Source organism: Hippocampus bargibanti, linkage group LG06 (assembly GCF_051943395.1).
Source record: "Hippocampus bargibanti isolate YZ-2025 linkage group LG06, ASM5194339v1, whole genome shotgun sequence".
NCBI classification, from domain to species: Eukaryota; Metazoa; Chordata; class Actinopteri; order Syngnathiformes; family Syngnathidae; genus Hippocampus; species Hippocampus bargibanti.
Window position 1 is genome coordinate 3648063 of NC_142739.1, and position 131844 is coordinate 3779906.

General features: G+C 41.7%; 1 protein-coding gene across 2 annotated transcripts; it reads right to left on the bottom strand.

Annotated features, from left to right (window-relative positions):
* Positions 1-73573: 73573 nt before the first annotated feature.
* Positions 73574-121568, bottom strand: emc2 (ER membrane protein complex subunit 2). 2 transcript variants are annotated; one of them, XM_088998188.1, is made up of 11 exons: positions 121495-121568; positions 120821-120934; positions 118455-118519; positions 116732-116817; positions 115373-115430; positions 110450-110535; positions 104686-104745; positions 88292-88373; positions 88005-88115; positions 85897-86001; positions 73574-73801 (listed from the first exon to the last, which is right to left on the bottom strand). In XM_088998188.1, the coding sequence occupies exons 1-11, from the start codon at positions 121532-121534 to the stop codon at positions 73715-73717; spliced, it is 894 nt and encodes a 297-aa protein (XP_088854314.1). In that variant the 5' UTR covers positions 121535-121568; the 3' UTR covers positions 73574-73714. The 2 variants fall into 2 exon arrangements, with proteins under 2 accessions (XP_088854314.1, XP_088854316.1); XM_088998190.1 differs by having other exon boundaries at positions 121490-121516.
* Positions 121569-131844: the final 10276 nt, after the last annotated feature.

Sequence of the window (131844 nt, forward strand, 5' to 3'; positions counted from 1 at the left end):
GGGCTAAAGGGTAGAGTCATGTGTCATGGTAAGCTAGTGTTTTGACACACACACCGGAACAGCGTGTCAATAGTCACGCTAAATTGTCACGTGTGAGTTGACAGGTCGGGCGTGGCTGCCGCTTGCTACACTTCAATTTCATTTCATTTCAACGAGTCACTGTCACCTCACCAGTGACATGATTACGACGAAAGTTCATCGCTATGTCCTGTGCTCCAAAAGTTTGCTTGTGCTCCAAAAGTTTGCTTTGCACGAGGTGATTGTTAGACGCGAGTGTGCCATTTTATTTGCCCCGCCCGCCTTCTTTTGTCGCGTTTTCTTCCGCGTCCGTGGAATCATCGGACTCGCGCCTTTTGTTGTCATAAAATCTCTGCCAGCACCTACGGGACTCGAAGTGAATGCAGATGACATCGAGGAGCTTGTTACTGACCATAATGAGTTCATCAACACAGAGAATTTGATTTGCCTTCAAGAGGACAAGCAGAAGCAGGCCATTCAACAGTTGATGTGCAGGCTTTTATTGAACAGTTCCATTCAGAAAAGGCTATAAGAATCATCAACATGATGAATGATAATGTGATGCCTCAGTTTCATAAGACCTTACAAGTCAGAAAGCAACAGGTGTCAATTAAGAGCCATCAATGACCATCACAAATGTAAATAAAGTGACTTTATTATACAGTGCAGTGTATTTCTTTCATTAAAATACAATAGCACATTTATTATACATAGGATAAGGTAGGTTGTGCGTAGTTTTAAGGCTTATTTAGTTGAAAAGTATATTTTATGGAAACCCGGGAACGGATTATTCCCATTTTAATGGTTTCCTACAGCGATTGGCTGGCAACCAATTCAGGGTGCCCCCCGCCTCGTGCCCGAAGAAAGCTGAGATAGGCTCCAGCAACCCCCGCGACCCTAATGAGGAATAAGCGGTACGGAAAATGAGATGAGATGGTTTCCTATGGGAATTTTTTTTGGGAGATACACACTTTTCACCTTACACACTCTGTCTGGGAACCAATTAAGTTCGTAAGTTGAGGTCTCACTGTACTTGAAATAACTGTCATGAGAGGAACCACATGGAAAGATCCAAGACCCAGGAGTCAAGACTTGTTTTTGAAAAGGGCACTGGTATTTCCAAAACCACAGTTGTAGTGCAACACATAATATCTTTTCAGCAATTAAATTTGAAGGTGGGGTGCATTTTAGCAATATTTCATTCATCTTTCCCTTTTTGCCCTCAGTTGATCTCAATTCAAGTAATGTATGTCTTTCGTGAGTGTTTGTGTCGATGAAATATGAGACAATGAAGTCAGAAATGATTTACATGTCTGAAGAGTCCAACCTTTCAAGACAACAAACATGCATTTGGAATGAACTATAGCTCAATTCATCAACAGATGGCACAGCCAAAAAAAGCTTCCACTGTAATTGATTCCTTTGAGTGGGAGGACTGAAGCCAAACTCGTCTGAGACATGACTTCATTCTTTGGTTGCTCCGTCCACTGCCTTATCCAAACAGGATATGTTTAGTACCGGAGCATCCTCCAATGTTGGAAAACTTACTGTATTGCAAATCTCATTGGCCACAATGTTTTGTGTTGTGTGTCATTTAGCCTAGAAGGAAATATTATTTTTACATCAGTCACATCCATGCTCCTATTCATACATTTCCTTTACAATGAGACCTTGGCTTACGAACTTAATTGGTTCCCAGACAGAGTGTGTAAGCCGAAAAGTGTGTCTCCCAAAAAATATTTTCCCATAGGAAACCATTAAAATGAGAATAATCTGTTCCCAGGTTTCCATAAAATATAATTTTAACTACACACAACATACTTTATTCTATGTATAATAAATGTGCTATTGTATTGTATTGTAATGTATGTATTGTACAATAAAGTCACTTTATTTACATTTGTGATGGTTATTGATGGCTTGATGGAATGGCGTTGGAGGTCGGAGGTCAGCGGGAATTGCTGTTTGGAAAGAGAGTCACATTACATAAGGACTGTAATTAAAGAAATAAACTGTACGGTAAAATAAAGTCGTTTTATTTACCTTTGTGATCGTCATTGATGGTTTGATGGAATGGCGTTGGAGGTCAGAGGTCAGAGGGAATTGCTGTTAGGAAGGAGAGGCACATGAGGACTGTAATTAAATAAATAAACTGTTCCGTAAAATAAAGTTTTATTTACCTTTTTGATTGTCGTTGATGGTTTATGGAAGGAGAGTCACCTTCCATGAGGACTGTTGGTAACTCAACCTCTGGTGTGGCTTCTCCTCTTTGCTTCTCCTCATCATTTTTGCTGATTAAAAACCTCTTACTTGACACCTGTTGCTTTCTGACTTGTAAGGTCTTACGAAGCTGAGACATCACATTATCGTTCATCATGTTGATGACTCTCATAGCCACAGTCTTTTCTTGATGGAACCTTTCAATAAAAGCCTGCAATTCATTCCACTTTGCCAACATTTCCTTGATGCGCTCACTAGATGCTGCAGCAATCTCCTACCCCTCAGATGACAACTCCTGGATGGCTTGTTGCTGCTTGTCCTCATGAAGGGTAATCAAATCCTCCGTGTTGAGGACCTCATTATGGTCAGCAACAAGCTCCTCGATATCATCTGCAACGACTTCAAGTCCCATGTTCTGTCCAATGGAAACAATTTCGTCCAAAACAACAGCGTCATGAGGATCAAATCATTCAAAATCCCTCTCAAGGATTCATGTGTGCCACAAATTCTTCCAAGCTGCAATGATCGGAGGGTAACACCATGCCAAGCCTTTTGTACCAGCTGAACACAATGAAACACGTTGAAATGGTCTTTCCAATAATCCCTCAGGGATAGTTCGATGTCATTTGTCACTTGAAAGAATTTGGTAAATAAAGCCTTTGTGTAAAGCTTCTTAAAGCTTGCAATCACCTGCTGGTCCATGAGCTGCAGGAGAGGGTTTATGATGGGAGGGAGGAATTTTACCTGAAATAAATTAAGAGCACCCTGAAGTTCCTCCTCCAAATTTGGTGGATGCACTGGGGCATTGTCAAGGAGAAGAAGACATTTGACAGGGAGTCCTTTCTCCTCGAGATATTTCCCCACTGAAGAAGCGAAAACATCATGCATCCAGTCCATAAACAGGAGACGAGTAACCCAAGCTTTGGTGTTGGACTTCCACATTACAGGAAGCTTGGATTTAACCACCTGGTTTCTTTTGAAGGCCCTTGTGGTTTCTGAATGATAAACCAACATTGGTTTTATCTTACAGTCACCACTGGCATTAGCACAAAACAGGAGGGTGAGCCTATCTTTCATTGGTTTATGCCCAGGTACAGACGTCTCTTCCTGTGTTATGAAAGTCCGGTTAGGCATCTTTTTCCAGAAAAGTCCGGTCTCATCCGCATTAAATACCTGCTGAGGAACGTAGCCTTCTTCATTCACCAGTTCGAGGAATGACACCTTGTAGGCTTCAGCAGCTTTATGGTCAGAACTGGATGCTTCACCATGACGAGTGAGGCAGTGAATCCCACTGGCTTTAAAATCCTCAATAAGTGCCGAACTTCCAGGTTGCTGCATGGCGATATCGCAAAAAAATTGCTTTACTCACGCTGTCGCCGGATAGCTGCTTTTCGTTAATCCAAATTAAGAGAATTTTTTCAATTTATTCGATTGCCCTACCGTTGTTTTGACAGCATGGAAACACCTTTTGCAACAGACGCACCTTGATGGCTTCTCTGTTGCGGAGAATGGCAATGGTTGACTTAGCATAATCGTACTGGGCCACAAAATCACACAAACGCACACCTCGTTCGTGTTTTTCAATTATCTCGTACTTCTCCTCGACAGTGATTTTGTTTTGTGTCTTCTTCCGATGAACACAAGCCTGTGGTGCGGTCTTTTTCAGTCCCATAATAGCAACATTATCTGCAAATAGCTCCTCGTAGACGATCGACGTGTGAATTCAGAGAGAGGGGTTGTGGAAAGGTGCGCCGGCTGGAGTGCTGTTCGGTCGTGTGCTTCCGCCGAATATCTGAAGATCACTCGGCCAGATCAGAAGATCACTCCCCCAGCCATGGTGGGTGTGTATCGCGAAAAGTAGTGCGTATTCCAAGGTTTAATTTTCATAAATTTGACGTTCGTAGACCGAAAGGTTCGTAAGGTAAGGTGTTCGTAAGCCGAGGTCTCACTGTATTTGTATCACACTAGACCTCATGTAATGTGTGCTACCAATTTGATTAGCCAGGTTACAATAATCATACTACTACTACTACTACTACTACTACTACTACTATTACTGGGACTATTACTACAGTACTACTATTATTATTATTATTATTATTATTATTATTATTATTATTATTATTATTATTATTATTATTATTATTAGTAGTAGTAGTAGTAGTAGTAGTAGTAGTAGTAGTAGTAGTAGAAGTAGTAATGTAGCCACAAGGGGGCTCAAGCCAGTGTCTTATTGTGCCGGTCCCAAGCCCGGATAAATACAGAGGGTTGTGTCAGGAAGGGCATCCGACGTAATTTTTTTGCCCAAACAAATCAAACCGAATCAAACCTCTGAATCCCATACTGGATCGGTCGAGGCCCGGGTTAACAACGGCCGCCATTGGTACTGTTGACCTTCAGGGTGCCGTGGAAAATTGAGTACTGTTGGTCGAAGAAGGAGAGGTGGGAGGTGTGCCCGGAGGAAAAGAGAGAAATGGAACGCCAAGAGTATAGAACTAACAGTAGGAACTTTGAATGTAGGAACAATGCCAGGTAAAGGTGGAGAGCTGGTTGACATGATGCAGAGAAGGAAGTTAGACCTACTGTGTGTCCAGGAGAACAGGTGGAAAGGGAGCAAGGCTAGAAGCGTAGGGTCAGGGTTTAAGTTGTTCTATCATGGTGAAGACAGAAAGAGAAATGAAGTTGGGGTTATCTTAAAAGATGAGTTTGTTAGGAATGTCTTAGAAGTAAGGAGTATCAGAAGAATGATGAGTATGAAGGTAGAAATTGAAGGTGTGATGTTCAATGTTGTTTGTGGGTATCCCCCTTCAAGTAGGATGTGAGCTTGCAGAGAAGGAGAAATTTTGGTTGGACTTTGATGAAGTCATACAGAACATCCCGAGAAGTGAGAGTGTTGTAATTGGTGGAGACTTCAATGGACATGTTGGCACAGGAAACAAAGTGTGATGAGGAGGTGATGGGCAGGTTTGGACTCCAGATGAGAACGCTGAAGGACAGGTGGTGGTTGACTTTGCTAAGAGAATGGAAATGACTATTGTGAATACTTTCTTTCAGAAGAGACAGGAACATAGGGTGATCTATAAGAGTGGAGGCAGAAGTACACAAGTAGACTACATTTTGTGTCAGCGGCGCCATCTAAAGGAAATCAGTGACTGCAAAGTAGTGGTTGGTGAGAGTGTAGCCAGACAGCGTAGGTTGGTGGTGTGTAGGATGACATTGGCAGTGAGGAAGATGAAGAAACCAAAGGCTGAAGTGAGGACAAAATGGTGGAAGTTGAAAAAGGAAGAGTGTTGCATGACATTTAGGAAGGAGGTAAGACAAGCACTGGGTGGGCAAGAGGTCCTTCCAGATGACTGACAAACTGCAGCAAACATAATCAGAGACACAGGTCGGACACTACTTGGTGTATCGAGTGGGAGAAAGGTAGATAAGGAGATTTGGTGGTGGAATGGGGAGGTGCAGGAGTGTATACAGAGAAAGAGGTTACCAAAGTAGAAGTGGGACACTGAGAGGACGGACGAGAGTAGACAGCAGTACAAGGAGATGCAGCGCACGGTTACAAGGTGGCAAATGCCAAACAAGACGCCTATGATGACTTGTCTGCTTGGCTGGACAGCAAGGAAGGTAAGACTGATCTTTACAGGCTAGCGAGACAGAGAGACAAAGATAGTAAGGACCTGCAGGTTCGGGTGATTAAGGATAGAGATGACAATGTATTAACAGGTGCCAGTAGTGTGATGGCAAGATGGAAAGAGTACTTTGAAGAATTGGTGAATGAGGAAAATGAGAAGGAACAAAGAGTAGAAGACGTGACTGTTGTGGACCAAGACATAGCAAAAATTAGCAAGGATGAAGTGAGGAGGGCGCTGAAGAGGATGACGGGGGGAAAGGCACTCGGGCCTGATGATTTACCATTCGAGGTATGGAAGTGTCTTGGAGAGGTGGCGGTAGTGTTCCTGACTGGGTTATTCAACAAGATCTTAGATGGTGAACAGATGCCTGAAGAATTGAGACGAAGTGTACCCGTGCCCATTTTTAAGAACAAGGGAGATGTGCAGAGTTGTAATAACTACAGAGGAATAAAGTTGATGAGCCATACAATGAAACTCTGGGAAAGAGTAATTGAAGCTAGACTAAGACTGGCAGTGAACATTTGTGAGCAGCAGTATGGCTTCATGCCAAAAAATAGTACGACAGATGCAGTGTTTGCTTTAAGAATGCTGATAGAGAAGTACAGAGAAGGTCAGGAGGAATTGCATTGTGTCTTTGTAGATCTGGAGAAAGCGTATGCCAGGGTGCCCAGAGCAGAGCTGTGGCATTGCATGAGGAAGTCTGGAGTGACAGAAAAGTCTGTCAGAGTGGTGCAAGACACGTATCATGACTGTAAGACAGTTGTGAGGTGTGCTGTCGGTGTGACTGAGGAATTCAAGGTGGAGGTGGGACTCCACCAGGGGTCAGCTCTGAGCCCCTTATTGTTTGCTATGGTGATGGACAGGCTGACAGACGATGTTAGACAAGAATCTCCTTGGACCATGATGTTTGCAGATGACATTGTGATCTGTAGCGAGAACGGGGAACAGGTGGCGGAGAAACTAGAGATGTGAAGATATGCCCTGGAAATGAGAGGAATGAAGATCAGTGGCAGCAAGACGAATACATGTGTGTGAATGAGAGGGATCCAAGTGCAAGAGTGATGCTACAGGGAGAAGAGCTAAAGAAGGTGGAGGATTTTAAGTAGTTGGGGTCAACTGTCCAGAGCAATGGAGAGTGTGGAAAAGAGGTGAAGAAGCCTGTCCAGGCAGGCTGGAGCGGCTGGAGAAAAATGTCAGGTGTGACGTGTGATAGAAGGGTTTCAGCTCGGATGAAAGGAAAAGTGTATAAAACAGTGGTGAGACCAGCCATGATGTTTGGACTGGAGACAGTGCCACTGAAAAAAAGACCGGAATCAGAGCTGGAGGTAGCATAGCTGAATATGTTTTCTTTGGGAGTGACCAGGTTGGATAGGATCAGGAATGAGTCCATTAGAGGGACAACTCGTATTAGAGGCTTTGGAGACAAAGTCAGAGAGGCCAGACTGAGATGGTTTGGACATGTCCAGAGGAGAGAGAGCGACTATATCAGGAGAAGGATGCTGAGTCTTGAACTGCCAGGCAGGAGACCGAGAGGAAGACCGAAGAGGAGGTTTATGGATGTGGTCAAAGAGGACATGAAGGTAGCTGGTGTGAGAGAAGAGGATGCACAAAACCGGGATAGATGGAGGACATTGATTCGCTGTGGCGACCCCTGAGCGGAAAAGCCGAAAGGAAAAGAAGAAGAATGTAAATGTCCTCTCTTCGCTCTAGTCTGGATCTACTGTATAATAAAAAGTAGTTTTAAATGGAAAAAAAAGCAAATTGCATGCACTGACCTCTGAATCTTGTGAGGTAAGCTGACGGCTTGCATGATGTCATCCTTGACAGCAGCCCAACGTCTGAGGTTATGTGCAACTTGACTTTTTCCATATTGTACTTGCCATTTGCACCCCATCAAGATATTCCTTTTCGCTACACCATTCCACAGCATGCAGAGACAGCTTGGCATCACCAGACCAAAAAAACAATGTCTGCTGATCTTTTTCCTGTGTTGTACTTGGCCTTTACATTGCTTTCTCAGACAGACTCAGTGTTTTGGCAGCAATGGAAGATGAAAAAGGAAATGAGGTGATCGGTTAGATCAATCTTACAGCAAAACCACTCACCCATTGCAGGGAAGCCATGCAGATTACATCTCTCACAGCCTTTCTGATCCTCCACACACAAAGGATGTTTAATGGACTGGTTGTGATGGCTGGGGCTGTGGTCTTGGACGAGCCGCGCTAACGCAGAGGAACATCATTAGCATCATCTTTTCGATTAGGTGAACGGCCCTTTCACTTAATTGAGATATATAAACAAATGACGTGATCACTTCACCTCTTCATCACCTCACTGCTGAATTGATATAGGGATCCTTTGATTTAATTTGGATCGAACTGCTAATGCAGTTATTCATCATCCATGGCCTTGCTTGCTTGCTTGTCCCTCCCCCCCATTATAGTGATGCTTTCCCTTCTAATTATGATGAATAATGATTGTCTGCTTGTTTGTTGCTATAGACAAGTTTGATATTAAGTACCTATCCACGATTCATCAATGTTCTTGATCCTTAACATAATGAAGAATAACACAATCAAAACTATGAAAAAAAATAAAATCTGGAATAAATGGCCTGAGTTGGTGTTCTGTGATAGAAATGAATCAAAATCGGTGTCGAAAAGCTAACAAATTTTAATTATTATAATTTTAATTTTCATCAAACCGGCAGGACTCCAAATCCATACATCAGCAAATTTCATGGAAATACTGTAGCTGCAAAAGTTCACATATTCCTTTTGCCAACAAATATGAATGCATCCGAAAATGTGTACAACTCTTTCCAGCCACAGATTACAGTATGTTGCCAATTTCCATGCTAACATTTGCAGTCATTAATGTCATGATCACAAAGAAATGTTATATGACATGGTCATGATCAGCGCTATCTAAAAAAATCTTCAAAAAAAACAGATTTGCAAATCAAACATTTACTCTATTGTACATACAAAACGGATGAGAGCTGCTATGACATGCATGGTTCCCACACAATACAAAATGTTTTCCTTTTGCTGTTGAAATGAAATGAAATGGAATGGAAGGATTAGGCTACTCACGATGATAATCGATTTGGAAGGGTTTCAATTCTGTAAAATGTGTTTCGTTTTAGCATGGCGATGTAAGTGCAAAAATTCTTTAAAACTTTAAAACCACCAAAAGACGTACAAGTCACTCTCACACTCACACCTAGGGACAATTTGGAGGGGTCAATCTGCCTGCCATGCATGTTTTTGGAGTGTGGGAGGACCCGGAGAAAACCCACGTGGGTCCGGGGCGAACATGCAAACTCCACACAGGGAGGCCGGACCGGGACGCGAACCGGCAACCTCTGTACTGTGAAGCCAGTGTGCTAACCACTTGACTACCAGGCCGCCTATTTATATATATATTGTGATGTCACGAGAGGCTGTGTCCTGGAGGGCAAATACATCCCCCTAAGATGGTGCCACCCAGAGAGTCTTGGCCCCACCTGGTCGAAGGCAGCAATTAAACCCACACACCTGCGGCTGATCAGGACTTGATTGGAAAGCAGGGCTCTTAAGGCAGAGAACCTCTGAGTGTGGAGCTTGGGGAAAGACAAGCTCGATTGCTGTGCTCTGTGGAGAAGTTGATTGCTGCGTGGAACTCATTGCCAGTTGGGACCACATGACTGGACACTGGATTTGAACCTAGCTAAGGTGGCTAGGCTACATGACGAGGACGTCAAGAAGGGTGAGGCCTAGAGACTCTTGTAAAGAACTCCGTCTTCAGTTTTACCTCAGAAGAGACTTTATTTGGATTTAAGTAGCAGAAGAGACTTTATTTTGACAAGTATTGGAAGAGGCACTATTCGAACCTTTGTTGCTTGTGAATTCCCCCTGGAACCCTTGATTAAAACCTTTTGTTTGTATCCAAACCTGTCGTCCATTGCACTTCTTGTCCCGTCCCGCTGAGAGCTAGCCTAGCCTCTCATAATATATATATATATAACAGATATCACGTAATATATAGACAGTGCCACTATATATAAGGTTAGCATATATATATATATATATATATATTTGTGATCACCAGATGTCAGGTATGTTGGTCACAAGCCCGCGGCCTTCCTGCTATGCAAAGCAAGGTATCCCAAACACTCCCTACTGAGTTGGAGTGGCCAGGGACAGGGACTGGGGGTCATGATGGTGGAGAAAGTGAAAAAGCCATTTCAGACTGATATACCAATAAGGGTAAACTTAAAACCGTTTTTCATAAAATGCTGTGAATGAAAGTGGGGTGGTCTGAGCCATCAAACGGCAGGGCTGGCTGAAAGTGAGTCCCTGCTTTGAACCCTGCCATCTCTCAAAGAATATTGCAAATATGAGTCAAGCAGATGATAGCATAACATATGAACACAGTTTCCATCTATTTTCCCGACTGTCTCGAGTCTTCCTGTGAAATTAGCTTGAATGTTTTTTTGTATAAAATAAATTAATTAATTAAAAACTGATGATACTACAGTGAACCAAGGCAAACCCACACAAACACAGGCAGAGCATGCAAACTGCACACCTCAAGAACCAGGAAGACATTAACACCCAGAACTGTGATGTACACAATGCTGACACCATGTACCTCAGTTTTTTTTCCATTGTGTTTGCCATCTTAAATCAACTTCCTACGGAAGATGATTAGGGCCACTGAAGAAAAAAAAAATATGGTTGGCAAAATTCTGACTTTAATCTCAGAATTCTGACTTTAAAGTCAGAATTCTGACTTTATTCTCAGAATTCTGACTTTAAAGTCAGAATTATTTTCGGTGCGACTTTAAAGTCAGAATTCTGACTTTATTCTCAGAATTCTGACTTTATTCTCGGAATTCTGACTTTAAAGTCAGAATTTACGTACAGTACGTTAAGTGTGGCTCGGAAGACAGGACATATAGTAATGTCATCACCTATCGACTTTTTGCGTGGCCGAGGAGTGTCGGAAGACATCCTTTCTTTTTTGGAGGAGCAGAGGGTACACTTCCACATGAATCAAATGTAAAGTAAAAACCACCTGAAGATGGCAGCATTACACAATATACTGGTTTCAGACCAACATAAAATTTCATGTTCTGTCAGCATGACTGTCTAGGCCAAAAGGCTGCAATTACATGCTTACTGATGACTTGTATTCCTAAATATAGTTTGGAAAAAAAAGGAAAAAGTCAATGGAGGTCACTCAATCGGGCCTCATCAATTGTGTGGCTCATTGAAATTGATCGTTTGTCCTAAAATTTACATGCCAAGCATGCACACTTTCTTCCGAATGACCCCTTTCACCAGTTTGTATTGTGCAACATCTGTCCCCTGCTGTGTATTGATCTTGGCTGAGCTCAGAAGAGGGAGTTTGTGGAGGGGGCTGTGTTTTGCTTAAGTGCACATCTTTTTTCAGCACCTCCCATTTGTCCCAGTGAGCTTTTACCATCAAGTGGTGCTCTATGGCACAAGAAGAGTGAATATCCCATCGGGGATCATCCAGTCAGGAACTGAATAATTCATTCAGTGTTTGCTGTCTGAGAACTCCAGGAGTCTTCGATGTTGAGGGTTTTCAAAGCATGAGTGGACCTCAGAAGGTCTTCATTTTAAATCTATATTCCTTCTTCCCATCTTTATTTGATTATATTTGTGTCTAAGTGGTTTCTTCCAATTGTTACAACAATTGGCATTGACACACCAATCACATCACGGATTTTATTTCTCAACACAGTAATTTCTGCTCACCTCTTTTCCCCAGCCTCCCTCGATGCTCTGCCAGAAACAGGGCTCTTTGCGGGAAATACTAGCATGCAGTTCTATCTGTTCTCATCTCATGTTTCACAGCGGTGTCATATAGCGAAGGAAGGTAGTACGTTCGGATCACTTTAACCTTCAGATATGCTTTCTTTTCCTTCACCGTCGCATGATGGCCTCTGTTTCTGGAATTTGTAGTTCGATTATCCTCATGTTTCCTCTTAACAATATTCCGCTTGTGTTCCACCTTGAAGGGGTGTTGAGGGAAAATTAGATTGGAACTCTGACAAGGATGAAACTCCAATCATGCCAGGAAAAATACGGACAGTAGTTGAGCTAAAAATATCCATGCACCCAATAAATTTTTCAAACAAGGTGAGAACTACAAAATCCCTGAGGATGGATCATTTGGATGGTTTGTTAAAGCTTTTGAATTTTAGATAATAGGTAATAAATCACCATCATGTCACCTATAATACAATTAAAAAAATGCTTCATCAGACGGTCAGGGTCCTTGGAAGGTGGAGACCAACATAGCTGACATCTGGTGAAAAAGTCACCCTGTACTGATTGCCAGCCAGTCACTGGACAAGATCAGAATCAGAATCAGAATCAGAATCATCTTTATTGCCAAGTATGTAGAACACACAAGGAATTTGTTTCCGGTAGAACACGCTGCACTAGTATCGTAAAAAAAAAACTGCTAAGTGGCACTATACAGTTCCATTTTGGCTACTGTTGAAAGAGTTCAAAGAGTTAATGGCTTGGGGGAAGAAGCTGTTTAAATGTCTGCTGGATTTGGTGCGCATGGATCGGTAGCGCCTGCCTGAGGGGAGTAGCTGGAAAAGGTGGTGGGCAGGGTGCGGAGGGTCCAGTAGGATTTTCCGCGCCCTAGTTTGGATTCTTGCAGTATGCAAGTCCTCGAGAGTGATATCAAATAATAATAATAATAATGCTGTTTGTATACAGTAAATCCAATTTATACAGAGCATCACAATAGGTGAAAATTCCATAATACTATTTGCAGCATAAATCATCACCATTTTAAATTTTTAAATTTAATTTTTAATTTTTTAATTTTTAGCTACCGTATTTCTTTTCAATTTGTCGTCTCGACTTCACATTTCTTCCGGTCAAGATTGTGTTGTCATTCTCATGTATGCTAACTGCTAGTACTACCAATAATTATCGGCTTTGAATGTAAGAATCATATGAATTTAGCCCGACTACACTAATGCAAGCTATTTCAATGTGGTCTGTGCGACCAAGTGGCAAACATAAAGTTAAACTCCTTCCCATTTACTTTATCATTTGTGTTTGCATTCCCACTTTCATCTTCATCTAATCACAAACAGGTGTCTGTTTTCGTCATATCAGGACTAGAAAGGCAATACATTCTTTCTTGTTGAAGAATCACGGGAAATATAGCCCTACTTGGCTCATGCCGCAGTCGTCATGGCTCCAACATAACCTGAGATTTTCTGGCACCATATTTAGTGTTACAATGTGGGACCAGAGTTGGACAAATATAAATGACACAACCATCTTCCGACAGCTGCGAATCAGCAAATAGGGTTGTACCATGGTGAGTGCATTGACATGAACTGTCAACCAAGATAGCATTTAGCATTAGCAAAAGCAGTAACATGACCACCAGTCACCAGAGTGATTTGCCATTTTTTTCTTTTCATCTGCCGGAGCATCCCATCCTCTTGAGCCCTCAAAACACCCTCTGTGGGGGGAAAAAAATCAAACGCACAACCTGATGTTTTTGACCCATTTGAAACCTTGCATATGAGTTTTAATTATGTGCGTCAGTGGTCGAGAGGTCGTCTCCCGACCAGCGATTAGGGGTTCATGCGTGGCCATTGTGACCTTATCAAAGTGTCCGAATAAGAAACCGAACTCCTAGTTGCTCTTGATGCTGTGTCATCAGTTAGTAAACTCTGGTGAGTGAGATGGATTGGGGTTTCAAATAAATCTTGCTATTCAATGTTAATATGTTTTCATGATGTTGATATGTGCTGTAACATTACAGAGATATTGACATAATTGCTAATCCTCCCCCTCTAATTCCTTGTGGTGAGACTTCAAAATAGACTTCAACACATTTTAAAATGTTCAAAAACAAGATAACAAACATGGAATGATTGCATTTCCCTACTTTCTGTCTAATGAAAAAAACATTGCTTAGAGACAGCATACTAATGACTTCATTCACTAATTGATCACTGATTAAAAATCCAGGCCAACATCAAATTCAGCATACATATCCTTCTGCCTTTTTCTCTTTGCAATATGTTTTATCAAGACAGTCTACAACGCACTTGGCCATTGTGCTTTAAATACTGCTTGATAGATTACATCATCCCTTGTGCGACCTATTTACATATCAGACGGCATACGTAACTGAAGCATTCATGACGGGATGTCATCTAAATAAAGGACTTACACTCAGAAGTTGTTTAGTTGCGCCCATACACATCTTGGCAGATCAACTCTTTCATTCTAACTAATAAATTCTGGCAAGCGGAAAATATATTGGGCCTAAATTTCGGAGAGTGGCAGGTATTTGATAATGTCTACAAGAGGGGCTCGCATACACGAACCGTACTGTGCTCTGAGCCTCCGTGACACATCCACAGTCTAAAATATAGAGGATGAGATGTGGACAAGGTATGAGTCAGCTTAAGCAGACATGGACATAGTCGACTACCTTGGAGCCATTTGTTCAACAGGTGAATGACCTATCAGACACATTCAAAATGAGTCCACTCTAGTTATGCCAATGGTCTCTCTGTCACTCTTTTTTCATCCCCCGTGCCTCATTCCCTGTTGTACTGTCCAAGATTAGTGAGGGGATTCAGAAAATAAACAGACGGGGGATCTAAACAAGTGCCTATCCTGCCAAGATGTTCGAGGGCCAAGGTTTGTCTAGGGCAGGATGAGATAGAGAGGCGGAGCTCAAAGGTGGGGAGGTTTGTGTACTGAGTTGTAGGTAGTAGCTGAGGGTGGCGGGCGATGGGAAATGACATGATTGCCTTCATCCCAGCCAATAAAACAGAGTGGCCGGTGAGATCCAAATCCGTACGCGCTGTCAGATTCAATAAGGTACGGCTTTAATGTTTTCCTTTAATCAACCAAATTGCATTGTACATGCCCTACTCTGCAAAGCAACCATACTACAGTGTAGGGCAGGGGTGGCCAACCAGTCAGAGACTAAGAGCCACATTTTTTACTATGTTACTGCAAAGAGCCACATCATAAACATGGGCACACATGAACACCCCATCGCCCCATCCCTCACACACGCAGACCTCTGCTCAGCCAGATTTATTATAAATATCAAATTTTAAATACAAATTATATATCCGAAATGGACTCATAGAGTACTAAAACCTCAGGAACATTTCCAACAAAGAACACTGTCTTTACACACACAAACTCAGTTCAACCAAGTCCACAAACAAAAATATAATAGTTTACAATAGCGTGCATGTTGCTTAGTGGACTTCTGGCATTCCTTGTCTTGAACCATCCTCATTAAATCTGGCTTGCATTCTGTTGTTGCCACTCGAAGCAATTATTTTACATGAGTGTCAGTCAGAACGGATCGATGCTTTGATTTCACATGTTTCAGGGTAGAAAACACAGACTCGCAGACATATGTTGACCCAAACATTGACAGTATTTTAAGCGCAGCCGGTTTGACATCGGGTATTTTTCCATTGGCACGCGTTTCCAGAACCCAATTGTCCCTTCCCTTACAGCAGGTTCCAGTTGGTCTTCCTCACAAAGATCGACCATCTCCAACTCAGCTTCCTCTGTGAAGCCATCATTGTTTCTTTCAAATCTATGCCATGGGTGGTCTTTTAATGGCACAATAGCAAGGAGTTCTTCTTTGATCACACAATCCTTTTTCACCGTGCAAATATTGCCAACTGATGCTTGTCTTGTATGTCACAACTTTCATCCAATGCGACACTAAAATACTCACACGCTTGAAATTCTGAGTGCAGCTGTGATTCAATAGCCGTGCTAATGTCTGATATTCAGCGTTCAACAGTATGGCGGGACAGTTAGACATCTGCAACCATTCGTTTTAGTTTGTCGTTTTCAGGAGACAAGATTTCAACAGCGTCACTGAGGCATTTCTTAATAAACTCCCCTTCGTTGTATGACTTGTGCTTGCCAAGTTCAGTCCCTTTGGGAAATTCCTGGTCGATGTTTGCGTGGAGTGAGTTGATGTGGCGCTGAAGATTTGACGCTTTGAAATGCGTTAATGACAGATAAGGCAGAATGGCTTGCCTTTACGCTCAACAAAAAAATATAAAGTCTCCCACTCTGTTAAACACGTCCTGTGTTCGTCTTCATATTTTCGTTTAGCTCTGCATTTTTTCCCTGCCATTTTGAGGGCGAACGTGACACAAATTGTTTACGTCGTAAATAATTTGTGTCAAGTCTGACTGGTTGGCCACCCCTGGTTTACGACATAAATAATTGCTTTTCATCCCACATTCATGCGTGTTGACGTCACATGGTCAGCTTGATACCGTATTTTCACAACTATAAGGTGCACTTAAAAGTCTTCACGACTATCAGGTGCACTTAAAAGTCGTACATTTTCTCCAAAATGCGCAGCGCGCGCAATGGTCGTGATATTACGGTAAATAGGGGATGAATGGCAGTGCCAGCGCCAAACATTTTTTATGCTTGTCATGTTTCATGCAGCTTAAGAGCCGCATGATATCAGCCAAAGAGCCGCGGGCGGCTTGGGAGCCGCGGGTTGGCACGGCCTGGTGTAGGGCGAAGTGACAGAGTGACAGCAGCACCGTTGTGGGGTACTCCCAATATCAGGAGTAAATTCGGAAAGAACAGTTACGTGTTTGTTGGAGGATACTCATTGATTTCACATTGAACAAGTGTGATTTCTGGTTCGGACCAGGGATGAACAAGGTGTACAGACAAACTACATCACCATGCTAATGAATGCTTAGACAGCATTGTCTGCGATAGGCACTCACAATTTCCATTCCTTCCTCCGTCCCTCTAGCGACTTCCGCATCGTCACTCCATTCTCCTTACCCTCTGAGCACACTCCTGCCCACTCCTCCTCTGATGCCCGATATGACTCACAGTTTCATGAAAGGTGCATCATGGATCCTCTTCTTAACCCCGGATCATCAAATTGTATTTTTTCCTCCAAGGTTTGATGAAAAGCAGCACAACACCCAGTCTAATGCGATAGGGATTGAGAGCACCCTCATGTACTATCACAATCGTCATCATCACGATAAGCAGTTTGCTCGCCCTTTGCAGTCCAGTTTTGATTGGGGTTTTACTGTTGGATGTTTCATTCCACCTTGAACGAGTGTTGTGGCCCAAAGGATTCTAGCCTGCTGTTGCTGCCGCCCGTTCATCTGTAGACAAATGAAACTTCACAGAGAACTGTAATCCACCGAAGAAGGGTGGCTTTGCTGCCCAGCTGCCTCGGCCCCAACTTTAAGCCAGCTGACATTCAACATAATGATCAGTCAGAGTGGCCGAGTGTTTACACACAGGAAAGTTTTGTCAGACACAATTAGACCGCACTCCTTCCACGGACTAAAAAGAAATCACAATACACAATGGCATTGTGACGTTTCTATTCATTTCATGGTAAACCGAGATGAGTGACTGGAATAAAAGCCTCAGTCCCAGCTGTGATATCATGGAGGTTTATCCGCAAGGCTTGAAAAGATGACCACAGTTCGTCAAGTATACCGGCAGCATTTTGGTTTTAGGTATCCATCCCAGGATGACTCATTTGCGGTACGCTCTTAGGTTATGCAGGTTTTCCACTGCCCAAAGAGCACTGCACTGATAGGAGCATCATTTTGTTGCGAACGCATCAGTGTTGACCCAATCTATTTTTTAATGGGATACGTTGAAGCCCTGTTCACCTGATCCTCATCCTCATAAAATGCACATAACACTTGCAATTTTAATGAAATCCTGTGAGTCATTGGCCATGGTTTTCGTCCATTCTAGTCCAATGAGAGAGCGCTGACCGAGACTGGCATGAGTTGGTTATATGTTTGCACAGTGACTCACGAGATGTTAAAAAGCTGTGATCCGGAAAGATTGATGGAGCTCGTCACATTACATTTGGATGGCAGCAATACATCTGTGTAAGCTCTCAGTCGTACAGGAGTGGTCCATCGACGAGAAGGTTTCTTCAGCCGTCATCTGTACTTTTTGAATCAAAAAGTACAGATGACGGCTGAAGAAACCTCATCAATTACATTTGGATTTCAGTCACTTCGACTTCGGCTGACATGACAAATGTGTGTAATTTGCGTTGTCACACAGTCTCGCTTCCACGCTCGCTATTAGATTCTTTCAATGCTGTAATTACAAGATGAATGATATATGAGAAGCTCAAATAGGACTGGAAGATTAAAGTTTATCTCGTAATTCTGGATCAACTTTGTAACATTTTTTACCCTGCACATTATCGGGAAGTAATACATTTGGCTGCCAACACGTCTTAACAGCATTGCCTCTGCCGTACAATGACTTTGACCGTGCCCGCATGCGATGCTGGATTACCCTGACGAAAGAAGCATTCAAACAAAATCTAAAACAACAAGTTGCGTGATTTGTTTTGAAATCGCCCCTGAGGTCCCTGATGGGCGAATGACTTCATCCACAAGGTCACTTTGACTCAGTGAATCAGGAATTAGGTAACGGGATCGGGCTTCATTAGGTGACTTCAGCCGAGCTGGCAGGCGGCCAGGTGAGCTGGATGCAGAAATGGACATTGATTTTTCAATAAGGACCGCGAAGCTGTCAGCCAACAGGCTATTGTGATACCTTTTCTCATCAGGAAGGCCTTCGCTCCAATGATGAGCTGACTGGCACCCAACCGCAGGCCACCAATCTGGCCTTCATTTCAGAATAAGAAAAGCACATTGTGCCCTGCATAGTTCTCCCTAACTGGTGATTGCGAGTAATACTGGAGTTCAGTCACAGCATATTAATGGAAAAAAAAGTTCTTACTGGAGACATACCTCGACATTGTCTTGTCCTTTGATAGAGTTTATAACATGACCCAAGGCCTCAGGTCTGGTTACTCAGTTTGTATTCATGCTCGCTTCTCTTGTATTTTCTAGTAAATTTCGCGGATGTCCATCTTTGACTGAGACCCATAAGGGTCTGACATCCATAATAGTTTCCATCCATCACACCTCCCTCTGGCCTGCCGTATCAGTATTTCTAAGACGACCGCCATCATTGGTTACCCTCCTGCTAACCCCCCAAAACAGCAGGGTATCCTGCAGTGAAAGTAGTTGAACATGAATCCAGACTTGACCCTCTAAAGAGCAAATCAAAAGCAAATCGGGCCAGGAAACCTTGATGATAGCAAAAATTAAACTGAGAAGGACACAAGGCCCCATGTCAATAAAAACCAAAAACTTTTATGTATGTATGTATGTATGTATGTATGTATGTATGTATGTATGTATGTATGTATTTATTCATTTATTTATTTATTTATTTATTTATTTATTTATTTATTGACTATGACACTGACAAAACTCTGCTTGGACAAAGCTGCCTCAAAAGTCAAAGGGTCAAAAAAACAAACAGTATTGTCAGACGATCAGGTCTGTGTTTTTGTTGATAGTGAGGATGGTTTGGATTTTAAAAAGAAATACAATATAGTAATAGTTTGCCCTTTGGTACCTATTCTGCGAATAGGACACTGAGGATATTGGGAAAAAAATCTGTATTTGCTTAATTAAACATGATTTTTCTACCTTTAAGAATTCAACGTGTCTTTCCATTATCTGCCCATTCAAACAATGGATGAATTATAAAGTTATATTGTCACACGGAATCATGCCCTCTTTGTGGCAAAATAGTTTTTGGCCTCAATGAAAAGAAGTTTTGCTTTCAAAGAAGGCTGCTTGAGGAAACTGACACAAATTCACATGCACAGAATGGACAAATGCAGTGGTATAAAAACGGGTTTGACCCTTTCTTGATTTTGAAATACATAGATATATATTTTCAGTCACAGTCAAAATATTTGCTCTCATCAAACACATTTATTAGTTAGGACAACATAAATAAATACAAATGTCAAATTGTCATTTTTTTTGCGACAATTACTTTTGTTTTGGAAACACAAGGTATTGATGCAGCTGGTGAGCCTAAAAAGTCTAAATAGCGAATAGATGGTATTGACCACATGATCCATATGATAGACAGATGATGTGTAGGTAGGGAGGTCGGCCATCTGACACCAAGTCGTTTTTGTTGTTTATTTTATGGTTTTTGCAGACAGACTGACAGACATACATATTCATATGTATGTCAGTGGAAATTACTTGCACTCTTTTTAATTTTAGTTGAAAAATGCCATTCAGAACCACTCCAGTGAAATGGCTTTTATGATTTTCGAAATACAGCCCGGATTTGAAACAATTAAAAAAACAAATTCATTCATAATTCTTCGATGATGCATCGAACTTAATTATACGTATTGGTAGTTATTATTCAGTAGTCATTATTACAAAATAATAACACAAAAATTGACAACTGAGTTGTTTGCTCAAGGACACTGAAGGATGAAAAGAAGCTGGGAATCAACCGACCCCCTTTGGTTTGAGTGACGAACATGGAGTGATAGAGGGACAATTTACCCACAAGTGTCATGATCTGGTTGGCGACCAACGGGTGGCGCTGTCGGCCCCGCCGGCACCTGCACAGGTGCTGGTCGTCCCGATCAGTGGCGGGCTGCCACGTTCGGATTGGCGACCAACGGGTAGCGACGTCCTGCAGCCTCGCAGGTCCTGGTCGTTTTAATCAGTGACACTTAAAAGGACTCACAGCACGACCATCCGGTGTCGGTTGCATGCTTTGTCTGCAATTGCATGCATTGTATGCTGTGCATGTGTTTGTTTAACATTGGGGTCTTTTACACTTGGTTTTCTTTTGATACTTTGTATTTTTTTCTGTTCAGTTTATTTTGATGTTTTACATTTTGTTCCTGCTGACTTTATTTTAATACAATTTGTCAAACAACCTCCTGCTCCCTCCTGCCTGCTTTTTGGGATCCGCACCCGCCATCACCACCACGCAAAACGTGACAACAAGTTAACAACTTCCCATTGACCATGACCATCAAGTAAAATGAATTAGACGACGCTGTTAAAAGAGGAGGTGGATATTATCCAGCATAAATGTAAATGCGAAACAAGAGAGTTTTCCGCAGTAGTACTTGAGAAATGTTGGCGTCTACATCAATAATTGTCCTTGAATGAAACAGTTTGAATTGGATATCAGTGCTACAAAAGGAATCACCTGCAGGCTTTTGGAACCACTCATCAATCAAATCACTCATATTAATGCTCACACTGGCCGGATTCAAATATCTCTGAGCTCTATTGGAAATTTATTTGGTAAATCAAAGCTGAAGCCATTAATCTTGCTCTCCTCGCCTGTCCATTCCAATAAATGTATTCAACTAAATTGTACCGCTTTTGCTTTGTAGAAGTATAGATGTGTGTAGGCATGTGCTTTAAATATTTTCAATCAAAATGGAAATGTAAATCTAACTGCTGCCAGCAGTTGAAATGCGGACAAAACCCGCAGCTGTAATCCCTTTTACAGCTTTCAGTGGTAGCCTCGAGCTGTGTTCCTTTGACAATTGGTAGAAATTACTATACCATTTGAATAAATCAGCTCACTAATAGAGCCGACATTTTTCCCTTAAAAGATTATTAAGGCCACACTCAGTATATATATATATATATATATATATATATATATATATATATATATATATATATATATATATATATATATATATATATATATATATAAAATAAAAATCCTCGTCTCACCCACCATGGGTGGTGTCTGTCCCCCATCTTATTTATCTGCGGCCTTTGACACCATTTCTCACCCCATCCTGCTCAACTGACTCTCCACTCTAGGCGTGACACACACCCCACTCAGTTGGTTTCACTACTACCTCACTGGCCGCTCACAGTTTATCCAAATTACCTCATTCACTTCACGGTCCTCCCCTGTGTCTTCTGGTGTGCCCCAAGGTTCTGTCCTGGGGCCCCTTCTCTTTATTATATACCTTCTTCCCCTTGGTGATATCTTCCGCAAATTTGGAATTCATTTTCACTGCTCCGCGGATGACACCCAGCTCTACCTCTCCAGTAAACCCGACGCCTCTCTTCCACCTGCATCCCTTACACTTTGCCTCTCAGAAATCAAATCCTGGTTTTCTCATAACTTTCTCAAACTAAACAGCGAAAAAACTGAACTTCTCCTTGTCGGTACAAAATCCACCCTTCACAAAGCAAACAGTTTCTCTCTCACCATTGACAATTCTACCGTGTCCCCCACCCTTCAGGTTAAGAGCCTGGGTGTCATCCTTGATAGCACACTATCTTTTCACTCCCACATAAATAACATAACCCGGTCTGCATATTTTCACCTCCGCAATATCAATCGTCTCCGTCCCTCTCTCACCCCTCACACCACTGCTATCCTCGTCCACAGTCTCGTCACCTCCCGTATCGATTATTGTAATTCACTTCTTTTCGGGGTCAATCAAAAATGTCTCCATAAACTCCAACTACTCTAAAATTCCTCAGCCCGGATCATCACAAAAAAACCCTCATTTCACCACATCACTCCTGTCCTCCAACAGCTCCACTGGCTCCCTGTTAAACTCCGTATTGAATTCAAGATACTTCTGTTTACATTTAAAGCCATCCATAACCTTGCCCCCCCCCTATCTGTCTGACCTAATTCAAATCTCCGTTCCTACTCGGGCCCTCAGATCCTCTTCCTCCCTCCACCTCTACACGCCCTCTGCCCGTCTCACAACGATGGGGTGTAGAGCTTTCAGCCGCTCCGCTCCTAAACTCTGGAACTCACTTCCACCCAACATCCGCAACATTGACTCCCTTCCTACTTTCAAATCTCACCTGAAAACCCACCTCTTTAAACTTGCTTACATGGTCTAATTTATTATGCTGTTTTATTATTTATTGCTTTATGCATGATTTTACTGTTTTGTGTGTTGTCTTTGTTGTAAAGTGTCCTTGAGTGTTCAGAAAGGCGCTTGTAAATTAAATGTATTATTATTATTATTAGCTCGGGTCCTCTACCAGAGGCCAGGAAGCTTGAGGGTTCTGCGCAGTATCCGTGCTGTTCCCAGCACTGCGCTTTTCTGGACCGAGATACCCGATGTTGTTCCCGGGATCTGTTGCAACCACTCGTCGAGTTTGGAGGTCACTGCCCCGAGTGCTCCAACGACCACAGGCACGACTGTCACCTTTACCTTCCAGGCTCTCTCCAGCTCGTCTCTGAGCCCTTGGTATTTCTCCATTTTCTCATGTTCCTTCTTTCTGATGTTTCCATCACTCGGGACCGCTACATCCACGACAACGGCTTTCCTTTCCCTTTTATCTATGACCAAGATATCTGGTTGGTTGGCCATTACCATCTTGTCAGTCTGTATCTGTCCCACAGGATCTTTGCTCGGTCATTCTCTACTACCTTGGGAGGTGTTACCCATTTTGACATTGGGGTTTTCAGTCCATACTCCGCACAGATGTTTCGGTAGACTATGCCAGCCACCTGGTTATGGCGCTCCATGTAGGCTTTCCCTGCCAGCATCTTACACCCTGCAGTTATGTGTTGGATTGTCTCAGGTGCCTCTTTGCACAACCTACACCTTGGGTCTTGTCTGGTGTGGTATATCCCTGCCTCTATGGCTCTGGTGTTCAGGGCCTGCTCTTGGGCAGCCAGGATGAGTGCCTCTGTGCTGTCCTTTAGGCCAGACCTCTCTAGCCACTGATAGGACTTCTTGAGATCAGCCACTTCTGCTATGGTTCGGTGGTACATCCCGTGTAGGGGCTTTTCCTCTCATAATTGTCCCTCTTCCAGCACCTCATCCTCTGCTCCCCATTGTCTGAGACATTCACTGAGTACATCATCCGTTGGAGCCTTCTCTTTGATGTATTCATGGAGCTTGGATGTTTCATCCTGTACAGTGGCTCTCACACTCACTAGTCCCCGGCCGCCTTCCTTACGGCTTGTGTACAGTCTCAGGGTGCTGGACTTGGGATGGAACCCTTCCTGCATGGTGAAAGATTGATGATATATATATATATATATATATATATATATATATATATATATATATATATATATATATATATATATATATATATATATATATATATATATATATATATATATATAGTGTTTTATGCACATTCGTAAACATGTTATTTCATTTTTAGATTAGTACATATTATGTTATTGCATGTTTAATTTAGACTACATGGATTTATGAAGCTTATTAGTTGAATATTTGCGAAAGCAGAATGTAACAAGCACCAACTCTCAGTCTAATGTTCTTTCAAATATTTGTCCGTAGCTGATTGGACAATAGATCGCTGCTGTGTGACTGTACGAACACGGCGGGTCTCCATAAGGTCGGGCCCAAAGCACATATACGGACTTTGCGCGCAACTATTCGATGCCAATATAGATCGAGATATGTCTGGTTTTCCGCGCCGCCGGCGGAAGTAGAGTAAGACCGGTAGAATTCTAATAATATTCACCAGAGGTGGACTCCTGGAATTCACTGAGCGTGAGGGCTGGAGAAGAAATTGGGAAATTGAAAGATTTTTTAATTTCGATCCAGACGTTATCGATGAGAAGGTTTCTTCAGCCGTCATCTGTACAAAAGTGAAGGTTTCGGACGTTTCGGACGTTTCGGATGTTTCACTTTTGTACAGATGACGGCTGAAGAAACCTTCTCATCGATGGACCACTCCTGTACGTCTGAGAGCTTACACAGACGTATTCATTGCGTTTGTATGTGAGTCCGCCTCGCGGTTGGAGACTAACACAACGGGTGTCTTTGTTCTTTGTGTTTGAATTAACACTGGGTGTTTGCCTTTCTGGGAGAGAGTTAACAGGAAGGATTTCTTAAGTGTTCTCTGGTGAATTGAAAAATGTGTGCAATTTTTTTTAAGAAAAGCTCCAATTCACCGGGGTATGACATTCAATATATAAAAAAGTGGGGTAGATGTGGAAACATATTGAGAGGACGATTTTGATATGTTTTCAGACACCTCATTACCAAACGTATTTAATGCAAGCAGCAGAAATTGTTGCATTGACTGAAGCGTGTAAATGGGCAGAAGGAAAGACTGTTGACCATGCAGATTTATTGAGAGGCTTGTCGAAAGCTATCCTCCTTCCAAAAAGTGTGGGTGTATGCAAATGTACAGCACACACAAGGGCTAACGACAGGATTAGCTCAGGTAATGGTAGAGCAGATGCAGCCGCCAAAAAGGCTGCTCAGACTGTTTTCAATCTAGTAAATCAAAAGACACGCGAATTAGTGCCCACACAAGTTTTGAAGGATATGCAAGCGTTAACTACAAAATTCGAAAAAGATCGGTGGCTGGCTGATGGGCTGTATAAAATAGACAATAAACCATGTTTACCGAAAAACATGTTTCCTATGGTGGCTTGGTTGATCCATTGTAGGTCACATGTATCAACAGGAGGGATGGTGTTTATAGCAGGAAAAGTATTCCATTTAAGCAGAGGTTTCAACACATTTTCAAAAAGCTTTGTCGGAGTTGTTTGAGATGCTGTGCACATAATCCACAGGGTAATATGCGACCAAAAAGAGGAAAATTTCCACCGGGGTCACACCCCTTTGAAGTGGTCGACATGGATTTCATTGAACTAAGCACAAGTGGTTCTTATAAATACTGTTTGGTGCTGTTTGGTACTGTTTGATTCATTCACAATATGGGTGGAAATTGTGCCTTCAAAGAAATCTGACGCATTATCCGTTGCTAAAAGCATTATGCAAACATATTATTACAGAACATGGCATACCAAGAATAATTTGGAGTGATAATGGGCCACATTTAGGTATTATATTAAAGAACCACAGTGCGTACCATCCACAGAGTGCAGGATTAGTTGAAAGAACGAATGGTACGATAAAAAATCGACTCAGAAAAACGATGAAGACAACAGGCAAACCATGGCCTGAATGTCTGTTTTTGGTTAAATTATATATGAAAATAATGCCCACTAATAATGGCTTAACGCCTTTTGAGATTTTGCATGGCAGACCTTTCATCCTCCCATTATGGGAAGGTGTGCCTTGGCAAAAGAATGAATGAGATCCAAGCGCTTTGTTGGAAAAATCGTTGTGTGAAATGTTTACAACAAAAAGAGGTCCACAGCATGTGTACTGCAGCAGTCCTCTTTTTGTTCCCTCCACAGGAACCGAGGCTGCTGCGCCCCGGAGATGAGGTGCTGATCAAGGCAATCAGGAGGAACACCTGGTCTGCAACAAAGTGGGAGGGGCCATTCACCGTGCTGATCACAACGCCAACTGCCATCAAGATCGCCAAAAGACCCACCTGGGTGCATCAAAGCCATTGCAAGATCGTTCAGCAACCAGATCCTGAGCAGGTGGAAGAGCCAAACTACTCAATAGCTATGGGTTTGGTCCACATCTTTTGATTCTGAAGTCAGATTTCATACAGCCTGGCAACACAAACTAGCTGAATTCTGATTGGATTAAAAACTCTGACCTAAAACTATAACACTGAAAGGAGAATAACCAAATGAATATAATATAACATCAAGAAAACAGTATGTAGAATCATTATATATATATTTAGAAAAAATACTTTTTTAATGAAATTGACTTTTATTATAATTATGATAATGATGTCTGATTATGTTAGTCCAGCAGAGAAGGCCTTGCTGGCCCTGACGGCCCACCACTGACGGGTAGTAAGGTAATGTTTGCTCTTTTTCCACAAATTGGAGTGGCTAAAAACATGCTACGAATTGAAACAATTGATCACAGATTTCAAGTGTTTGTAAATGCCAGCTTGGAAGTGGATGAAATGCAAAACACCGAAATTGCAGCAATTAGTCACTTGTTGTACGTACATACCCGAAGAAGCGAATTCCATGAACATGACTAATGCTTTGTCTGTTATCAGGGATCTCAGAGATGCTATGGCCAAAGATCGACGGATTGATCACCCGTGGAGCTTTGACATGCTCTTCGGGGGCCCGTGGTATACGACTTTGCTTAGACTGTTTGTGCCTGTCGCGATTGTGATTGTACTTATATTCTTAGTCATTGGTTGTATTATTCCATGCTTAAGAGCAATGCTAATGAATATGATAACTAATTCTCAGGTGAACTACGCAAAGGTTTTGTATCAACAAATGCGTGAAGGGGACCCTGTGTTGTAGCTTGGAATTGTAAACCATGGCCAGAGTGTGGTTTCTCCAACCAAAAAACGAAGAGCCGAGAAGGAATTTTCCTCGTCAATATTTAGATTAAATTGAATTTACCTTTAAGACTCTCACAAATGGAGAGGTTGCATATCACAGCAGTGAAGTTATGACAGAGGTTTTTCGCCTTCTCCATGGTAAAGTAAAGTAAAATAAAATAAATGGTTCCCCGTGCAGTTAGTTATGACGTGCATGCATGAAAACCGTTTTGGAAATGTATGTACTAATGTTTAAATGTGCAACAGGAGGGAATGATAGAGTGTTTTTATGCACATTCGTAAACATTATGTTATTTCATGTTTAGCTTAGTACATTTTATGTTATTTCATGTTTATATCAGTACATATTATGTTATTGCATGTTTAATTCAGACTACATGGATTTATGAAGCTTATTAGTTGAATAGTTGCGAAAGCGGAATGTAACAAGCACCAACTCTCAGTCTAATGTTCTTTCAAATACTTGTCCGTAGCTGATTGGACAACAGATCGCTGCTGTTTGACTTCTAATACTTGTCCGTAGCTGATTGGACAACAGATCGCTGCTGTGTACTTTTAAACTAGTTGAGGAGGCGGGCTTCGTTCTTCTTGGCTTTCCGCTTCAGACGAGAGATATTCTCATTTTGTTTTACGAGAATAAAGTAGTTTTTTCCGTTCACCATCTATTGTCCCCGCTGGTATTTCATCACAAAACTTCGTTGAACTCCGAACCAGATGAGAAACAGGTATAAGAACCGAAAATATATATATACTGAACATATATACTGAGCATATATATATATATATATATATATATATATATATATATATATATATATATATATATATATATATATATGCCACACACATGGATCACTGAATGCTTGGAGTTGTATAAGGTCAACAGGACCCTGAGAGCCTTCGTTGCAAACTCGATGAGGATGTGGAAAACCACACTTGAAGCCAATGGCAAGCCACTAACGCAACTGTCCATCAAATGTGGCACATACCAAGGTGATGCACTTTCCCCACTGCTGTTCTGCATAGGACTGAACCCCCTCAGCCAGATAATCGCCAAGACAGGCTATGGATACCGCCTCAGAAATGGAGCTACGATCAGTCACCTCCTCTACATGGATGACATAAAGCTGTATGCTAAGAGCGAAAGGGACATAGACTCCCTGATCCACACAACTAGGATCTAAAGCAGTGATATCAGGATGTCATTCGGGCTGGAAAAATGAAGTCGGATGGTGACTAAGAGGGGCAAGGTAGTCCACACAGAAGGGGTCTCACTACCTGAAGGAACAATAGCAGACATTGAAAACAGCTACAAGTACCTCGGTATACCATAGGCCAACGGCAACCTCGAACTAGCAACAAGGAAAGCGGCTACGACCAAATACCTCCAGCGGGTGAGGCAAGTCCTCAGAAGCCAGCTCAATCGCAAGAACAAGACCCGGGCAATAAACAGCTATGCCCTGCCAGTGACCAGATACCCTGCAGGAATAATAAGGTGGCCAAAGTAAGAGATTCAGACCACGGATGTTAAGACCCGAAAACTCCTCACCATGCATGGATGGTTCCATCCCAAGTCCAGCACCCTGAGACTGTACACAAGCCGTAAGGAAGGAGGCCGGGGACTAGTGAGTGTGAGAGCCACTGTCCAGGATGAAACATCCAAGCTCCATGAATACATCAAAGAGAAGGCTCCAACAGATGATGTACTCAGAGAATGTCTCAGACAACGGGGAACAGAGGATGGGGTGCTGGAAGAGGGACAATCATGGGAGGAAAAGCCCTTACATGGGATCTACCACCGAACCATAACAGGAGTGACAGAAGAAGTCCTATCAGTGGCTAGAGAGGGCTGGCCTAAAGGACAGCACAGAGGCACTCATCCTGGCTGCTCAAGAGCAGGCCCTGAACACCAAAGCCATAGAGTCACGGATATACCACACCAGGCAAGACCCAGTGTGTAGGTTGTGCAAAGAGGCACCTGAGACAATCCAACACATAACTGCAGGGTGTAAGATGCTGGCAGGGAAAGCCTACATGGAGCGCCATAACCAAGTGGCTGGCATAGTCTACCGAAACATCTGTGCGGAGTATGGACTGAAAACCCCAAGGTCAAAATGGGTAACACCTCCCAAGGTAGTAGAGAATGACCGAGCAAAGATCCTGTGGGACAGATACAGACTGACAAGATGGTAATGGCCAACAAACCAGACATCGTGGTCATAAATAAGGGGCAAAGGAAAGCCGTTGTCGTGGATGTAGCGGTCCCGAGTGATGGAAACATCAGAAAGAAGGAACATGAGGGAATCGAGAAATGCCAAGGGCTCAGAGAGGAGCTGGAGAGAGCCTGGAAGGTAAAGGTGACAGTCGTGCCTGTGGTGGTCGGAGCACTTGGGGCAGTGACCCCCAAACTCGACGAGTGGTTGCAACAGATCCCGGGAACAACATCGGATATCTCGGTCCAGAAAAGCGCAGTGCTGGGAACAGCACGGATACTGCGCAGAACCCTCAAGCTTCCTGGCCTCTGGTAGAGGACCCGAGCTGAAATGGGGACAGACACCACCCATGGTGGGTGAGACGAGGATTTTTTTTATTTTTATATATATATATATATATATATATATATATATATATATATATATATATATATATATATATATATATATATATATATATATATATATATATATATGTGTTTTTCTTTGTGTGCCCTGCGATTGGCTGGCAACCGATTCAGCAGCTCAGTGTGTCCACCAGATATCAGAAGTGGATGAGCAACTAATGATAGCCTGCTCAATCAATACCTGCATTTTGTATTGAAGAATTATTTCTGATTATATTTTGTTTAGTAAAGCCTCTGTCATAGTATTTTGCTTTCCTCAATATGTCATGATAATAATGTCATGATGTGCGTCTCGCGCCATATTTACTCTAGCCTGTGTAACCTTCTGACACTCAAAGTGAACTAAGTTAATTCTTGGAGCCATCTGTTAACCTTGATACACTGCTTTCTGGAGACTTTCTGGAGACAGACTGATAAAAGCTAAGAATTGTATTGGAAGAATGCTGCCTTGATGTCGCGCCATAGTTTTTAATACGGCATTGTGATTAAATAAATAAATTGTATGTCCATGGTGTGGACACACTCGTGATAAAGCAGCCATTATCTGTAAATCATGTGTGTCCGGAAGATTCTGCAAATAAACTCTTCGAAGATACTGTTCATCGACTGCAGCCTGTATTTGGATAACTGAAATCCTCATCATCCGATATTAACGAACACACGGAAGAAAGAAAGCCTCTCACCTCCAACAAATGGTGACCCCCGACGTAATATTGGTCAACAGACAGAACATCGGGCGCCCAACAGATTTGTCAAGGTAAGAGGACAATTATCCTCCAAAGTGATCTTCTGTCTGTTGGCTGAAATCAAGGTAAGACATCTTGAATTGATACATTGTGGCTGGATGAGCAGTGGAATGCGCAATTGTTTGTTTGTTTTATTTCTGTTTTTTTTTAGAAAGGTTGTTTTGTTCTGTCAAAGAATTCTAGAAACTGTCATTTCTAACGAAGAGTAAAAAGGATTAGGTGTTTTTGCAATAAGAATCAAACACCTTTGAAGTAAAGATTCGAGTACACTGGTCTACGATCAAAACCACGTAATTTTGTGAGGAGGATCGAGTGCTTTTGCTGAATTAAGGATCAAGTACTTTAGGATTTTTTTTGAGTACTTTTGAAAGAGAATTGATGTTTTGAGCACTTTTGTGAGATAGAGGTTCAAGTACTTTTGCTGAAATTATTGCAAGTACTTTTGAAGGAATTGAGCACGTCTGATAAATTAAGGATCAGCGCTTTTGATTGGATTGTATCTAGTACTTGGAAGACTGACAAACTATTTGAAAACCTAAATGTGATATTGAGGGAAACTTCAATCGAGAATCGATGAGAAGGTTTCTTCAGCCGTCATCTGTACTTTTTGAAGGTGCCTTTGTAATTTGTAATCAATCGGCAGTACATTTGCACCTAAAGGCTAGCAAGCACTCATTTTACGACAATGAGGTTAAAATCTTAGCAAAAGAACATAGATGGTTTGAAAGGAGGGTAAAAGAAGCGATTCTCATAAAACAACTAAATCCTTCATTAAACCGGTCTGGTGGGGTGAGGTTCAATTTGGATCGTTCATACAATAGCCTGCTTAAGCAAAACAGGTTAGGCAATATTCGTAATGCTGATGCGATGATACCGGTGGGAGTGGGGCAAATAGGCCAGTCGTTAGTCAGGAATGTAGGAACAATCAGTGGGGCCACAGGGAGTGGTCCTCTGCTCCCCCCAACCTGAGAGTAGGGACCTATCATAGCTGTGTCCGCCATGTCTGGACATTAGGGATATATAAATAGGGCCGATACGACCAGTCAGACTTTAGTTCGCTGACGAAGCCTTTTGGATAGGAGGCGAAACGTCCAACACCTTCAAAAAGTACAGATGACGGCTGAAGAAACCTTCTCATCGATGGACCACTCCTGTACGACTGAGAGCTTACACAGACGTTCAATCGGGAATGTGAATGGTTCAATCTGCGGCAAATTTCTGACCTAACCGTTCTGAATGAGTGTTGCTGTGCCGCGTGAAAAAGTGTGGAATGCGTGTGATGTGTGTGGGGTGATTAAGAGAGAGGTAATGAGAGACTGAGAGAGAACGGTGAAAAGAAAAATGCTAACTGTGTGAATGGAGGCTCGCTACGACATAGAAACAAAGAATTTATTGTTGAAAAATGACAATGCTAATCAGTAAAAATGTTGAACCACGGATGAAATGATCCGAGGGTCTTCATAAGAAATAGTTTTTAAAAATGTTTGTAAATAGCTTTAAACATAAGTAATCGAATGGTTTAGATATCGTAATATAATTTTGCTGACCAGCTGAAAAACACATAAGTGCAGCAGCAAGATTACATAGGAACTGCATAAAATTCTGCTGAATTGTCAGTATATTGGGTATTTTATTGTTGGCTTCCTGTTGGGCAGAAGTCTATTTTTGAAGGAATGCAGAAATAGATAGCGGCTTTGTCGACAGTAGGTTGATGGTGTGCGTGTGCGTGTGCGTGCGAGCGTGCATGCGTGTATATATATCTTATTTGTGTTTAGAGTTATTCCCTGCATCTGATTATGTGAATTTGATTGTGCATTCTGGACATTGGGAGCCTGTGTCAACTGAACTGCATGGGTGCTCAAAATGTGTCCTGTGTTTGTGTGTGTCCTGCCTGTGTGTGCGCGCGAGAGAGAGATGAGGCAGTCTCAAAATATGTCCTGTGTGTATGTGTGTGAGAGGAGTACAACACTGTTTTTACTATAGTTTGGGCAAGTTCGGCGGGCCGGATCAAAAAGCCTAACGGGCCGTATGTGGCCCGCGGGCCGTAGTTTGCCCATGTCTGCTCTAGCCTGTGTAACCTTCTGACACTCAAAGTGAACTAAGTTCATTCTTGGAGCCATCTGTTAACCTTGATACACTGCCTTCTGGAGACTTTCTGGAGACAGACTGATAAAAGCTAAGAATTGTATTGGAAGAATGCTGCCTTGATGTCGCGCCATAGTTTTTAATACGGCATTGTGATTAAATAAATAAATTGTATGTCCATGGTGTAGACACACTCGTGCAGCCATTATCTGTAAATCATGTGTGTCCGGAAGATTCTGCAAATAAACTCTTCGAAGATACTGTTCATCGACTGCAGCCTGTATTTGGATAACTGAAATCCTCATCATCCGATATTAACGAACACACGGAAGAAAGAAAGCCTCTCACCTCCAACAAATGGTGACCCCCGACGTAATATTGGTCAACAGACAGAACATCGGGCGCCCAACAGATTTGTCAAGGTAAGAGGACAATTATCCTCCAAAGTGATCTTCTGTCTGTTGGCTGAAATCAAGGTAAGACATCTTGAATTGATACATTGTGGCTGGATGAGCAGTGGAATGCGCAATTGTTTGTTTGTTTTATTTCAGTTTTTTTTTTAGAAAGGTTGTTTTGTTCTGTCAAAGAATTCTAGAAACTGTCATTTCTAACGAAGAGTAAAAAGGATTAGGTGTTTTTGCAATAAGAATCAAACACCTTTGAAGTAAAGATTCGAGTACACTGGTCTACGATCAAAACCAGGTAATTTTGTGAGGAGGATCGAGTGCTTTTGCTAAATTAAGGATCAAGTACTTTAGGATTTTTTTGAGTACTTTTGAAAGAGAATTGATGTTTTGAGCACTTTTGTGAGATAGAGGTTCGAGTACTTTTGCTGAAATTATTGCAAGTACTTTTGAAGGAATTGAGCGCGTCTGATAAATTAAGGATCAGCGCTTTTGATTGGATTGTATCTAGTACTTGGAAGACTGACAAATTATTTGAAAACCTAAATGTGATATTGAGGGAAACTTCAATCGGGAATCGATGAGAAGGTTTCTTCAGCCGTCATCTGTACTTTTTGAAGGTGCCTTTGTAATTTGTAATCAATCGGCAGTACATTTGCACCTAAAGGCTAGCAAGCACTCATTTGACGACAATGAGGTTAAAATCTTAGCAAAAGAACATAGATGGTTTGAAAGGAGGGTAAAAGAAGCGATTCTCATAAAACAACTAAATCCTTCATTAAACCGGTCTGGTGGGGTGAGGTTCAATTTGGATCGTTCATACAATAGCCTGCTTAAGCAAAACAGGTTAGGCAATATTCGTAATGCTGATGAGATGATACCGGTGGGAGTGGGGCAAATAGGCCAGTCGTTAGTCAGGAATGTAGGAACAATCAGTGGGGCCACAGGGAGTGGTCCTCTGCTCCCCCCAACCTGAGAGTAGGGACCTATCATAGCTGTGTCCGCCATGTCTGGACATTAGGGATATATAAATAGGGCCGATACGACCAGTCAGACTTTAGTTCGCTGACGAAGCCTTTTGGATAGGAGGCGAAACGTCCAATACCTTCAAAAAGTACAGATGACGGCTGAAGAAACCTTCTCATCGATGGACCACTCCTGTACGACTGAGAGCTTACACAGACGTTCAATCGGGAATGTGAATGGTTCAATCTGCGGCAAATTTCTGACCTAACCGTTCTGAATGAGTGTTGCTGTGCCGCGTGAAAAAGTGTGGAATGCGTGTGATGTGTGTGGGGTGATTAAGAGAGAGGTAATGAGAGACTGAGAGAGAACGGTGAAAAGAAAAATGCTAACTGTGTGAATGGAGGCTCGCTACGACATAGAAACAAAGAATTTATTGTTGAAAAATGACAATGCTAATCAGTAAAAATGTTGAACCACGGATGAAATGATCCGAGGGTCTTCATAAGAAATAGTTTTTAAAAATGTTTGTAAATAGCTTTAAACATAAGTAATCGAATGGTTTAGATATCGTAATATAATTTTGCTGACCAGCTGAAAAACACATAAGTGCAGCAGCAAGATTACATAGGAACTGCATAAAATTCTGCTGAATTGTCAGTATATTGGGTATTTTATTGTTGGCTTCCTGTTGGGCAGAAGTCTATTTTTGAAGGAATGCAGAAATAGATAGCGGCTTTGTCGACAGTAGGTTGATGGTGTGCGTGTGCGTGTGCGTGCGAGCGTGCATGCGTGTATATATATCTTATTTGTGTTTAGAGTTATTCCCTGCATCTGATTATGTGAATTTGATTGTGCATTCTGGACATTGGGAGCCTGTGTCAACTGAACTGCATGGGTGCTCAAAATGTGTCCTGTGTTTGTGTGTGTCCTGCCTGTGTGTGCGCGCGAGAGAGAGATGAGGCAGTCTCAAAATATGTCCTGTGTGTATGTGTGTGAGAGGAGTACATAGAGAGTTTGAGAATGAAAGGGCAGAGGTGTTATTGTTGACAAGAAGTCGACATTTGTTTTAATATGTTGGCCTGAACACCCCTAATGTGCCAGTGTGTGGGTGCATTGTTGGATGAGGTCAAGTGGTTTTGAAGATGACTAGATAAAAACTTTGGAACTATTTTGTTTGGTTGAAAGTGATAGAAATAATATTTTATTAGTACTGTTGTGTTGTCATATTATTTATTTAGTTTTTTTTTTTTGTTCTTTTGACTTCAAGACGGTGCCGCGCAAGTGGCTGCCTTTCCAGCAGCCCATGTATTTTGTTTTTCAGTGGTGGTCTTCTCATTCCGAAAATTAAAAAGCCACCCTGTTCTAGTAAAAGTCTCATAAAAGAAACATGTACAAGCTGTTCTTTAAAGTAAGCAAACAAAGAAATACATAAATACATACCGAAATAAATAAATAAATAAATAAATAAATAAATAAAGCACAAGTGTGTCCTAAAGCTTGATGACATATTATACTTGAAATGTAACCTTGTCCAGGGTTAAAGAGTGGTGTGACAGGGATGAGTGCTCCAACATATGCTGCTTGCAGTTTTGGTGTGAAAAAGTACATCATTTTGAATTTTGCTGGACAATTGAACTTGAAACTGAAAAGAATGTTGGCAGCTTCTATTTCAGTTACACATCAATGTACAAATGTAAACTTGATTTTCAAACAGTCATGAATTCAATTGAAATTTAAGGAGCTCAATGACTATGTTGGCTTAGTCTACAATTATAATGATGCGACCAAATTCACAGAGTGCCACATAACACAAAGAACTTGAATAAACAACTGGTTAGCCTGACTCCAAAAGCATAAATTTATTATCAGGATGAATTTGCGCTTTGAAGCTGGGGAGCCATAGTGCGAATCCAGTTGTGGAGTCATGAATACCCGCTCCCTGTTCAGTGTCAAAGTGCAAGGCAGTTTTAAAGAGTTTCTTGTGCTCTTCAATCACTCCTACGCTAATTGTCAAACCCCAAAGAATGAATGGCATAAGACAATTGTGTTTAGGTGTAGGGGGTTAGAAACGACCTCTGTTATTGTATGTTAGTCGATTAGACTACCAAGTCAGGAGAGGGCGCCTGTGAATGGAACAGAGGAAGGCGATGTAGGCTCAGCTCACGCATGCGCAGTTGTCATAAATGCCGTTGTGTGAAGCTGATTAACACGGTTGTCTCGTGTCGTCTTTCCTCGTCGTTCACAGGTATTCAAAATAAAAAGTGTTAGACATTCTCAAGATGTTAAAGTAATTGGGGACTTATTGGGCGATGCTATATATGAAACCTTGTTTTGTGGCTTTGATGAATATTTTGTGGCTTTGATGAATTTGGATTTTTGGATGTCAATTGTAGTTCCCAGTACAACACACACGAGCGGGCAGACGTGCATAAGCATGTGCGAAAGTGGAGGATATATACAATGTATAGATGTTGAATGTATAGATCTACACATGAATGTATTCTGATATTGAAATTGCTGAATTGATGTTTTGATGAGTAAATGGTCATAAATGCCGTTGTGTGAAGCTGATTAACACGGTTGTCTCGGTTCGTCTTTCCTCGTCGTTCACAGTGCTACCTGCCTGTGACGCCTTTGGACCGACTCAGGTATCCCCTAGGCCTGAGGCCGGTTACATAGGAAAGGTTTACTCAACAGTATGGACATTAGGGATATATAAATAGGGCCGATACGACCAGTTAGACTTTAGTTCGCTGACAAAGCCTTTTGGATAGGAGGCGAAACGTCCGACACCTTCAAAAAGTACAGATGACGGCTGAAGAAACCTTCTCATCGACACCCATACATACATACACGTATGTATGTTTGTCCGTATGTCCGTCTGTACGTATGTTTGTATGTATGTATGTACAGTGGGACCTTGGCTTACAAACTTAATTGTTTCCCAGACAGTGTGTAAGGCAAAAAGTGTGTATCCCAAAAATTAATTTCCCATAAGAAACCATTAAAATGCGAATAATTTGTTCCCAGGTCCCCATAAAACATAATTTTCTTCTTAAAACTACACAAAATATACCTTATTTTATGTATAATAAATGTGCTATAGTATTATGATTAGAGAAATAAACTGTACTATACAATAAAGTCATTTTAATTTCCTTTGTGATGGTCGTTAATGGCTTGATGGAATGGAGTGTCCGGTTTCCTCAGCATTAAACACTTGATGAGGAACATAGACTTCTTTCACCATCTTGAGGAATGATCCCTTGTAGGTGCTTTCTCTGTGATAATTGTATCTAGTTCTTCATCAATTGTGATCTGTTTAGCTGGGTTGATAGCTTTTTGCATCACGTGTACAGATAACTTGTGCGGGTTATTTGTGGAGCCTGATTGATGGGATATTTTAACCTTCCAGTCTACACTCTGCTTTTGAATTATCAAAGTTTAAAGAAGTCTAAATTTCACTGTTTTCTATCCATTTTCTTACCTTTTTTTGTTTTTTTTTTCTCTTATTTTTCACTTTTGTTATTTGGTTTAAAACCGTCATCTCCCTTTTGTGTGTGTGTGTGTTTTCTCTCACTCTCTGTTTGCCTGCCTGTCTCTTTAATGTTTAACCCCCCCCCACTGTTGGGTTCTTGACCAATCACATGACTTTAACCGAAGACGCCATTTTGCTTTTTGGAGAACGGCCTCACTCTCTTTCTGTCTGTAACCCGATCCCCCACTGCTGCGTTCTTGACCAATCACGTGGCTTTAACCGAAGACTGGGGGTGGGGAATAGAGGACAAAACATTGGCCACCATTTTCTTGTTAGGAGAACAGGCTCGTTCGTAAACGACACATCACTCATTGTGGCAGCTCTGTGTGTATCCCGAAAAAATAGTTTGTATGCCAAGGTAAAATTTTCATAAATGTAACGTTCGTAAACCGAAAAGTTCGTAAGGCAAGGGGTTCGTAAGACAAGCCACTGTATTTATTTATTTATTTATTTATTTATTTTTAATATTAGTTGTTGACCTGATGTCTGAAGTTTGTGATTTTTACCATGGCATCTCCCCATTGCCCATAAATCATTTCATGACATGCCTGTCACGTTCTTGGTTGGCGACCAACGGGTGGCGCTGTCGGCGCCGCCTGCACCTGCACAGGTGTTGGTCGTTCCAATCAGTGGCAGACTCTCACGTTCTGGTTGAAGACCCACTGGTGGCGCTGTCGGCCGCACTCTCAGCTGCACAGGTGTTGGTCGTTCCAATCAGTGGCAGTTAAAAGGACCACCGGCATGACCATTCATTGTCGGATCATTGTATGTTTGCTTCACCCTGTCAGGCTTATTTCATCTTGACTTTGATGTTTTAGATTTTGTTCCTGCGGACTTTATTTTAATACAATTTGTCAAATACTGCTGCCTCCTGCCTACTTTTTTTGGTATCCACCACCATCACCACCTGGCAAACCGTGACAATGCCTGTCTTGAGTATTTTCAAGTTACGACAATTCTTCCAACCAGACATTTGCCACACAGAAGATTGTGGTCTAGATGACATTTAATAGGAAAGCCCACATCTCAGTGTTACTCTAACCAAAGAACGTACATTTCATGAAGACATGTGACTGACACAGGAAAGTGAGTGAGGATCAATGTAGGCAAAAAAGTACACAACTGCAAGACATGATTTATTGTAAATTTATTGTCATAAAATTATGCTTACTCTTTTTTCTTTCCTTTTTTGAAACGTGCATGTGGGTGAACTTATTCAGCAGTACATTTAGAGAATGCAGTGTTACTGTCTGGAAACACACCATTTTATTATTGAAATCAGGGGAGGGTACGCGAGACAAAGGCAGTCAACCGTGGACTCTTATAATCATTGATGGTGCATCACTTTTGTCATTAGATGTGACATAGAGTCATGTGTTTGTGTGTAAGCGGGTGTTTAATGAGAAAAAAAAGAGAGACAGCAAGCTCATTTCTTTAACAGATCGGATTCTGGCAAATCGGCCCACCTCGGTTGCATTTTTTTTAACACAATCTGTTGGTCATTTATTTGTTGCTTAAAACCACTTTCCCAGCAATAGCAAGTTTCAACGCATTGTTAACGCCACACATCTTGTTTCAGAAAGCTTCACAACAAATTTTCAGAATGTACTAAATCGTCCCAGCTGTCAGTGTTTCCAAAACTAGTGCTCCTGGGATATGTATCGCTCTTTTGCTTTCCCTAGCCTGAGCCTCATAAGTAAATTTATGTTACGATGGTGTTGAAGTCTCCTTTTAATACACCTTCAGAGGATATTGAAAGCCACTAATTTTATCCATTGAAGGGCAAAGGGATGGATGATGACTCCCCTGGCAGTTTCGCCCTTGAGTCATGTGAAATGATGCTGAAGCGCAAATAGTGAGTAATTTGGGACAGATGAAATTGAGTTCCTTAAACCTCGCAGTGTGTTGCATTAATGCAGCGGAGCAGTCATCAACTTCACACCCAAAAACTGGTATAAAAACCATCTGTTTAAACATTTTTCACTTCTCATTGTGATGTTCTTGGGTGGACTCTGGCATTGTGACCTTGACGGTGTTTGTTCTTGACACCGCTTCATTCCGTGATAAGGCATGTTGCTTCTGGGGGCAGTTCATGTCTGAAGGTTTGCTGTTGTTCCACAGAGACTGTTGATACTTTTTCTCTTGACTATCCATAGTTTTATACGAAACAAGAATCTGGTACTGTATATCTTGGTGTGAGCTTTCTTTTTCTTGTTTCTGTTGCCATATGAACAGAATGTGTTTGTATTTCTTCTTCTCTCAACACCCTTCCTTAACACCTTTTTTGGCATGTGTTGTACAATAGCCGTGATATATCATAACTCAAAAATAATCAAAGCTTGTATTTCATAGTGAGGAATTAACAAAGATGGAAGTCTTGCTGTCAAAAGGCCGCAATCCGATTTTTTTGAAGAAACTGTCTCACAGTCTGTCTCCTTACCCCCGCTGCTTTAAGGGAAGACAACAAACCGGCCAATAGGAAGACATTATAAAATTCCACGAATATGAGAGAAACCACAGCTACAATCATCAGTGCCGAACATGAAATAAATGGAAGAGAAAAGAAGACTGAACATGTGTGTTTATGTGGTCAAGTTGGGGTGCTAATGCTAATGTTCACTGTGTAAAGTACTGTATCAGAGTTGTATTGAAAAGAAGGTGAGGTAAATTGAGTTCCTCCCTGACATAATTTATCACTTTCTCGTTGTTTTTATGTGTGTTAATAATTTGATAGTCTCACATTCTCTGGAGGCTAGACCATTACACTAAAAAGGGGTGGCAAAGACACCAAAATATTATTTGATAGCATTCATAGTTGAGGCTACAAAATGAATTGTCTTACAGTAGGCCACACACAGAGGTGTGGTCTCTTGAACATTAAATCCCACCCCCTGTCTGGATGGCTGCACAATGTATTGAACAGAGTATCACAAGAGTCCAGTGACGTTACCTGAACGAAAAGAAACCAAAACAAAGGTGTGGCAAAATTAATATGTGTTACAGCCTGTTACATCCACAGTTAATTCTGTTATTTCAATTTTATAATCAATACATTTATAAATTTACAAATTTATAAATTTGCAATTTACTTGTCACAAAGGGCCATGAGAGTTCCCATGCATACTTGCAGTTAGTGTGCGACATCGTTTTAGAGTTGTGGTTCTGAGCCTCTGTCTGTCTGTCTGTCTGTCTGTCTGTCTGTGTCTACTTACCTGCCTGCATGTCCGTCCATCCATGTTCAATTAGCCTGCCTTGCTTGTTTTGGTAATATTTGAGGAAACCAGAGGACCCAGAAAAAAAGACTCATGCAGTCGTGGGGAGAACAGTTAGTGTAAACACCAAACAGGGAGCCCTAATCAAACCTTGCAAATCTGCAATGTGGGGCCAAGTCGACACCGGGTCTCTCCACTCCCTTTTCAGTGTTTAAATGGCACAGGTTCCAGGGATAGTTAGTATGGTCATCGAGATGTGTGTTCACTTGATTTTGGACAAACAGAAGAGCAAAGACCACACAGATTGCCAAAAACAACCTGACCTCAGTTCATTTATGGTTAAAACGTGAGATGCTGTGTTCAAGGCAAGAGTTCAAACGGCCCAAAACAATAAAAGACAATGGGCCATATCCATATTTGCTCGATAGTTGAGGAATAAAAAGTACTTGGCAGAGGTTCCGCTCCCATAGGAGCAAAGGTTTGTGTTGGAGGCTTGTCTTCCAAGTTTTGTCTGGAAGCCATGGGAGCAGGCCACAGCAGAGAGACAGGTCAATACTGAATGTTACTGCCACAACTGGGGGCCTTGTGGTTTGACCATTTGGAAGACTGAACAGAATAACATTTTGCTGGGGTTCATAAACCTCTCATGGATGTTCAAATGGCTCTTCCATAAATTTGAAAGTGTTGAAAGCAGGATATTAAAGTCAAAGCTACAGGAATAACAAAATATAACTGAGCTTTAGATGGGTCTCCAGGCACTCCAGCACATGGTGGGGAATTAAACTACGTCATATATTTGGGATTTTAAAGACAATAGTACAAGGCAGTTATAATGGCTGGGTACTCAATGACGAGGCACAGTTTGCCCATGAAGCATGGGCAGTGGTGGAACAATTGTTTCCCAGACCAGTTATTATTCATCCATGCATCAATCATTTTCGGATCTGCTTACCCACACAAAGGTCACGGGGTGTGGTGGAACCTATCTCAGCTGTCTTCAGGCTGTCGACGTGAGATACTTTAGAGTAGTTGACTACCAATTGCAGACGACTTATTTGAGTACATTGTAATTGTTTTTAAAAGCCAAGAGCAGATGAAAGAGATTGCCTCAACAATTACCTTACAGTACAGCAGTACCTTACATTGCAGGAGTTTCTGAAAAAAGAATCCTTTGGCAACACAAAATTCCTACTTATTTCAAACCAATAAACATTTTAAGGCAAACATTAGTGCATCCAAAAGATAGGCTGCCAAATGAAAAACAAATTAATGTAATTTATTCAGTACATTGTAAGAATGAAAATTGTAAAGAGCTGTACATTGGGGAAACTAAACACATTCTCAAAAAAAGACTTTATCAACTTCGCAGGGATAATACTAGTGGGCTTCAATCAGCAGTACATATGCACCTAAAAGCAAGCAACCACTCATTTGACGACAATGAGGTTAAAATTTTAGCGAAAGAACATAGATGGTTTGAAAGGGGAGTAAAAGAAGTGATTTTCGGTCGAAGTGGGGCAATCAGGCCAGTCGTTAGTCAGAACAATAGGAACAATCAGTGGAGTTGCAGGGAGTAGTCCTCTGCTCCCCCCAACCTGAGAGCAAGGACCTATCATAGCAGAGTCCGGCACCGCCATATCTGGACAGTAGGGATATATATATCGGGCCTAAACTACCAGTAAGACTTTAGTTTGCTGACGAAGTTTCTTGGATAAGAAGCAAAACGTCTGACACCTTCAAAGAAATACAGATGACGGCTGAAGAAACCTTTTCATCAACAGTGCAACACAGTCCAACTTAGACAAAAAATTAATTGTGATCACTGGGGTTGAATAGAACTCCCTCGCAAAGTGTAGTCCCCCGGCAAACACTGCACATGTGACTGAGAAATATAAGTAGATGCTTTATAAGGCGAATGAGTCATATACCACAAAAGCAACCCTTGCAAACCATATACCACAAAAGCAAAACTCAACCCTTGCTGTTTTTTTAACAAAAACTATTATGAAAAAGAATAAATGTACAGTGAGACCTTGGCTTACGAACTTAATTGGTTCCCAGACAGAGGGTGTAAGGCGAAAAGTGTGTTTCCCCAAAAAATTCCCATAGGAAACCATTAAATTGAGAATAATCCGTTCCCAGGTTTCCATAAAATATAATTTTCAACTAAATAAGCCTTAAAACTACACACAATTTACCTTATTATATGTATAATAAATGTGCTATTGTATTGTAATGAAAGAAATACACTGCACTGTATGATAGTCACTTTATTTACATTTGTGGTGGTCATTGATGGCTTGATGGAATGGCGTTGGAGGTCAGAGGGAATTGCTGTTTGGAAACAGAGGCACATTACATGAGGACTGTCATTAAAAAAATAAACTGTACTGTAAAATAAAGTTGTATTTGCCTTTGTGATGGTCGTGGATGGCTTATGGAAGGAGAGTCACCTTCCACATGGACTGTTGGTAAGTCAACCTCTGGTGTGGCTTCTCTTCTTTGCTTCTTTGGGGACTACTCATCATTTTTGCCGATTTAAAACCTCTTCATTGACAACTGTTGCTTTCTGACTTGTAAGGTCTTACGAAGCTGAGGCATCATATTATCGTTCATCATGTGGTGGGGTTTTTTTGGTCCCATAAGAGTAAAATTATCTGGAAAGCTCCGGCGCTGGAGCACTGTTCGGTCGTGTGCTTCCGCCGAAGATCCGAAGATCAATCAGCCAGATCCGAAGATCTCTCCGCCAGCTGTGGTGTGTGTATTGCGAAAAGTAGGGCGTATTTCAAGGTTTAATTTTCATAAATTTGATGTTCGTAAACTGAAAATTTCGTCAGGCAAGGTGTTCGTAAAACGAGGTCTCACTGTATGGGGAAAAAAAATCTTAAAGGACAACCGACGTCACTTGTTGTTGTTTTTTTAACTGACACCAGAAACGTTTTATAGCATCTAAAATACCCAAAACATGCAGTATATTTTTAGTCAAATGCTAACACCAATAAAAATGACTTAAAGTGTCCAAAATCTGCAAAAAATAGAGCTGCGAATTGGGCATTTTCAGAAAGTCCCGCCCCCAGTTCGTGACGGCACGCCAAGACGTCTTGCATTGCTAGTGAATCAAAACAATGGCTTCAGATTCGGAGAATATGCTTTCTTGTTACACATCCAGTTATGAATATGATTCAAATAGTCCTGAAGAGGAAAGCATACATGTTTGCAATCGATTAAATAATTTATTTTATTTTTATTTTTGAGGCAACATTGGAGGGAGATCTCTCACACAACAAAAAGAGGCACAAAATGGCGATCTCCTGTGGCCACCTCCGTTTGTTTGTCTGTGCTGGCTTGCTCTGCAGTGAGACTGCATTGCTGTCCCTCTGCATATTGCTCGTAAAGTGTTCAAACACTTTTAGTATATTAACTACATTTATACGGTTTAGCTGGTGTATATAATGTACAGTCACTGTACATTATAAACACTGTACTACAGTGTTAATTTTATGTCATTTCTATCAAAACTGTGTGAATTGAAACTATTCCTGAGGCGACAAAGTTGCTCCAGCTCGTGCTCACAGTTCCAGCGACTAGAGCATCAGTGGAGCGGTCATTTTCAGCACTGAAAAGACTGAAAACATACAGTCGGAACAGGACTGATCAAGGATGACTTTCTTCACTGGCTGACTGAAGAAAGATAAGGAAGGCGTCTACAAAGAAGCTATTGATGCCTTTCTTCAGAAGGAGCGGCACATGGACTCCATTTATAAGTAAAGGTAACACGCTAACATTTTTTAATTCAGCTTTTCTATGCTACATATATAAAGAAATGTATATATAAAGAATGCTGACATGACATTTTAAACAAAACACGTTAACTGTTGCCTATCAAATGGTGAATAAGCTACTCTGTAGAGTTCATATGTTTGTAAACTGACTCACCAGCCATGAACCTCACCGCACGTCACTGGTGTGCAGGTCGACCAAATTCCGTGGGTCCTGGGTTACGTTCGGCCTCAAAAGAAGACCTTAACGCCGCTACGGCAGAGTTAGTGCTCGGTCAGCCACTCCGCGTTCCTGGTGAATTTCTGACTGAAGCTTCGGGTGGACCTTCTTTCCCCTTTTTGCCAGGAGAGCCCCTGACTTCAGAGTTCGTGCTCGATCAGCCACTCCGCGTTCCTGGTGAATTTCTGCCTCAAGCTTCAGGTGCACCTTCTTTCCCCTTTTTGCCAGGAGATCCCAAACTTCAGCACCATTCCACCATTGTGTCCCCAAAGTATTTGTTCCATCTGCTCTTAGGTCAGCCCGGTTTGTCTTCGTGCGCCACGATGCCCACCGCTCAGCCCTTCAGACACCGTACAATGGCCCGTTTAGAGTGCTCGAACACGGTGAAAAACGTTTTGTGCTCGATATGGGTGGGCGAAGGGAGGGCATCTCATTAGACAGACTCAAACTGGCTCATTTAGTTGCGGCCGAGGACATTTTGCCAGCCCAGGTTCAACGTCGCGGACGCCCTCCGAAACCTCAAGCCTCACTGCAGCATGCAAGGGTTTAGTGTCCTTCCCCCACTCAGGTCTCACACGGGTTGCCTGCCAGAATAACTTCACCTGCACCACCGAATGAAGGACAGTGTAGTCGTTGTGGCAGGCTGGTCAAGCCCCCAGCAAAGTTTTCACCTTTACTTTCCTTTTGGGTGTTCTGGGGGGCTGTGTGCACTAGGACCAGGCATGTGCGCAGGAGGGTGTGTGTTTATGTTCAGGATATTTCACTGCATTTTCTATGTGAGATCAGATCCACTTGTTAGCCGTTGGAATAAATATGTGTCTATGTTCAGTCGTGTGAGCTCCTTCCTCAACAGCTACAATGCCAAGTTTACATGCAGCAGCTCCGTTTGCTTCTTTATCGGAAAGCTCGAATGCTTTTAGTTTGAAAGCTGCGTCATATGCTTTTCTTTTTGTATTTTCCATGATGAGGGTATGTTCATGCTAGTTTAATTTATTCACAAGACGAGAAGTTGCAGTCTTCGTCGACACAGATAACGTGAGACCTCAGCTTACGAACTTAATTGGTTCCCAGACAGAGTGTGTAAGCCAAAAAGTGTGTATCAAAAAAAATAATTGCCCATAGGAAACCATTAGAATGGGAATAATCCGTTCCCGGGTTTCCATAAAATATACTTTTCAAGTAAATAAGCCTTAAAACTATCCACAACATACCTTATTCTATGTATAATAAATGTGTTATTGTATTGTAATGAAAGAAATACATTGCACTGTATAATAAAGTCACTTTATTTACATTTGTGATGGTCATTGATGGCTTGATGGAATGGTGTTGGAGGTCCGAGGTGAAAGGGAATTGCTGTTTGGAAAGAGAGTCACATTCCACAAGGACTGTAATTAAAGAAATAAACTGTGCGATAAAATAAAGTCGTTTTATTTACATTTATGATGGACATTGATGGCTTGATGGAATGGTGTTGGAGGTGGAAGGTCAGAGGGGATTGCTGTTTGGAAAGAGAGGCACATTACATGAGGACTGTAATTAAAGAAATAAACTGTGCTGTAAAATAAAGTTTTATTTACCTTTTTGATGGTTGTTGATGGCGTATGGAAGGAGAGTCACCTTCCATAAGGACTGTTGGTAACTTAACCTCTGGTGTGGCCTCTCTTCTTTGCTTCTTTGGAGACTCCTCATCATTTTTCCTGATTTTAACCTCTTAATTGACACCTGTTGCTTTCTGACTTGTAAGGTCTTACGAAGCTGAGGCTAAAACATTATCGTTCATCATGTTGATGATTGTCATAACCACAGTCTTTTCTGGATGGAACTGTTTGGTAAAAGCCTGCACATCATTACACTTTGGCAACATTGCCTTGATGAGCTCACTTGATGCTGCAGCCATCTCCTCCTCCTCGCCCTCAGATGTTCTCGAACCATCCATTGCTGGCTTTAAAATCCTCAATAAGCGCCGAACTTCCAGATTGGCGCATGGCGATATCGGCATAAATTAGCCGTGCTTTCTCGCTTTACTCACGCTGTCGCCGGATAGCTGTTTTTCGTCAATCCAAATTAACAGTTTTTCAACTTATTCGATTGCCCGAGACCGTCGCTTTGAGAGCACGGAAAAACCTTCTGCAACAGACGCACCTTTGATGGCTTCTGTGTTCCGGAGAATGGTAGCAATGGTTGACTTAGCATAGCCATGCTCGGCCACTAAATCACACAAACGCACACCTCGTTCGTGTTTTTCAATTATCTCCTTCATCTTAGCAACAGTGATTTTATTTTATGTCTTCTTGGGCTGAACAGGAGCCTGTGGTGGTTTTTTTTCGGTCCATAATCGTAAAATTATCAGCAAAAGGGAGGCGATCGACGTGAGAATTCAATGAGAGGGGTTGTGGAAAGTTGGCCCGGCTGGAGCGCTGTTCGGTCGTGTGCTTCCGCCGAAGATCACTCCGCCAGATCCGAAGGTCGTGTGCTTTGGTGCTCTTTTCATAAATTTGACGTTCGTAAGACGAAATGTTCATAAGCTGAGGTCTCACTGTATTCCACTGGTCTTAATCTTACCTTATCGACTCGAGCGCCACTGGCGGCTGTTAGAAAAATTACATAAATTGGCAGCATCACTGAAATAGGCGCAGGGTTGAAATTTTGGGGAAAAAGTAGTGGCGTATAGTCCGGAATTTACGGTAGTTACCGGTGCGTGTTTTGGTCAGTTGTGGAGATGCGGTGGCCAGTAAGAGAAAGAGATGGAGGTAAGTAGGAGTTGTAAAATTTAAAATAGTCAAGACAATACAACAGTCAGGAGTTGGCTCAGGATTGAATAATTCCAAATAGCACACATTTATAGGTCATCTGATAGTCGTTGGAGAATGGAATTGTCGTCTTGAAGCTATAAAGAATATTTTTTCTGCCAATATCCACCAGCTCAAGCCTGCATATCCTTCCAACGTTTTTCCATTTATTTTGCCCTGGGCCTAATCAGAAATCAGTCTCCTGGAGTGCAGGAATGCCATCATCGTTTTGGGGAATTGGCTTCACCTCCTGCTTTCAAAACTACACAAACAAACATGCACATGTTTAATTGAGTCTCATGGCTGTTGGAAAGATGATCCTTAGCAATTGTGACTCGCTACACAATGAAAGCGCTACTGTCACCAATAACCCAGAATCATCTGCCAAGAGCCGGTCGATATTATGAGCCTCTGCATTGTACTTTATAGGTCCATGAGTTGGACCCCAGCAAGTCCTCATTTGAGAAAGCCCCACATTCATTCCTAAATCGGTTCTCATCTGATGTTCATTTCCCATTCGGGCAGTAAGTGTGATGAGCAAGAGTGGAGCCCTTAAAAGAAACACAATTACAGTATATTTTACAAAATATTCCATACAGGGAGATTGTGAAGGCATTAAAATAATAATCTGTACCCTTCCATGCACCCTGTAGCCTGATAATATGATAAGCTGTCCAGTCTCGTAACAGCTGTCCCTGAAAAGGTTAACCCATTAGAAAACACTTGAAGTGTAAGCTGTGTTGAGGACAAAAAGTATAGTCAAACCTTGGACTCAGACATCACATAACTAAGGAAAATGATTTTTTAACGTAAAGTTCCCAGAGCGCAATTAGGACCCATATATAAATTAGGATTTGCAATGTAGCCACAACGGGGCACAAGCCAGTGTCTTATTGTGCCGGTCCCAAGCCCGGATAAATACAGACGGTTGTGTCAGGAAGGGCATCAGACATAAATTTGTTTGCCAAAACAAATATGCGAATCAAACCTATGAATCCCATACCGGATCGGTCGAGGCCCGGGTTAACAACGGCCTCCATTGGTACTGTTGACCTTCAGGGTGCCAGTGGAAAACGGACTACTGTTGGTCGAAGAAGGAGAGGAGGGAGGTGTGCTCAGAGGAAAAGAGAGAAATGGAACGCCAAGAGTATAGAACTAAGAGTAGGAACTCTGAATTTAGGAACAATGACAGGTAAAGGTAGAGAGCTGGTTGACATGATGCAGAGAAGGAAGGTGGACATACTGTGTGTCCAAGAGACCAGGTGGAAAGGGAGCAAGGCTAGAAGCTTAGGGTCAGGGTTTAAGTTGTTCTATCATGGTGAAGACAGAAAGAGAAATGGAGTTGGGGTTATCTTAAAAGATGAGTTTGTTAGGAATGTCTCAGAAGTAAAAAGAGTATCAGATGTTGATGTTCAATGTTGTTTGTGGGTATCCCCCACAAGTAGGATGTGAGCGGGCGGAGAAGGAGAAATTTTGGTTGCACTTTGATGAAGTCATACAGAACATTCAGAGAAGTGAAAGGGTTGTAATTGGTGTAGACTTCAATGGGCATGTTGGCGCAGGAAACAAAGATGATGAGGAGGTGATGGGCAGGTTTGGACTCCAGGTGAGGAACGCTGAAGGACAGATGGTGGTTGACTTTGCTAAGAGAATGGAAATGGCTATTGTGAATACTTTCTTTCAGAAGAGACAGGAACATAGCGTGACCTATAAGAGTGGAGGCAGAAGTACACAGGTAGACTACATTTTGTGTCAACGGCGCCATCTAAAGGAAATCAGTGACTGCAAAGTAGTGGTTGGTGAGAGTGTAGCCAGACAGCATAGGTTGGTGGTGTGTAGGATGACGCTGGCAGTGAGGAAGATGAAGAAACCAAAGGCTGAAGTGAGGACAAAATGGTGGAAGTTGAAAAAGGAGACTGGCAAACTACAGCGAACATAATCAGAGACACAGGTCGAAAAGTACTTGGTGTATCGAGTGGAAGAAAGGTAGATAAGGTGCAGGAGTGTATACAGAGAAAGAGGTTAGCAAAGAAGAAGTGGGACATTGAGAGGACGGACGAGAGTAGACAGCAGTACAAGGAGATGCAGCGCACGGTTAAAGTAAAGGTGGCGAAGGCCAAACAAGAGACCTATGGTGACTTGTATGCTCGGCTGGACAGCAAGGAAGGTGAGACTGATCTTTACAGGCTGGCGAGACAGAGAGACAAAGATGGTAAGGACCTGCAGCAGGTTCGGGTAATTAAGGATAGAGATGGCAATATATTAACAGGTGCCAGTAGTGTGAGGCAAGATGGAAAGAGTACTTTGAAGAATTGATGAATGAGGAAAATGAGAAGGAACAAAGAGTAGAAGACGTGACTGTTGTGGACCAAGACGTTGCAAGCATTAGCAAGGATGAAGTGAGGAGGGTGCTGATGAGGATGAAGGGGGGAAAGGCACTTGGGCCTGATGATTTACCAATCGAGGTATGGAAGTGTCTTGGAGAGTTGGCGGTGGTGTTCCTGACAGGGTTATTCAACAAGATCTAAGATGGTGAACAGATGCCTGAACGATGGAGACGAAGTGTACTCGTGCTCATTTTTAAGAACAAAGGAGATGTGCAGAGTTGTACTAATTACAGAGGAATACAGTTGATGAGCCATACAATGAAACTCTAGGAAAGAGTAGTTGAAGCTAGACTAAGAGCAGAAGTGAACATTTGTGAGCAGCAGTATGGCTTCATGCCAAAAAAGAGTACGACAGATGCAGTGTTTGCTTTAAGAATGCAGATAGAGAAGTACAGAGAAGGTCAGAAGGAATTGCATTGTGACTTTGTAGATCTAGAGAAAGCGTATGACAGGGTGCCCAGAGAAGAGCTGTGGCATTGCATGAGGAAGTCTGGAGTGATGGAAAAGTATGTCAGAGCGGTGCAAGACATGTATCATGACTGTAAGACAGTTGTGAGGTGTGCTGTCGGTATGACTGAGGAATTCAAGGAGAAGGTGGGACTCCACCAGGGGGCAGCTCTGAGCCCCTTCTTGTCTGCTATGGTGATGGACAGGCTGACAGACGATGTTAGACAAGAATCTCCTTGGACCATGATGTTTGCAGATGACATTGTGATCTGTAGCGAGAACAGGGAACAGGTGGCGGAGAAACTAGAGATGTGGAGATATGCCCTGGAAGGAGAGGAATCAAGATCAGTCGCAGCAAGACGGAATATATGTGTGTGAATGAGACGGATCCAAGTGCAAGAGTGATGCTAAAGGTAGAAGAGATAAAGAAGGTGGGGGATTTGAAGTACTTGGGGTCAACTGTCCAGAGCAATGGAGAGTGTGGAAAAGAGGTGAAGAAGCGTGTCCAGGCAGGCTGGAGCGGCTGGAGAAAAATATCAAGTGTGATGTGTGATAGATGGGTTTCAGCTAGGATGAAAGGAAAAGTGTATAAAACAGTGGTGAGACCAGCCATGATGTTTGGACTGGAGACAGTGCCACTGAAGAAAAGACAGGAAGCAGAGCTGGAGGTAGCAGAACTGAAAATGTTACGGTTTTCTTTGGGAGTGACCAGGTTGGATAGGATCAGGAATGAGTACATTAGAGGGACAACTCATGTTAGAGGCTTTTCAGAGAAAGTCAGATAGGCCAGACTGAGATGGTTTGGACATATCCAGAGGAGAGAGAGTGACTATACAGGGAGAAGGATGCTGAGCCTTGAACTGCCAGGCAGGAGACCAAGAGTAAGACCGAAGAGGAGGTTTATGGATGTGGTCAAAGAGGACATGAAAGTAGCTGGTGTGAGAGAAGAGGATGCACAAAACCTGGATAGATTTAGGACATTGATTCGCTGTGGCGACCCCTGAGGGGAAAAGCGAAAGGAAAAGAAGAAGATATGAATTAGGATTTGCACATAAACATATACAGAAAATGAACACACACACACACACATGTGCACGGAAATATAGGAATGACATTTCATTTGGGTTTATGATAATCTGGATTTTTTTTACATTTTAAACAAATTGTAGATGATTGACATGAAATGCAAATGATGGTACTCTGTCATTTAACGTTTGTTTTTTTTAAAGCTCTTAAGTCAATGTCATTTCGGGAGAGTGAAATTGAAACAGGAAATATAGGACATGAGGAAGTAAGCCAATAATAAATAATAAAATAAGCCAGAATTTTGGAACCCAAATGTTTGTACTTGACAACCTAATGTTAAATGTTTATTTTTTGTTACTTGTTCATTGTCCTTTTCCTTATGCATCATACCATTATTTAGTTTCAGGTCCATTAAAAATAAAAACACTGCAACATAATATTTTGAACAATGTAAAGAATAGTTTAGATCAAATCAGCAATGACTATTATTAAGCACAAGTCATTTTTCTTGAATGCCAGTAACATTTATGAACATAATTTAATCATTGTAGGAAGGACTCAAAACAACAAAGGGCCAGCTTTGTGTTGCATCTATTTGATGCTTATCACGTTACAGACCAGTGGAAGATAACGTTACCACAGCGGTTGGAGAATCGGTTTGCTGAATCTAGACAAATGAAATCAGCATGATTAGTCAGCAAATTTTGTGCACACCAAAGGACCTCAGACCCAAACTCAACATAAAGCGAAACAATCTCACCGGCTTTCTATTAAACTGCTTAATCTGCCAGAAATGGCAGTTGCCAATAGACCTCTGTGCTGCAGTACTTTTTAAAATATCTCAGACCATTTATCTGGAGTTTATATCTATCCAGCGATCTTGATAAAAAGTTTTTAAATTTGTTTTCAGTGTAAGAAAGAGTTTAAATTTCCACCTCTCACTGAACCTCGCTCACATTGCTGGGCGATGCTGGGTCAAACTATTTCATTCTTTCGATGAGAAGGTTTCTTCAGCCGTCATCTGTACTTTTTTGAAGGTGTCGGACGTTTTGCCTCCTATCCAAGAGGCTTCGTCAGCGAACTAAAGTCTTGCTGGTCGTATCGGCCCTATTTATATATCCCTAATGTCCAGACATGGCGGCGCCGGACACAGCTATGATAGGTCCCTACTCTCAGGTTGGGGGGAGCAGAGGAGCACTCCCTGTGGCCCCTCTGATTGTTCCTACATTCTTGACTAACGACTGGCTTGTTTGCCCCACTCCCTCCGGTATCAACTCATCAGCATTACGAATGTTGTCTAACCTGTTTTGCCTAAGCAGGCTATTGTATGAAGGATCCAAATTGAACCTCACCCCACCAGACCGGTTTAATGAAGGATTTTGTTGTTTTATAAGAATCGCTTCTTTTAAACCCCTTTCAAACCATCTATGTTCTTTCGCTAAGATTTTAACCTCATTGTCGTCAAATGAGTGGTTGCTAGCTTTTAGGTGCAAATGTACTGCCGTTTGAGGCCCACTTGTATTATCCCTGCGATGTTGATAAAGTCTTTTTTTTTTTAGAATTTGTTGAGTCTCTCCAATGTACTGCTCTTTACAATTTTCATTCTTACAATGATATTGAATAAACTACATTACTTAGCCTATCTTTTGGATGCACTAATTTTTGCCTTAACGTGTTTATCGGTTTGAAATAATTGCCAGAGTCCTTTGGCAACACAAAATTCCTACTTATTTCGGCTGATGACGGCTGTGTTGCCAATGGACTCTTGAGTCATGAGTTGTTGATTATGAGGCTCAAGGCAGTGGACAGCCTGGTTATCGGGCAATTGCAGGCCAGACATAGAGAAGAATCATGAAACACTGGACGTGATGTTATTCTGTCCATTTGTGCCAATGGATGGTCCTCACATGAGATTAGCCTTGATGTTGAAAGTGGTGTGGGAGCTGTGCCTCAGGGATGGGAGGTTGTGAATTTGGGACATCGTAGATGACACACATCGTCTGTAGTGTGCCATCGTCAGTAGTGAGAGAGCTATAGAGAGAGATGTAAAGATAGATAGAGAGAGAAAGGCAGATAGAGAGAGAGATAGAGAGAGAGATCTAGAGATAGAGATCTAGGGATAGAGATCTAGAGATAGAGAGGTAGAGGTAGAGATAGAGAGAGGTAGAGAGAGAGGGTAGAGGTAGAAATAGAGGTAGAGAGATAGAGAGATCGAGAGGTAGGTAGAGAGGTAGGTAGAGATAGAGACAGAGATAGAGATAGAGAGAGAGAGAGAGAGAGAGAGAGAGAGAGATAGATAGAAATAGAGATATAGATAAATAGAGATAGATAGAGATTTAGAGGTAGAGGTAGAGGTAGAGATAGAGAGAGGTAGAGAGATAGAGAGGGTAGAGGTCGAGGTAGAAATAGAGATAGACAGAGATAGGGAGATAGATTTAGAGATAGAAAAAGAAAGAGATAGAGAAAGAGAGAGATAGAGAGAGAGATAGAGATAAAGAGAGAGAGATAAAGAGAGAGAGATAGAGATAGAGAGAGAGAGATAGAAATAGAGATAGAGATAAATAGAGATAGAGAGTGAGATAGAGAGATAGAGAGATAGAGATTTAGAGGTAGAGAGATAGAGAGGGTAGAGGTAGAGATAGAGAGAGGTAGAGAGATTGAGAGGGAAGAGGTAGAGATAGAGAGATAGATTTAGAGATAGAGAAAGAGAGAGATAGAGAGAGATAGAGAGAGATAGAGATAAAGAGAGATAGAGAGAGAGAGAGATAGAGTCAGACAGATAGACTAGATAGACAGATAGAAAGTTAGATAGACAGATAGACATAGATAGACAGATAGATAGATAGATAGATAGATAGATAGATAGATAGATAGATAGATAGATAGATAGATAGATAGATAGATAGATAGAGATATAGAGAGAGATAGAGAGAGAGATAGAGAGATAGAGAAATAGATAGAGATAGAGAAATAGAGAGCGAGATAGAGAGATAGAGATAGAGAGAGGGATAGATAGAGAGAGAGGTAGAGAAAGAGAGAGAGAGAGCTAGAGAGATAGATATATATATATAGAGAGAGATAGAGAGAGAGATAGAGATATAGAGAGATAGAGATAGAGAGATAGGGGGGGAGAGAGAGAGAGAGAGAGAGAGAGAGAGAGAGAGAGAGAGAGAGAGAGAGAGAGAGAGAGAGAGAGAGAGAGAGAGAGAGATAGATAGATAGATAGATAGATAGATAGATAGATAGATAGATAGATAGATAGATAGATAGATAGATAGATAGATAGATAGATAGATAGATAGATAGATAGATAGATAGATAGATAGATAGATAGATAGATAGATAGAGAGAGAAAGAGTAACACACATTCACACTCACAGTTTTACTTCTACCTTTGTTTTGGTCAGCACCGATAACTAGGTCACAAACTCATAATTTTTTAACTTATCATTAATTGTTTGCTTTCTCGCAATGTGTTATTTTTCCTGAACTCCTTGCTTCAATTAGAATGAGATAATGTATTGATATTGTGACAAGCCCACAGCATTTAAACATCATCCATGAATAACACATTCTTATTCATTTAAATGATCAAAATATAAAATGTGACCTTGCCACTGTTTGAAAAAAAAAACACTTGGATAATCATGATTGGAGACGGCTTGAATCTGAACCTTAAAATCATAATACATTTTAACTTCATTTCGACATCAACTCTGTTTAGCTGTTCAGCCAAGATCAATGGTCATAAGTGCACACAACTGTGACACAACAATGACAAAATGTTATTTTACTCCTGTTCAATAGCAGCACATTAATTTTTAGGAGAGTAAAAATGGACATAAACCTGATCGTGAATGAATCACCATAGCCCTCACTGTTTTCACTATCAAGCAATTAGTAAGTCAACCCAACATTTTAGTGGCATACACTATATGAGCTGTGTACAGATACAATCAACCACATTAACCAGAACCCGTGGAGAGAAAAAAAGCCTGTTTCAGTTTTACAACAACTGCATGTGAAACTAAAGATGTAATGCTTGTTAAATGTGAGATTGGAGTTGAAAGATAGTGTGGTTTACTATTACAGGGGTTTTGAATGTCACAAAGTTGTATATACACTTTCGATTGCCTACTTCATTTTAACCAACACTCCAAGCATCTCAAGCCCTCTGCCTGCCCACTGTCGACGGCAACATCCTAACAAAGGACCACCACCATTTAGGCGGCCCCCTCAGACCAGACCACTTCAGCACAGCTCTGTTCCATTTAGTGTGTCCAAATGAGCAGGCATGAAAAAAGGTTAAATATCTTTTCGTGACCACGTTTTATTCACCAAGTATGTGAGGTCATGATTGAGTCCTTTTCAAATTCAATGTGTGCTACAATTCTAGTTATAAATTCTGCACAGCTTGGAAGTACTGTGGTGTGTCAGCAAAGGTGTCTTTTAAATGTTAACATGTCAGCTGGAAGCAAGACAAGAAGGACCGTAAAAGGGTTTTTGCTAATCAAATGGTGTGTTCAGTGTTAACACTGTCTGTCCATCCATCATCAGCCATCCATTTTGTATATTGTTTGTCCTCCGCGTCCCGGGTGAGCCGGGCTATATCCCGCTGACTTTGAACGTCAGACAGGGAACACCCTTGATGAATGGCAAGCCAATCATAGGGCACCCCTAAACAAACAGCCAATAGACTTCACAGTCAGACTTGGGAACTTTTACAAATCTTTGATAAATAGCACATACATGAGCACTCAAATATATATCAGCGGTCACAGAAGGGCCAACTCATAGTCCTCACAAAAAGCCCCTACATACTGGGTGAGATTCCTGTCAAATCAATGCGAATTGTATGATGACATCACACCAGATGATGTTTACGGTTTCAAGACGTCAAAGTAGCAGAGTAATTGATTGAATTTGTGTTGGACTGCAGTTACACGTAGATTTAAGGTTATGTCCGCTGAGCCCACCACAACAGCAACATGTCTCCTCATTCAATTTGAGTCTTCAAACATGATTGGTGAAATAACAATCTGTTCATAGCTGCGGCATGATCACAGTGTTGTAAACATTTGCAATTTGACTGTCAAGCCTCAGTGTTGAAAGAAATTCCAGTCAAGGGCATTTGAGGTTAGCAGTGGACTTTTGGTTTTGTCAGTCAATGAAGGTCACACTCGCCTCACATTTGGAACCCGTGACTCGGTACATTAAATATCAAATTCCATTTGGAGAAAGTAACAGCACAGTCTGTTTGGCCCAAGGGAGGCTTGGTGTTGTGGATGTAATCAAACCAGCAGTTAACATTTCCTGTCTTGAGCCATAAGTTTTCAAAAGGAAAAGAGCAGCTCGTCAAATACAAATTTTGTTGGAACCAGTTTACTCTATCACAATTTGCAGAAAACAAGTTGCAATGAATCCCAATTTCCTAAGGTTTGCTCTCCTTACAAACAAGATGGATTCAGTTTGCCTTTACTTTTCCCACACAATAAGAAACATGGAATTAATTAGAAAGATAAAAACTTGAGATGACATCATTCATTTGCCTCGGTCCAGTTTACACCTGAGAAATGTTTGATTTCAGTGAAATGCTCTTTTGTTGTTATAATGATAAGGATATTGAATACACATACCCACCGATGTAAATCATTGCTGTGAACAGTTTCTCAAAAGTACGAAAGTATTTTTTCTGCTTGATAGCATGGAATCTCAAGATTACACCCTGAACTTGATGTCTGTCATATGGCAATGCAAAAAAAAATCCATAAATCCATTTTCTGATTCACTTTAACCGCGCACAGTTCACAAGGGAGCGGCCCGGTAGTCGAGTGGTTAGCACGCCTGCATCGCAGAGGTCGCCGGTTCGCGTCCCACTCCGGCCTTCCTGTGTGGAATTTGCATGTTCTCCCCGTGCCCACGTGGGTTTTCTCCGGGTCCTCCGGTTTCCTCCTACATTCCAAAAACATGCAGATTTAACACTACAAATTGTCACTAGGTTTGCGTGTGAGAGTGACTGTTGTTCTTCTTTGTGTGCCCTGTGATTGGCTGGCAACCAATTTAGGTGCCAGAATACGGCTGGGCTAGGCCCCAGCACCCCTCACGGCCCTATTGAGGAATAAGCGGGTCACCCTGAACTGATTGCTCGCCAATTGCAGAGTGCACAGAAATGAACAACCTTCCACGCTCACACTCACACCTTGAGACAATTTAGAGTAACCTGCCAATCCAGACCGTTATGTGGAAAACATGCCCGACACAGGAAGTCGGGGGCTGCAACCAAACTCTGCACCGCTGCACTGTGCGGCTGATGCGTTAAGCACTCGATAACCTAGCTTTGTAATCAATAACAATCTCTGGACCTCACTTTTTGGTCATTGAGCATGCTACAAAATGGAGTGAAGTAATGTCTCAGAGTGTTCAGAAGATCCTTTCCTACAGTGATGTCAGCAAAGTGTAATACAAAGTAAAAACATCAAGAGATTGAGTGTGTTTGCAAGGGCTGTTATTTATCTGAACGACACAAACGTAAAGTGACATTGATAGATCTGACACTTAGAAGGATGGTGGTGTCTGTGGGAGTGTGTCTGCTGGACGGAGTTGGGCTCATTAATCTCATGTCACTCATGAGAGAAAAAAAAGGCAAAAAAATAGTCATCTAATTTGACTCTGTACCAGTCAGTCCATCCCACTCACTGTTTTTTCTCACTCAAGTGTTATGGAAATGAAATCTGTTCAACTCAGCTGATTTAATGTCTGTTGGTCAAAGTCAATTTAAGAGAAATGTTTGACCCGATGGCACTGTTTTTTCTTTCTTTAAATTGTGGTTTTCATATAGTATTTATCACAGAGTAGCAAATATGTAGATCACGTGCTTACATTCATTTGTTTGGTAAAAGCCAATAATAATCTGTGAAGTGGTGTGAGCAATGGAATCCTTTACAAAATATGTCTGTCTGACTTTGTTTCTGTCAGCGCTCTGTCCGGGTGCAAGACAGCATGCAAGAAAGTCGCGCCAACTACTGTGATGCATCATCATTGATGGAAGTCGTTGAATATGGACACAGTGACTCAATATGGCTATTAACTTTGCATCAGGTGCGATTACATTAATAAGTGGGTGAAAATTGAAACAATTAAAATGTGTCTTGATGTTCAAAGCTTGGTGAAAGCCACAGTGACTGTTTTTTGAAAGATAATCTTGCCATGTCTAGAAACAATGCAAGTAATCACATAATTTGACTTTATCTGCATCATACAGTATATCAGAACAACTTCTATATTAACAAGAGTTTGTGGTATTCCTTCCTCCATGGATAAGTTATTGCCCAAAAAGTAGCATTAAACAAATATTACACACAATACAATAACAATAAATTGAATTCGTCAAAGCCTGTAGGAATGTTGGACAGTGGAAACATGACAAAAGATGGATTTTCCTGATGAATCATTTATTGAACTGTATCCCAAACATCACAAATACAGCAGAAGACCTGATGGAACCTGCACGTACCCAAGAATCACAAAGGAAACGATCAAATTTGGTGGTTGAAAATCATGGCTTGGGCTTACTTCCAGTTTTGGGTAAACGAGACATCTGCATGCAGAGTTGGTGGCACCATCAACAACCTCAAGTAGGAAGAAAGTCTTTTTTTCTGATCATGACGTTCCAAACCACATGAGAGGGCACATTCTTCAACAAGATGGTGTTCCTTGTCGTCCAACAGACTCCCCATCAGAATTCCTTAAAGCCATGAAGGTCACGGTGCTCTAGAATTGGCCATCACTCGACATGAACATGATTAAGCATGTCTGGGGTAAGATGAAGTAGGAGGCTTGGAAGATGAGACCATAGAATCTGGAATAACTTTTAGGGTCCCGCAAGCCTACTTTGTTTTTTTTTTCCATTTCAAAAATGTCTACCAATAATTTATATGATGTGATTGATATGCCATATACTTTGCTTGAAATAAAGAACAATAATTTGTTTTTAGGAAATGTTAATTTATATCATATTTCCGCCATGAGCCGTGATGGAGGGGGTTGCGTGTCCCAATGATCCTCGGGCTAAGTCGTTTCGATCTCTGTCTCTGTCAAGGTCACTTATAGCAAACAGGTCCTTGTAGAGTGACCAGACAAAGCATGGCTCAAAGACCCTTTATGATGAATAAAATAAACAGAACAGAGTTTCGCTTGCCCAGACGCGGGTCACAAGGGCCCCCCATCTGAAGCCTGGCCTGGAGGTGGGGCTCATTGGCGAGCAGATGACCAGATGACCGGGCCTGCACCAATGGGGCCCAGCTGGACTCAGCCCGAAGAGGCAACACGGGTCCCCCTTCTTATGGGCTCACCACCCACGGGAGGGTCCAAAGGGGGTCCGTGCCGTGTGGGGCTGGAACGGGCCCAGAGTCGAGGCACTTCTCCTCCACACCGAGAGGAGCCAGATGAGATGTCTCGGATATCTGATTAGGAATCTTCCCTGGTGAATGTGTTTCGGGCATGTCCCACTTGTAGGAGCTCGAAAAAGTGCCTGGTTACAGTGAATTCTCTTGTTCCCGACTCAAGCTTCTGCTCCCGTGACCTGAAGTGGCGGAAAATGGATGGATGGATGGTCAATACTACTACTACCACTACTCATCATCATCATCATCATCATCATAATTGCATTGATTGGGTTGTTTGTGTAAATTGTGTAAATTCTTTCGTCCACCCTGTAAACTGATGACATGGTAAAATGTACATTGGAGTAAGTTTTAAACCACTGGATGATCTGATTGGAATTAAAAATTCAACAGTACAGTATATCATATATCGTACATATTATTCCTTACACAGTTTTTTTGCTGATCTGTGTTGAGTGTCATACAATACTCTGTATGTTGGAATGACACCGGCATGGGCAGCAACAATTGAGAATATTGAGTTTAAACCACAAGAACCTAAACAGCGAGGGTAAATTTGACTGCATTTGGCAGATTACAATCCATCTATGATAACAAATATCCTGTTTTGCTTGTCCTGGTGTTGTCGACTCCTCAGAGATCTTCCAATACATCCAAACTAATTAAAAGACCGGTGTCACATGTAACATATTCCACCTGAATATTTTTTGATCATATAACCACAATAAATGTGGTTTAATCTGAATAGCTGTCGCAGGATATGCAATAATGAAGAAGTCAAGAATAATGACTGTTATTGTGGTTTACATCCAAAAATGTAATTTTTTTGGTTATGATTTTAGCAATTATCGTGGAATTTCACAAGTTTGATTTGCTTTCGCGGGCCCCAAAAAAATTATGTGGCGGGCCGGATTTGGCCCCTTGACTTTGACATCAGTGCTGTAAACTGATTGGGCTGGTAGAGAGAATGAGAGAGAATGAGAGTGAGTGAGTGAGTGAGTGAGTGAGTGAGTGAGTGAGTGAGTGAGTGAGTGAGTGAGTGAGTGAGTGAGTGAGTGAGTGAGTGAGTGAGTGAGTGAGTGAGTGAGTGAGTGAGAGAGTGAGACTGAAACAATGACAACCCGGTTTTGAAAAAATAGGGTGATGGACACTGAATGACTAAGTTGCAAATTTTGATTTGGGGGGTTCAGATCAGAGTTACCATCGTCAATACTTTAATTCAGGACTGTCAAACTCAAATTCACAGAGGGCCAAAATTAAACAAAAGAACATTGTCAAGGGCCAGACCATTTTTTAATTTATTTATCTGTTTATGTTTTTATTATCTTAAAGATACAGTAAACTACTGTTTTTACCACCCTAATATATTATAATTGATGTTTTGCTTAAATACCGAAACCAGAACAGGTTTAAGAAAATGATGAAAACAAAAACTGAAAAAAAATCAGGCTCACATATCCATCCATTTTCCATACCGCTTATTCCTCATTAGGGTCGCGGGGGGTGCTGCAGTCTATCCCAGCTGTCTTCGAGCACGAGGCGGGGGAGACCCTGAATTTGTTGCCAGCCAATAACAGGGCACACAAAGACATACGACAGTAACTCTCGCACTCGCACTTAGGGACAATTTGGAGTGTTCAATCTGCCTGCCATGCATGTTTTTGGAATGTGGGAAGAAACCGGTGGACCCGGAGAAAAGCCACGCCGGCCCGGGGTGAACATGCGTTTGCATGTTCTCCCCTGCTCCAGCAACCTCCGCGATCTAATGAGGAATAAGGGGTACAGAAAATGGATGGATGGATGAACTTTGAACAGACCATGCCATCAGTAAAGAAAATAATATTTCTCCATTTTAGTTTGTTGCACTGTTCATTCACTCCGATGATTCACATGGGTCCAAGCCAGATACTTGGCATCGCTTTTTACATGCAAGTGCATCAATTTCTGGAATTTGGCTCTGCGCATAGGAAATATCCAGGACTGAATGGTGTTCATCTGTGAGACGACTCCTATATGGTGTTTTGTTCATCTTCATGAACGAAAACAGTTGCTCGCACAGATATTTGCTCCTAAACATAGAGGGCGTTCGCGCAGCTTAGGTACGGCGTTTGGGCAGCGTGTCAGGGAGGTAAGGTAGAAATTGCGCAGCACCAAAAGTGATATTTTGACTGGAGCGTGTCATGACAGTGCAGCTCAATAAGCTCCATTTGGAGATTGTTTGGTGCATTATTCACATCAAACGTAAAGGGGTAGCTAAATACTTCAAATCTACATTTTTGGGCTTCAAAGTCTGCAAATCGTCAAGCAAAAATGAGCTCTGAAATGAAACTTTGAGCCCTGAGTAACGCCAATGCCGCGGCATTTTCAGTAATCAAAACATACAGTTCCACCACTCGTAGAAAAATGCTGCCGCAATTGCGGGACGATCGCCACGCATGGAGGCTTCCACACATCAAGCCTGCTCCATTTCCCTTCCGTTCGTGTTTTTAAGACATGAACCAAAAGTGTTGCGGACGGCAGTGCCCCTTCTATCGCTTAGCAGCAGCTAAGCTAAGCTTCTTGCTCCACATCGAGAACTCCTGCCCCCAGGAACGGCTGCTCTCCTATTGGCCGCGTGTAGAGTCGTCACAGCGTTTTGACGCTTGTATTAGAAATGTTTTAAATGGGGCGTTAAGGCATCAAACACCATCTGTGCCTCAACGCGGACTCCGTCGCACATACACAATGAACGGTTGCACTGACGCCACCCAGCGCTTACGCGTTTAAAGTGTAGGCACCTTTAGTGGTACATGCGCTGTATCACGGGCCGGCGGGCAAGATGTAATACATATTTGGCCAAATGCAATTGTAGTGGGGGCCAAAATTAGCCCGCGGGCCTCAGTTTGACATGTCTGCTTTAATTGAAGGTTCTGCTTGGTTTGCAAAAATGAATTCATGAGTTACATATGAAATGTGAACTAACAGAACGACTTTTCTGATGTTGTCATAGTGGCCACAGTCCAATGATCACTGAGGAGTGGAATCCACCTGTTTCTCCCCAAGAGACAGCGGCAGCATGCTCATGATGAACCTGGTGTCCATGGCTATCCGTATACACTCAAATCGTGCAGCGGGGGCAGCTGTGATGCTGAGCTTTTCCCAATTTAACAGCACCAATATATGATTTATTGTAGTTTTCATGACCGATTCATTCTTTCAAATCAACCATTTCAGGGACAGCGGCCACTATGGTGGACAGCTTCCATTTTATCAGGTTACAGTGGAAACGAAAAGGTTCAGTGAAAACTTACTAGAACAAACAATGACATATTGAAAGTTATCCGTTGTCATTGACAACATGACTGTTGTAGCCAGTGGCATTCAATCTGAAAGGCAATAGTTTTTACACATGGCGTGCCAGACTTATGAGCGGAGGCCACTAAAGTGGTGTTTCAGTCTCACTGCTACAAGTGAGACCGGATCGTTTTGGGATTGACAACGATGGTCGGAGTCCCGAAACAGGTCTAATTGGGGAAGGCGGTTCTTTGAGACACCTTAGTTATACGTGCAACATGGTCGCTGGTGAGAAGAATAATAGGAAACAAAGGTGTTGCACAGTTGTCACGGATAAGCATGTGGCAAAAATAACATAGCCAAGGAGAAGTAATTGTTGTTTCCATAGACTAGACTGTGCAACAATGAACTGAGGAGCACTTCAAATAGCACTTAAACCGTACTTGAATCAACGGTCTTGGCTGGACTCCACATCTGTTGGCGTGGTATGTGGCTAATCAAAATCCTGGGTAGGAAGTGTTCACACACCAGTGAATATGCAATGTAAAAAAAAATCACATTGCATTGTTTCCAGCTGCAATGAGGATGATTGCATGGATGTATAAAGGCGTAAATATATCAGCATATGACATGTCGCCAAGACAACCCCAAACCTTACTCTATGTCCTCATTGTCCCATCGTTAGGCGAATCCTTCTCAGGGTATAAAATATCCCTTTGTGGTTGCCATTAACATTCAACCAGGAAGCTCAATCAGTCGCCAATTCTGCTCCCCTCCCCTTTTTTCTTTTATAATTGGGCTCCAGGCAGTGTGTAATAAGGCCGAACATTTTGGCTGAGAAGACCCTCGGAGATGGGAGTTTGTGGTTTGGAAAGTCATAGCTGGAAGGAAGATCAGTATTTTGGAGCCAGCAACTTGCCTTTCTCAGATGTGGATCATGTCCTACACAATGACAAAGTTCGCAGACAAAATGAGAACGCAGAGGCGATTACAAAGATGTGATTTGCCAAGGATTCCGTTGGCTGGCTCCTTGAAAATTCACCCACACTGAACTTAAGCTGACACAAAGGCATGTCTGCATTCTACCTTGTGAAAATCAAATGTTAAGAACCACACCATGTGGGCTTTGGCTGAAGTAAAAAAATGTCTTCCAAAGGCTTTGTATTCATGTTGATTTAAGTACAGGCAAAGCTCCACGAATGAGGGAATTTCAAAAAAACAATAAAAAGGAATATTTGGGAATGGGACTATAAATGCTTGCTTGTCTATCTTTGTGTAGATGTAGTCAAAAGAATGTGTGGAAATATGTTGGCGTGTGGGATATTATTGGGATTGTGAATTTGAACAAAAGTGGGAATGAGGCATGTGCAAGCAAAAGTGTATGCACAAAGTTTATCTGAACAAATAACTAAACAAACAAATACAGTAAAATAAAGAAATAAATAAACACACGAATACATCTTCTTCTTTTCCTTTCTGCTTTTCCCTTTAAGGGGTCGCCACAGCGAATCAGTGTTCTCCATCTTCCGAGGTTTGATTCGCATGTTTGTTTTGGCCAAGCTTTTACATCAGATGCCCTTCTTGACAAAAAGCTCTGTATTTATCCGGGCTTGGGACCGGAACAAGAAGACACTGGCTTATGTCCCCTTGTGGCTACAGAACAAGCAACTCAATGAACTTAATAAATGGTCATCGGCACAGCAGCATTCAGCAAAGCAAAACCATACTAACCATTTGATGACAATGCTTTGATCCCACCGCGAAATGGGCATCTCTTTCCCCACATTACCTCACAAACAGAACTTTAAAGTCCTTTAAGATGCTTTATCTTCCGGGTCACAGTACTGGAGTGACTAATGCTCAAATTGAAAAAAAAAAAGGCTTTGGGATTAAAGAGTAATTGGGATAAATTGGGAGCATTAACTAATTACATTTGCACACAAATAAACAATTCTCATATTTATTCAGGAATTGAAAAACATAATGTGGAGAGCTATTCCCAAATTTGTTTGGGTATGTTTTTTGCATGTATGTTGGTTGCAGAGAAAGCACTGGTCAGACCTCTCGCAATGTTTTTCCCTCCCATGACATTTTAAGACCAGATAACTCCAGACCCATATAACCTAGGAATTAACGATTTTTGTTGATGAAAGAAGAGAGTCTAAGGTTTCTTATGCTTCAATGAAAGTGTATGATGTCGTCAAACTCAATATTCTGTGGGTCCTACAATTTGAGTGAAAATGACACAATCTGCAGCACTTGGGTGGACACATTTTTGCCCAGGCAGAATGAGTTAAAAAGTTATATTGTGACATTTTTCATTTCATATAACTATGACTCCTCTCAGAACGTTGCAGGTGCTGAACATTAAAATTAATGCCAGGGTCATATCTCCCCTCGTTAAGCTGCCTGGCATCAGACAGTCAATTCACATGATTTCTTGCAATGCCAGGTTTGTGACGCTTAATCCTTCAATTTGTCAACTTGGAATGAAAGTATGTTCGACTTCTCTATTCAGCTGATCTGCAAGGAACCGCAGATACTTTACCAAACTACTTTGTGTGCACTTGTCGACTATTTTGTGAACATGATGTAGGAGTCGACGTTCTCAATCATTGATTAATGTGGATCATGATGATAAAATCAATATCCCAAAAATAATAATAATCAGTCAGTGGTGACATTTCGATGTGGGCATGGCAATTTCATATTTTCTTTGTGATTTACCTGAGGGGCTGTTGTCCCTGCGTTGAGGGCTGATCTCTTAGGGCAAAAACAGGAGAAAATGTAGCTAAAAATCAATTTATTGCACTGCATAGGGACCTTGTGTAATTTATATCAACTTCTTCCACTCAAGACGCAAATGTGATTCTCACCCAAATATAGAAAATATGAATACAGTACTATGCCTCATAGTTAGCACAATAAACACGGTAAGAGGGTGAGGGCGGTGAACATTTGCAAAGTACTTCAAATGTAAGCATGGCTTACGTTCATTTGGTCATACAAAACCAAAACACTTTACGGAGCCGAAGATTTGAAAATGTTGCTGTAATGAATTAATTATGGCACTAGATGAAACCAAGAACCGCTTAAGCTTTCACAGGCTATCCTTACAGCATGATGAATGAGAGTATCAAAATCCCAAGTAAAATTATCCAGTAGTTGCTGCTGTGTTTTAAAACATAATATTGCTTTTGTGGACACCGCTACCAGGCAGCAAGCCAGTGAGAGGAATCTTCTGGAAATATAAATTTTTATACCACCATGTTTTAAATTTCACGTTTACATCAGAAAATTCCACATTTTTAAGATGTTAAACCACATGTCAAAATCTGTTTAGAAAAGTAAAGGCACAAAGTGAAATCTATTTCACACATACAGTGAAGAAAACACGCTGCTATTTTGCGATTTCTTCCACTTAGAAATCATGGAGGGGTCTGGAATTTCCACTGTGAGAGAGATGAACTAAAAAGAAAAATCGCAATGCATGATTTTTTTAACAATTTATTTGTGTGATATAGCTCCAAATAAGTATTTGAGTTTGAGCTCCCTCCAAAGGTTTTCGATTGGGTTCAGGTCTGGAGACTGGCTGGACCATGATATGCTTCTTACAGAGCCACTCCTTGGTTTTCCTGGCTGTGTGCTTCGGGTCTGTCATGATCCTAATGAGACGAAGAGAGTATTGTCTCGTTTGGAGCGAAATAATTAGCTGGATCCCGAAAATAGCAGACAGAGACAGGCGTACCGTACAAATGATTTAATGTGGTAACATAAACACACCGAACAAAATACAAAACTAAAGGTGCTGGTCAAATACGGACCAGGCGAATATGAATGAGCAAGAACGACAACGAGAGTAAGAAGGCAAAGGGGGGAACAAACCCCCGCAACTACAAACGAGTAAAGTTACACTGAGTCTACCGAGAAATAGTCTTACAAGAGATAAAATCCGCGGAGGGGCCTCGGACCGGGACACATGAATAAACGCTCAGAAGAAATAATCAAACCTGGGTAATGCCAGTGGCGAGGCAATGATAATTCACCGGCGATCCCATGACCGAATGACACCCCTTAAGTACCCGGTGACATAAGGAGGTGACTGGCAGCAGGTGTGTACAAGCAGGTAGGCGCAAACCCGCCACCTGCTCCCGAATCCGAATATGACAGGGTTGTTGTTGTGTTGGAAAACCCAGCCACGACCCATCTTCAATGCTCTGACTGAGGGAAGGAGTTTCTTCCCAAAATCTCACAATAAACAACCTCAGTAATCCTCTCTTTAATGCAGTGCACTCGCCCTGTCCCATGAGAAGAAAAAAAACCCAAAGCATGATGCTACTTTACAGTTGGTATGGTGTTCTTCAAATTGTACTCTTCATTCTTCTTCCTACTCCAAACACACTTTGTGGAATTATGACAAAAAAAATTATTTTGGTCTCATCTAATCACAAAACTTTGTCCCATGACTCCTCTGTATCATCCAAATGGTCATATGCAAACACAAGACAGGCATGTGCTGGTTTCAGCAGGGGAACCTTTTGTGCCATGCATGATTTCAAATCATGACGTCTTTGTGTATTACCTACAGTAATCTTGGAAGGGGAGGTCCCAGCTCTTTTCAGGTCATTGACCAACTCATGTCGTGTAGTTCCGAGCTGATTCCTAACCTTTCTTAGAATCATTGAGACCCCACGAGGAGATATCTTGCATGGGGCTCGATTGAGATTGACCGTCATGTTTAGCTTCTTCCATTTTCTAATGATTGCTCCAACAGTGGACCTTTTTTCACCAAGCTACTTGGCAATCACTCTGTAGCCCTTTCCAGCCATGTGGAGGTGTATCATTTTGTCTCTGGTGACTTTGGACAGCTCTTTGGTCTGCGCCATGTTACTGGCCAAGTTAATTACCAAGTTAATGTCTTACTGATTGTATGGGGTGGACAGGTGTCTATATGAAGCTAACGACCTCAAACAGGTGCATCTGATTCAGGATGATAAATGGAATGCGGGTGGACGAACAGGTCTATCAGGATTAGAATTTGAGGTGTTCAAATACTTGTTTGCAGCTGTATTACATCAATAAATTGCTAACAAAAATCATGCATTGTGATTTCTGGATTTTTTTTAGTTCATCAGAATCAGAATCATCTTTATAACATATAACATAAGTATGTAAATCACACAAGGAATTTGTCTCCAGTAGAACACGCTGCACTAGTATCATCACAACAAAAATGGAGTCACTATACAGGTCTATTTGGGTTAGTCAGGGAGCAGTCCTCTGCTCTCCCCAACCTGAGAGCAGGGACCTATCATAGAAGAGTCCGGCACCGCCATGTCTGGACAGTAGGGATATATATATATATAGGGCCTAAACCAGTAAGACTTTAGTTTGCTGACAAAGTTTCTTGGATAGCGAAACGTCCGACACCTTCAAAGAAGTACAGATGACGGCTGAAGAAATCTTTTCATCGAGGAAGTCCAAACAAAAACAAACTATGCAAAAAAGATGTTTAAAGATGTTTGTATAGCGAATTACCCCAACAGTTGTTTAGAGAGTTAATGGCTTCGAGGAAGAAGCTGTTCAAATGTCTGCTGAATTTGGTGCGCATGGATCGGTAGCGCCTGCCTGAGGGGAGTAGCTGGAAAAGGTGGTGGTCAGGGTGTGGACGGTCCAGTAGGATTTTTCGCACCCTTGTTTGGATTCTTGCAGTGTGCAAGTCCTCGAGAGTGGTTAGGGCACTCTCTCTCACAGTGGACATGCACCTACAATGAACATTTCAGACCCCTCCATGATTTCTAAATGGGTGGAATAGCAAAATAGCAGGGTCTTCAAATACTTATTTTTTTCACTGTATTAAATTATCCATTGATGTATTAGTCCATAAACAGGCAAAAGGAATGTTGGCCTGGGGATTATTGACAAAAGATGTGCATCCCATTATTTTTGTTAACGGAATCAGAAGTGGCGGCCTGGTAGTCGAGTGGTCACAGTGCAGAAGTCGTGAGTTCAAGACCTGGTCTGGCTCCCCAGGGTTGGAGTTTGCATGTTCACGGGCCCGCGTGGGTTTTCTCCAGGTCCTGCGGTTTCCTGCCACATTCCAAAAACATGCATGGCAGGCTTATTGAATACTCTAAATTGTCACTACAGTGTGAGTGTGACTGGTTGTTTGGCTTGGTGTGCCCTGTAATTGGCTGGCAACCAATTCAAGGTGTCCCCCGCCTCATGCCCAAAGACGGCTGGGATAGGCTCCGGGCACCCCCCGTCAGCCTAATGAGGATAAAGCGGTCTGGAAAATGAACGGATGGATGGATGAATCAGAAATGAAGACAAGTCAAATGTAAGAATTTGCAAATCACTCTTTTTTCTCCAATCAGACAACGGGTAGCACAATTTGGTCGGTAGGTTTATTGTGGTAGCTCATGACCAAGTTTTCATGAAAAGCTGCATAGCAAAACATGAACATGAAGCAGTATGTCGACATTTTTTTGTGAAATACATAGTGCTCGAACTGTCCCCCTGACTAAACGGTTTAGTAGATTTTGAGCCACTGTATTTTAATAATAAGAGAATAGGATTGTTGCCTTTCACTCTGATGCAACTGTCTTCGCCACTTAGCAGTATGCAAGCGACACCACTCGGAATCTGATTTTAAATAGTATTAATGATAGAAGCCTTCATGAAGAGAAACGAAAAAAAAAATGTTTTTTTTTATGTGCTCAACCAAATGTCTATGTAACATTCAGTCAATGGCATAAAACAATTATTATTGGTCATCAAATCAATCCAATCCACCCTGATAGATCTTACAACCATTGAAATGACATCTTCTTTTGCATAACATGAACAATAGCTTATTGGCTTCATATTAGCTTGTGGGAAAAGCACAGTGTGGATGATTTGTGATAGCACAAAATATACTGTATAATGGCCAGAGGGCTGGAGGCTCTCCATCACGTTGCCAACAAGCAAGATAAAGTGAGGCTTGAAACAGTTTTGCCAACCAAATCTGTTTTGTATCTGTTCAGGCATCATGTCTTGCTGTACAAAGCAAAGTTCATAGCTTACATAGCTCCTTGGCAGTCAAGTGCATTGGCACAGTGCAACACAAGTGCTGGTGGAGCTCCTTTGATGACATTTATCATTACCACGATTTTAAAGTTGAAGACCTGACATATTAGCGCACCTGGACAAGATGCCAGCAAAGTAAAGGAGATGGAATATTCCCCTCTTTGAGTTCACTTCACTTGTGTGTAGCTAATTCCAGGCTTGTCTACAAGAGGGAATGAGTAGTAGTGACACAGGAAGTAATGTCACTGAAACGTTTCCTCCTGGCTGTTAACCACAGTTTGAATCAAGTCAACAAAACACTATCCAGAGGTTGGCTGACCATCATTGAGCTCTCCACCGCGACAGAGTAAAGGCCAAAAACCCCAAACCACAAGCAGATGTGCACTACGACAATGTGGGACACTGGCCTCTTCACTCTGATACAACCTCTGTCCAAGGGGAGTGTCAAGGTACAGATGTCAAAAACGCGGTGTTTTCCTGTGTTAGAGCTCAAATCAGGAACGGTTTGTGGCAAATGACCGAAAGAAAGCAAAATCTGTCTCAAGCTCAAAAAAGCATTCGGGCTGTTGCAGAATCGCATGGGTGAGGGATGTTGGGGCGGAATGTTTGGGGGAAAAAATGTTTTGCCCTTTTGCACCATCCTCAGAGTTCTTTTTCAAAAGTGACATGGAAACCAGCAAAACTACTGTAGTTCAGTCAGTTCACCAGAAATATGGATCTCGAACCACCCAATTGTTAAGCTATGATACAGAAGAAATTTTAAAATTTCCTTGTTATTCTTTATGATTGCTCCATTTATATCTTTTAGTTTTTGGATGGAACAATCTGTTTTGCATGGCAGCATTCAATTACAGGTGTACTGAATGTGAGATTGTTGTGTTATTTCACTTTAATACAGAATTGGTAAGGATGGAGACATTTACAACCGCATTATTTTGGTGTTTGACAAATGAATATTTTCATTTGTTGGAATGTAAGTGCTCAATGTTTGGCCCACCAAAATAATGCCTGACATTTTTTGTGGTAATTAGCTTTTTAAATTGGCATACTATGCGCTAATTGTATTCGTATGAAATTTACTATCACCATGATACATCTTGACTACTTTTAGTTTAAAATGCCTATTGAAAAAAAAAGATCAGGGTTGCTACTCACCAAAAGTGACAATTTGTTTTTTTGTGTTTTCTGTTTGTTCTTTCCTGGAAGGGGAATGATGCGCGAATGATTGGCACACCTGACTCCAGTACTAAGGTTTTGGGTTTGAATTGGCATGTGACATTTGGTAGCCTATCTTTTGGATGCACTAATTTTGCGAGTCAAAACATATCAGGAGAGCACTCACTAACTGTGGGTACCCTCAGTGGTCTTTCAACAAATGTCAGAAAGAAAGAATAGGGAATGAAATAAAAAAATTCTCGAGATACAAAAAGGAGAGGAGTAGCAGTACCTTACATTGCAGGAGTTTCTGAAAAAGAGTCCTTTGGCAACACAAAATTCCTACTTATTTCAAACCGATAAACACATTAAGGCAAAAAAAATTTCCTCAATGATTTTTTTAATTATGTTGACAGGGTGTTTTGAGTCATTATTCTGCTTTGTCCGCATAGTGTGTGGGCACTTGCTGTCTTGCTCCACTTTTGCTTGCAATGTTTGGGCTGACCAGTCCCAATTTTCTTTTTCTGCTGGTCTGCCCTGGCTCGATAAATATATATCTGTCAGGGTGCTATTTGTTAATTGCCATTATTTGACACCATCTAAAAGCAGTTGGGGCTGAGGTAATTAGAAAACATTATACTGTATAGATGGATAGGATTTACCTCTATTAGTCTTACAATCGATACATTTACATTTCACAGCAGGAAAGTTATGAAAGGAAGATGAAAGAAAAAAAAAGTACAAAAACAAAATACAGGAGCTACTGGAAAGGCAGCCACTCTCGCGGCACCATGTTGAAGTCATAAGAACAAAAAATCATTTCCAAATATTTTCCTTTTGGCTTTTCCCTTCAGGGGTCACCACAGCGAATCAATGTCCTCCATCTAACCCGGTTTTGTGCATCCTCTTCTCTCACACCAGCTGCCTTCATGTCCTCTTTGACAACATCCATAAACCTCCCCTTCGGCCTTCCTCTCGGTCTCCTGCCTGGCAGTTCAAGGCTCAGCATCCTTCTCCCGATATAGTCACTCTCTCTCCTCTGGACATGTCCAAACCATCTCAGTCTGACCTCTCTGACTTCATCCCAAGGTTTTGGGTTTGAATTGGGGTTTGGCCTTCTAATAAGGACTCATGTCCTTTTGTTGTTTCTGCGTAATTTTTCTTAGGGTACACATATTCGAAAATCATGCACTTAAGGTCAACTGAAGAATTTAAATTGTCCTTTGTTGTGAGTGTGAGTGGGTGTTTGTACATGTCCTGCGATTAGCTTGTGACCAGTCCAAGTTGCACCCCGAGGACATATTGGATAGGTTCCAAATTAGCTGCAACATGATAAGCAGTCAATGGTAGACAGAAAGCATGTAACGGTATCTAAATGTCAAGATCCGATTATCACAAGATACAAATCTCACGGGGTCATCATGATGATATTGAGTGGATGTTGGTGACATTAAAAAATCCACAAAACTCACAATGTTGCAAATCAAATAAATAAATAAATAAATAAATAAATGGGCTGGCGGGTGGTAATTTAGAACTCCAGAGAGCCCAGTTCACCAAACTGTTGCATTCTTAATTTCAATGCTTTTCCAGACCTTTGTTGCAGTTCATTTCTTATTTCAGGTGGTTTATGGTCGACTGGGTTAAGGTCCGATGACTGATGGCCTACTATCGAAATTACTATGTTGGTGACAAATATACAATAAGCCTTCACAGTTAATTTTAAGACTCCGCAGTTCATCCTGGACTGCAGGAGGGCCCAACCTTTATTGGTAGATCTACTTTTCGATCAACCAAACCTGCTGCAATGGACCGAGTCTTGCAGACATGTAATATTTCTGTAATGTAGTATTTATTTGGTACATTTTTACAGCATTGAAAAACGTTAAGAATATGACTGTCGTGTTTGTCATCCTTTCAAAACCATATCAAAACAAAAATATATTTCCCTACCCCATCCTTTTCCATTTCCAAAGAGCCAACAAGGCACCACAAAAGAGCCTCATGTGTTATTCAGTTTACAACAAAAACAAAGGAAGTGACTTTGTCGTTCCAATACTTTTGGAGGACCTGCACTATTAAAGCCTTGGATTCATGTTGTACGGCTGAGTGACAATTTCAGGCTTAGATCATTTTGTTCAATATCAAAAGGCGGATTCTCAAAACATCGAATGGTTTCGTGCTGCTGTCCAATTCAAAGCAGTCATTTCCCTGCAGTATTCCAACTAAAATGACAGAGACGTTGTACAGTGTGCTCAAGTTGATCCAGCTGCTTCCTCCGATAAATGAAAGGAATAATTTCGGAATTGTCGATTCACACAATGTTCCCTATCCTGCTCCAGGATAGCAAGATATTTTAAATGTGAAAAACATTAGAATTGATGTGAATGTAGAAAATATATTTAAAAAAAAAACACACAATGAACATGTAATTAGTTCCAACTTTTATTTAGACATTTCACACGATTCTACTGAAAGTCAAACGTTGGATTAAGTTTCACTGACAACTCATTGGTCTATTTGAACTGCCAAGTGCTTCCAAGAGGAAGAAGGAAGGCCAACTTGAAGGACACCTAGGACATGGTTATCTGCATGGATTCCAGCATCTCCTCCACTGCTTTCACAGAGCACTTGTTCTCCTTTGACCCACGGCCAGCCAGCTGCCAAATATCAGAAGAAGGTGCAAAAGAAACACAATCGTAAGAAAAAGAAGGGGAAGAGGATACTTCAATTCTCTTTCCCTATAAAGAAGAGCTTGACTAAAGCCCACCCCTAAATGTGTGATTAGAATGTTAGCATAAGCGGACATGCAGACAGCAGAAATATACTTGTTTTACTTGAACTGCACAATAAATGGTCAAATGAATTATATCAGACATACTTTTGCCTTTTTGCCTCTTTGTGTGGCTTCCAGTTGGTAGTATTTTGATTCACCGATTTATTTAATATAATTGATTTTTTTGGGGGTTCCCAATTTTAGCATGGCTTTGCTGCCATGTAAATATTTTGCCCAACGCCTTCAGAATCTTGTCCCACCAACTTCAGAATCTTCTGCTGCCATTTACCCCAACTCCACATCGACAAACACACACCCGCACTAACACACACACACAGCTGAAATCGCTATCTTGAAACAATCCGATTTATTCCATTCTCTAATTAGTTGGGTTATGTTTAGCCTCTGATTGACGTCAAGATGCATCAGTGATTGATTCATGGTGCAGGACGATGTCGGACATTATTAAAAAACCAATTTTAAGGGGTACCTTAAGAAAAACATGGATTGCTTATAAGTCAACCAACACAGTTAACCGTGTGTCTTGTTTGAACCAGGAAATACGACATTTTATGCAATTTCATTGTACGATGGCATGATCAGAACAGTACATTTTTTCATTTCAAGCAATAGTAGCATTCATTCATCTTCGGTTGAGGAGAAAAGTCAACCAATTCCATCTAAAAAATGAACAAAGCACTTTTTTTCCCCACTCATTAGCATTGGCGGGCACCATTGGACACCATCCACACTAACATTCACAGGCAATATAAATCCTCTGTGTGCTATCGAAACTATCTGCGACTTTTTTTTTTATTTGTGGAAAGTTGACACAATAGTCTGAGATTTTCCATGGTTGAAGGCGTGTTTCATCAGGTGTCGCCATAGTAATTATATTGGGCATAGTTTTGACACCCGATTCTCTTTCTGATGCTCCCCACTTATTTTAACACAGGCATATGCATGAAATGAAGGTCTGACATACCCATGAGGACGTTAGCACCGTGACTAGGATTTGAACTGTGGTTACTGCAAAACTGTGTGAACTGTAGCAATGCTACGCACAGCATTTTTTACAGCTTCCATCAATATTTAGAACAAGTAATCGAGGGAATAATCGACCCTACATTTTATCATCAACCGTGTAAAATGTCTGTCTCTTTGTTAAAACCACATCTCCTGTAGCTATTCAGCATTTTGGGGAGGATTATTTAGTGGCATGATGGAGCTGTTAGAAGGTGGATTCAGTCACTTAAATAAATACCCAGTGAAAGCCCAATTCCAAAATCAACTTCCCACCGCTATATAAAATACAGTAAAGTCTCGTTATATCGATATCGGATATATCGATAGTCCCGGTTATATCGATACTATTTCTATGCACACACGGAGAAAATTACATGCAAACAGGGTCGGATATATCGATAGTCAAGGTTATATCGATATTTTTTCGGACTCCCTTGAATATCGATATAACAAGACTTTACTGTACTACAAATACTCTGAATGAAACTGTTGCATAAACATAATTTTCTTTATTTGCGTGTCAGCTTCTAGGCAAGATTAGTCATCTCCAGAGGCCTCGGGTGTAAGCACAGAAAACATACTTTTGCACTGTACTGAAGGGTCTTCACAGGAAGTGCACCAGATTATAATCCAAAATGCATACATAATCACTCATCCATAGACACACTTTACATGAGCACAGCCCAATTAAACGTGCCCTGTTGTCTGGGGCATGTCCTCAAATAGCAAAAGATCCAACCAACAGCCCTAACCCCAGGCTACCATAAACTCAGGGAAACAACAAAAGGGTAAGGCCAATTAAATAAAATTCACACACTATTCAAATTCTGCAATGTGACAAATGCTCCATCTGATGTGTTTGATTTGCTCATTGTTTATGTTTTGTTACCCACAAAAACAATTAATCATCCTGTGGGCCCGTGGGCCAAATCCGGCCCGCCACATCATTTTTTTCGGTCCGCGAGAGCAAATCAAACGTTAAATTCCATGATGATTGCTAAAATCTGAGCCAAAATTTAATATTTTTGGATGTCAACCACAATAAAAGTAATTATTCTTCACTTCAGATGTGAAAACGAGTTATTAATTAATTTGCTGTGTGTTCTATATGTAATATTTGAAGGGATTTAAACATTCTAATGGGTTCCCCAAATTCACGGCCCTCGAGAGGAAACCATAACTACAACGTGGCCCATGGCAAAAAATGACTTTGACACCCCTGCTATTTGTAACTTACAAAATGGTGCTTTGCCAATTGTTTTCCAACCACAGGTTTACATATACTGTACTGATCTATTTGTGGTGTTTTATGAGGAAGAAACAATATCCAGTTATTCCCATTTCTCACAGTTTTTGCTTATTGGTCTTGTAGAAGAATGGAAATCACTTCAAGTAGACTTTTCACAATTTGAAGAGTCATCCGAAGTGTGACACACCTCTCTGTACAAATTTGAAGGTTTTCGCCTCCTATCCAAGAGGCTTCGTCAGCGAACTAAAGTCTGACTGGTCGTATCGGCCCTATTTATATATCCCTAATGTCCAGACATGGCGGACACAGCTATGATAGGTCCCTCCTCTCAGGTTGGGGGGAGCAGAGGACCACTCCCTGTGGCTCCACTGATTGTTCCTACATTCCTGACTAACGACTGGCCTATTTGCCGCACTCCCACCGGTATCACCTCATCAGCATTACGAATGTTGCCTAACCTGTTTTGCCTAAGCAGGCTATTGTATGAACGATCCAAATTGAACCGCACCCCACCAGACCGGTTTAATGAAGGATTTTGTTGTTTTATAAGAATTGCTTCTTTTACCCCCCTTTCAAACGATCTATGTTCTTTCGCTAAGATTTTAACCTCATTGTCGTCAAATGAGTGGTAGCTAGCTTTTAGGTGCAAATGTACGGCCGATTGAGGCCCACTTGTATAATCCCTGCGATGTTGAGAACGTCTTTTTTTGAGAATTTGTTGAGTCTCCCCAATGTACTGCTCTGTACAATTTTCATTCTTACAATGTATTGAATAAACTACATTACTTTGTTTTTCATTTGGTAGCCTATCTTTTGGATGCACTAATTTTGCGAGTCAAAACATATCAGGAGAGCACTCTAACTGTGGGTACCCTCAGTGGTCTTTCAACAAATGTCAGAAAGAAAGAATAGGGAATGAAATAAAAAAATTCTCGAGATACAAAAAGGAGAGGAGTAGCAGTACCTTACATTGCAGGAGTTTCTGAAAAAGAGTCATTTGGCAACACAAAATTTCTACTTATTTCAAACCGATAAAAACATTAAGGCAAAAAAATTTCCTCAATGATTTTTTTAATTATGTTGACAGGGTGTTTTGAGTCATTATTCTGCTTTGTCCGCATAGTGTGTGGGCACTTGCTGTCTTGCTCCACTTTTGCTTGCAATGTTTGGGCTGACCAGTCCCATTTTTCTTTTTCTGCTGGTCTGCCCTGGCTCGATAAATATATATCTGTCAGGGTGCTATTTGTTAATTGCCATTATTTGACATCATCTAAAAGCAGTTGGGGCTGAGGTAATTAGAAAACATTATACTGTATAGATGGACAGGATTTACCTCTATTAGTCTTACAATGGATAAATTTACATTTCACAGCAGGAAAGTTATGAAAGGAAGATGAAAAAAAGAAAAAAGTACAAAAACAAAATACAGGAGCTACTGGAAAGGCAGCCACTCTCGCGGCACCATGTTGAAGTCATAAGAACAAAAAATCATTTCCAAATATGTTCCTTTTGGCTTTTCCCTTCAGGGGTCACCACAGCGAATCAATGTCCTCTATCTAACCCGGTTTTGTGCATCCTCTTCTCTCACACCAGCTGCCTTCATGTCCTCTTTGACAACATCCATAAACCTCCCCTTCGGCCTTGCTCTCGGTCTCCTGCCTGGCAGTTCAAGGCTCAGCATCCTTCTCCCGATATAGTCACTCTCTCTCTCTGGACATGTCCAAACCATCTCAGTCTAACCTCTCTGACTTCATCCCCAAAGCCTCGAATATGAGTTGTCCCTCTAATGTACTCATTCCTGATCCTATCTAACCTGGTCACTCCCAAAGAAAACCTCAACATCTTCAGCTCTGCTACCTCCAGCTCTGCTTCCTGTCTTTTCTTCAGTGGCACTGTCTCCAGTCCAAACATCATGGTTGGTCTCACCACTGTTTTATACACTTTTGCTTTCATTCTAGCTGAAACCCTCCTATTAAACATCACACCTGACATTTTTCTCCAGCCGCTCCAGCCTGCCTGGACACGCTTCTTCACCTCTTTTCCACACTCTCAATTGCTCTGGACAGTTGACCCAAAGTACTTAAAATCCACGACCTTCTTTATCTCTTCTCCCTGAAGCATCACTCTTGCACTTGGATCCCTCTCATTCACACAGATATATTCCATCTTGCTGCGACTGATCTTCATTCCTCTTCTTTCCTTTCCAGGGCATATCTCCACATCTCTAGTGTTGGGGTAATTCACTATACGAACATCTTTAAACATCTCTTTCGCATAGTTTGTTTACATTTTGGACTTCCTGATATGTCCTGCCTTCCTTTACATGACGTCATTTGTCTTATAAATTATCTTCCAGCGCTCTTTCGGCCTTCTTCCTCCTTCCTCTTCCTTTCTCCTCCTCCTCGGCCGACACCCCGCGATGCCCCTGCTGTCTACAAGATTAAACTAACTTATTCTGTCCAACACCTGGCTTCCTGATTTAATCAACCTCTGCCACCAACACCCATGGACCAGGGACGAACGATCACTTCCAACCCAATATTATTGGTGCCGAAAGACTCCGGATCCTAGCATATGACATTGAGAGAGGGGGGGGGGGGGGGGAAATGGGCCCCGCGTTTCTTCCAGTGGACGAAGCCCTTTTTTCTTTTGAGTGTGTGTTCGACGGGGGCCGCCCTCCTTCTTGGTGCTCGTAGCTCAGGATTGCTTAACAGGTGAGTGGCGCTGCAAGCATGCAGCTATGTTGAATGAATGGATTGATAAGATTTTTTTCGGCCAAAGGAAATCTACTTACGGTTGATCTGTGCATCGGTGAGCTTGTTGGGCAGGTGGTAAGTTAGACCAATTCTAGCTGAGCTCTGTGGGCGAAGACTTACTATGTTAAACTCTATGGCCTGTATGGATTATAAGTCTGTTTCCATGCGCCCGGCGGACGATAGGGCTTAAGACCGGGACTAATGCGCGAGAGCCGGGGAGAGATTGATTCCTTCATCATGATCTGGACGATTACAGTGTTATTATTTTGTTTAATTGCAGCTGCGATAGATCATGGATTTTCCGTAACATTAATGCATTCATCAACATAAGCGCATTATCAGCATTGCTAGCCGTTGCTACGGGGCTTCTGAGGCAGTTTCATTGTCCAGTGGACAGTTCGTGGGCAGGTGGGGGGGTCCGCTGAGGAGGGGGCCATTTTGTCTGTCTGTGTCTGTTTGTGTGTCCCTTTGTGCTTCCTATGTGCGTGTACGTATATGTGTCTATGTGTGGTAGCTGTGCTTTGTGTTTGTTGGGCTGAATGACTGGAACCATGGGGAGGCCATTTTTTAAGACAAAAGGCCAGCCTGAGGTGTCGAACTCGGGAGGGTGGGGGAGATACTCGTGGGGGGAGCCCCTCCCCACGGGCACCCCAACTCCCCCCGGGCAGCACCCCTTTGGGGAGACCTGAAAAAAAATGTTTTCGAGATTCACAGCCACACTCTAGGATCGGCCATTTGATTTGTTCGCCGAATGGATAAACGGAAAGAAAAGGGATAAGGCGGTTGTGTTAACATTCACAAACGTATTGTGCAAAAAACATTGTTCCTGCCTGCGTGTAATCTGGAAGAGGACTCGACGGGGGGGGGGGGGGCAGGCATTCAGATGACTCTTGTGTCACCGGAAAACCTGCCCAACCATGCCAGCTCGACGTCCTCATGAATGACATAATGTTTTTACCATAGCACTTTGATGATTACCGTCCAGTTGAAACAAACACTAAATTAAATAGGCAGGCAAATTAGACTGGGTGAACAAATAAATAAGCCAACAAATGAATAAACAGAGGCCGAACTTCAGTGAATTTGAAGGTGCAAAAGTAAAGTATTTTGTTAGATTGGATGAAGTGTTTTCACGAAGAGAATTGAACTCCTTGAAGTCAGGATTCCAATATTTTTGTATGCGATCGGGACAAATAATTTTGTGATCCGACTTCAAGCGAATACAAAATTGAATGAAAATGGGCGCTTGTGTGTGTCTGGGGGCGCTGATTTGGTGAGAATGTGTAAAATAACTTAGAGGATGTGGGGAACCGGGAACTGCTGGCGGTCATCCTGGCGCTGCAGGAGTGGAGACACTGGCTCGAAGGGGCCAAACACCCCTTCACCGTATACACCAATCACAAGAACCTGGCGGCCATTCGATCCGCCAAGAGACTCAACTCGCGGCAGGCCCAATGGGCACTGTTCCTCACACGATTTAACTTCACTCTCACCGACTGCCCAGGGTCGCAGAACACCAAGCCTGACGCCCTATCTCGCATTCACGAGCCGGCAGAGAAGGAGGAGGTCATCGCCAACATCCTGCCGGCGCAACACATCATGGGCGCCCTGAGGTGGAAGGTTGAGAGGAAGGTTCAGGAGGCCCAGGGGGGTAACCCTATGCTCAAGGGTTGCCCGGTGGATCGTCTGTTCGTTCCCCCGCTCTACGCACCGAAGTGCTGCACTGGGGACATGCCTCCAGGGTCGCCTGTCACCCGGGGGTCAACAGGACGATCCAACTCATCGCCCAGCGGTTCTGGTGGCCTGAGTACAGGAGGGACATCACGGAATTCGTGAAGGCATGCCCCGCCAGTGCCCGCGGGAAAGGTCTCCCACCAACCCCCGGCGGGACTTCTCCAGCCGCTACCGGTTCCCTCCCGACCCTGGTGCCATATCTCCTTGGACTTCGTCAAAGGCCTCCCCCGTTCCCGTGGCAAGACGGTCATCCTCACTGTGGTGGACCGCTTCTCTAAGTCGGCCCACTTCATCCCGTTAACCAGGTTGCCGTCCGCCATCGAGATGGCCCAACTCCTGGTTAACCATGTTGTCCGTCTCCACGGGATTCCGGCGGACATCGTGTCGGAACGGGGGCCGCAGTTCGTGTCCAAGGTATGGAAACGTTTCTGTCGGTCCCTATGGGCGTCGGCGAGCCTATCGTCTGGCTACCATCCCCAATCCAACGGCCAGACGGAGCGCAAGAACCAGGACCTTGAAGCGGCTCTCCGGTGTGTGTGCCTCCAATGTCCTGCGTCGTGGGATCTCCACTTGCCGTGGGTGGAGTACACACACAACACCCTGGTCTCCACAGCCACAGGTCGGTCACCTTTCATGTCCGCCTGTGGTTATCAGCCGCCGCTGTTCCCCACCCAGGAGGGCTAGGTGGAGGTCCCGTCCATCGAACACCACCTGAGACGACGGGCCCATCGCGTGTGGAAGGAGACCAGAGCCGCCCTGTCGCGCACGGCATCCCGGAACCAACATATTGCTGATAGTCGTCGCCACCAGGCGCCAGTTTACCAGGTCGGGCAGGAGGTATGGCTGTCCACGAGGGACCTCGGCCAAACTGGGTCCACGGTTCACCGGTCCCTTGTTCATCGAGGCCATCCTCAGCCCAGTCTCGGTGAGGCTCCGGCTGCCACCCTCGATGAGGATCCACCCGGTCTTCCATGTCTCCCTCTTCAAGCCTGTGGAGACCAGCCCCCTAAACCCCCCCCGGCGACCGTGTCTACACCGTGCGGGAGATATTGGACTTTATGCGCATGGGATTGCAGTACCTGGTCAATTGGGAGGGCTACGGGCCCAAAGAACGTCAGTGGGTTCCCTGTTCCTGGATCCTCGACCCATCTCTCACCCGGGCTCACCCCTTTAAACCAGGTGGGCCGCCAGGAGGCGTCCGTTTAGGGGGGGGGGGCACTGTCACCTCCTCCTCAGCGCCAGGAGCGTGCCCCTCCCTTCCCTGCTTTCCCTTGATTGTGCCTTCTGGCTATAAAAGCCACCCATTCCCGCTCGGTCCGCGCCGGTGTATTCTCCGTAGTTTCCCTGTCGCCCAGCAGTACACAGGTTTGTTCCGCTTGTCTACTCGGTTGCCTGATTTCCTGTTTGCCCTGCGTGTCTCAGTAAAAACCCTTCTTGAACTTTCCGTCTGCACCGTGTATTTTGGATCTAACCCCTTACTACTTTTCTTCGTCCCTCGAGTCCTGTCAGCACTCCTCGAGCGGACGTGACAATTTCATGGCCTAAGGTTATTTCCTCTATTTCTTGCAAATTTTCATCACAAACAGGGCAGTTGGTGAGGTGTACAATTGGCTTCAAAATATCCAAGTGTGACTCATTCAGCTGGATTCAGGGTGTGCTGTAATGATCATTTCATTTCATCGCATTGATGCCTATAGGGCAATAACTGGGATTTGAGTCAATTATCTCCTCAGCCGGAGATGTGACCAATATTTTGCATCAGGCAGAACAGACAAGAAAGACTTGGATGTGTAAGGACCTTCTTATAATATCATTGGAACACAGCAGGAATTTTCTGTCCAAGAAAAAGCACCTAATAAGAGAATGTTGTTTTGGATTGCTGAAAGGAAAGGCCATGTTGGACAGCTCTTAATAGTCCTGCACCTATAGCCTACGCGTCCCCAGTTGTTTTAAGATGTCAAATGACCCCATTGCTAATGACTAGCCTCCTAACTCTCCAGTCCCCTTTGCAATAAATGGGGCCCGGCCAAGTTGACCTCTTGCTGATGGCTGCTGTCACTTGCACTCACCTGTCCACCTTTTTCCAAATGACAAAGTCCAGTTACCAAGGCCTAATAAATATGGCCGACTGACACAAAAACACTTTAAATGATCCATCAATCAGCAAGCAGAAACGCATAACAGCCTTTAGCTGTCTGACAGAGGCCCACACAGTAACTCCCTTGAAAGGGCAGTTATTTAACTTGTTGAAAAAACATGAAACTACACACTGCACTTTGCCTGTGCATACATGCAGACATAAGCAACCACGCATGCATACACATATACCCATACTTTACAAGCTCAGATACTACAGAGCAAAATTAGAAAGTATGCTTGTGTACAAGATTGAAGCCGGCACATATACAGTAAAATCTCGTTATATCGATATCGGTTATATCGATAGTACCGCTTATTACGATACTATTTCTCTGACCGCAAGAAGAAAATTACATGCGCGCAGGGTCGGATATATTGATAGTCCCGGTTATATCGATATTTTTCAGACTCCCGAGAATATCGATATAACGAGACTTTACTGTACTTTAAATTAGGTTCCTTCAAAAATATTTTAAAAAGTTCACATTGAGTCCTAGCTTTCAAGGTAGAGTCAAGTACTGTATTTGAGACTTTGACCAGTGTGTAATGGAGAAACGGGGGATGTTTTACATTGAAATGTATGCTTGCTGGAACCAGGTTCTGGTTTAAGATATATTGCAACAAAATACATCGTGCAGCACCGATGCACGTGTGCCATATGAACACCCCTATAGTGACCCAAATCATCGACTTCTTTTGCGAATGTTGATAATGTCAAGTGTGTGAAGGTGTGGCGATGCCAAATCCCAACTAGGTGTCAGCATGGAAGTGAGATTTTACATCCCAATATAGAATTTTCTTGTTAAAAAGAAATTACATTAATTTCAATGTTATATTATCATTTTCCCTTTGGTCATAATATAACTAAGTACCATGAAATGGTAATAACTTATAGCCAACAGTCTTTTGCCTTCATTCCGAAGCTTTGATAATTAATGAATAGCACACTGACCAAACAAGACTGTCTGGAACAGGTCGCCCACACAGCAATGACTGGAGCAATGTGAAACTGTAACTTCTCAGTGACAGTCACTCAACAAACCTACCTCTCAAAGATATTGTGAATTGTTAGTTTGAGCTTCAACAAGCGCTTCAGTCATTAGGAGAATAGAGTAAATGCAAAGGAGAGGATACTTTCAGGTCACATTCAACGGTGGAAGTTTCAAATGATGTGTGCCACTTTGCATTGGATTCACTTGATATTTATCCACTCATTGTACATACCACATTGAAGTCCTAATAATATGACAGCTGTATATACTTTGGGAAAGAAAAACATGACTATGAGCGTTATTTTTGTGTTCGTCGTGGTCTATTGCAGAGCTCATTTGCCATGTCATCCGGTGGGGGGGGGGGGGGGGGGGGGCGAATTTCCTCATTGGAAACCAATCGTCAACGGGGTGCGGGTGGAACTGAAAGACTTTTCCCCCAGGAAGCAGCACAGGGGAAATTTTTACAGCTCGGAAAATGACCATCAACAGGAGCGTGATGATGAAGATTGATGATTGTAAATCACAAAGTTCATTTTCACCTCCCCACACACATCTGCACATCAGTGCAGGTGACAGAGGTGGTGAGCTGAATTCACAATGTTCTGTATGTCGACTGTGTCCAAGTTGCAACAGACCATTAAAAGGGGGCATCTACAGTAAAGTCTCGTTATATCGATATTCTCGGGAGTCGGAAAAAATATCAATATAACCGGACTATCGATGTATCCGATCCTGCGGCGAACTGCATTAAAAGGGGGCAATAAATGGGGGATTTTTGATATGGCATGTAAATTTCTCCTTGAGTTCACGGATTGCGTATCTAGCATGCTTTTGGACTGTAGTGAAGTGAAAAATAAATGTATGCATTAAATAAAAACATGTATTATTTTCATAACACGCTCTTGCAATTGTGACTCTGAGTAGCACTCAACATTGTTGACATTGTACACACGAGAGAAACCATGAACGCCAGCATGTACGTACTGTGATACAGTAGACCTCTTCAAAATTGACCTTTTTCTTCAAACATATGGAAACTGATATTATTCCCATTCCAAGGGCTAAATTAGCTAAATATACCAGTTATTGTGATATTGGACCTTGACGATGCCTGCCTCTAGAGCCATGTAATTTTATTGTTGACATTTTTAAAAAACGCTGCTAAATTTGGAATATGTCCTTATTTTCATTGTAGCTTTCCAGAGGTTGATGCTATAGCATTGAAAATGGTACCAAATGAAAGCTAATAAAGTTTTCTTGCATATGGTAGTAAACACATGAACACCTGTGTTAATTTAAATGTATTTTGTTCTTTTGACTTCAAGACGGCGCCGCCAGAGTGGCTGCCTTTCCAGCAGCTCATGTATTTTGTTTTTCTACTTTCATTCCTTTCATCACTTCAATCAATTAATTTTGATAACGTGTTTGTCTCTGGTGCACTGTATGGTTCACCGGGATGTCTCAAGTGTTGGTGATGTGATTGGTCTAAATGGGTTTGTCTGCATCATTTTTACTGCAGTAGAATACAAAGATTGCCAGCTTTTCTTTATAAACGACCAGATGTTGCTGTGCCCAGATCATGCAGATGTCTGTGCGCAGATGAATAAATGGCGCTCTTTCAAAAATCGAAAGCACAGATGACTATGGACACATTGATCTTGTATTGTCTCGCGCCTGTTCGCTTGCTATCTTCCTCCATGAAACTGATTTCTTGCAGGTGAAAAATATGCTTTGTGAGCATGTCTCTTTGTGGCCGCCATTTTTGGGAGTCTTTAAACAGATGTTATTTTGCACAATGCACATTATACCTCGTGGAGGGTGTTCTTTGAGCATCGTCACGACACGCAACTTTCCTCCCTTTAATGATCACCTTTACTCTACATAATTAGTGTGCTGGTGCAAGGTCAATCAGTCCAGTGCAGTGCTCAACAAAGTCTCATAACACTGACATTTTGAAACCAAATGCACATACAAGAAGTGCCACATTATAAGACACTCTGTCAATTTTGGAGCAATAGAGACTATTCAGTATGCCTTATGGTTGTGAAAATACAGTAGTGCATGCATTCCCAATGTCACTGACCTTATAGGCTCTATTTATTTGATTGGCAGCCCATGCGGAATACTTGATGTTGTCCTTTTTCACCTTGGCACTAACCTTTGGACTGGCAGCTATGTGACTTGCAGACTAGATCAAGGAAAAAGCACAGGAGAGATCAGTGGGTGTGGTATATTCTGAAAACTTGGGTCAACATATGGAAGCATCATATTTTGCACCAAAGTGTTTAATTTCTCTTTCGACCACACAAGAATAAAATGAGAAAATGTAAACCTTGCCTGAAATGGGCAAAGAATGGTGAGTATTTACATGTTCCATTTGTACAAGATCAAATCATGAGGGCCAAATTTCTACAGCACCAACTCTTCAGAGAAATTCAATTACCATATTTTGCATAGTATAGCGCGGTTTCAAGTATAAGGCGCACCTTCAATGAATGGCTTATTTAAAATTGTTTTCATATAAATAGGGCGTGCCCCATTATAAGGCACATATAATAGAAGCTACAATGGTGGCTGTGGTTACATTGTGCATTGACGAGATGGAGCTACACTAAGGGGAATACAATACAGATTCATTGATATTGAGCTTTCACAATCGCTGCATCTGTAAGAAGGCTTTGAGCAGAACATTTATTATACAAGGTCCAAAAATCAGAAAATGTATCCCTATTCAATGCACACTGTCAACTTTTGAGAAATTTGAACGCTTTTAGGTAGGCCTTTTAGTGTGGAAAATACAGTACTTTTTAAACAAAATATTCTGCTGCACAATATATTAGGCATCATGACTACAACTGTATATGCATGACTTGATGACTTCCAAACCACAAATGCAATGTAATTCCAATATTCCTTCCATCATCCCCAGACAGCACACCAACAGGGCTTTCCCTGTCTGCATTTTTGATCCTTCCCAACCAAAATGCTAAAATCATAACATACCAATCTACATGGTTGTTTTTTTAATGGTTTGGGCTTCTGTATTTCTTTTTTTCATGTGTGTGTGTGTGTGTTTGCGCGCGTGCGCGTGTGAGTGGGTGTGTGTGTTTGTTTTTGTAATGCAAAAGAAGCCTTAATTTAGATGATGTCAACACATACAGGCTATCCCTGTATGACAAAGTGCGCTATTATGGTGGGGAATCCCCCACACGTGTTGTAAATAACATTGCCGCAGTCCAACTGTGGTCAGTGCTACCAGTTTGTCTGCGGAACTGTCAAAGTTGGTGCAAGCTGGTGAAAGTTCCCTGCACTTTCACCGACCTTTCTGCACCTGTCAAGCTGTAGACCAGCAAGAGTTGCTGACAAAACACACTCAGACTGATCCACGGAAGATAAAGTATAAAATCTCACTGAAAGTACTCAGTTTAAGACCTAAGTGTTGCCGGATGACTTGTCAGGAAATCGTGAGGTCTGCTATGTCTCCGGGCAAATATAAATGTTGAAGGAAGCAATTTTCTCCATTCAGCCCCACTCTTTTCCTCCTACTTGTTGCTGAGCCTTCTAAAAGTTTCAGAAGTGTGGTGTTATAAACTATTTGGATTACATGAAGAATGCCAGTTCTGCACAAGGAAAACAGAAGGGCTTTCTGTCTCAGACTTGCTTCCCCGATGCACCTTTAATTCCAAGCACCCCTTTCGTTTGTGTTCTTATGTCAAGTCTCACTTTTCGATGATCCATTGGCTACAGCAAACAACATCCGGTTTAACCAAATGAAATGACCAGTGGGCTGTTCAGGAAAAACTAAAATCAAAGTGGCACCTGGTTTCATCACTATTCCAAAGATTGCTGCTCACTCTTTCAAAGCATGACTATTTTATGTATTTAAATCAGCTTTAAAAAAAAGTTCACAGCAAGGGGGTATTATTACTTAAAGAGTTCCAGTGGGGAAGACTTTCCAGGGCTTGTGTTCACCATCCGAGTCAGTAATGAGGTGACCTGTCTGGGAGCCCCTTCTTCCTCTCTGGAGACATCCACACATACACTCATAGGCACGTTGACTTGAGTGGTTACTAGGCACATCTAGTGGCCAGCCTCAACAGTGACAAACCACAGGACTACAAAAATGTCTATTTTTTGTGCTTTCTGTTCTGTTTTCTATCTCCACGTCTCTGCATGCAAAGCAGTACTCACCATATACAGACCAAATAATGCTCTCATGTTTCTGTTGTTCAGCCTAAGACCCTGGGCAAAATACTTTCGAGACAGTTCCAGGTTTTCCAAGCCTCCTTGAGTGTACTTCACCTTGGAAGAAAACACAGCTCATAAACTGCGCATAGTATTAGTATCAGTCCTGGCAGTATGAAACAAAGCAAACAGTTTTTTTCATCAGGCACTATTCTTTGAATTGTCGCAGGGTGTCTCCTTGATGGTGATGGTTGTTTATTCACCGAAACGTAACCTTCATGATAGTTACCTACCTCAGCATACTGCTCACAATACAAGTGATTGTGAGGATTGGTCATCATCAGCTCCTCAAGACAAAATGCCGCTTTTCCATAACTGGTAAAAAGAAGGAAAACAGTGTAATTGATTTTATTGCGGGTATGGCAATGCTTAAGTTTGTGAAATGTGAAGCAACAATGTACAGTATTTACAAATGCATTAGCACAACAACGGCAACCATGACCAAGGTCATCTTGACGCACAAGTGATTCATATGGATGTTCTAGTGACGCACCGACAAGAAAACATTGTGACAAGCTTCTAGAAATGTTGTGCAGATGTGGTCATAGTGTGCAAAATAAACAGAGCTTTACTCCTGCCTGTGGTCAACTACTTTCCTGAAGTGGCAAACAAAACCGCTCACACACAAATATGTAATTAGATGGTATCGATTTTCAGTGGCAGATTGCCGAATGTTGATTTCACAATACTTCTATCTACCTTGAAAAAGAAAAAAAAATATTGTATTTTTTGTGGACAAAGTAGGAACAGTGGCAAGAATAAAAGGACACACACATACGCACAAACACATGCATGCATGCACGCACGCGCCGACACACGTGCACACACATACACACACACACTCTCCAGGACTGAAATGGCATGATATGCTGGTGCAACACTTTGCCGGTGCCAACCATTGCCCATCCGCAGTGCACCTCCCATATTCTACGTTTTTCAACAGATAGTCTTGTACTTATGATGGATCATTGAAATATATTAACATAAAATAATTGTTCGACACTACAATGAATCAGAATCAGACATCGACCTTTAATAGTCCCACAATGGCTACATTTGCAATCTACAGAAGCAAAATTGAAAGGGAAGTCAAAGATAAAGTATTCTATGCACAAAAGAATATGTCAGGAGACTGAAATGTATAACTGTACAAAACAGTATCATAAAACAACTGTACATCGTGCAAAGTATAAAAATATAAAAAATATAAAAATCATATTTCATATATTTAAGACTATTGACTTGACAAAAGGTGGCTGTGCTATTTACAATGCATTTTTCTTTTTCATGTGTTTATGAAGAAGCCTGACAGCAGTCGGTAGGAATGAACGGCGGTATCTCTCCTTCTTGCAGTGCGAGTATAACAGTCTTTGGCTGAAGGACCTCCCTCATGCTGTCAGGGTGGGCAGGAGGGCGTGGGAGGGGCTGTCCATCATAGCTTTTAGTTTAACGAGCATCCGTCTATTACCCACCTCCTCCAGAGAGTCCAGGGAGCAGCCCAGGACACAACTCGCCCTTTTGACCAGGCGCTCTAGTCTTTTTCTATCCCGGGTGGTGATGCTGACAATGCATCTGCACTGTTTTACTCCCAGCCCAAACCATTTGTGATGACTATGGTTGTATTTATGAATGTCTGAATCTCCTTTGGAAATTACATGAGCAAAATATAAGTTATGTTGCGTTTCAAAGAATAATGGCCGCTCCCACTACTGTAATTTTCCATGCAAATGCATTGCAACGAATGTAGTGCTGAATATGTATTACATCACCACTCAACGAGGGCTGATGGGGGGGTGGCAACCAATTCAGGGTGGCCTCCGCCTAGTGTCCGAAGACATTTGGGATAGGCTCCAGCACCCCCGTGACCCTAATCAGTGGTACGGATAATGGATGGATGGATCGATGAAAATAGGTGGGTCCAGCACAAAACTGTTTGACACAAGAATATAGGTCTTGCAGTGGCGGTCCGTGCATTTCACACCTAGGCTGTCAGTGAAGTCCTGCTTAGTCCGACTTGTACAAATATCCCTCGTAATACCATCATTTATGACACAACGGCTGGAGATATCATTTACAAAAGCACACACACACGCAGTACTGGGCGTGGCATCACCTTAATCGTCTACAACACAGGCTATTTTCCGGAGCAATTACACATCAATAAATCTGCATCAGCAATTAGAACTTGTCACTATACGTGATACTGCAAACACTTAAAAATAAAAGGAAATTTAAAATCATTTGTCCACAAAGTTTTATGAAGTCCACCAAGAATATGCAATCTTTAACAAGATTTTACGCTAAATTACAAAATGTCAGTTTAATATAAGAAAAAACAACAAGACGTTCACAAAACGAACTATTATTTGAAAATAAAACTAAACAAATCTTTTTCATTTGTTCTTGAGAATAGGCCTACATGCGACAGCGACACAATCACATAAGTCTCTGAGTACTTCCACTACAATCACACAGCTGCGCCAATGCACATTATTTACACACTGCAGAAGAGCAAGATTTTTTATTTTTTATGTAGAATTGTCATTTGATTATTTACGATTGATTTAACATGAATGAAATAACATTTCAAAAACATGTTAAAAGTGAAAAAATAAGTAAAAATGTTTGCACTCACCAAAACGGTTGTCCTCCAAAACACTTATTTAAATACAAAATCCATTCTCCTTTCTTTCCTCAAGAAGACTTCAATGACTTTGTTGTGCAGTTTGTCTGTGCGTTTCAGTTCCAACAATAAATCCTTTTCTATCGACATGGAGGCCAGTGCTGAAACCCTTTCCCCGCCTGGGACAGGTTAGCTAGCTCGGGGGTCAGCCGGCCTCCGCTCACAAGGTCTAGCTTCTCCTGAAAGGTCCGTCTTGAGAATGGCCTTGCGAGTATATCTGCTACCAAATCTGAGTTGTCCTCTCCTTCAACCATTGTGGGTTAAAAAAGCGAGTAGATATACTTTGTTTTTCTGCTAAAGTTTCCGGGTCTGATCTGTTGTCAGCTTGGTTGATTTGCATAGCTCTGCCTCCGCTGAGGGCTGAGGTAAAGTGAGTATCCAATCACAGGACGCGTACGTCATGTTCAACGCGAGGCCATCTAGCTGGCCTTACTGTGCCAACTCGTGATCTGATTGGCTATCGCAACTGTATATCAACTACATGTGCCCGTTGATGTACAGCACACAGACGCCCTCCCTGTTGATTCTGAAGGTGTGGGTCAGATTTCATAAAGCCTGACGACACAAACTAGCTGAATTCTGATTGGATTAAAAACTCTGACCTAAAACTACAATACTGAAAGGAGCATAACCAAATGGATATAATATAACATCAAGAAAACAGTATGTAGAATAATTATATATTTAGAAAAAATACTTTTTTAATGAAATTGACTTTTATTATAATTATGATAATGATGTCTGATTATGTTAGGCCAGCAGAGAAGGCCTCGCTGGCCCTGACGGCCCACCACTGAGGTCTTGAATGTATTAATCAATCCCTATTTTAAAACCATATTTGTTCCCGGGCAGGAAATTCCCCACTCTTTTCATTTACAAATATTTTGATCTACGGATTATTCTTGAAGATAAAATAATTTATTTTTGTCTCAAAATGACCAAATACACGTTTTGCCACAAGTGTGAAGCGGAGATGGGGATGTAAGGACACAGGGATTAAGGGGACCATATCTGTGTGACTACAAGCTGGTTGGGCCAGCGACATGCGTGATGATAGGGAAGAAGATAGTAGTGGAACTATCAATCAGATAATCAATTCCAAAAAGATTTGGTTGATAATCATACACACTGCAAAACTTTTAGCCAACAGATTCCCCAAATTAAAAGCATCTGTCATTACATTAACAATACCAATATCAGTTTCGTGGTTCTCCGAGTTAACTGGTCCGTCGGCATTCTAAAACTAAAATGACAATTTTATTAAAACACAATTAAATTCAAAATCTGACCATTTCTCTCGAGAAGGAGGGAAAGTAAAACACATTACTTCTAAATTATGGTAGGAAATTATGATTTATTTGCATACCTAAACATCAGTGACGGACGTGTGGTGAGGTTAATGGCTGGTGATGCAACTGAACTCAACAGAGTAGCTTATTCAATATTTGATTGCCAACAGTTAACGTGTTTTGTTTAAAATGTCATGTCAGCATTCTTTATATACTGTATACAAACTGTAGCATAGAAAAAAATAATTAAAAACACTTTATTGTGTTACCTTTACTTATAAATGAAGTCCAAGTCTCTCTGTCTCAATGGAGATCACTGCGTGAAGAAAGTCGTCCTTGATCATTCCTGTTCCGACTGTATGTTTTCAGTCTTTTGTGCTGAGAATGACCGCTCCGTAGATGCTGTAGTAGCTGGAACAGTGAGCACGAGCTGGAGCAACTTTGTCGCTTCAGGAATAGTGTCAATGAGATCCTTCTTGGACAAAAAGCTGAGAAGCTGTCCAGGAGATTTACATTCATCCCTCACCGTTTGTGAGCTATACAGTCCGGTGTTGGTCTTCCTTTAATTATTATCTCCTGCTTCGAGTGAAAGGCCAATTTAGAAAATTATTTCAATTTAGATATATAATCCTCCATTCTGGAAATAAGGCCAAGCAACACGAAAAAATTACTGGATGTTTGCACTTTACTTGCTAACTGTTTACTGTAGCTTGCTATCACTAATTCTATTATTCTGCAGCCGAGGAGTCGCGAGGAGAATCTTTCCATATACTCTTTTTTTTTTTCGAGAGTGTTCGGAAAGAGTGGGCCGTCCCTCCCTTCTGGGTGTCTGTCACTCAGGATTGTTTTTACGGGTGAGTGCCACCGCTACCATGCAGCTATGTTTTGAGTGAATGTATTGTGGAATTCTTCTAGCCAAAAGAATTCTAACTACGGGTAATCTGCGCATCGTGAGATTCAGGGCAGGTGAATGTGGTAAAGTAGACCAATTCTAGCCGAGCTCTGTGGGTGTAGATTTACTACGCTAAACTCTAAGGCCCGTTTGGATCGATTTCCGGGCGTACTGCGTGATAGTCGGTTGTTAGACCCGGACCACGCACGAGGGCTGAAGAAAGATTAATTTATTAATCTGATACTAGTGCAGCGTGTTCTACCGGAAACAAATTCCTTGTGTGTTCTACATACTTGGCAATAAAGATGATTCTGATTCTGATTCGGACGAGTATGTGTTCTTTTTTTGTTTAATTGCAGTTGCAATAGATCGTGGATTACCGTAACATTAATGCATTCACCAACACTGGCGCGTTGTCAGCATTGCTAGCGATGCAGTACTACGGGGTTTCCCAGGGCAGCCCGTGGGGACAGAGAGGAGCCGTCTGTTCGTGATTTGTGTCTTATGTCCTTTGACTTTTATCTTGTGTCATTTGTCTTCCCTTTTTGTGTGTTTCATTGTGTGCTTTCGTGTATGTGCGTGCATTGTCTGAGCGTCACCAAAACAAAGGGGGGGGGCACCCAGAGAGAGCGGGCGAATAGGTAAATGAGCGGAAATAAAATGAATAAAGCGGTTGCATTAACATTCACAAACGTATTGTGCAAAAAACATTGTTCTTGCCGCATGTAATTCTGCCGCCCAGTTCTCTCTTCTTCACAGGACGACAGATTGCCTTGTCATTACAAGAGGACGGGGGTGCCGTGCAGACGACTATCCTGTCTCATCGGGAAATCTGTCCAACCATGCCAGCTCTGTTTTGTTTTTCCCATAGCCACTGAACAGATTTGATTCATATATACGATATACAGATTGAATTTGATGACAATAACAAATTGGATAAGGTTGAGTTGCAAACTTTGATGACTAAACTTTTTTTTTCATGATGCTTTTTATGCAGATGATGTGGACCGCAACAATTCGCAAACAGAGCTGGGATGGTGGTTGAGAAATTGTTCAATTCGCAGGACGAATTGATGAACTGTGAGATGCACAAGCCATTTGCATCCACCCGTCCTGAGATTTTCTAGGCGCAGACGCTGCTGAACCACAGTTTTAGCATTTTGATTCTGCATTTTGATTCTTGATGTTTTTGGAAACAAAATGTAATCTCTGTTTCAATTATCAAAGGAGATCTGACACGACAATCTGCGACGGCTGGTGTAATGCACCTGCACATCTAGAGTTTGGCACACCCAACTAATGATTTGGGATCAATGACAAAGCCCCTATTGACAATAGTTTTGATTTCCAAAGGTGTAGACATTCAGAATGCTGTTAAAATATTTAATAATAAATAATAATACATTTTATTTCAAGCGCCTTTCAAAACACCCAAGGACACTTTACAATAAAAACAATAAAACAAAGCACATAACAATAAAACCATAAGTAAAATGATACATAATAAAATAGCAGATAGAACTATACATTGAAAGCAATTTTAAACAAGTGGGTTTTGAGGTGAGCCTTGAAAATAGGGAGGGAGTCAATATTGCGGATGTTGGGTGGAAGAGAATTCCAGAGTTTGGGAGCAGAGCGGCTGAAAGCTCTGCAACCCATCGTGGTGAGACGAGCAGAGGGCACATAGAGGTGAAGGGAGGATGAAGATCTGAGGGACCGAGAGGGAACAGAGATTTGAAGCAGGTCAGAAAGATAGGGAGGGGCAAGGTTATGGATGGCTTTGAATGTAAACAGAAGTACAGTAAAGTCTCGTTATATCGATATCGGTTATATCGATAGTACCGCTTATTACGATACTATTTTCATTTCCCTTGCACATTTCTAGTCTTTTTATGTATAATTAGTACCGTTTAGTACGATACCCGGTTATTACGATAATCCGGTTATTACGGTGCTCCTTTTCATCCCCCGCCGGCCATTTTTGTTGTTTATATCGATATATCCGTCGCGCCATTGGTCAACTTGGTCACGTGTCTTGTTACGTGAGCCGCCATCGGTCGCGCCATTGGTCGACTTGGTCACATGAGCCGCCATCGGTCGCGCTATTGGTCGACTTGGCCGTGTGACTTTGTCACGTGACACGCCATCGGTCGCGCCATTGGTCAACTTGGTCACGTGTCTTGGTTACGTGTCACGCCATCAGTCGCGCCATTGGTCGACTTGGTCAGGTGACTTGGTTACGTGCCCAGCACCCGTGTAGCAGAGCCATTTTCATTTTCAGACGCTAGCTCATGTGTAGCAGACGAGATTGAAGTGTTTGTGTTAAAGGGTAAAAATGGGAAGCAGAAGAAGATTGATGACTTTTTTAAATTGTATACATAATACAGTAAGATGTAAGCGTTGCAGTTTTCCTGTTGTGTTATGTACATGCCCACTGTACTGTATATGAATGCAATCGTTTTTTGCAACAATGTTTCTTGTTTTGTCTGCTGAAGCGCGATGATTTTGAAAATTATTAACATTCCATACTGTGTATTAAAGGACAGCCGATGTCACTTTTTATTCAAATGCAAATAAAAATGACTTCACGCCAAGACGTCTTGCATTGCTTGTGAATCCAAACAATGGCTTCAGATTCGGATAATATGCTTTCTTGTTACACATCCAGTTATGAATATGTTTCAAATACACTGTAGTTCTGAAGATTGAAGCATACATGTTTACAATCATTAAAGAATTATATGTTCCATTTAGAGGCAACATTGGGGGAACATCTCTGACCCAAAAAAAGGGAGCTAATGGCCAGCTCCATTTCTTATATGGCGCTTGGCTGCCCTCTTTTGGCGGCTTTTGTTTAATGCAGTTCGGCGCAGGATCGGATATATCGATAGTCCCGGTTATATCGATAATTTTTCGGACTCCCTTGAATATCGATATAACGAGACTTTACTGTATTTTGAATTTGATACGATGTTTAACAGGTAGCCAGTGGAGTTGCTGGAGGACAGGGGTGATGTGGTGAAAAGAGGGGGTTCTAGTGATGATCCGGGCTGAAGAATTTTGGACGAGTTGGAGTTTATGGAGAAATTTCTGGTTGATACCGAAGAGAAGTGCGTTGCAATAATCGATACGGGAGGTGACGAGACTGTGGATAAGGATAGCAGTGGTGTGAGGGGTGAGCGAGGGACGGAGACAGTTAATATTACGGAGGTGGAAATAAGCAGACCGAGTTATGTTATTTATATGGGACTGAAAAGATAGTGAGCTATCGAGGAAGACACCCAGGCTCTTGACCTGAGGGGAGGGGGACACGGTTGAACTGTCAATGGTGAGAGAGAAACTGTTAGTTTTGTGGAGGGTGGATTTGGTACCGACAAGGAGAAGTTCGGTTCTGTCACTGTTAAGCTTGAGAAAGTTATGGAAAAGCCAGGATTTAATTTCTGAGAGATAAAGTGAGAGGGATGAATTAGCGAGCAACGAATTGTTACAATTAGGCTTGATCGTACGAAAAATATTCAACGTTGGAGATGCGATGGCGGAAATCCAACGTTTACTAAGACAGTCGCAAATGCTAATTTATCTTCTGGCTGCCTTTGCGTACAGTGATGACATTTATCAGTTCAAAAGTAGTTTATAGTTACGACTAAAAGGCAGGGTAACCTGTTGAGATTAATTTGATTATGAATTATTATTATTATGAATTGAATGCAGCGCACATTAAAGTAATTGACTGCGGTGCACATTAAAGGAATTTCTCGCCGTTCAGGTTGGTAAGATTGAAATTGGCAAATAAGTTGAGTGGGCACCGATGTCAGTCAGAGATTCAGGCGGAATCAAATATTATATTGTATAGGGTCTCCACGCTAAACAGTTTCTTTCAGAAATGGGAGAAGGAGATTCTTCAGGAGAACTCCTGGTGCATCCGTGCCAGGGTGACCGGAGATGAAGCTGGGCTGCGCGGATGGATATCCTATGCAGAAGCAAAACTGACTGTCAACAGGTGCCCTTCAACTGAATGACAAAAGGCGAGTACGGTGACCATTTACACAGATTGCCCTAATATTCCTGACCATGTCAACTTGTGCGAAAGAATTGTGGAAGGCTGTCCACCCAAGCAATGTGGCGACATGCCAAAATTTGGCCTGCAAAATGTTGGAACAATGATTGACAAATGGTTTTATACAAATTGATAATCTGTGCAATGTCAATGATGGATCGTGTTCCACGCAAACACATTGGCAAATTGAGACTTTTGATGTCTCAACAGGGGGGAGTGACGATAGCTCAGATCATCATTGCCAAAATTTTCACTTTTGGTAATGAGTAATGTTGGGTGCAACGTCATTCCCCAAGAAAGTTGTGCCCTCCAGAAATGCAGACTCATGAACCACTAACATATACTAACCAACTAACATCTAACAATGACTTACTGCCAGTTCTGTGAGAATGCATTGCAGAGCCTAAACGATGAGACAGACTTTGATAGGGAAAGAAACGGCAAGAAAGTGTGATGTGTAAAATGAAACCATCCTTTCGACATGTGACCTGGCACAAGTCTTCTTTTGTCTTCCACAGGACGGAGCTGCGGTCTGAAGGGAATGACGTGGACCACACCAACGTGGGATAGACCGGTTGCGGAGCTGCTAGCCGTCTTCGCAGCCACAAGCTTCATCTGGATTCGCGAGGACATCGTTCGTCAAGAAGATTCCCGATGCACGTCACTGGAGCCGCATCGACAGATCACACACCTTTTCCCAGTCACCAGCTCATTTGTATCACACCCTGGGGCCTGCTTGCGACAAATGCTACAAACAATTTCGTTCCTCCTCGTCGTCCTGGTAATCACCATCCAGGATGCCATGAAGATTTGACTGTTGTAGCGAATGACATGACTAATTTGAGATTGTTTCCATTGTGATTGTTCTATTTTGTGATTTTCTTTTCTCTTTCTTCTTTCTGTTCACCTCCACCAATGTTAGATATGTTCGTCAGGGGGGACATGTTGGGGTAATTCGCTATACAAACATCTTTAAACATCGCTTTTTAATCTTTGTTTACGTTTTGGACTTCCTGATACGTCATATCCTGCCTTCCTTTACATGATGTCGCATCTACATTACGTCACATCCTATCGCGTCACACATTGTGTGCCGTATAAATGCTCTCCCATTGGAGTTCGTCTCTCTCTCTCCTCTCCATGCCTCCTCCTTGGCCGACACTGCGATGTCTCCGCTCTCTTCTTCTTCAAGATTAAACCAACTTTCTGTTCAACACCTGGCTTCCTGATGATTTAACCATCCTCTGCCATCAACGCCCGTAGAAGCAATGAATCAGGGATGAACGATCAAAATAAACCTGTTTATATATAGATAGCTTGAAAAAGTATTCATACCCCTTGAACGTTCCCACATTTTGTCACATTCTGACGACAAAGAAAAATGTTATCGTGTCAAGGACCAAATGAGCGACTTGGACAGTCTAAGACTTTCCACTTTTGCGATATGAAGTCCTTTGGACAACTGAACTTCCTATCACAAAACACAACTAGATGGCAGACATGGCGCAATTACACGTACGGTGGGTACTGTGCTCTACTACAGGAGTAGGCCTAATTATTTTTTGCAGATTTACAAGGATATGCAGGACAAAATATTTCAATAATATTACAATTTTCAATTTTGAGCGCATTTATTTTTGTGAAAGCATTTCCAAAATGAGATTCTGCCTATATGTTGGTTTCTTTTTCAGTTTTTTTTCCTTTTTGCTGTCCTTGAAACACAGTTTATATTTGAGAGCTTTTTCGTTGGGAAAAAATAATTAAATGTCGTTTTATTGTTTTATCAAACCCTTTCGTTTTGGATGTGAGGAGTGGATCGTTGATAAATACATAGAAATATGTAAAAAAAAACACAAGAAACATGTTAAACATGTAACCTATTTTCCAGATAAGCCCATATTTGGTCAAAAATTTGAATAGCCGCGTTGTCTCGCCTAAGAAAACCTTTATGTGCTAAGGAAATGTGTCTTACACCCCCCCCCAAAAAAATTCTGAAATATGATGGCCCTACACGTTTGCAGACCAAGAATGAAACGTTAAATCTAATTAGTTGAGGGAAATTCATCTGATCATTATTATCCCTATTGCATTCTTCTTTCGTGATCGCGTTATTCTGAGATGGCTTTGGAATCCCATTCAAATAAACTCACTGTAAAATGGCATGCCACAAAGGACAGGATTCTCAAAACAACAACTAGTCAGAGAGGTTCAAGTTTCCTCGCTGGCTTTTGTCAAAGTGCGTTTGAGCAAGGTATCTTCACCACCACAAAAGCGACGTAGCACTTTTTTTTTCTCAGTGACTGTCATCCATGGGCGGTATGCAAAACAGTATACAGTGGTACCTCGGTTCTCGACCATAATTCGTTCCAGGACCCTGTTCGAAAAGCGATTTTTTCGAACACCGAAACCATCCGTTTGCTCCTGTCACTTGCGAGTTGACAGCGGGTGGCTGCCTCTCCCGGCCGTTCTCCACCTGCTGTCAATTCTCTAATCACGGACATGGGGCATTTATACGGTTCGCGATTACCTCGCCAATGTGAGATGATTGACTCACCTCGCCACCGTACCTGGACTCTTCCTTCGATGCGCGAGTGTATCCGGTCCGAGGTATTTTCCCCGCGTCCCGTAAATTTATGTCATCTTCCGGGATTGCGTAATTTTGCACCCTCGTGTGCCATTTGCTTTTTGGCGTAGTAAGCGGGTCAGATCACCCCCTGCCTTCTTACTCGCTGTGTTTTATTTGTGAATAAACATCCTGCTTGGTTCGTCCGTGTCTGTTTTGGGATCCCAAACATTCCACTACGTTCCGACGAGTCAGCTGCCATCACTCTCGCTCGGAACGTGACAGCTACGGATGACTTGGCTACAGGATGTTCTTTTCTCTTCAAATATCTATCCAATGACACTTGCTCTCACCCCCACAGTCACATCACTAGATTTCACAGCCTCCTTATTCTTTAATATCGTACTGATCGTAGATTTTGCCATGCTGTATTCCCTCACCAGATCAGACACTCGCACACCTCCTTCATATTTTGCAATTATTTCTTTCTTAAATGCAATAGTTGTAGGCACTACTTTTCTTTTGTCACTTTAAGCAGCACTTACTTTCTTTGGAGGCATGATTAGGGGCTAAAACTTTTCGTACACCTATATTAAACGCTAGAGCAAAACACAGCACGTCCGCTAGCGACAACAGTTGGTCACAGAGAGAGCGATACACCCGTGCGCCGCTCAGCCCCTGTTCGAACGGCGAAGCAAGAATACCTCGAATATTTTGTTCGAACACCGATTTGTTCGAACTGTGAGGCGTTCGAGAACCGAGGTACCATTGTATTTGAACTTAGCCATTTCCCCTCTAAGGACACATTTAGCGTAAAAAAAGGGAAAAATATATTGTGACAAACCAAGATGTTCATGATATACATTATAGTGTAAAATAAGTTATTGGGTATAGCACCCATTTTCAACTGCCACAACAGCTATTTAAAGTCATAGAAACTGGCTGAAAGATTAACTGCATAGAAGGGGAAAGGAAGGTGGGAACAGAGAATGAAAGAAATAAACTGGGGGTGGGGTCTTTCACAAAAAAGGAGATCAGAGGGCTCAAAAAGTTGGGGGCTGCTTACAATTACCACTTCCTCCCCATAAAGACTTTCAGATGTGCTTGTGCAGTGGCTCTGGCTTCCAAGATAGTCTGTTCCATTAGACCCAACAAGAATCTTGTAACAGGGCCAGACTCTTACCCCTTTTCATTTCTCTCCAAGTCATGTCACCCCACCATCACCAAGCTACTTATGCACGACTGCTCTGAACCATACGTCAATAGCCACAACATGAACAATAAAAAGTTTACATTTTTTGGAAGCTAACACACTTGGAAATACTGCCAAAATAATCACGAATCCAATTCATTCTGAAAAGTTGGAAAAATGAGTTCACTAATATCTATTCATGTCCAGCATATGAAAATTCAAAAATAAGATTCCACATACATCATCAAATCTTCGAAATGTGTTGCATTCAATTCATAATGGATAAAAAAACAAAATACTTTTCACTCACTTTTTGTTTGAACACTTCAACATTGAAACTAGCTTTGGATGCTTTTACGTTCAGGGGCATTTGCCAAGAAGAGTTTCTCTCTTCTCCGTGCATCTCCATTAGCTTTGTTTTTGGTATTGTATTTTATTTATTTATTTTTTCACCTGAGGAAAAGTATGTGCCACCACATTATCCTGAGAATTTCACAGCAAGTTTTCTCAATTGCTCGCCACTTTCTCCCCCCCGTCTAGGGGGAAAAGTGATGGTCAAGCCATACTCTCCAGAATAGGAGAAGGGTTAATCAGGAGTTTTCACCCTTACAATAAAGAAAACAAAGAAAAATGAACTGACACATTTGGTAAGGGATGTGAGTGAAATTAGAAGTGTTTGGATAAATCACAAGATAATCTGCTCATCCCTGAATTGCCTTTGGCTGCCACAGCAATAAAGCCTCCCCTATAAAAGCCGGAAATCCTCAATAAGTACTTGCTGCACATTCCTTCTGACGCTGCCTTCATTCATACCAGAACAACCAAGACATCAATGTGCCAGTGTGTGCAAGCACACGCACAGTCAAACTTATGAAGACTTATTTCAAATGACGACTTCTCTAGCTTGAAGAAATGATCAAATGCAGAGAGAAATTGTCATCAGAAACTTTTTTGACAAGGGAGGGAGAAAAATACAGAAAAAACAACAAACAACAAATGAAGACTTCAACATATCAGAAGTAATGTGTTGCACTACCTACTGTATGTCTTTTAAAAAAGAGGGAAAAAAGGTGTCAGACTGAAAAAAGCAAGCTTTGTTAATTTTACATGTCTGGTTTGATTGGTCGTAATTCTTCCGGGTTGGGTGAACGCTGGCATGTCTGGAATTTGGAATTTGTTATGCTGCTATCACCATGAGTTATTTCACCAATTAAAAAGACGAGTTAGACTCTTGTGAAAGTGGCCACGCGGACTCATATGTTTTTGAGTCATGAGCAGATCTTCACTTGTGCTACAACTTCCTCGTCTATCAGTTTTGTTAATCAGTCCATAAAAGTATGTCCCAAAACCTCTGTGACTCATCTCCTCTTGGCAAAACCCAACATGGCCTTGACTTTTTTTTTTTCTGATGGTCGGTTTTCAACTTTATACTGTGGCCTGTATAGTTCTTCTCTCAAACTCTCCTTAAAACAGTGAAGTGATACCTCCACCCCTGCCCTGTGGAGATGGGGAATGATGTCATTGACTATTGTCTTTGGATGTTTCTTCATAGCAATCACAATGTTTCTGTCATTGAATGCTGTTGATAGCCTTGGCCGAACTGCTCGCTGTCGGTTGCTCAGTACAAGAGTACTTAATTTTTCGGGACATTCCAAAAAATGTATTGGCTATGGCCAATGTTTGTACAGCTCTGATCAATTTTCCTTTTTCTCAGATTCAAAATGTATTGCCTTTCTCCCATAGACAGCTCACTGGTCTAAATGTAGCCTTACCAGCGAATGCAGTTGTCATAAGTGAGGTCCAAAGTCAAAAACAAGAACTTTCTTGTTTAACTCATCTTAAGCTAGCCTGTTTTCTCGAATTGAGAGAGGCGGTGCTTGACATTTTCGACTATTTAGGTTCATTTTTGAAGGCCGACATAATATTGGGTTCTCTAGCTATATAATAGAACCCAATCAAAAGAAATCTTTAACACCCTTCTTTCATTGGGGAAAAATACATAAACCTTTTACCATTCTTTAGGGAAAAACATTCGAACATTGAAAAGTTTTTTCTTCATTTTCAATAAAAAAAATTGAGAAAAATATTTTTGTGAAAGGTGCTTGGTGGTTGCCCTTTCTCAGCAGCACGTGTGTGCCTGCACTAATTTTAATAGGGATGAATGTTGCCGTCATTTGATCGTAGCCGTTGGGAAGCCCCGGGGAGCTTGTGTTTTTGCACCTGACATGGGCAACATATTTCACAGACCAATTTTGTTCAGCTGAAATGTCAATGCTGTTGTAAAGTCTGCAGCTGGATGGACGGGTGACTTGTGGAGCCGACGATAAGAAGAAATAATCCACAGAGCAGAGCGCTGATGGGAATGTGGAACTGGGATTCATCCCTTGGAATTGAAGCCAATTTACATGGGACAGTAGATGTGAGACAATCACTTTTTAAGTCAATTGACGCCACCACTTCTCATTTGGTTTCAAGCTAAGCTTGTTTCATATGTGTGCACATTTTTATTATGATGTCTCTGATACACTGGTGATAGGAGACTTCCATTCTCTCCTCTTTCATCCATAACTGATTCAAACTAAAGTGCATGCAGGAAAAGTAGTTAAGATTTCATGAACACCCGTGTCTTACGTTTTGTGTTATTTTGTTAATTAATTTACACTTATTTTTAAGTAATTGTTCTTTGGTGCTTTATGACAGCTGAAGATGTTATTAGAGTGCTAAATAAAAAAAATGATGGTTGCATAGCTACCCGCGGCAGCTCAACTTTCTCCCTGCATTTCAGAATCAGAATTAGAAACCCTTTATTTGTCCCACAATGGGAAAATGTGCAGTCCACAGCGGTAATTTGAAAGGGGATGGGGTGGGGGTGTAAGGATAGAGAAGAAGATATAAGCATAGCAAAATAAAAATGACAACTGTATACTGTAAATGTTTCAAAACATTCAGTGTCTTTCACGACATGTTTGCACTGTGGTTGAGAGGAAAGAAATGTCAGGTGTGCTGTATGTCATAGCATATTTGACAATAAAGTTGTCTTGACTTTTTGCATTTGTGATACCTCAAATTTCTAAACAATGCTTTCTGACAAAGTATAATCCATCCATCCGTTTTCTCATCTGCTTATCCTCACACATCTTTCCCATGCATATTGTTCAAACATTTAAGAGCAGCAGTAGCTTATTTCCAATACAAAATAAACGACTCAGATGGGCAGCGATGCTGTATTCAGCATTTTAAGTGAAGCAACAGCATCGAAGACGCAAAAGTGGCAAAAGTGAGCTTGAAATGTGAATCACCAAAAGGAATTCTCCACAGTCGCCGTGTTTTAAGAAACATACATTTTGATTTTTCAAGCAACCCAATTGTCAATAGAGAAAAGGTTTAGGCACAGCCGCAATCCTGCCCCTAAACACATTGTTTCTTTTCGAGTGGTCGGCAGCTCTACTAGTGGTTCTGTTCGGAGAACATTTTGTGTGTTCCTCAAAGGATTTCGATTGTTTTTCTAAACTCACAAATGCCCTGAGAATTCAACGTGCAAGCAAGGTCGGACTGGAGCTGCTCCGTCCAGTTTTGTGATGTCTCACCCTCACAGAGCGCATAATGTACTTTTGATGACGTATGGGTTGAATGTGGTCACAATACAGACGTGTTGAATGACGGGTTGAATTAGATTTATATTCATATCCAAAAGTGGCCCACATCAGATACAAGATCCAAAAATTCTAAACTGTAATGCTCACAATGCATGGATAAGAAGAAACCTGATACTTCTCACAGCTCTTCTGAGAGCTTACACAGACGTTCTCACATAATGGTAAAGTGGGGCAGTGTCGCCCAAAACAACCATATGGGCTCATGTGATAATAGTTTGTATTGGCTTTTCAATTGAATTACAAGTACTCGTGCATATCAATCATCCAATTTGCAGTAAAATACAAATGTACTTACTCATGTTCATTTATGTAAAGTTCTGACAATTCATGCCATGCTTCTTGATCACCAACAAACCTGCGACACAAAAAAACAGTTCGCAGAGGAGTAAACATTTTTTACCATTGCTTTTAAATTCCTAGTTTTTAAGTGCTGGTCGTGACAACAAACACAATTATAGAGTCATTCAACATTTTATGAACATCCCATATTTCAAACAGTGTTATTCTACTATACAACAAATGTAGATTATTATTCAGGGATGAGAATGACATTACATATATATATATATATACACAGTAAAGTCTCGTTATATCGATAGTACTGCTTATTACGATACTATTTCTATGAACGCAAGGAGAAAATTTACATGCCGCAGGATCGGATATATCGATAGTCCGGTTATATCGATATTTTTTCCGACTCCCGAGAATATCGATATAATGAGACTTTACTGCATAAATATACATACAGTAAAGTCTCAGTATATATATATATATATATATATATATATATATATATATATATATATATACATATATACATATATATATATATATATATATCATATATATATATATATATATATATATATATATATATATATATATATATATATATATATATATATATATATATACATATACTGACTTTACTGTATACATTTAGACCAGTAAAGTCTCGTTATATCGATATTGGTTATATCGATAGTACCGCTTATAACGATACTATTTCCATGAACGCAAGGAGAAAATTACATGCGCGCAGGATCGGATATATCGATAGTCCCGGTTATATCTATATTTTTTCGGACTCCCGAGAATATCGATATAACGAGACTTTATACACATATACAGTAAAGTCTCGTTATATCGATATTCAAGGGAGTCCGAAAAAATATCGATATAACCGGGACTATCGATATATCCGACCCTGTTTGCATGTAATTTTCTCTGTGCGTGCATAGAAATAGTATCGATATAACACACTACATACACACTTTTCGCCTTACACACTCAGGGAACCAATTAAGTTTGTGTGTGTATATATATATATATATATATATATATATATATATATATATATGTGTGTGTGTGTGTGTATTCCCAGATGGAGTGTGTAAAGCTAAAACTGTGTATGCCAAAAATGATTTTCCCATAGGAAACCATTAAAATTTCAACTAAATAAGCCTTAAAACTACACACAATATACCTTATTCTATGTATAATAAATGTGCTATTGTATTGTAATGAAAGAAATACACTGCAATGTATAATAAAGTCACTTTATTTACATTTGTAAAGGTCGTTGATGGCTCTTAATTGACACCTGTTGCTTTCTGACTTGTAAGGTCCTCCTCCTCACCCTCAGATGATGACTCCTGAATGACTTGCTTCTGCTTGTCCTCTTGAAGGCAAATCAAATCCTCTGTGTTGAGGACCTCATTATGGTATGCAACAAGCTCCTCGATGTCATCTGCATCCACTTCGAGTCACATGTTCTGTCCAATGGAAACAATGTAGCCCAAAACAACAGAGTAATGAGGATCAAATCCTTCAAAGTCCCTCTCAAGGATGCATGTGGGACACAAATTCTTCCATGCTGCTTTCAAGGGCCGATACTACTAGTAAGACTTTAGCTCGCTGAAGAAGCATCTTGGATAAGAAGCGAAACATCCGACACCTTCAAAAAAGTACAGATGACGGCTGAAGAAACCTTTTCATCAATAGTGGACTTAGCATATCCGCTAAGCCGCTAAATCAGACAAACACACACCTCGGACGTGTTTCTCATTGATCTCCTTCTTCTCCTCGACTGTCATTTTGTTTTGTGTCTTCTTTGGCTGAACACGAGCCTGTGGTGGGGTCTTTTTCGGTTCCATAACAGCAAAAGTATCTGTTATGAATCCTTGAAGATCGACGTGTGCATTCAGAGAAAGGGGGTGTGGAAAGGTAGGCTGGCTGGGGCGCTGTTCGGTCGTGTGCTTTGGTGTACTTCTGCCGAAGATTACTCCGCCAGCCGTGGTGGGGCGGCATTCCTTGTGTATCCCGAAAAGTAGTGCTTATGCCAAGGTTTAATTTTCATAAATTTAACGTTCGTAAACCGAAAATTTCGTAAGGCAAGGTGTTCGTAAACTGAGGCCCCACTGTATATATTAACGTGATTTCAAAAAAAATGTCAGAATGTATAATTTGAAATAACTGTGATGATACTCACCATTTGTATGAATGGTTTTCTGTTCCTCATGATTGGTAAAAATCATGCCAAACTATCGGAATAAAAGTCAACTTGTCGGGCGCATCCGCAAGGTTATTTCTAGCTAGCCTGCACACTGCTTATTAGCTTGCACGCTTGCTTTCTGCTGCCTCTCGCAGAAGTATATTGTTGCTAACGTTAGCATGGGGCTTGTTATAGTGCCACTGACATTCAACTATTTCATCGATGGTATTGTTTCATTGCAAATAAGAATCTATCAAATTAGAACCTGTTCTCTACACAGAAGCGAATCCTTCAGTCCATTCAACCTGATTTTTTTACTCGTCCGCTTATTCAAAAGGGGTTGTTTACTTATTTCGACATCAACGGCATCTAAGTCAGGATCATCCAATCAAAATGGCCAACACAAGCCGAAACAGGAAATGAACAGCTAAAAAGTGAGAACATCTGAGTTACGACCGGATTCTGTTCCGACAAAACCGTCGTAAGTCAAACGGCCGTAAATCGAAAAGCATTCAAAATGGCTGATGCGTGGATCACGTGATCATAACTACTGACAAGCTGGCATCTCCTATACGACAGGATAGTATACGATGTCAATCTGTTGTTTTTAAGCAACATTTTCTATTGAATACTATGATATACCAAAATGTTGACAGTTCACTTATAAATCTTATAACTCTTAGTGTAATCTTAATCATTTTATATTTCGTATTATCGATCTTTATTAGTGTGTCGGCGCACAGGCTTTTTTTCTACTGACACAAATCCGCAAGGCTTCCCACGCATGCGAGCTGTCAAAAAAAAAACAGCTGTCCAAAAATCGCTCTCCCTGCTAACGGAGAAGTCAGAAGAGGTCACCTGTCTCAAAGAGGCAGCGGCGCCGACCGTGAGCCCGACGCGGCATTTGCGTCACGGCGATCCCACCCACTCCACCTCGGCGGACACCCTCCGTCCCCCTGATTGCTGTGCTGTCATGCTTGGAGAAAATTGTCGTCCGCGTTTGTTACGAAACAGTAATTTTATATTGTCATTTTGTGCAATGCTGCTCCGGCATATAAACATCCTACTTGCCCGATATTGTCACGTTTGGATTGACAGCTAGGCCTCCCCGCTTCCTTCTTCAGGACAGCGGGTACGAAAACGGGACGCTTTCAACTTGTATTTGTACTTTGTATTACCCTGGAATTTGTCTTCAGTGCTCGGCCCAACCACACACATCCCGTAATCCTTTTGGGATTGTTCCGCTTCTGAACCACCGTGTGCGAGTTGCTTCTCGCCATTGTCGGGGTTCCCAGTCCAACGAAAACAAGCCTATCGCAAAAGTCAAATCCAATCTTAGCCTGTCACAGCGACCCCTACTTCTGAGCTATGAAACGGCAACAGCAACCACCAAAGTAGTTTACACATGCGCAGTAGTACAGAAAGTATTTGTTCTTGTTAGCACATGGTTAGAAATTTCATGAGCAGTTCCAGACACAGCACAAACGTTGCATTCCTTGGTATAAAACGGTTACAAAACAGACCTTTGAAGACCAAGGTTCTTCACAAGGAGTTTACAAATTAAATCTTTAAAGGACAACCAACGTCACTTTTTTGTTTCCTAACTTCATCAGAAAAACGTTTTATAGCATCTAAAATACCCAAAACACGAAGTATATTTTTATTCAAATGCAAAACACTAATAAAAATGACTTAGTGTCCAAAATCTGCAAAAAATTGAGCTGTGAATTGGGCATTTTCAGAAAGTCCCGCCCCCAGTTCGTGACGTCACGCCAAGACATATTGCATTGCTGGGGAATCAAAACAATGGCTTCAGATTCGGAGAATATGCTTTCTTGTTACACATCTAGTTATGAATATGATTCAAATAGTTCTGAAGAGGAAAGCATACATGTTTGCAATTGATGAAAGAATTTATTCCTTGCCATTTTGAGGCAACATTGGGGGGCGACCAAGCTCCGTGTGAGGAATTAATCAGCCCGTTTCCACAGACTGATAAATTCCTTACATGGAGCTTGGTGGCCCTCTTCTGGCTCTTTTTGGTGAAACATGACGTTTTCAGACCAAACAAGTACAGCAAAATATATTGACGTGATGGAAGGACTGCTACAATGTGTCCTTTTTTCGGTCAGGGGCGTTCCTTCAGTGACGTCACATACGGACTTGTCAGCAACTCAAAAACTATATTAGTATTAGTAGAATATTCAGCGCCTCAGTCTTAAAACATAAAATATAGCTATAAGCGGTGGAATCTTTGTAAAATTCGCTCAGTCATTTGAAGCCATTTTACAAACTATGGACACAACTTGTCCGGAGACGTCGTTGTCCTTTAACACTTGAAAACAGGATAAAAGTAACAAATATGGAAGATGGAGGAAGCACAGTAAAAGACATTATGCATGTAATAGATGTATGTGAGTAAAAGTTCATGGTGATTTTAAAATTTCTCAAATTCTTTCCGTTTTTTTTTTCTTTCTAGTAACAGTATGCTCATATATCAAGCAGATTCTTTACTTACAGACAGTGTAGGTGTTCAATTAGCTGACATGTTTCGGCGACTACTTCCGCCTTCGAAACATGTCAGCTAATTGAACACCTACACTGTCTGTAAGTAAAGAATCTGCTTAATATTAGATATCAAGTAGACAGGATGAACTTAGTACAATGAGTATGCTCATACTTATGCACTATTGGAATTAAAATAAAGAGTTCACTTAAACATTTGTTGTGTGCATTGGTGTTTACATTTAAGATAACATTTGCTATCATGAAAAGTCCCGTGTTGTGTGAAAAAATATGGGTGCATCTTGAAGAGTTTATTTTAAATAACACTGTCAAGTATTAAGGAATCCATAATAAATAAAATACCATAATAAACCATAATAAACTCCGCCTTATAATAGCAAACTTAATTTAAGTCATGATGAAATGTTAGAGAGATCATAAAAGGGATCATACATTGTTTTTATTGGTTCAAAAGTCATAACGACCTTCAGAGATAAACCATTAAAACAATATGGGAAGGGACAAAAAAATTAGTTTGGCACTCTTAATTTAAATGTACATAACAACTATAAATGCACACATATTTCCAACTGTACATGATAAACAATAAAAAAAATGCACATAAAACCCAGATACTGCATTTCTAAATCTCAATATATCGACAGACTGATATGGAAAGGTGTTAAAAGTGGTTGTGATGGGTTAGAGCACAGGTGTCAAAGTCAAGGCCCAGGGGCCAAATCCAGCCCGCCACATTATTTGTTTCGGCCCGCAAAAGCAAATCAAACTTCTGAAATTCCATGATGCTTGCTAAAATCCGAACCAAAATTTCATATTTTTGGATGTAAACCACAATATCAGTCATTATTCTTGACTTCAGATTTGAAAACTAGTTATTCATTAATTTGTTGTGCGATGTATATATAATATGTGGAGGGGATTAAACATTCTAATGGCTTCCCCAAATTCATAACGGCCTACGAGAGGAAACCATAACTACAATGTGGCCCGCAGCAAAAAAAAATGACTTTGACACCCCTGGGTTAGAGAGACTTACTGCTCCAAATACTCATTGAGCTCCCGGATGGCTTCGAGGCTCTTTCCCTGGGCCTTCAAAATAGAAATCTTGCGTTTTCTTGCTGCCTGAAGGGTAGAACATAAATAAGATTTAGCTCAGTGTTTGTCTCAGAGAATGTAACTGTGATGTATTTTGTGTGTTCCGAATACATGTATATTTGCACAACAACATATAGTATCTGTCTCAAAACGGCCAATTGAGTGAATCATAACAACAGTCATGAAGACAAACGGGAATAGCCGAAACAACAGAGTACCGTTTTAAAAGCTATTTATTCCAATAATTGAGTCTTAAAATGAAGAAGCCAACCAAAACATTAGAGGAGATACTGGAAGCGGCAGTATCCAATAAATGAGCTCACAGGCTAAGATAGTGGTGAGTCATCACAAAACCATTTGGGAGGAAAATGGCGCACTATCCTAAACCCAAATGCCTGCCTTCCTACTGGCACATCATGCATTTATAACTTTGCCTGTCTAATTTACATCAGTTGAAAAATGATTTCCGCTTCGTTTTCTTGTTTAATTGACTTTTAGGTGGATAAAATTCTCATCAATCTAAATTATTACTTCCACTGCTCTGACTTTCCACCATTTTGGTCGTGAGTGAAAAAAAAAAATGATAATAAGCTACTGTTCCATTCAAAGCCATGCCCGGCCACAGCTTTATTTATGGACTGCCACTTGATTGAGTGGCACTTTCTCTGCTTCACTCATTGCCAAAGGCATTGGGAGCGATGTGTGAGCCATGTCAGGGATCCACTTATTAAGCGAGAAGACATAACCCACAAGGGCATCGCAGTTCCAACCCGATTTCAGTTTTCACTGTTTGTACAAGCCTCACTTTCAATAAAGTTGGATGGTGTTTGAAAAATGAAAACATAATATAAATATGTTCAAACTCTTTTTCAATGGACATTAAAGGACAACCGACGTCACTTTTTTGTTTTTAACTGACATCAGAAAAACGTTTTATAGCATCTAAAATACCCAAAACACGCAGTATGATATTTTAGTGAAATGCAAAACACCAATAAAAATGACTCAAAGTGTCCAAAATCTGCAAAAAAAATTGAGCTGCGAATTGGACATTTTCAAAGTCCCGCCCCCAGTTCGTGACGTCACGCCAAGACGTCTAGCATTGCTAGTGAATCAGAACAATTGCTTCAGATTCGGAGAATATGCTTTCTTGTTACACATCCAGTTATGAATATGATTCAAATAGTTCTGAAGAGGAAAGCATACATGTTTGCAATCGATTAAAGAATTTATTTGTGCCATTTTGAGGCAACATTGGGGGTAAATCTCACAAAATGGCGACCTCCATTTACACAGGCTGATAAATTCCTTATATGGCTCTTGGACGCCCTCTTCTGGCCTTCTAGCGGCTTTTGGGTGCAACACGAGGTCCCCAGACCAAACAGGTACAGCAAAATACATTGACGTGATGGAAGGACCGCTATAATGCGTCTTTTTTAAGGTCCTTTAGTGACGTCACGTACGGACGGACTCGTCACCAACTCAAAAACAAGACTTCCGGTCTTCAAGTATTCAGCGCGACTCTTAAAACGTAAAATATAGCTATATGCGGTGGAATCTTTGTAAAATATGCTTAGTAGAAGTCATTTAAAGCCATTTTACAAATTATGGACACAACTTGTCCGGAGACGTCGGTTGTCCTTTAAATTGAATACACTGCAACACAAGGTAGGTCAAATCGACATATCGGACTAGTTTATTTTTGTAAATATTTACTGAATGCTCAGGTAGGGATATCACTGTATCATCGACTTTCAACATCTAATAAGCATTAGGGAATTAATGTCAGTGTTTATTGAATTGTTCTAGGTGTAATTTGTAACCAGTTTTGTTAGAGATATTATTTTGTTGCTCAAGAGTCGGGGGTGGGTGGCTCTGTTGTCAGATTACGCATCTCATAATGTGCAACATATTTTCAGTATGAGACAGGACTCTGAACTGCGGGCAAACACCTCGACTAAGTACTTGACCGCTTTCAATGCAAAGACAAGCTGTTCAAAAATGTAAATGTGACTTGGCATTGACTTGCTGAAGTACGCTGGTACGTTCCTGAAAAAGAAGTTGCTCGGAACGCATCATATGTTGTTTTAAAATATTTTGTAATTAATGGTGCCTTCACACATGTGAAAGTTGCCAATGCCACGGGCACTAACACAGCCCAATGAAATGATTACAAATATTGGAGAATTCAAAATGTGATTTGGTCCATCCTCGACTGTGGGTTTTTGGCATTAAATACATGGAATACAGGAAATAAGCAATGGCATTGACACTTATTCAATGGTAATTTTAAACAATACATATTCAAGAGGGTGACACTTCCAAAAAAATGCAAATAAATGGTGACACCAATGGCACCAATTTGGTGGATATGTCTGTGTAAGATTTAAAATAGAATGGGGGATTCCTTTGTCAGAGTGAATTTGATTTGGTTAATGCTAAACAAAAAAAAATTGCATTGGCTTCAATTAAAAGTCAACTCAGCTAGAGAGCTGTTTGATAGGTGTGTTTTCTCCCACATAATTTTCACATGTCAAAATTCTCTGTGAACCAAAGTCACTTGGAAGTGTCACACCTGTCACAAACTTGTTTGCCTCTCTCAACTCGTTGAGCAGACATTTTTAGGAGTATCTTCTGGTTTGCCTCGCCCTCCAAATGACCTAATAAACCGCAACTACTACCACTACTGCTCACCCACTGCCTGCAAGGGAGCTGAGTGCAGGGGGGAGGAGGAAGAAGTGTAAGTGCATGTGTGTGTATGTGTGCGTGTACGTGTGTGTGTGTGTGTGTGTGCGCGCGCGGCCGGGGAAATTTTATTGTCACTAACTACAGGCCTCCTGAATGTAGAAAAAAAATAATAATAACAATAAAAATAACAATAATAACGATAACAATAACGTTCACTTTTGTACAGATGACGGCTGAAGAAACCTTCTCATCGATGGACCACTCCTGTACGACTGAGAGCTTACACAGACCGATAACAATAACAATAACAATAACAATAACAATAACAACAACAACAACAACAATAACAATAACGATAAATGATGGCATCCAGTGTGCCTTTTACACCGGAAAATACAGTACTATTTTACCCTGCATTTCTCCACCTAAATCCCAACCACCCCCCCAGCAAAATCCCTCATTTCAGTACCAACGTCAAGGTATTTCATGAAACTACGGTATCAAAGTAAAAATGTTGTTTCTGTTGTTACGCTAGCGGTGTTCAGTGAAAATCAATACAACGGAGGAGATTTTAAAAATGTCTTGGTAAAAAGAAACAAAAAACCTTGGGCAATTTTTGTTGATTCAACTATTTTGGTTAATGGGTACCACATCTACTTCACAGCATGTAATTACAATAGCTCACTTTCCAATCTCTGCTTTGCATGCTGGCATTCATTGCAAGTCTTCCTTGTGGTTACCAATTTTCCATCATTCCTTAGGCTCATCATCAGCTGACTCGTGAACCTGCAGAAGAAATTGCTTCCAATAGCCCCTGCCCCAAGCTGGTTTACTAAATGACATGAGTGTTCCGATCAGGGTTTTTAGCTGTGAATACTGATAGACTGAGTGTGATTGGCTATACTGATCATTTTTGGTTTAACTTAAAATTTTAAGGCTACAATTAAAGAGCTGTTGCATTGTTTAGAACAAAACAATCATAGTGGACTATATGGCAGTCCAGCATTTCCCTGGTTAGCCCGTCTGCGTCATGGTGCAGAGGTGTTGTCTTCAATTCTGGCCTTCCTTTATGGAGTTTGCACATTCCCCAATGTATGCGTGTTTTTTTTTTACTCATTGGGTTCCGCCTACATTCTAATAACATGCATGGCAGGTTAATGGAACACTTAAAATTGCCCTCAGTTGTGAATGTGAGCATGGATGGTTGTTCGCCTCTGTGCGCCTTGTAATTGCACTCTGGTTCAACGCTCAACTCTGCTCCATGAAATAGAAATCACACCAGCTTGAAACACTTTATCGGAGAACCAGATTCACTGTTCACAAATATATGTACACCACTCAACTTTCTTTCTACAAGAACAGTATCTCTCAAGCAAAAGCGAAATCACAATATGACTCTGGACTCATTGACTCAAATACTGGAAATACTCAGGCTCTCTTTTCTCTTTATAACAGAATGATTCAACCCCGTTTCTCTCCCCCCACACTTCCATTCCTCTGACACCTGCAATTCTCTCTTATTCTTTTCTGAAAAAGTCAACAAAATCCACCAACATCTTGGATCCTCTGTACCCCCCCTCCCCCAACCTTCCTGCCCCCTCTCATCTCTTATCTTGTTTTGATCTCCCTCATCCCTGTACAATCTCGAAGCTCATAACTAAATAAGAGAATTATTCCTGTCAATTAGATCCCGTCCCACCAGTTCTGGTCAAATCCTGCTTGCCATGTCTCCTTCCATTCATTTCAGCCATTATTCACGCCTCGCTGTCCTCAGGAATTGTCCCTGTCCACCTCAAAACGGCTCCCGGTGAAATATAGAATCAACTTTAAAATTCTTCTTTATACATTTAAAGCTATCCATAACCTTGCCGCCCCATACCTATCTGACCTTCTTCAAATTTCTATTCCCTTTTGTTCCCTCAGATCCTCACTCACTGAGAGAAAGAAAGAAAGAAAGAAAGAAAGAAAGAAAGAAAGAAAGAAAGAAAGAAAGAAAGAAAGAAAGAAAGAAAGAAAGAAAGAAAGAAAGAAAGAAAGAAAGAAAGAAGTGTGTGAGAGAGATAAACAGATATGAACAAAGACATATGTCATTCAATTAAGTGAAACTGGATAATTTTCCACACCAACAACACCAATGCTCGCTCATGTTACATGAAGTTGCCAATCATTGTCTTACTGTATTTGTGGGGTCGTCTTGAAGAATCGCATCATAGTGCTTGTTGGCCTCATCATACCTTCAGAGAGAAAAGAAAATCTCAGGTTTCATGCAATACATTTCGAAATTTGTAAAATTAGGTGGTGGGGAAATTGGAGTTTGAAAGAATCAAGTTTCTGTATACAGCATGAATGTTTCTGATTGCAGTAAGGATATTCAGTAATCAGTGGTGTGATCTTAAGGATGGAATAAACGCATCTAAGTGTAGGTTGCTGGGTGAACGGCCAAATTTACAAGGCTTGTATCATTTCACAATGAGTCATGAATTCAATCCAAACAAAGCCTTCTGTTTCAAATTCTGTTTGTTTGATTGCATCCAGTTTGATTCACCTTTAAACAGTATCATATTGCTGCATAAAATGTGCTTCGATCTGCAGCCAAGTAGTTGATTCGGTTGTCTGTGTGGACCAATAACACCAGACTTCATGAGAATTTAGGTGCACAAAACTGGTGACCGAAGTCAACATGACTGCTTCAGAGCAAAGTTTATCAGTTTTAAATATCAAATTATACATGTGTACTATACCAAACTTCCATCAGACACATAATGAGCAGGTGAATGATGTTTTCAAATCACACTTGCTGTTAAAGACAGGAAGCAGTGATCAGACTGTGTCTTTGCGCACATACTACAGAAGTCAGAGGTAACTCTGGTTTCCATTAGCACTGAACAGCCACAGATCGAGAATGGCTGCCTCTGTCACCCTCACTTTCTTACTCAGCCACACTTGGGAAGATTTCAGATGGCAAAACGATACAAGCCGCTGATTTGGTGGGTTGGAGGGGTGTTTTGGAATTATTGTTAGAAGTTTTCTTTAAGTGTACCATTACTTCTATCAATTAACTATGGTGTTGACATTACTACAAAATCCTGAAGAATAAGTTTTTATATTTTGTGAATAAAATAAACCGCTGAGAGAAGGGGAAACACATGAGGTGACCTAAACAATTACTGGGCCAAGGCATACTTATTTATACCAGCACCAAAACGGGACGGGAAAGACAAAAACAGAAATTGAGGGACCCCAAGAATAACAGTGAGACTAACCACTTCCTTCCCGGGAATCCCGAAGTCCGACTCAAAGGCTATACAGGGCTATCCAAAGTCAAAGCTTTCGCCATGTTACCCAATTCAGTAAATGAATGTCGAGTGATCCAACATAAATACACCCAACCCTCAAACCTCTGAACATATACAGACTCAGTCTATTGTTTCAAATTCTGTAAACGGTTTCTCATTTCAAGCCTCCTTAAGGACAATATAAAAAAGTGATGTTTTCTCCCCTGTTCCTGCTCCACATTTTGGTGCTTCACGCTTACCTTTCCAAAGCTTCCAGCCTCATGCCCGATAATCGCTTCACTCTGTGGCTATCTGGAAACTGCTTCCTCAGTTCCTGTAGACAGGTCTACAAGGATGTGGGCAGACAAGAGACACGAATTATAGTTGGCTGTATCTAAACTATTTTATGCTCCATTCATGCGCACTCGAGAAAAAAATGTGCAATTTTGAGATTTTGACCTATTTTGCTTTCATAAGGCACTGTACAAGCCAAACCACTGAAAATATATATTGGGATTTATTTTTTAACCAGGGTGCCCACTGGGGTGAGGTTGCCATTCCTTGTAACTGTTTGCTTAAACAGTAAAAATCATAACAGGGTTTCAGCATTCATTCATTTTTCCGAACGGCTTTATCCTCACTAGGGTCGCTGGAGCCTATCCCAGCTGCCTTCAGGCAGTAGGCAAGAGACACACTAAACTGTTTGCCTGCCTGAACTATTTCCGAGTCAATTGCAGGAAGACTATTTAATTCAATTGAAGAGACGTATCATGACAAAAACTAAAACAAGTTAGTCAGGAACTTAGATGAGCATATTTCTTGTATGCCTTGAACTACAGGTGGTTCCGAAGATCATTTGGTTACGTCAAATAGCTTCATCGCCAGTTTAATCTCAACATTTCTTCAAATAAGATTTTGAGTGTGATATCAAGTTCATAGGTCGTGTAAGCTTCTATCAAAATTGTCGGCCAGGATGTGAAAAATGAAAATTGGGTACTACATGAATTCCAATGGGCAGCCCGGTAGTCGAGTGGTTAGCACACCGGCTTCACAGTGCAGAGGTCGCCGGTTCGCGTCCCGGTCCGGCCTCCCTGTGTGGAGTTTGAATGTTCTCCCCGGACCCGCGTGGGTTTTCTCCGGGTCCTCTGGTTTCCTCCCACACTCCAAAAACATGCATGGCAGGCAGATTGACCACTCCAAATTGTCCCTAGGTGTGAGTGTGCGAGTGACTGTTGTATGTCTTTGTGTGCCCTGCGATTGGTTGGCAACCAATTCAGGGTGTCCCCCGCTTCGTGCCCGAAGACAGCTGAGATAGGCTCCAGCAACCCCCGCGACCCTAATGAGGAATAAGCGGTACGGAAAATGAGATGAGATGAGATGTATTCCAATGTCTCCAATCTCTTAAAAATAAACAGTAACCCAAATAGAACTTTACAGTGCCTCTTTGCAATTTTTTTGTTGATGATACCAGTGCAGCGTGTTCTACCGCAGACAAATTCCTTGTGTGTTCTACATACTTGGCAATAAAGATGTTTCTGATTCTGATATTGTAAAATACATAGGACAATTAAAAATGTACAGTTACAGAAATTTAAATTTCGAAATTGTGGTGTTAGAACGCGCCCATCATTGGACAGAAGTGATATGGCATCTTGCGTTGCACAAAATGACCATTTTGAATAGTGATCACATGTATTAAATTACAAGATGTTTTTTATTAAAAAAAATATTCCCATCAAAAAGCTGAATGGTTACTTTCAATTGGGGTGGGAGGTGCTTTGCCACATTGTCATGTAAACAGAAGAGCATTTTACATGGAGGTATCACTCTCCTCATGACTTTTTTTGTGCACGACAAATACTATTTGGCCATATAAAAATAGCATTGACACATTTGTCAAAAATGATGCTACAAGTAGCTATGATGAGGATACTGAGAGCTTTTGAATTGCTTGGTTGTGGAAGGGATATCCTAAAATCTTACCAGAGCCAAGTCATCTCGACTGCAGTCCAACGCTGCAATCATCACCTGCTCATAAATAATCCATACTGGAAAGAAGAGGGCCAAAATAAAGACGGTGTGTTAAAACACTAACCGGTTTCCCACTTGGTGCAACATGACAGTGCTTTAAAAAAGTGAATTATGCAGTTTACAAAAACAAACACATACATAAATAAGACTGCCATACAAAAAGGTTTCACATATTTTAACCAGGAGATTTGGATGGAAATCAAGAGATCACAAATGTCTTTGAAAGATGTCTTCCCCACATTTAACAGATTGGTGCACAAGTACAAGTACAAATACGCCAATATGAATTGGTATAAAAATAAAGCATAAAGTGTACTCCAATGAAAACTTTGAAATACAACTGTCATAAATAAACTATTCTTTCAACTATAATTTAAGATGATCCATGGAAAAAAAACATGGCATTTTGATTAGGAGTGTCACAAACAAATGTTTTTGAAATCAATTATAATCTTAACTCAATTATTATCCTAACAATTGTCACTGGGGCAAACCCAGGCTGGGTTTTGACTTATTTGCAAGGCCCTCAGATTATTGCGTTTGATAGAGATATAAGGATGCAGCAGGTTTTTTTTTCCTTCCAGATAAAAAGGTTTGTTTTTAGATTGTTTATTCCTTTAGCAATGGGCATTAGAAATTAGTAATTGAACAGCAAAAACATTTACAGAGGCTGTCAGGAACAGAGCAACTGAAGATAGCTGCCCTCTGCCTTCAGCCGTAAGAGAGAACTGGCAGTCAATGCTGTAACCGTATATACAAAATTATTTACATTGGGGATTCATTCATTCTTCAGACCGCTTTATCCTGACAAGGGTTGCAGGGGATCGGGGGGAGGTAGACCGAGAGCCTATCCCAGGTGCCTGCAGGGAGGAGGCAGGGGACACTCAAAGCTAATTGCCAGACAACTGCAGGGCACACAAAGACAAAGAACCATCCGCTCTCACACTTAGGGACAATTTGGACTGTTCAATCAGCCTGCCATGCATAAATTAGGAACGAGGGAGGAAACCGAATTACCTGGAGAAAACCCACGCATGCCCGGGGAGAACATGTAACACACTGGGAGACCAAAGCAGGACTTAAACTTGCGACCTCTGCACTGTGAAGTTGACGCATAAACTACTAGATCAGTGGTTCTTAACCGGGGTTTGATCGAACGCTCGGGGTTCTGTGAGTCGGTCTCAGGGGTTCGGTGCATCCTCCGCCACAGAGGTCCACCCCTCAGTCTAGACTGCAGTTAGTAGGCATATTTATTAGAAGATGGGTTCGGTAAATGAGCATATGAAACTAGTGGGGTTCGGTGCCTCCAACAAAATTAAGAACCCCTGTACTAGATTATTGTGCCGTCATCGGGACATTGTATTGAACAGAAATAAAAACAGAAAACTATGATTTGCAATCTTTGGATCTTTGTTATTTATTGAATTAAATATAGGTTTGACATGATTTGTAAAACAGGGTGGCACGGTCTCCAACTGGTAAGGTTTCTCAGTGCAGAAGTGCAGGGTTTTATTCCGGCTGCGGCCTTCCTAAGTGGAGTTTACATGTTCTCCTCCGTGGATCCGTGGGTTTTCTCCATGTTCTCAGGTCTCCTCCCACATTTCAAATACATGCACTATAAGAACACTCGAAATTGTCCCTAGTGATGACTGTGAGTGTGAATGGTTGTTCATTTTTATGTGCCATGTATGTAATTGGCTGGCAAACGGTTATGGGTGTACCTTGCCTACTGCCTAATGATGGCTTCGAATTCGATAGACTCCAGCATGCCCATGACTCCCATGGGGATAAGCAGATTAGAAAATGGATGAATGGTTAATGGGCAAAACTATGTGTTCTGTTTTAAATTATGTTTGACATAATATTGTCCCAACTCCAATAGAATTCGGTTGAATCCATGACATGGTTGTTTAAATCTTAATAAGCAGGCTAAATCAGAATTCCAAGCCAATACCCGGGTTAAAATTATGCATCAGGAAGGGTTTCACAATGAGCCAATGATGGCTGAATAGAGTTGCAAGAACTCTTTCATGCTGAGACAGTATGCATAACGAACCATATACTTATCATATTATCAATATTCCTATTAATAAGTCAAGGTATGTGTAAGCGTGTGTTAATATAGTTCAAATCAATTATACTGACACCCTTGTACTGTACCAACTGACCGCATACTTGGAGGTTTCTGGATCTCCCTCATTCACATTCTTTCATTCAATGTTCATTTGACAATGCACAACTGAATCGAATTTATTAGGATTCATCCGATTGCGCGAGTCTGCTTCCAAAACGCAGTTAATTTACAAGAGAGCACTTACTGTCATCACCCAGTTTAGCTGAATGTTCACCGATGAGCTCTTCACCAACATCCACTATTTGTTCACTGTTTCTGCAGTTATCCTCTCTCCATTTTCGCAACTTGTCACGCATCTCTGCACACATGAAACACATTGAACTCGGCGAGACTTTTAAATTGGGAACAAATATGCACGAGGCATGCACAATTTAAGTAGTAAAACGCAGAAATAGGCGAGCAAACCTTTTAAACGGTAATAGTTTATGTGACGGTGCTGCTCTGTATTTTAACTGTGAATGTTTGCAGAACATTCATACTTGCATTCCATTCACACGTTTGTCATGAGAGTACGAGGAGGCAAAAAAAGTAATGTGTCTTCATGGTAACGGTCACGAACCTGCAGCTATGGCTAAATATTGAGGTGCCAAAATCACACATTGCACAGGGCTGAAGCCATTTTACCCTTTACTTGTATCTTTGACACGAATGAAACCACTGATCATATAAATATTCGAGTGAAATGGATAGTTTAACTGAATACGTCGTTTAAAGGATTGCGATGCTAAAGCGAGCAACGAACGACTTCCCACATTGATATAATGTCACTTGAGTCGTTGATCTCAATGGCCGTCTTGCGAAATGAAAACCAAAAAAATCTCTATATTATCAAATAATGAAAATGTTGCTTTACCTTACCTTCCCAGCCAACATCGTACAGTTCCGAAACAGACGCCATTTTTTCAGCCACAACACGCGTCTCTGGATCACGTGACAACTAGTAGTTGCATGTGACATAAGGTTACGCCTATGATTGGTCACCTGACGTGCAATATTTGATCATTCGTGTTACAGTATTGAAGGATGAAACGATTGTCCTGTCAATTTATATTGTTTCATATTTGAAATGGGCCTCGTTAATGCAGGTGAACCATCGGGACTACTCATGGAAAAAAAATGTACACCGAGCAGATCAGGCTTTTGGGCTAATAACATGTTTCAGATTTATATAACATTAAAGCTATTTCGTGATTGAACCGGTGTGGAGGTAACCCTGCAGGGGAAAAAGAAGACAAAGTGACTCGGCAGTGTTGCAGTAATACAGTATATGACTGGACAAGAGGGCAGCTATTTTTTTATAATGGCTTTGTGTAGCCGTTGAGGAAAGAGCCCACACGACTGAATGTGGAGACGTGTTTATTCCATTGGCAAACAAGTGCATCTAACTCAAACAGAAAATTCAGTGAAATATATGTAACATACACCCGCCCCCTCCCGTGCACCTGCTGCGTGAGATGCCTGGTCCTAGTGCCTGCCAATAGCTCCCCCCAGAACACCCAGAAGGGAGGTCAATACGTCGATCGCAATCTACTGGTCGATCGCGGAGGTAGTACTGGTCGATCGCAGCGTGACAGTAAAAAAAATATTTGTCAGACTATCAAACGTCCCGTCACTTGATTGACATACAGGGCAACCATTCAGGACTGAATTTTTACCTTTAGGTCGCCGTGCATGCGTAAACAACGGCGCTAAACGCAGCAAAATTTACAAGCTAGTCAGCAAATTACCTCAGACTTTAAGCACTTGCTAAAACATATGATGATCAAAAGTAGTGAGAAAGCGGGTCCAAATACCGTTCCACCATCAATGATGAACATTTGGAAATGTGCTTGAGGCTGGCTGTCAGCAGCTACTGTCCGGACTATGCATCCCTGGCTGATTCAGTGCAAGTCATCAAAGTCATCAAAGTAAACTCAGGTAATTACACAAAAATGTTAATAGTTATTTATTATGTTATGTATATGTAGTTATTATGTGTGTTGTGCAATATTGGCTTATTCGGTTATGCAAAGTACATCAACATACATTGTACATACAAAGAATCCTTAAAACATTTGAAAATAATTATGTTTTGCATTTTTGTCGTGGGTAGATCATTTTGACTTGGTAGTTTTTATAAGTAGCTCGTATGCTGAAAAAGTGTGAGCACCCCTGCCCTACGTCAACATCAGACGCATCGGTAGTCAAAGCCACCTGTGCGGTTGACATCGGGTGAACTTGAAGAGTTGCACCCGCGAGAGCTTCTTTGGCTCGTTGAAAGGACTGCGCTCGTTGCGGGTGCCACTCGACGGGGTCATTAGCCTCAAGGCCCCGTAGAGGGGTGTTGGAGGTCGGCTGCGTGAGGGAGGAACCGGTTGTAAAAATTAACCATGCCCAAAAACTCCTGCAGAGCCTTAACTGTGGCCGGGCGGGAGAAATCCCCCACTGCCTGCACTTTGGCAGGTAAGGGGATGGCACCCTGTGGAGAAATGCGGTGCCCCAAGAAATCGTTCTCGGACAGACCAAATTGGCACTTCACAGGTGTTTTATGAAAAATTGAAGCTTTTTTTCAGTTTTTGGTTTTTTTTTCAATTGGTACAATATTATTGTGTCCGCCGCAATCCATGCATATTGACGAGGTAAAAAAAAGGAAAAATATTTTCCTTTGCTCTTAAATCTATTTTGGTTTGAGGGTAAATACTAAGTGGACTGTCAAATGCCTTTTAATGAAAAATGACAACAGTCTAATTCATACAATTTGAAAATCTAATTAACGAAATTTACCCCACTTTGCTGAACAGCACCCTGACGGAATTTGAATTTACAGCAGAAATATTTCATTCCCATTGCTAATCCACTCACCCGCAGCTGTTCAGGCAATAGGTGCTGGACACCCCGAACCGATTGCTAGCCAGGCAAAGACATCCATGGTCAAACTCACACCCAGAAACAATTTAGCTTCCGGGTCGATCGTACGCTGGCGCGCTTTGGCGGCCGCTGCTTGGCCGCGAAATGTTTTCAGCTTCTTTTAGCCTCTTTGCAACCTCTTTTTCGCTTTTTATGGTTCCCCAACCTCTGGAAATACCAGACAGTCACCAGACGAACGTTGGCTATCGATTCATCTCATGATTCCGGTCGCTTATCCGGATCACAGACGAAGCCGCGTTATCATCTCCACCCACCTGTTCCCGCTGTTGAGGGCTAACCTGTCCGCTGCCTCTCTCCGGGTGTTGCTGGTGGATATTATATCGCTTCTCCGTCGACCTGTTCGACGGCGGAGCTGTTGAAGTTCCGTTCCCAATGGATGAGCGTGCCGCTGGCGATTCTCCGGTTCCCGGAAATCACTCGTCGCCCTTTCCGGAGGTATATCCACCGCGGATCACGTCAAGGTTTTCACCTCGATGGCTCCAAGGATATCACCTCCCTGTGGACATCCGTCTGCCAGCCGCACAGAAGGAGCAGCCGCTCCGTCGATCACCGTATGTTAGCCGGCCTGGCTAGGTTGGCTAATGCGCCTAGTAGTGGGGACGCCACCAGTGTCAACTTCGGCCTCCTGAATGTCCGCTCGCTTACGGCAAAGGGGAGTCTTATCCAGGACATCCTAAGTGACCGTAAGCTTGACTTTTTCTGTATTAATGAGACCTGGCAAACGGCAGGAGACTTCTCCGAGTTCAACGACGCGACTCCGTCAGGCTTTGTTTAGATTTCTAAGCCCCGCCTCTCAGGCCGCGGAGGTGGTCTCACGATAATTTACCGCAAGAACTGGGAAGTCCTCCAAGTTTCACTCGGGAACCCTATCATTCGAATGCCTTGCATGTAAAATTTCCGGACCCTCTCCCACTATCATAGCCACTGTATAACGTGCACCAAAACCACATTGTGACTTTCTAAAAGAATTCTCTGATGTCCTCACACACCTCTCCACCCTGTCACCAAATGTAATTATTCTCGGGGACTTCAACATTCACATCGACAATTCCACTCTTCCCCTCACCAAACACTTCACCTCATCACTTGACAGCTTTGGTCTCCATCAATTCTCAGACTTTCCCACCCACATAAAAGGCCACACCCTGGACCTCATTTGCATGTCTGGCCTTACCCCAACGAATTGCACAGCAAATGAACTTCCTATAACAGACTATTTCCTGGTTTCATTCAACGTTTCCATCACCCTCTCTCTCTCCAAACCACCCCGCATCATCACACATCAAGCACATCAACGCTGCCACCCTCGCCAAGATGATTGCCACCCTGACTCCGGAATACAACTCATCCCCTGATGAACTTGTTTCCCGGTACAACGCGGACCTCACGAACACCCTCAACGCCCTTGCTCCTGTAAAATCCCGGTCTGTCCAATTTACCCGGTCCGCCCTCTGGTTCACCGGCCATCTCCGCCATCTCGCCAACTGGAAAGACTTTACAGGAAGACCGGTCTCACGACTCACAATGACATGTACACAGCTCACTTCACCCATTACAAGGACTCAATCTCACGCGCAAAATCACAATCTTACTCTGGACTCATTGATTCTCATCCTGGAAACACACGGATCCTCTTTTCCCTCTATCACATTTCCGCCCCCGTCACAGTAATGAATCTGCGCTCATAAAAATCACGAATGATCTTTTCATGGCAGCCGATGCCGGTTCACTCTCCATCCTCATCCTTCTCGACGTGACGGCAGCTTTTGACACCATTTCCCACCCTATCCTGCTCGACAGACTTTCCACCCTAGGCATCATGCAAACCCCACTTCGCTGGTTTCACTCCTATCTCTCTGATCGCTCAAAATGTATCCAAATCAACTCGTTCACCTCACGGTCCTCTCCTGTGTCCTCTGGTGTGCCTCAAGGGTCTGTCCTGGGGCCCTTTCTCTTTATTATCTATCTACTTCCTCTTGGCAATATTTTCCGTAAGTTTGGCATTCACTTTCACTGCTTCGCGGATGACACCCAATTCTACCTCTCCAGCAAACCCAACGCCTTTTTTTCCACATTCATCCCTCTCATTTTGCCCCTCAGGAATTAAATACTGGCTTTCCCATAACTTTCTCAAGCTTAACGGTGAAAAAACTGAACTTCTCCTTGTCGGTACCAAATCCACCCTACACAAAACTAAAAGTTTCTCTCTCACCATTGACAGTTCAACCGTGTCCCCCTCCCCTCAGGTCAAAAGCCTGGGTGTCATCCTCGATAGCTCACTATCTTTTCACTCCCATATAAATAACATAACTCGGTCTGCTTATTTCCACCTCCGTAATATTAACCGTCTCCGTCCCTCGCTCACCCCTCACTTCGCTGCTATCCTTATCCACAGTCTCGTCACCTCCCGCATCGATTATTGTAACTCACTTCTCTTCGGTGTCAATCAGAAATTTCTCCATAAACTCCAACTCGTCCAAAATTCTTCAGCCCGTTTCATCACTAGAACACCCTCCTTTCACCACATCACCCCTGTCCTCCAGCAGCTCCACTGGCTCCCTGTTAAACATCAAATCAAATTCAAAATACTTCTGTTTACATTCAAAGCCATCCATAACCTTGACGCTCCCTATCTTTCTGACCTGCTTCAAATCTCCGTTCCCTCTCAGTCCCTCAGATCCTCATCTCCCTTCACCACTATGTGCCCCGTGCCCGTCTCACCACGATGGGATGCAGAGCTTTCAGCCGCTCTGCTCCCAAACTTTGGAATTAACTTCGACCTAACATGCGTAATATTGACTCCCTCCCTATTTTCAAGTCCCACCTCAAAAAACCCATCTGTTTAAAATTGCTTTCAATGTCCAGTTCAATCTGCTATTGTATTATTCATCATTTTACTCTGGAATTATTGTTATTTGCTTTGTTTTAATGTTTTTATTGTAAAGTGTCCTTGGGTGTTTTGAAAGGCGCTTGAAATTAAATGTATTATTATTATTATTATTATTATTATTATTATTATTATTATTATTATTATTATTATTGTGTCACATTAACCTGCCATGCAAGGTTTTGGAATGATCGAGTGTCTTTATACACATCCGTAAACATCATGTTTAGTTTAGTACATTTCATGATAGTTTAGTCTATATGGATGTATGTATCGATGAGAAGGTTTCTTCAGCCGTCATCTGTACAAAAGTGAAGGTTTCGGACGTTTCGCCTCCTATCCAAGAGGCTTCGTCAGCAAACTAAAGTCTGACTGGTCGTATCGGCCCCATTTATATATCCCTAATGTCCAGACATGGTGGCGCCGGACACAGCTATGATAGGTCCCTACTCTCAGGTTGGGGGGGGGCAGGGGACCCCTCCCTGTGGCCCCACTGATTGTTCCTACATTCCTGACTAACGACTGGCCTATTACCCCCACTCCCCCCGGTATCACCTCATCAGCATAACGACCCTCATCAGCATTGCGAAAGTTGCCTAACCTGTTTTGCCTAAGCAGGCTATTGTATGAGCGATCCAAATTGAACCTCACCCCACCAGACCGGTTTAATGAAGGATTTTGTTGTTTTATAGTATCAGATTTGAGGTGCTAATTTTTAAACAACCAGCTATACAATTGACTCTGAACCACGATGAAGCTGACATAGCCGTGTGTGTGTGTGTGTGTGTGTGTGTGTGTGTGTGTGTGTGTGTGTGTGTGTGCGTGCGTGTGTGTGTGCACGTGTTTGACGACTGTCATATGTGTTCTGCACATTATTTTGTTTTGATGTTTTCTAAGCGAGTTACGTGCCTCCAATATTTTTATTTAGTTCGCAATTGATTTTTGCCAAAGACGAGCCTTTATATTCTTGACTGTTCGATGGATTGTCTTGAAGGCCAAATATATCTTTGTCACGGTTTGCATGGTGGTGATGGTGGTGGATCCCAAAAAAGTCGTCAGGAGGGAGCAACAGAGTGTAATTGACAAATTGTATTAAATAAAGTCAGCAGGAACAAAATCTGACAGGGTGAAGCAAACACATACAATGACTCGACAACGAATGGTCATGCCACTGATTGGAAAAACCAAGACCTGTGCACATGCAGGCGGGGCCAACAGCGCCACCCATTGGTCGCCAACCAGATCGTGACAATCTTGAACTGGTCACAAGTGGTCTTGACTGGTCTTGAGCCTGCTCTGTCCAATACAATACCAAGTATAACGCCTTTGATTCCAAGATGAGACCAAAACTGATCGCGAGAATTATTACAGAATCCAAAAAGTTACATAGAGACTACTACAAAATGAATTACTTCTACAAATTGAGTTTATAAAATTAATGAATCAGACACTGAAGTCAAAGCACATTTTTTTTACCCCATCCAAGATTTTTTTTGAGCTTTTCAGGGGGCCCGGTTAAAAAAATATTATATAATATTTATATAATAAATAAATATTACATATATATATAAAAGGTGGAACATCATTAAAAAAAGGATGACAACCACTGCTTTATGATGGCATGTGTCAGTCGTAGCTGTACTAAAGAAGATGTTTTTTTTTTGTTTTTTTTTTGGGGGGGCGGCAAATCTTGGGAAGGTTCTCCATCGTCCATTATGTTTTCTCTATATGAGGTGCACTAAAGCTTAAAAGTGACAAAGATTGAATTGTTTTTTTTCTTGAGACATCTAAAACCCTTTGACAATGTATAGCTGTTATCACAACGTGATTAGATCTTTGGTAGATTGCAGTCTAATCATTAAATACAATTCACAATGAGTCGTCTGGGTTTTGAATCTTTCCACCTTGTGACGTCATCAAAGACTAATACTATGGTGGCTAATGTGATATGTGACTGTTTAATCTTCCTATTACCTTCTCTCCATTTAGCACTAAAACAATTGTTCATTCAGTGTGTGGCATTGGGTTTCATAAATGGTAGAGTGAGAAGCAAAAGTTACTTAGACTTTCCAAAGGATGAAGAAATATGTTAACAGTGCATCGGAAAGTCAATCGGCAGGGAGGAAAGCATGATCAACTGTGGTCACCAAGTACTCCAACATCTGTGCTCATCATTTTGAATCGCCGTGCCTCAGCAAACATTTTAATAGAGAGCATCTGTTCCCATGCCAACAATTTTTCCTTCAGCAAAGGCCATTTGAACCTCAGTCAGAAGTCGGAAGAAACCCGGTCATTGTAGTGTAAGTGGTGCAGCCAAGAGGTGAAGGGTTAAGTGCATGCAACTAACACCTAAGAATGGTGGTTATGAATTGACCAGAAAAAAAGTTTCTAAGGACGAAATCCTCGATCATTTACTTTCTGATGATTTTTATTTTGATTTATCTATTCTTTTTTGGACTTAACCGGGTTATTATAAGTCTCGTTTTACCAGTGGCGGTCCGTGCATTTCACACCTAGGCCTTCAGTGAAGTCCTACTTAGTCTGACTTGAACAAATATCCCTCGTAATACCATAATTTATGACACAACGGCTGGAGATATCATTTACAAAAGCACACGCACGCAGTACTGGGCGTGGCAACACCTTCATCGTCTACAACACAGACTATTTTCCGGAGCAATTACACTTCAATAAATCTGCATCAGCCATTAGAACTTGTCATTATACGTAATACTGCAAACACTTAAAAATAAAAGGAATTTTAAAATCATTTGTCCACAAAGTTTTATGAAGTCCACCAAGAATACGCAATCTTTAACAAGATTTTACGCTAAATTACAAAATGTCAGTTTAATATAAGAAAAACAACAAGACGTTCACAAAACGAACTATTTGTTGAAAATAAAAGTAAACAAATCTTTTTCATTTGTTCTTGAGAATAGGCTTACCTACATGCGACAGCGAGTTGTCCTCTCCTTCAGCCATTGTGGGTTAAAAAAGCGAGTAGATATACTTGCTTTTTCTGCGAAAGTTTCCGGGTCTGATGTATTGTCAGCTTGGTTGATTTGCATAGCGCTGCCTCCGCTGAGGGCTGAGGTAAAGTGAGTATCCAATCACAGGACGCGTACGTCATGTTCAACGCGAGGCCCTCGAGCTGGCCTTACTGTGCCAACTCGTGATCTGATTGGCTATCGCAACTGTATATCAACTACATGTGCCCGTTCATGTACAGCGCACAGACGCCCTCACTGTTGATTCTGAAGGCGTCGGTCAGATTTCATACAGCCTTGCGACACAAACTAGCTGAATTCTGATTGGATTAAAAACTCTGACCTAAAACTCCAACACTGAAAGGAGCATAACCAAATGGATATAACATAACATCAAGAAAACAGTATGTAGAATAATTATATATATACAGTAAAGTCTCGTTATATCGATATCGGATATATTGATAGTCCCGGTTATATCGATACTATTTCTATGCACACACGGAGAAAATTACATGCAACCAGGGTCGGATATATCGATAGTCCCGGTTATATCGATATTTTTTCGGACTCCCTTGAATATCGATATAACGAGACTTTACTGTATTTAGAAAAAAATACTTTTTTAATGAAATTGACTTTTATTATAATTATGATAATGATGTCTGATTATGTTAGGCCAGCAGAGAAGGCCTTGCTGGCCCTGACGGCCCATCACTGCGTTTTACCTCTCGCTGAGTTGCTTTCATACATGCAACTGACATAGTCAACACGCACAGTGGATTGGTTGGCAACCTTGACAATTTGCACTGTCTCCTGAGTTTCTCTGATGAGCATGGTTTCCTGTTTAAATTGCATATATATCAATGTATATCTATTTAAATTTCTATATACTGGATATCTATCTATCTATCTATCTATCTATCTATCTATCTATCTATCTATCTCTCTCTCTCTCTCTCACTCTCTCTCTCTCTCTCTCTCGATATATATATATATCATCTCATCTCATTTTCCGTACCACTTATTCCTCATTAGCGTCGCGGGGGTTGCTGGAGCCTATCTCAGCTGTCTTCGGGCACAAGGCGGGAGACACCCTGAATTGGTTGCCAGTCAATCGCAGGGCACACAAAGACGTACAACAGTCACTCTCACACTCACAATTTGGAGTGGTCAATCTGCCTGCCATGCATGTTTTTGGAGTGTGGGAGGAAACCGGAGGACCCGGAGAAAACCCACACGGGGAGGCTGGACCGGGACGCGAACCGGCGACCTCTGCACTGTGAAGCCGGTGTGCTAACCACTCGACTACCGGGCCGCTACCGGGCAGAGAATATAAAATGTAGATTTCCTGTGCATTTTAACATTCTTAAAAAAAACATTGTAATATTAAATTACAGTAAAGTCTCGTTATATCGATATTCAAGGGAGTCCGAAAAATATCGATATAACCGGGACTATCGATATATCCGATCCTGCGCCGAACTGCATTAAACAAAAGCCGCCAAAAGAGGGCAGCCAAGCGCCATATAAGAAACGGAGCTGGCCATTAGCTCCCTTTTTTTTTTGGGTGAGAGATGTTCCCCCAATGTTGCCTCAAAATGGCACATATAATTCTTTAATGATTGTAAACATGTATGCTTTAATCTTCAGAACTACAGTGTATTTGAAACATATTCATAACTGGATGTGTAACAAGAAAGCATATTATCCGAATCTGAAGCCATTGTTTGGATTCACAAGCAATGCAAGACGTCTTGGCGTGAAGTCATTTTTATTTGCATTTGAATAAAAAGTGACATCGGCTGTCCTTTAATACACAGTATGGAATGTTAATAATTTTCAAAATCATCGCGCTTCAGCAGACAAAACAAGAAACATTGTTGCAAAAAACGATTGCATTCATATACAGTACAGTGGGCATGTACATAACACAACAGGGAAACTGCAACGCTTACATCTTACTGTATTATGTATACAATTTTAAAAAGTCATCAATCTTCTTCTGCTTCCCATTTTTACCTTTTAACACAAACACTTCAATCTCGTCTGCTACACACGAGCTAGCGTCTGAAAATGAAAATGGCTCTGCTACACGGGTGCTGGGCACGTAACCAAGTCACCTGACCAAGTCGACCAATGGCGCGACTGATGGCGTGACACGTAACCAAGACACGTGACCAAGTTGACCAATGGTGCGAGCGATGGCGTGTCACGTGACAAAGTCACACGGCCAAGTCGACCAATAGCGCGACCGATGGCGGCTCATGTGACCAAGTCGACCAATGGCGCGACCGATGGCGGCTCACGTAACAAGACACGTGACCAAGTTGACCAATGGCGCGACGGATATATCGATATAAACAACAAAAATGGCCGGCAGGGGATGAAAAGGAGCACCGTAATAACCGGATTATCTTAATA

Coding starts and splice junctions, on each gene's coding strand:
- emc2 (XM_088998188.1), bottom strand. CDS start 121,534: ATGGCGTCTGTTTCGGAACTGTACGATGTTGGCTGGGAAG. Junction 88,374..104,685: donor CTTTACATAAATGAACATGA/GTAAGTACATTT, acceptor TCTTTTTACCAG/TTATGGAAAAGCGGCATTTT. Junction 88,116..88,291: donor ATTGTGAGCAGTATGCTGAG/GTAGGTAACTAT, acceptor TTTTCTTCCAAG/GTGAAGTACACTCAAGGAGG.